This window comes from Stenella coeruleoalba (genome assembly GCF_951394435.1).
Source record: "Stenella coeruleoalba genome assembly, chromosome: 8".
Classification (NCBI taxonomy): Eukaryota; Metazoa; Chordata; class Mammalia; order Artiodactyla; family Delphinidae; genus Stenella; species Stenella coeruleoalba.
Window position 1 is genome coordinate 95,226,641 of NC_137154.1, and position 141,612 is coordinate 95,368,252.

A 141,612-nucleotide genomic window follows, 5' to 3' on the forward strand; every position below is an offset into this window, starting at 1 on the left:
GGTGTTGATGGTGGTGATGATGTTGGTGATGATGATGTTGATGGTGGTGATGATGTTGATAGTGGTGATGATGTTGGTGGTGATGATGTTGATGGTGGTGATGATGTTGGTGATGATGATGTTGATGGTGGTGATTATGTTGGTGGTGATGATGTTGGTGGTGATGATGTTGATGGTGGTGATGATGTTGTTGGTGATGATGTTGATGGTGGTGATGATGTTGGTGGTGATGGTGTTGATGGTGGTGATGATGTTGGTGATGATGATGTTGATGGTGGTGATGATGTTGATAGTGGTGATGATGTTGGTGGTGATGATGTTGATGGTGGTGATGATGTTGGTGATGATGATGTTGATGGTGGTGATGGTGTTGATGGTGGTGATGATGTTGGTGATGATGATGTTGATGGTGGTGATGATGTTGATAGTGGTGATGTTGTTGGTGGTGATGATGTTGATGGTGGTGATGATGTTCGTGGTGATGATGAGGTTGGTGGTGATGATGTTGCTGCTTCTCCCCTCCCTGGAGTCCTGGCTTCTTCCCTGAGCTAGCATGCTGGGCCAAATTGCACCTGTGGCCACCATAGCTTACTATCATATATGTGATACCATACCTGTATTCCATGTGCTTTTACTTGAATTACCTCATTTGATGCCCCCACCCCATTGCCTCTGTTGACAGATGGCTAACTGAAGGCTCAGAGAAATTTAATAAAATGCTCAAGGTCACACATCTCACTGATGATGGAAGTGAGGTAGGAACCCAGGTGTCCGAGTCCTCAGTGCAGAGCTCCGAGCGGCCTTGATGAGGATTTCTCCCTGTTCCTCTGCGGGGGAAGACAGGCCAGCTCCTTCCTTAGTGTGCCACTTACTTAGCTGTAGAATCTTGGGCAAGTCACTCAAATTCTCTGAGCCTCACCTGTAAAATGGCAATCACAACAGGGTTGTTGTCAGATGTAAATGAGCTAATGCATGTCGGAGCCCTCAGCACAGTGCCTGCGCCACTCAGTGCTTAATAAGCATTGGTTCAAGGAGGGCAGGGGACGTGTCTGCTCCTTGGGCAACTCCCAGGCAGCTCGGGCTGGGACCCCTCCTCTAATCTTGCCTGTGGCCTGCTCTCATCCCCACCCTCAGCTTTCCCTAGTCCCTTGCTGGTCACGATCTGCAAAGCCAACCTGTCTAGGCCTGTGCGAGCCTTAGGACATCCAAGTGTGTGTGAGTGTATGTGTGTGTGAGTCTATGTGTGTATGGGTGTCTGTATGTATATGTGTATGGGTGTATACGTGTGTATGTGGGTGTATGTGTATGTTTACATTTGCGTGTGTGTGACACAGAGAGAGAGACTGTGACACTCCTTGGGGAGGGCTGAGGGCGGTCACTTCCCACTCTGCACACAGAATTCCCGCCATCTGGAATGCTCTCCCCAGTGTCACCAGGGTCCCAGCCCCTCCCACCCAGCCCATCACACCTTGAGTTGTCATTAAGGGGAAAAAGGAACATGAGGGAGGCTAACTTTCCCAGAAGCCCGCTCCTCGCCACAGGGTTTGCTCCCAGAGCCCTCTGCAAAGTTGGGCCCAGCTGGAGAGGGTTACTGGGATTTCACGCACATTCCTGGGGGGATAGGGACTATCTCCCTGTTGGGGACCCTGCCAGGCAGGACCCTGAGCCCCAGCCCTCTCAGAGGGAGGAAGATGAACGAGGCTATTGCCCAGTGAGCTGGGGAGGGCCGGGGGGCACAGGGAAGCCATTTGTCTGTCATGCACCCTGTGGGCTGGGCTGGGCACTCCCTCCCGCCCCCCTGGGTGCCCTCTCCCCTTATCTGTCAGCTCCTAACTCCTTCCTCCCTCTCTCACAAAGGGCTGCTTTGAAGGGGAAAGAAGGACAAATCTGAGAAGGCACACAGAGCAGTGGGGAAAATAATGGCCTGGATGCTCCAGTATTTCTAGTGCTGTGACCTTAGCTGCTCTGAGCCTCAGTTTTCTCCTCTGTAAAGTGGAGAAATGGCAGAAATAAGTGAGATAACACACACGGAGCTCCTGGGGTAGAGCGGCCTCTATGACTTGTAGCAGCAGCAATAGTAGTGTTCTAAGATCAGTGGTGTTCTCGGCGATTCCGACATTGAAGCACAATGTTGGTTCCCTCCTTTGCCTGGATTGTGGGGGAGGGACTGACCACCTCTGGTGAGCTCCAGATTCTTCCAGCCCCAGCAGGTATTCCTTCATTACCCCTCACTGCTGCCCTCGGGAGCCACGGTCCAGCACCCAGCAGTAGGAAGCCTGGGCAGAGCAAGGGGCCCCGGGCTCTGTCCTCACAGAAACCAAATCTCACTGGGCTGGGGTCGGTGTCACCTGACGTCTCAGGCAGGCTCCCCAGCCCCCTTCCTACTCTCAGCTGCTGGGCACTGCACAGAGACTTCCTGCACTGTTGGAGCCTCCACTGTCCCTTGCGGAGCGGGAGAGACCAGGGGGTCAGGGTGGCCCTGCGGGAGCCTCCTCTCTCTTCTAGTCTGGCTGGAGCCATTACAGCCATGGCCTGTCTCCCTGGGGTTGGGATGAGACGTCATGAGTGACAGGGTCACGTCTGGCCCTGACCCACTGTGGCGTGATGGTATCAGCTCTGTGCGCGGAGCAGAAAGATGTGAGGTCCAGGGCAGCTGAGATGATTCCTAGGCATGGTCTGGGGGCTGGGCTGAAGGCTACGGTAGCCGGTGGATTCCAGAGCAGGCTCAGCCCCAGGGCATGGTCTGGAGCTGGTTCAGGGCGCCAGTGGTGGGTGGGAGGAGGGGACAGCAGACTGACGGCCCCTTCCCCGCCCCGACATGCACGCTGCCCGGGGTCTCGGAGACAGCCTATCGTCCAAGCCCCTGCTCCCTGTTTTGGGGACCCATCACTCGTCCCAGTCTTGGTGGGTGCCCAGGGGGACCGTCACCACCCACAAAGCCCAGGACTTCCCCTGCACGGTTTGAGGGATGGCCGGGGAAGGGGCTGCATCTCCAGGTCTTTCAGGCTCTTCCCCCGCTGCTCCCCCTCTGAACAGGCTCTGGTTTTTGGGGAGGGGTCCCATGGGTCTCATTGTGGACCCATAATGGTCCCCACACACCCCCCCACCTACTGCCTAAACTTCCTGCTGCAACAGTCACTGCCTATGAGGATAAACTTCTTCCATGTTATTTTATCTGGGGCAAGATGAGCCATTTCCAAAAGGAGTGTTACTAGGAAAATAAGAAGAATAGGAAATAAAAACATACAGGGGTGGCCAAGTTCATGGAGGACCTACTTCTTCTAAGGTAATTTACCATCTAGCCACAGACTCACTAGAAATCTCCGAAGGTCAGTGCTGCTGGCAGAAAGCTTGGGCAGAAAGCCCTGGGAGGAAGTGAGGTCTGTCACTGGAGGTATTCTAGCAGGGCCCTGATGCTTCCTTGGTGGGGAATGACCTTGACATCTCACTACATAATGATGGTCCTTCACTTCCGCATAGAACTTCACGGTTTACAAAAGGGCTTTCGCTGGCGTTCTGGAGTCTTTGGTGTAATCCTAGGAATTAGGCACGGCAAGGATTAACATCACTGTTTCGCAAACGAGAAAACTGAGGGACAAGAGAGAAGTGGCTTCTCCCAAGGTCACAGGGAGGTGGAGGCCACACTTGCTGGGACCCACATGTGGAGCCACCAGGGCAGAGCTGCTCCACCCTCAGGGCGCCCGTGCTTCTTTCCTGACTCAGTCTCTCATGGATGCCCATCCCCCCTACCTGCCCCTTCCTCCAGGGTTGGACCACATTTGCAGGGTACTGAGGAGGTGGCTGGAGGTGATTCTGGAGTTAATGGGGCCTCAGCAGGGAGAGTGGAAACACCTCTAGAGGGACACATTACCCAGATAAACTGGGGGCTCTTGAGGCTTCTGGGAGGGGCTGGGTGGGGAAGGAGACCTGAAAAGGCTAGAATTCTGGAAGCAAAGAGCCAGAAGCTGAGGGGCTGTGTCTGTCTCCCTGCGAGTCACGGGTGTTGATGTTTTAGCTGTCTGTCCATCCTGGGCAGGGGTCCTCTGCAGGACCCCTCTCCTTGTGGCAGATCTCTCAAATCAAGCATATACTGAGAGTAGTACTCAAAACGAGGGGATTTAGATATGGAAATTCTACGTTAAAATGCTGTGAAATTCAATGGTGCTTCTCTGAGCCTTGCCAAGGTGGGGAATGCACCGCACACAGGAGGAGCTCTGGTTCTTCGAGGGGGTGCGCTGGGCTTGGCGGGGGGGGATGAGCTCCAATGCCCTGGGGTCGCTGGGGGCCAGGGGTTCGGAAGACGCAGCAGATCTGGAGGCCTTCAGGATCTGGACCCTTCTGGGGAGGTGAGGAGGAGAGGAACAGCTAGTTCTGGCAAGTTCTCTGAGTGGCACCATGGCAAGCCCGAGAGATTTGAATACATTTGTTCACCCCTCTCCAGTTGAGGGGAAAACAATCTCAAGAAAAGAAACAGGGGACACCTGGACTCTGGGTCCTTCTTGGGAAGAACACTGGAAGAGGTCAGACTTGGATTGGGGGTGGGCGTCTGGGTGGGGGAGGTGTGGGATGGTATTGCCTGTGCGCAGGCCACGTGCCTCGTAACACCTGCCCCTCACTGCAGCCCGCGAAGTAGGCCTATTGTCTCTATTTACCCCACTTGCCCCAAATCACCAAGCTGATAAGAGACAGATTTGGTGACTGAACCGAGGTCTGTATGACTCCCAGACTGGGCCCGCCCACCCATGCTTGCGTGTGCCTAGGCCGTGCTTCGGGGTCCCGGAGTACCACCTCAAAGGGGCCTGTGTGTGTGCCACACATTTCGTAAGTTATAAGCGGGTGTAAAACTGTGACCATGGTGGCATTTTGTTTCTTTTCAATGGGAGGTTCAGTAGGGAGCGAAGAGCACCTGGCTTGGAGTCAGAAGGCCTGGGTCCAAGTTATGAGTCAACCACCCGCCACCTGTGTGACTTTGGGCCAAACATTTAACATCCCTGAGCCCCGGGTTAATCATCAGCTAAATGGGGTTCCTTGCTGACTTCCTCAGCTGGCTGTGAGGATCCTGGGGTGCCGAGTGCCCTCCGGCTACCCAAAGCGCCTGGTCTAGTCTAACTGATTCCCGATGCAAACATTTACCTGGAGGTCCTCCCCACACTGGGTATTCTACATCTTCTCCAGATCACTTTCGTTTTCCAAAGTCATCTCTGATACCATCTCTTCCAGGAAGCTTTTCCTGTGAGCCCCGCCTGCCCCTGATGACTCCATCTGATACCAAACGTGGTTCCCACAAGCTCAGTCAATCCCCGCCTGGGATACTTGCTTCTTTGTGTACTGAAACTTGTGTCAGGCCCAGGATCCCCCCAGGAGTTAGGCTGGTGTGGCCCCCTCTCCTGGCTCTTCTCCCACTCTGTTGTCAGGACACGACTCTGCCCTTTAGGAGGGCTGCAGGCCGTGGGAAGGGTGGTACAATGGTTAGAGCATGGCCTCTGAGGCCAGACCGCCTGGGTTCGAAGCCCAGCAAACTCTGTGACTTTGGACAACTCTCTTCATTTCTCTGGTAATGATGGTAATAGTAATTCTAAGTCTGAGGTAAGGATTTAATATCATAGAGTAATTTGAACAGTGCTTGACACTTGTGAGTGATATTATAAGTCTTAGCTACTAGTAAAAGCCCTTGACTCACTGTGTAATTTCCAAATGTTATATAAATGTAAGGAATTCTTACCGTTGTTAGCCTTCTGGGACTCGATTTCCCCAGTTGTGGGTTGGGGCAAATGATCTTTGAGGTTGCTCTGGCTCTAATGGTCTATAATTCTAAAATAGGTAGATAGATGTCTTGCTTGGGATCTGCACGTGTTGTGCTGTAGGGGCAAAAGGATAGGGCAAAGGGCAGGGCACCCCAGGACCCAGGCTCAGGAAGGGAGAGGATGATTGCTGGGAGGTGATGGCAGAAAACACCTAAAAGGAGGCAGCAGGTGTTGGAGGGTGAGTCTTCCCAATCAGGGGGTTCCTGTGTGCCGTTCTCACCCAGAGCCTGCGGGAAGGCCAGTACCAACCAGCGTTGGGCCCCAGTTCCCTTGTGAGCCTGTGATGTCTCCTGAAAGAGCTGCACGTAAGGGACCTACACTTTTCATTGAACGAAACTCCAAGTCTTTCTAGGGTGAACTCCGGAGGAAAACCCTGGAGACACATAGCAGCTGACACCCCCTAAGTACGCTGTCAGAGGAGACATGGGGAGCCCACTCCCACTGTGGCTTTCCCAGTGGGGACCGCTTCTCTGCTCAGCCCTTGTAAAGGCTTGGATCCCTGCTCTTCTAGCAGAGCAAATCCGTCCCTTCTCTGCAGAGGAGGGTGGCGTGGGGTGTTCTCACCAGTGAGGGGGCTGCTGCCCACCCTCCCCCATATTCCCCCTCCTGCAGCAAGCCAGACTCCTCTGGAAGCTACCCCTGCTCACTATCGCCCCAGACACCTGGCCTCAGGATCAATTACAGTAGATAGAGGCAATGGAATGGGGCGTGGTGATTCATCACTGTCAGGGCTGCAGGGGACCTCTCACCCCAGCCCCGCTTTGTCTCCAGGGGTAGCCCAGGAGAGGCCACTAAGCTCCCATCTCCCCGGTTCTTTGTTCCACACGTAGAAAGTCATGAAATCAGAGCGGCGAAGGGTTTTGCTCAGAGTTACTGGGTGAGACGTGGCAGAGAGGAAGCAGAGCTCAGCCTCCTGATTCCCAGTCCAGGCATCTTTCCAGCACATAACGTGCCTCCTGCCTTCGGTCCAGCCCTGACCACCTGCACTTCCCTGCCAACCCATTGTCATCATCAGCGAAAAGCCCATCTGGGTGTGGCTCACCGTCTCCTGCCCTTTTTTTGGTGAAACTTCAGGAAAACTGCATTGCTTAGGAATCGATCGTGGGGAGCAGATGAAGGTTTCCCAGCTAATTCCACCCAGTGTCATCATCGTGACACTTCGACAGCTCATTTCAGCCACAGGGCATTGCTTTGTGTCTTGTGTCAGAATTCCCGATTGCCAATGGCTGGCCCTTCCTTCCTGCTACTCTGGGACTCTTCCAGAGCACACACCATCCTCCCTCCTCCTCTGGCTCTACCTGTCCTGTCCCCGCCTCCCCAGGGCCTCCTAGGTACCTAGAACAGGGACCTGTCCCCAGATGACCACAGAGTGGCTGGATGGACACTAACCCATCCTCCAGGGAATGCATGACAATCGATTTTCCAAAAAAACTTTTTTTTTAAGTCTAGGACCCTTTCAGAACTCCAAATCTCTGATAGTCATATGAAAGTGTTGACATCCTTAGTCATCAGGGAAATGCAAATTAAATCACGAGGTACCTCTATGCCCTTGCCAGATGGCTAAACCTAGAAGGATAGATGATACCAAGTGTGGGCAAGGAAGTGGAGGCATCAGAACCCTCTTACACTGGGGCATAAACTGGAAAACCGTTTGGCTGTATCTATCAATCCTAATTCCGTTCTAAACAGAAATGAGTGTTAAGTGCTCCAAAGTTACATACAAGACTGTTTGCAACAACTTTATTCATAATTGTCCCAAACTGGAAACCACGCACGTATTCACTAATGACAGAATAGAGGACTACATTGTGGCAAATTCACACGATAGAACGTTACACAGCGAGGAGAGGCACACTGCACGGGTACATCTCATAGACATCGTACTGAGTGAAAGAAGCCAGGCACACAAGTAAGTGCGCGCTTTGCATGATTCCATTTATGTGAAGTTCCAGAATGGGGGTGTGTGCCTGAGAGGGAACTTGAGCGAGCCTCCGTGACTTGATCTGGGGCTGATGACGTGAGGGTATACATATAACATGGTTATAAAAATGTGGAGCTGTTCCCTTAAGGTTTGACACTTTACTGTTTGTATCCCTCAATACAATTTTTCCTTTAAGTTCAAAATAACAAAGGGTTAAAACCTGACACAGAATCCTGGAAAGTAAAACAGTGGAAAGTTGAGACCCATCCTCTTGCCTCCCACCTCAGGCGGCTCTGGGGCATTCCTGAAGACGAAACTCTGGAGGGCATGCTGGAAGCCTTTGCTCTGGAGTAACTGTGGCCTCCTGTTCCCACGGCTGGCCCCAGTCCCCCACCCACCGGCGGTGACCTAGCATCGGAATCCCCACGAAAGCCGTGCCCTTGAGGGGCACATCGCAGCCCCTTGATGCCTGTGTCCCTCCCACTAGCTGGTGGGTCTTTGCGTGGGATGATGCAAATCAGGGAGAAAGGAACTAAGGGGATGGTCACCCCGCAGCCAGGAAGGCGCAGAGCTGGGATTCTACTTGGCCTTGTCAAGAGTCCGAGTGCCTGATGTCGTCCCTATGACAGGTTCTGTCTCCATGCTGCAATTTGCTGCTGCTAAGGGCAGTTGCACAGTGGGGAAAATAATAGTAAGAGCTAATATTATCCTAGCTTAACCGAGCACTTACTCTGTTCCAGGCATTGTGTTAAGTGCTTTATAAAGGGATGATTCTCCTTTAATCCCCACAGCAGCCCTCTGTGGTAGGTACCGGTGTTATCTGCTTTACAACTAACTTTCTCTCTCTCTAACTATCTTTATTCATCCCAGCAGTCTGTTCACATGGATTGAGAAATAAAGCTGGGGGAAAGCAAGCAACTCGCCTAAGGTTCACACAGCGGACAAGTGGTAGGACTAGGGATTGAATGGAGATCAATGGACCCTAAGGCCCTGCCTCTTTCCTTTTACCAGGTTTTCAATAGATGTCGAGTGTGAACTCAACTGATGATAGAACCAGCATCTGAAAGGAGCCCAACAGGCTGAAATGCTGACTTTGCCATTAAGATAAAACAGAGCAGAGATACATGAAAAGCGCCACATTCGGGAGAAAAATAGGCAGCCCAAGTGCAGGTGAGAGAGGTCTGCTCAGAGGCAGCACACGTGAAAAAGACTCAAAGGTTTATTCATCCACCCATCCATCCACCCATGCATCCGGAAATTTAACCACCACAACGGAGCCCCTCTGTGTTCCATACCATCACCATGAGGTCAGCTGGGTTGGCCGTGTCACAGAGTAAGAGAGAGCACACCAGGTTCAGGGAGGACATGCAGAGAGTCTCCCACCCCTCCACCCCCATCGCCTGCTGGTCAGATCAGTTCCTGGAAACAGCATGTATTCCCTGGCCCTCAGAACGGGAGGGAGCTGGTAATGGGTTTTCTTCAGGAACAGCTGGAGTAATGGGGTTGTTTTTAAAGGCTCTTTTTTTTCTTAGAGCAGTTTTAGGTTCACAGCAAAATTGAAAGACACAGAGATTTCCCATATACCCCCCTGCCCCCAAATATTCACAGCCACCACTACCAAAATCGCTCACCAAAGTTGTACGTTTGTTACAATCAGTGAACCTCCAGAGATACATTATGAACACCCAAAGTCCAAAGATAACTGGGATTTTTGATGTGAGTCAACTCACAACAAGTCACTCCACCAAGGCTTGAACCCAGGTTTGCCTGACTCCTAAGTCCGGGTTCCTAACAGATGTGTTGCTAAGTGGCCTGATGACTAGAGCAGAGGGAGAATCATATGAAAAAGAGGTTGGGCCGGGAGTAATCATCTCCAAATACCTGAAGGACTGTCCTAGGAAGGCCAGATCATGTAGCTTCTCAGGGAAATACCTAGACCAATGGGTGAAACTTAGGGGAGGGAAATTTTGTCTGAATGGAGAAGTTACCCTTTGATGCTAGGGCTTAGCTCTAGAGGCAGTGCGGTGCCCCTCTCCAGAGGCACCTGGGATGCTTGGAGGACAGCCCTGCCTCGGGGAGGTTGGGCCATGCCACCTGCAAGATCTCTTGACTCTCACTTGGACGAGTTCGGTTTGGTTCAACCTTTACTGACCACCCACTCTGTCCACCCTGGGCTGGGTGCTGAGGACGAATAAGATGGGGTCCCAGCCCTCCAGGGGCTTACAGCCTGGCAGGAAGGCAGCTTGTGTGGTCCTATCACTTGCTGACTCTTTTCTCATCCATGGAGGCTCTCTCGAGGCTGAGGTCACTAACTGAGGGGACAGTGGGTGGGAGGAGTTCAGGCTGAGGGCACCCCAGCCTGCCGGTCTGTGAGTCAGTTATTCCCCCAAAGGTCTTTGCTCCCTGTGGAATGGAATACCTTCCTCAGAGAAGGCTCTGGAGGGGCCCTCGGCTAGACCTTGGGCAAGGAGGAAAGGGCATACGGGGCCCGGTGTGCCACCTTCCCTCTGTCTCTCTCCGAGGGTCCCCCCTCATCTGCCGAACTGGACTCTAAGGGTACTATCACTGTCCTTCATCAACCCCATTGGCTTCTTCTAAGGTGGGATCACTGAGGAGCGACATCCCCATTCGGGGCGGGCCTGCGAGACTGCCTGCCTGAGCTTTGAACTCAGGATCCCACTTTCCCTCTCACAGGTGCGCAGAGGCCAAGCGCTGGGGAATGTTCTAAACCCAGAAAACCTGCTTTGTTAGTGTTACAATCACGGGTCCACCCTGGCTCCCTACTTGCCTCCAGGGACTGGCCTCCACTGCAGTCACTGTCATCCGGGATCCCATCTCAGAGGGGATGAGGATGGCGATGATGAAGATGATTGATGATGGTGACAATATAGAGCATATCTGGTACCCAAACTCTTATGTGCATTAACTCACCGAATCACCTAACTACCACCCCTCAGTCCCAGTTTCCCACCTCATGACGTGCTTCTTCCTCATGATTGACACCTTGGACGGCCTCTGCCTCCACACCGGCGGCTCTGACTCTGGCTGTGCACTGGAACCTCCTGGGTAGCTTGTTGAAAATACAGCTGTCTGGGTCCCAACCCTAGAGCTCTGACCCTATTGGCCTGGGGGTGGGGCCTGGATATTTGATTTTGTAAATCCCCCGGTGATTTGGGTTGTGTGTCCAGGGTTTAGTTCCCTGGCTCAATGGAGCCTGCGGTGTGGGTTGATGATGCCCTGGGGCTGGTTCCTGAGCCAAGCAAGGCCATTCCTATACCTTTCCTAGCTTGGGATGAGTCCGGCCAGAAGGGCCAGCTTAGATGTGGCCCAAGGCAATGCAGCGAGGGTGCCCTCCAGCTAGGGAAGGCGTGGCTGGCAGAGAGGAGGGAGGGAAGGGGGCAGTGCTTGCAGCTTCTCATCTGGGAGTTGATGCTGGGGTTGGGGACTGGGATTTGGCCTGGCTCTGCCATCCGGCCTGTAAGCCGAGGCAGAAAATAGGGTTTGGGGGCCCTATACGCCAGTACCAAGCTGGAGCCCAAGCGTTGCTCCCCAGTAGCGTCTGGCTGTGGGGAGAGGACAGAGGGGGTCTAGGAGCAGGGCCTGGCTGTTCTCCAGCTTTCACAGAGCCCTTTCCTCTTCCATTTTCCCACCAACCTATGTGCCTCTCATTCCTCAAAACCATTGCAGATACCACCTGTGATATTCTGACTTCTAACAGGAAGTGTATATATGGCCTTCGTCTTGTTCCTGGCGCAAATCCTAAAGCCCTTGGAATTTCCTAAGGAATAAGAGTGAGAGAGGTGTCTTGTCATTCTTAGGACATCCCTTTCCACCACGCCTGAGTTTATGTTAATGAGCTGGCTTTTGGAAAGCACCTAAGGATGGGGGTTGGGTGCCAGGCAAACGAACCAAGTTTGGAGCTTCCGACCCCACCCCTGACCTCTGCGGAGGGGAGAGGGGCTGGAAATTGAGTTCAGTCACCAATGGCCAATAATTTAATGGGTCATGCCTATGTGAGGAAGCCTTCATAAAACCCCGGAAGGACAGGTTTGGAGAGCTTCCAGGTTGGTGCTGGGAGGGCATGGAAGCCCCACGCCCCTTCCCGTATACCTTGCCCCCTGCATCTCTTCCATTTAACTGTTCCTGAGTGGGATCCTTTTACTCTAAACCAGTAATCTAGCGAGTAAACCGGTTTCCTGAGTTCTGTGAGCTGCGCTAGTAAATTAATCGAACGCAGGGAGGGGGTCGCGGGGACCTCTGATTTATAGCCAGCCAGTCAGAAGCACAGGTAACACCCTGGACTCGTGATTAGCAGCTGAAGTGGGAGGAGTCTTGTGCGACTGAGCCCTGAACTGTGAGATCGGATGCTACCTCCAGGTAAATACTGTTAGAATTGAGCTGATTGCTCGGTGGTGTGGGAAAAAACTACATCAGCACCGGGACCCGAATCACACCGCCTTTTCCAGGAAGTCTTCCCCATGGGCCCTGTCTGACCGATGGTTCCACTCAACACCAAGTGTGGCTCCCAAAAGCCCAGTTTACACCCCATGGGCGTTTGTCCTATTCTGGGGCTGTGGGGGAGGGGTACTGAGCCTTGGGTCGCATCTAGTATACCCCCAAGGGAGTCAGGCTGGTGCCACCCCTTCCCCGGGATTCCTCCTCCTCCTGCTGCTCCCAGGACATGGCCTTGTCCTTGAGGGTATTCAGCACATGCGTTCTGATGGTCTGGTTACCAAACCTTAGTTTTCTTTCTAGGCTCCAGTTCTCCACATGCTGAACGAGTGTGTTGGACTAGAACGATCTCTTTTATTAGAAGAATTAATATAAGATGCTAAATTCCAAGTCGTCCTGGAATACTCTTAACACACCTTTGGTCTGGGGAACTTCTACACATCCTTCAAGGCCCAGGGGAAAATTCACCTCTTCTATCAAGCCTTTCAGACCTTCCCAAACAAAATTAGTCATTCCCGTTCTGTGCTACCACGGCACTTTACACACAGCTCTGCTTCAGTCCATGGCCAGCATGGCACTGTTTTGGGGTTTAGGATCCTGGAGGCTCTGAATTCTTTGAGACCAGGGACTCTGGGTGGGACTGTCACAGGGTCGCACAGTGCCTGGCCCAGGGTGGCCAAATGAAGGAATGCATGAGTGGATAAATGAATCCCTCAATTCATCAAGTTCATTCCCTTAACCATCTGCAGAGGGTAAGGTAAGGAGGATGGGAGAGAGGACTCCTTGGTATCCAGAGAGGAGCTTTGGCTGCCCAGCTATCTCAGTTCTGGGCCCACAGTCGAGGTAAGGCAATGGTGGGCACACCCCAGGGGGACCTTGGCCTCTCAGGTGGATCCTGTCTCCAAGCCATCCAGCGTTTTGTCCTCTGCTCTGCTGAGGGTGTGGGTGGAGCACAGGGGCAAGGGTTGAAGTTTGGGCAGAAGTAGCCTAACTAGCAGAAGGTCCTTCCAAAGCCTAGCTCAACTAGAAAGCTACGTGTGTCCTGGCCTCCTGGTATCTTGGGGGATGGGGCTGTGCCTGGGACTAATTGGCTTGCCCTCCTTCGGCTGCCGGAGAAAGTCTTGGCTAATTTGCCGGAACGTTCTAGTTAAATGCCAATTAGGACATTCTGTCCATTGCTCTCTTCCAATATATTAATAATGTAATTAAGCATTTATTGCCTGTGCAAATTAAAAATTAACTTAAATGGACAGCCTAGAGAACTGAGGAAGTGACCGCTTAAACAACCAATTTGCATCTCACTCGAGTGTCGACATCCAAACACAGTCTAAGGTGCTGGGTTTGACTTTCCAGTGAGGGACCCAGCCAGCTGCCAACAGCTGCTGGCTTCTCGTGCTCCCGCCAGTTCCGCCCGCCCCAGTCCTATGTATGGAGGGCGTGGTCTTGCCCCAGATGGGCGGGAGTGCTTGCTGCCGGCCAGCCACCTAGGCTTCCAGCGTCCCCACCCCCTTTTCTCAGGGGTGTATGGTGTGGATTTCAGTGAAAGGAGATGCTGCTGGGGGTGGCTGGGAGGGGGCAGTCACTGAAGCCCCTGCCACTGCCACCCCTGGATCGATTTGTCCTGCATTCCAGCCCAGAAGATGGGAAGCAGATGGTGCTGGAGCGGGGAGGGGCGAGGTAACCGAGGAACTAGGAGACCTTCCTTCCAATCAGCCCCCTGGGAGGTGGGGCGGGGTCTCTGAGAGCTTGTGGGGGATGCAGTCGGCAGTATCCTCCCAAAAGATGAGAGGATAAAGCTCCCGTCTCTGCCCTGTCCCCAGGGATCTAACACGACAGGTGTGACATTGCTGGTTTTCTTCTCCAAACCGCCACAGGAGGGGACTTGGCAGGAAGGAGCAGGACGGTGGGGGGGCGGGGGGGGGGTGAGGAGGGGAATTGGAGGGGCCTGAGTAGGAGCTCTGGGGCAAGAGGGCAGGGGACTCCCTCTGCACCATCGGTCCCCAGCCTCTCAGGCCGCATGTTGAAGGGCTCCCTGCTTGTGTCTGAGCGGCCAACCCCTCCCGATGCAGCTGTCCACGGTGGTGCCACTTGTGTGGAAGGCGGTTCAGTGGCAGCCCGGGAGCTGTGCTGAGGACTCAGGCAGGACCCTCACGTTTGCCCTTGGGGCTCCCGCGAGAGGGCGGGTTGGGGCTCCTTTGGCCTGGGCAGGGGGCTCCTCCGGGGTCCGAGTCAGTGTTCCAGAGCCATGGGAACGGGGCCCGGGGTGGAAGCTGCCTTCCTTGCGTTAGGGCGCCGGCTCATCCCCGCGTACCCTGTCCTGCCCCCAGGTCCGTGGGGAAGGGCCCAGCTCCCGAGGGACACGAAGCAACCGGGGTTGTTTTAAAGACTTTATTTATAAAAAAGTACATTTTTCAACCCATCATTTTTTTTTTTTATACAAGTAAAAGGGGGTGATGCAAACACCCCCTGGGTTAGAACCAGGAGAATCTGCTGGGCCGTCCCTGGGACCAAAGACGAAAACAGTGACTAAGAAATTGAAGCAAAGGTAGTGCATCACACTCCGGGGGGGAGGGGAGGGGGCAGCTTCTCCTGGATTTTGTTTCCATTTATACAAAAAAAGAAAACCATTTTTTTGTTTGTTTGTTTGTTTCCGGCCAAGAATCCCATTCCTCACAGCAGGAGTCAGAAAAGCAGCAGCACGGGTGGGGCAGAGGCTCCTCTGGCCGTACAATCGGGCTGCAGCAGCGAGGTCCCAGAAGCCCTCACCGCCTGGGCCACGGCACAGGGGCCTGGGCACGTCTCCCCGTGGGCCTGGGGCCTGGTGGGGCCCACCTGAGGGTTCCTGGTGGCAGTCAGGCCTAGAAGGTCTCCGTCTGGCCCCTGGGAGGCCTGGCAGCCCTCCCCTCCTCTCACGTGAGCTGCCCACACCACCTGACACAATCCCCAATTCCTCTGCTTGGAGGACGGCAGAAAAATTATTGCACCAGTGACTCGGGCACGCGGGAGGGGGTTGGCATGGGGGCACGTGCCTGGGAAACAGGGCCCCCGTGAGTCTCTCTTATGGCCCGAGCGCTGGGAAATCAGTTTTTCCTGAAGGGCTTTCAGCAGGACCAGCCCAGCCCCCTGGCAGGTCTGTGGGGCTGGGGCACCTGTGCTTGGGTCTGTCGGGGGGTGTGCGCCCTCGTGCACGCACGGGCCAGGCCTGACGCAGCTGCACGTGCGCGCCTGTGTTCCCTGATTCCACGCTGCTGCTCTTCAGATGCTTCTGATCAAAGGGGACTCAGAGGGTTGTTACACATTAGAACAATATCAAAATCTTAAGGAAAGAGGGGTATTGGGGAGTGGGGGGCGGGCAAGGACGGGGAGGGCAACAAGAGGCAGGATGACAAGTGGGGAGGCCTTGGCACGATGCAGACCAAGTTTATTTCATTTCCAGCAAAGGCAGAAGCTCAGCTCACGTTGGGGACACGGAGAAGCAAGACGTCCTCGTCTCTCTGCTGGGCCAGACCTTCCCTGTGCCAGCGGCTGTGGCTATGGGCCCAGCAGTAGTACCCACCGCCCCACAAACTTGGGGCACAGAAAACCCTGTCACCCCAGGCCCAAGTGCCGACCCCGGCCTCGTGCCGACTCTTGACCCCGGGTAGCAGCTGCCTTGCTGGGCGCGCTGCTGATGGGTCCCTGCCGAGGCAGGAGCCTTCTACGTGGCCCACACATCTGGTGTGGACCCCACAATTTGTGCTTTGCTGGAGGGGAGGGCTTGGAGGTGTCTTAAGGGGGACTCAGTGCTTTGGCTAGGCCCGGGGGCCTCCTAAGTCCATCATATAAGGAGGAAGAGGGGGTGGCAGTGCAGATAAAGGAGACACAGAGGAAGAGTCCTTTCAGTCTTGTGATTTCAAGGGGACAGAGAATGCCTCTATCAGGCAGGCCCCTGGGATTTCCTCCTGCCTGGGGGGCAAGGGGACCAAGCAGAGGGGCCAGGGTGGTGTGAGGTGGGATGGGGTAGTGATGTAACATGGAAAAGGTCCTCTGCCCTGGGGTGGGGGGGGGACACTACTACTGCTGGGAGATGCAGCCCAGCTCCTCCACCCCCTCTGCCCTGTGGCTAGAAAGACCCCAGAAGTTTCTCCCAACTCCACCCCATCCAGTACTCCCAATGCCAAGAGAGGGGAGTACCGCCCCAGGGCTGGCATGGCTTCAGACTTCTGCTACGTGGCTACTGGGTGGTCTGGGCTGGGGCGAGGGCAGTGGGGGCTGGGGGGAGGAGCGTGACCCAGCTGGCGGGTCCAGGGTTGCCAGGGCAGAGATGGAGCTGGCTGGGGGTCCCATAGCAGCACCAGGGAGGGGAGGAGTAGGGCGGGAGGCTGGCGCCTCCCTTGGGAAGCCTATGGCAGGGTGGGTTGGTGCCCGTGGGGCACAGAGTGGTCTGCCTAACTCCCCCCGACACTTGCCATCCCACAGAGCCCCTGCACCCTGGGCTGAGTTCACTGGAATCCTCATGGGCAGGCGTGAACCTGCCTCTCCCATCCCAGGGTCTTTCCCATCTAGAGTGCCGGGGGGATGGGGTAGGCAAATGGAGGAACTGAGGCACTTGGAGCTGGGGGAGCAAATGAGGGGCTGGGCGGGGCCTTCCTCCATGGTATCCTGGGGAAGACCATCAGTCTCCGGTGATTGACAGGGACCCAGAGCCCCATTCAGGAAGGGAATCTACAACTCAAAGGGAAAGCTTCTCCAGGGTTCCCCACCTCATCCAGATGGAGACCAGCGATGGCTGAAGCGGGACGGGGAGGGTGGCGAGCAGGAGCTTCAACTCAGGATCCCTGGCTCCCCACTCCGCTCGCACCTTCTGGCAGGCCCGGAGCAGCTGCATCGGCCTTTGTGGGCCAGGAGCTACCTGCGCTCCGCAGAGTCTTATCAGCCTGTGTTTGCAGAGCTCCTACTGTGCGGGCTTCCTTCTCCGGTGCCCTCTGCATTGATCCTCCTTCACCTGTAGCTCCTGGAGGTTATTCCCTTCTGGGATCCCAGCTCTGACTCCCCAAGAGAATCAAGAATTGCTAGCACTTGATTGATAGGGAGAAATTCAAGAAACTTCCACGCTATAAGGAGCAGTTCAGAGCCAGCCTGAGATGCTAGGGTGGAGGCACCGAAGGGCCTAGTGCCAGCTCTCACTGGAAGCTTCTGAAGGCTGCCCCCATCCTCAGCTGGAAGGAGGGGGGAGAGGTGGAGCAGAGAGGTGGGCCTTGGGCAGTGTCCAGCCTGGGTAAGGCATGTGACCCCACGGGGAGCACAGGGGTAGACATGAGCGGCGCGCGTGTGTGTGTGTGTGTGTGTGTGTGTGTGTGTGTGTGTGTAAGTGTGTGTACGTGTTGGTAGAAGTGTATGGGAAGTGTGGGCCAGAGTCTACCTGGAGTCCCACTATGTGGGCAGCAGACTGGGGTAAAGAGGAGGGACACACCAGAGCTGGGCCACCTTAACTCCCTGGAGGCCAATGAGGAAAACAAATGTAAAACTAACCTTGCCAAGTAAACACACTGCCCAAGGCCTCAGGTGGGGACCTCAGCTTGATTCCCTTAACAAACAAAGACAACCCTGGATGCTTCAGAAAAGCTACCCCCCTCCCCTCCCCCTTGGGCGCAACGGCTGCCTCGACCGGGGTCCGAACTCCAGCTCACGGTGGGATGGGGGAGGGGGTGCCGGGTTCCCTCTCCCAGGGAAAAAGGAGCAGCATCTGGGGTCGGCGGCAGGGGGCTTCTCCTCTTGGAGCCCCTTCAGCCCTCCACTCGCAGAGAGAGGACACAGACAAATTCCAGTGTTGGGGGCAGGGGAGGGCTGTCTCCCCAAACCCGGGAGGGGACATCTAGGTACACAAGACGGGACTAGGGCTCCCTGCGGAGGGAGGCAGGTGGGGTCAGGGGAGGAAAGGTACCAGCAACACCGAAGCCACAGTGAACACACACCAGGGGGGAGGGTGGGGGGGCAGGGAGGAAATCAAAACAAAGCCAGGTCGTGTGCCCTGGGCTCCCAGGTACCCCGAGCAGCTGGGTGAGTCTCTGCCGAGCTCCTGGGGCAGTGGACGGTGGGGGGCGGGCAGGGGGCGTGCGGGTGTGGGCTTGGGGCAGGGGCTCTGCAGACGGGGCTACACGTACCACTCCTTCTTGGAAATGAAAGACCCGTCGTTCTGAGAAACCATGTTTTCCGCCAAGTCCAGCTGCTCCGGGTCGTACTGGTAGCCCAGAGTCCGGTCCCCGTAGCAGCCGTCCTGACGGGCCTCCGCCTCGTCCACCGTGAAGTAGGGCCGCTTGGCGTCCTCGTCGTATTTGGGGTGAGGGCCGCCCGCCTTGCGCTCGCCCCCTCCGCCTTCCTCCTCCTCCTCTTCCTCCTCGTAGCTGCTGCCGCCCAGGGGCCCGGCTTTCTTCTCGTCATCCGAGTCCTCAGGGTACTGCAGGTTCTGGGCCATGGGCGGGTGGTGCTGGGGGATGCCGGCCTTGCTGTAGCCATTGCCGTACACGTGCTTCTTGGTGCTGTAGTCGCCCTTGAAGGTGTGGCGGCGCCGGCGCAGGGCCACCACGATCCCGCCGACCACAATCAGCACCAGCATGATGCTCCCCACCACGCCCCCAATGATGGCCGTGGGCACCGGCCCGGCGCGACGCCCGTGTTCGGGAGGAGACGGGGTGTAGGGGAACTCTGGGTGAGGAAGAGAGATGGAGGGGGACATTGTCAGTGTCTGCTCCTGGGGAGTCAGCAGGGGTGGCAGGGGAGGGAAAGCCAAGAAGTGGGCCCAAGGCCAGCTCCAGTTCCAAAGGCCCCCCCCAGCACCCCACCCATCCAGGAGCCCAACACGCTGCAGCGTGGGTAGCTGGGGCCAGGGAGAGGCAGAGACAGCCTCGTAGCCCCAGAGCCCCCATGCTGACTTTCTCCTTGGATGTGGAGCCAGCCCACCCACGACCCAGGGTCCAGTAGACGCCAGTCACCGCCATGACACCCCGTGAAGTAAGTGTGCTATTAATTTCCCTCCGGCACACGAAGAGGCGGGGCTTAGAGAAGTCAAATAACTTGTCCGAGGCCATCAGCCAATGACGCGTCGTTGATTCTCTTGCACCGAAAGCCTGTGCAAACGTCACTGCGCCCCAGCACCACACCTTGGCTTCTGAGACTCGGAGCCTGGAGCAGACCGGGTGCCCCACGCCTGATTTCATCTGCTCCGAGGTGCTGGCCCCGTAGATGCCCCGTGAGTGCCAGACGCCCGGGCCGTGGTTCTTGGCTGCAGTCTGGCCCTGCAGGGCAGGGTGGGGGCCAGGGTGTAGCCAAGCTGGGCTATGAGCACAAGACGCTCAGCACGGCTGTGCAGAAAGGGCGCATGAGAGTACGTCAGCAGCAAAGATGACAAGTACACACGAGCGAGCACGCGTGCCGGCATACACCCTTGTTGTCACGACCGGCCCACACACGTGCTGATGTGATGAACGTGTGTGTACAAATATGTACACACTGAGGACAGAGCAGAAACAAAAAGGCAGAAAAGGTGAAAAGAGAAAGGAAGTGGGTGGGCAGGGAGAGAAGGCTGGGCCGGTGTCTGTCTGCCAGTGGGGTCGGGCCAGAGGCCGAAGGGGTCCCCAGGTGAGGCTGAGGGAGGCGGTTCCCAGCACCACCACAGGGTGGCACCGGAGACCACGGCTGGCCTTGGACAGGAGGAGCCGGTGGGCAGGTCCAGGGCAGGCCTGGAGGGCTGACCTCGGCTGCTCTCAGCCCTCCTCTCTTCAGGCCAAGGGAGGCGGTCAATCTGGGCATATGTTCTGGCCTTTGGGAATCTGTTTCTGCCAGCTCACCCCCCGATTCAGCATCACTCACTCCGTGGGAATCCTGTTCCTCCTATGAGACCAGTCCCTCCTCCCAGAGGTGGAGCCGGTCTGGTGTGTGAGCCTGTGGGGTGCTGTCTGCAGCGGGAGCAGGGCAAGGATTCTAGAAGAGAAGAGGAAGGGCATTCCACGAGTTCGGGCTGGAAGGGCTAATTAAACACGGGGGCCGAAGAAGGGAGGCGACTTGCCTGCGTCACACGGCTGAGCTGGGACCACCCAGAGGCTCCTGCTCGGGCCTCTCCACGGGCGGGAGTTGGCAGAGAGAAGCACGACCACTGAGGACTCAGCTTCCCACTGTCACCACTGTGTCCTCAGTGCAGGTCACCGAGTGGCCGCCCAATAAATATTTAGTGAATATTTGTCCTCACCGCCCACTTCCAGAACAGTCTCCCTGAACCTCAAGCGTCTTCTCCTGGTTCACCAGGTCCCATCTGTTTACCGCCCTGAAAAGGGCTGCACACTTGCTTCCCGCGAGGTGGGAGACGTTGCCACAAGAAATGCCCAAGAGGCAGCTGGCGGGAACGTAGCCACCTCTGTACGTTCAACCTGCCGGCTCCCTCTTCAGTTCTTACCCCGTACCTGTGTGCTCTCTCCTCTCGCCACCTGCCTCATCATCGCTCCATCCACCCACCCACCCATCCACTCAGCAAACATGTACCGAGCATCTATTTCGCTAGTCACAGGATACAAGGAACTCACAGCCCAGCTGAGGAACCAGATGACACTCTTAGGCAAAGCAGCATGTGGACATCAAGGGCGCTGGCCGATAAGGGCTTCAGGAGTGCAGTGCAGGAAAGTCCTGCGGCCTGGAGTTTGAAAAGGCTTCTTGGAGGAGAGAAGACTTAGGCCAAGCCTTGAAGGATGACTAGGACTTGGAGAGGCCAGCGGAATAAGAAAGGCATCAGGTGGAGGAACCTGCCCTTCCTCTCTGACATGTTTCCTTTGCCTTCCAATACATACAAGGAGTCCTTGACCTTCAGCTTTCTTTTTGGAGCCTTCTGTCTACAGACTGCACTGCTGGGCCTTCTCTCTGCTCCAGCCGCCTGGCTGGGGGCTCCATCCTTGGACCTTACCCTCTGCTTTCTGTCCTAGGGACAGACCTGGCCTCAGTATCATGAGTTCCCTTGATCCTGCTGGCTCTCCAAACCATCTCGGGTAGCTAGCTCTCCCCCAACTCTGGGGCTTTATCTCCAAAGGCCTCTGGGACAGCAGTTCCCAAGCTGTGGCCATGGAACCTCAAGCCATTGGCTCAGAGGGCTGGCAAAAATACTGGGGTCAAACGCTTCGGGAAATGTCTGTGGAGACAGAGCATCGGAGCCCTTTCATCTTCTCATGCACACTGTGGACTGTAAGAGGAACACAAAGAGTTTCCCAGCCTACTGGAACACAAACCCCAGCCTCCTGACTCAAAGACCATTCACAGGAGGAGTATTTGGGGACACACTTTGAACACTCTTCTATCTAGCACAACCTCACTTGGAATTCTCTCCACCCACTCAAGGCCCATCCTTCCCAACATGGTTCACCGTCTTCCCTCCAAACCCACTCCATTCAGCACCACAGCTCCACCATCATTTGTCTGCTCTTCCAGTTTAGAATCTTATTGACCTTTGACTCTTCCTTCTCCATCTCCTGGGTCAAAATCTGCCCCCGAATCTTGTTGGCTCTTCCTGTTCAATAGCTTCTCACTTGACACCAGGTTTTACTTTTACAGCAGATCCGTGAATCTCCCACCTTCATTTGGTCTCTGCCCCGCCTTTAGTCACTCCATCCACAGTCACCAGGTTAATTTTCACTGTGTAGACACTACCATTCCCTTTCTCAAAAGACTAGCAATGACTTCCCCATTGCCTGTTGGACCACGTCAGTCTGGTCTTCAAAGCTTCCATCACGCAACTTGATCTTGGGTCTGGCCAACTCACCGTTCTTGCTGTCCAAGTAGATTCTTTTCCTTTAAATTTATTTATTTATTTTGGGCTGTGTTGGGTCTCCGTTTCTGTGCGAGGGCTTCCTCTAGTTGCGGCGAGCGGGGGCCACTCTTCATCGCGGTGCGCGGGCCTCTCACTATCGCGGCCTCTCTTGTTGCGGAGCACAGGCTCCAGATGCGCAGGCTCAGTAGTTGTGGCTCACGGGCCTAGTTGCTCCGCGGCATGTGGGATCTTCCCAGACCAGGGCTCGAACCCGTGTCCCCTGCATTGGCAGGCGGATTCTCAACCACTGCGCCACCAGGGAAGCCCCCAAGTAGATTCTTTACTGCAGACCTTTGCTCATGCTGTTTCCCCTGCCAGGAATGCCCTTCCTCATCTCCTTCTGCCTATTTCAGTGCTTCGGTTCCCTTCTCTGTGCAGCCTTCTCTTCTCCAGCTCACACTTCTCTTTCTCTTTAGAATGTTTACATACCAGTGGTCTGCAGCTTTCATTCTGGTATAAACAATAGCTTACTCCATTTCATTAATCATACACTGACATATTACAGTAAGGCCTGACAGAACAACCCACAGTAAATGCAAATTAGGATCTACCATGATTGGCTCTGGTCCTTCTGCCAGTTTTCAAGCGGCTAAAGTTCTTTTCTTCTGCAGGAACAGGGAGAGGGGTTGAGGAAGCGGCAGTGTCATGATAATTTGGGACCGACTCAATTCGGTGTGTTCCCATTGTGTACAATATTAGTTCAACTATATTTACTTTTATGCCTTCAGTAGCAACAGAGACCCAAGGAGAAGTAAATCCCTCCTACATTTCACTTGACTAGACTGAATTTTTTGGGCCCCACTAATCACAGTATGGTAGAGTTTACTGTATTGCCTGTTTCACGAGAGTGGCTGCTGTCCCAACTAGTCTGTAAATTCGAATTCAAAGTAAATCTCGAACCTGACCTCTTCTCACCATCTCCATCACTACTACTCTGATCCCAGCCACTATCATCTCTCACCTGGATGGTTGCAGTAGCTGCCTAACTGGCTTCCCCAATTCCACTCCTTCCCTGTACAGGCTCTTCTCAGCTCGGCAGCCACAAAGATCCTGTGAAACCTGAGCTGAAAATGCTCTGCATGATCTGTGCCTCTACCTTCATCTCGTGCTTTCGTCCCAGCTCGCTCCACTCCCAGCTTCCTCAGGGCCTTTGCACTGGCGGCTCTGCACCCTGGAAAGCTCCTCCCCCCGGTGTCCCATGCTCACTGCCTCAACGCCTTCGGGCCTTGGCTCCAACTTCTCACGGGGGTCACCTTCTCGCCAAGGCCTCCCCTGACTACCTTATCGAAAATCACAGCTCACCAACTCCCGCCCCCAGCACTGTGAACCCCTCACCCTGCTTTTCTTTTTTCCTGATCACCTTCAAAATGACCACATAACTTTTCAAACGTACTTTATCTGCTCTTTGTTGTCTGTCCTCCTGTGCTAAAGCGTAAGCTCCACGGGGACAGGGACTTTGGCTCATTGATGTAGCCCCCGCCCCCTGGACGGCCTGGCACGTGGCCGGAGTTCAAGAACATTTGGTGAATGAATTCTACAAAGGCAAGGCCATGGCTCAGAGGGGAGCCTCTGGGTCTCTTTCCTCTCTAGGGCCTTCTGTTTACCTTTTCCCCACCTGAGTCCTAAGTATGTTTACTCTTCCCTGGAGATTTTTGGGACCAAAGGGAACCCTGGTTATTTTGCCTACTTTAGGGCCAGCCTGCCTAGAGGCAGAAGACCGGTTAAGGTGACCTTCCAGCAACGCAGACTTGTGTGGAGATGCCAAGTGAGGGTGCAGAAGGAGTGCACGTGGGGACCTAACTCATTTGTAAGCAGAGGTGGCTGTCTGGTGTGGAACGGAGCGCCCTCCCCTTCCACCCCTCCAGCTGTCACATTCAGCCAGTAGCTCCCGTCTTTGTGCCAGTCGCAGAGCCTCAAAGCCGCAGCTGGTGGGAGAGAAGAGCTGGGCCGTGGGGTCATCTGCGCTTCCTGGTGGGGGACCAGCCGGCTCCCCTCACTTCCTCTTACGAAGGGGGCAGCCCAGCCCCATTGCTGAAGGCTTGCAGCCTCCCCTCAGGGATGGCAGGCTGGCTGGGACCCTGGGGCAGTGGAGGCTCCGCATTCCTTTGGGGCCGGGGGTCTCCTGACTGAGGTGGGTGGGCTAGTACAGGGGCTTTGGATGGATGGGAGGTGGAGCGAGGGTTAGGGTTTAGTCTGGTTCTAGGATCCAGAGGAGGTTTGAGGTCAAAGAGAATGTTCGGGCTTCTCAAACCAACGCCTGCTGCTTCCGCAGGCAGGCAGGCAGGCAGTGCTCTGGCACCAGAAGCCTAGGCCGGGAAGCTGTGAGAACTACACCTCCCAGTGTGCAGTGCTGCGGGCCCAGGGAGGGGGGAAGGCCTGAGGTCAAGCTCTGGGAAGCCCTTCTCCTGCTCCTGCAGCTGCAGCAGCCGTGCACTGCGCAGACCAGTGGGCAGGGCCTCATCGCGGTGGAGGGGAACTGAATCCTCCCAGGGGTGTGGACGCAGCTGCCTCCCCACAGGCTCCTCAGTGCTGCCACGGGCGGCCCGGAGGCGGCCACATTTGCTCACAGCACAGCTGCGGGCCCCTTCTGCACACTCAGCACGCAGACATCGCTCGCCTGCTCGCCTGTGCACGTTGACACGCTCAGAGGCACACGCCCACACGCACGCCCGGGCACGCACGCTCGCAGGCTCACACAGCCCTCCCTTCTAGATGGACCTCCAAGCCCCACCAGCCCTTGGTCTGAAGGACTCCCGGCCTAAAGCGCAGACCCTGTTGCCTTCACCCCCGGTGGCTGAGCCGGCTCAGCGCTGGAAATGGAAACTGGGGACACCCTGCATCCCGGTGGCCTTCCTGCCTGGCTCCTGGGAGTGCCCTGGACACTCTTCTCTGGACAAACCCAGTCCCAGGGGCAGATGCTGCCTTCTTTGGCCTCTTTCGTCTGGTCAAGGCCATACCCTCACAGCACTCCCCGTCCTCAGCGTTGCCCCCAGAGGGAGGACGGAGGGGAGCTCACAGGTTTGTTTTGTGACTAGGGGCCAACCCCATGAAACCGCCCCTGGGAAATGGGCTTCTCTGCGGGCCCGGGCCCCGTGAAGTGTATCCGCAAATTCCGGTGGGTTTGTCTCTTCTGCTGTCAGTTGCACGGCCACAGCCTGGACCTGTCGTTTCCCTCTAGAAGAACACTCCTTGTACATACAGCCCCTTACTGGTCCCCCAGGTGCTATCCACACAGCCTCCCAGGCGCTCAGTCTCGACCACCCTCCTTGCCACGCTGCTGCTTTCGGAGGGCGCCCGTGGCCAACAGAGAGGAAGCTCTGCTCCCTCTGTCCCCGCCCCCTCGGCCCCAGCCACTCTCCTCCCACACACTTCCTCCATCGCTGCGGCTCACCCACCACTCATCCTTCGAGGAACAACTCAAAGGCCACCTCCTCCGGGATCTGCGATCCCAAGAAGCCTGTGACAAAGTGTGTCTGTGCAGGTGTGCCCTGCACACACGTGTGTCTGGCACGCACCCTGCTGCACGCCTTCCTCTGCTCTGCTCTTCATTTCCCTCACCAGATGCGCCCAGGGCAAAGCTATTACCTGTACGACGCCCAGAATGAAAAATTAAATTTCCACTTATCCATCTCGTTCATGCATTCCCTCCAGACCAGCGGGGCTTGGAGCACAGGGCACGGCTGTGCCCCCCGGAGACCAGCCGATGTGGGAGGAAGGCTGGTGGGGTCGGCGGCTGCCCGTGAGTACGAGAGTGAACAGAGCGAACAGCTCTGAAAAGGTTCAGGCCGCCCGGCTGAGTCTTCCTGAGGGGGCTGAGAGACCTTCCCTCGGGACGGCCAGTGAAACAGCTCCTGGGCCCATCGATGATTCAGGGAGCATCACACTTCCCTGGCTCCTGCCTAACTGGGCTGTCAACGACAGAGTCCCCTTACGCAAGGCCCTTCTCACCACCCATGTGTGTGGCTTTGGTGACCACCCCCATCCCGCTCTGTATCTGGGGAGCACGCGAGGACACGCTGCATGCCTCTTCCAGCTGGAGCCCTGCACGGCCCCGGCCCACCTTCCCCGCAAGGCCACCTAGGCCTGACCACAGATCCCACTGAGGGCACCACTGGAGCAAACATGCCCAAGGAGATGGCTCACCTCCACGCTGGTTTCCCTACCTTCCTTTCGTCTCTTTTCCCAGCCTGGGCCTGGGAAGTTGCTCCCTTTCCTTCCTCCCTGCTCCTGGACCTGCTGTGGCTGCCTGCTGAGCAGTCCTGCGCTCACGGTGGTCCTGCGTTCTCCTGGGCTTTGGGAGAAGGGAGGCCCTGACTTTCCTGTCCCGGCCCTGCCTCTGGGGTAGGGCAGTACCACTTAGCCCCGTAAGCTTCGTGGGCCTCTGGCCGGTCCGCTTATGCTGGGCAGTGGGATCAATGGGAGGTCATTGCTCCAGGGTTTCTTGGCCTCCGCCCCTGATTTCCCAATCAGCAGTTTCCCCAGAGAGCCTGAGTGGTGGAGGGGGATGCGGTGGTGGCGTTGGTGCTCCACTGCTGGGTGAAGGTATTCCCATGCAGGAAGTCCATGCTGTGTGCTAGGCCGTGGTATACGGACTTGGTGTGATCAAAAGAAGCCTGAGATAAGTATGATGATCTCTGTATTACAGACTAGGAAGCTGAGGCTCAGAGGGGTGAAGGCCACACAGCCAGGAAGAGCCAGTGTGTGAACACATTCAGGCCAAGTCTGTGCTGTCCGTCACATGACCCCCATCCCCCCAGGTGGTCACGCTCCCTTATGACACTGTTCACCCTCATGTGCCACATGGCCAGAGCTCAGGCGCCTAGGAGGCTCTTACGGAGCTTTGCTCAGACTTTCTCCAGGGGGCGAGAAGTGTGTGACACTGGCCTTACCATCCTTGCCAACTTACGGGAACGCCCAGACCCTAGAGTGGGGGAGGGGCTGTCTCAGCTTTCCCCAGGCTCCACCTCTGACATTTCTTTTTTTTAGGGGGGGGGCGTTAAGTAGAAAAGAATAGCTCTATCGCTTTGCCAGGCAAAGGGGGACACAGCGGGCTCACGCCTTGAAAACTGTGTGTCCCCCTCTGACATTTCTACCACCTTAGCCAGTCCGAGAGCCCAGAGCAGGGAGTTGAAGAAAAGAGCAAGTGACAAGTGACTCCATCTCCTTCCAACCCTGGTGACAGAGGTGACAGAACAGCCCCGAAGACAGGTGGGTGCAGCCCTCGGACAGCTTCGGGCTGTTTTATCAGCAGCTGTGCCTTGAATGTACCCACAGGTGAGGGCTCCCACTTCTGAGAAACAGGCTCAGAGCTAGTGAATCCTCAGGACTTGCCCAAGCTCTGTGCCTGGAGCCAGGAACCGCCGCCCAACATCCAGTATCCCTGAACCTAGCTCACCATCTCTCTGAGGTCACTTCCTGTCCAGCTCAGTAGCAGCATGATGTCACTTCCTGTCCTAGGAGGGTCTTTCTGTCACTTTCTCACCCTGGAACTGGCTCAGATACAGGGTTAAAGACACCCTGGTTGCGAAGTCGTGATGGTACTTTACCCCTCTGTTGGCTTGTTTTGATCTTTCCATTAATAATGATAATGACAGAGACAAGATAATAACACGAGCCATTTATTGACACACTGGTCTGTGCTAGGTGCTTGGCCTACGTTATATAAATTCTGACGACAAGCCTTCAAGGCATGTCATACTGTGCCCGTTTTACAGATGACGGCTTGTCCAGCTGTCTGACACGGAAGCCCATGCTCCTTTCACGTTCCATGTGATGTCTCCCCCAGAACATCCCAGCCCCTGTGTTCCCTTTGCTCTAAGAGGTCAGGAGGCTGTCTCCCTCCCATCTGCCCTGAGAGAGAAAAATGCAGGGAAAATAGCAATTCAGTTGCAGGGCACACACACCACCATGGCTTTGGGCTCTAGCCTGGCTTTCCCTCTGTATCTTTGCTTGAGGTAAGCCTCGCCCTCCAGCCCACGCAGGTTTCCTGAACTGCAGGAGCAAAGCTCGGAGGAGATGAGCTCCTCCCACAAGCCCACCCCACCAAGGCAGCATCACAGGTGTGCAGACCCATGGGCAGGCTCTAACCACGCCCACCCCCAAAACAGCATTGCTGTAAACAGCACTTCCTTCCTCACTCCTGGAGCCTCCCTCCCGCCCCTCTCTGACTGGCGGGGGCGGGGGGGTCACCCTATCTCACACACAACCTTCAGAGAGGAAAGAGAAAAGCAAAGCAAGACCAGTGGCTAGAGCTCAAGGGAGAACCAGAGAAGCAGGGAGAGGAGACGCAAATTTCCTACAGTGACACAGCCCATAGGTGGTAGATGCTGGCAGTGGAGGAGGCGGCGGGCGCAGAGAGGCGGGGAGTGGCAGGGAAGGGGGCAGCTTCCTACCTGTGATATTGACCTCCACCTGGCCCGAGCGGGTGCCGATGGGGTTGGTGGCCTCACAGACGTAGGTTCCTGCCAGGCTGTAGTTGATAGGTCCCCTGAAGAAGAGAGTTCTGTTCTGGGCCTCCACACCCTTGGGGAGGGAGCCATTCAGCCTGCAGGGATTGGGAGACAAGGCAGAGGGTTATGACTCTCCAGCCCCGAGAAGCTGCCCCTGTGTCACCCACCTGACTTCAACACAATCAGCCCTTTGGCTGAGTTAATAGGCAGCATCTGTCTCGGAAGGGGTAAAAACAATCAAAAACAACAATCATTCAGTGTTTCACATTTGCTCATCGCAGCACTGACAGGCAGACAGGACAGGCAGATACTGGTTCCACTTAACAAAAGAGAAACAAGGTTCAAGGCCAAGGAAACATAGCTAGAAAGTGACAGTTGGAGCTCTAGCCAGAGCTCTGGACTCTTGGCACAGTGCTCTTTCCACCACACTGGTTCCTTGGTTTCCTGGGTAGCTGGTTAATAGTCTGGGGTCCTAACCCCAAATCTACTAAAGCTGCACCACTGGGGTCACGGCCTAGAATTTTAACAAGTTACTCAGGTAACGAGATGTGACCCACGTTTAGGAATTATGTTCCATCTCACCAGCTCATTTTCTTGCTGGGCATGTCACAGGTCTTTTTCACAGGGGGAGAGTCCTAGAAGGTTCCTGAACACAGGAGACCTTTTCCTTCCTCCCGATCCTTCATGCCACAAAACTATTATTCTGTTGGACCCGGAGCTGAACTTGGCAAGCAGGGCCCTGCCCACTCGCACCTCCGGAACTACTTCTGGTTCCAGGAAGTGGATGGTAGCAAACAGTTAAGGTATGTCAGTGCCTTCTACTCCCCAGAAAAAGAACGTAGACACGATCTGGGCAGCCGTATTCTGGCCACCCATGTCAACCTGCTTCCTAGCTTCCCCACGCCCCTGTCTTTCTGCTTTCTGTGTGTCCCATCCAGCTCTTCTCTGGGAGGAACCTTGGCTCAGGCCATCAGAGCTGGCTCTGGGGGGAGTGTGACTAGACCCTTTGAGGTCCAGGCCCAAAGACCACGAAGCCAAGAATGGGAGGATGGGCCTTGGGACGAGCACTCTATGAACACAGGCATTCTGGGCTGACTGCTGCCTCTTCCCTGAGAATCTGGGGGTGTTGGAGAGAAGGAAAAGGAACAAAGAAAGATCTGGGATCCTCCAGAAAGCCAGCTTCCCTGGGGACATCTCGATAAAAATAAATAGTGGGGGCTGGGGTGGGAGTGACTCAAACTGAATCACCACAGCATTCTTTATTAGGGAGCAGAAGGAAGGCAGATCACAAGGGAAGCCCCCCTGGCAGAATGGTTTGTCCCACGGACCCTGATGCTGTCCAACAAGGGGGTGTATGTGTGCGTGTGTGTGCGTGTCTCTCATGGCCCCTCTCCCCTTCTCACCGAGCACCTGAGCCTAGACCTTCATTTCCTCTCTGCCCAAGGTTTCTGGAGGTGGGGTGGGTGGGCCTCCCTGTGACCAGCAAGGTTCCTGGCAAAGCGACCAGCCAGCCCCGCAGCACTTACGTGGTCCAGTGGTACTCGGTGGCTGGGGGGTTGGCATCAGCTTTGCACTTGAGCTTCACATCCATCCGCTGCAGGTACCAGTTCCCATCAAACCCCTCGATGGTCACCTCGGGCTCGTCTGTGGGACAAGAGGTGATGTTTGAAAAGGGTGAGGTCAGGAGAGCAGAACTTGGGTGAGGGAGGCTCTGGTGGGGAGGGGATGGAAGGGGAAGTGACATGGAAACAGCAGGAGGAGGGGGTAGAATGACAGGGAGGGTGGAGGTCACGGACCCTCGGAGCAGAAACAGCAGGGGAATGAGGAAGGGGGAAAGAGAGGGTGGGCAAAGGGGAAGAGGAGGGGAGGACGAAGAACCCCCAGAAAGAGAGAGGGAGGAGGAAGGAAAAGAGGAAGGATAAGGGGGTGAGGGAAGGAGGGGTGGGGAGAGTGATGAGAGGTGAGAAGCGAAGGAGGGAGGGCTGGCGAGGGTGGGGGTGGTGGGAGGGGACCACGGTGCCTGCCCCACCCCGGGAGACCCAGCCCTCCGACACTCTGCCCCGCTCACACTGCACGCTGAGGGTGAGGCTTTCCCGGAAGCGGTCCATGTGGTAGTTGACGATGCAGGCCAGGGACTGCTGGTGGGCTTCCCGGCTGGGCACCAGGCGGTAGCGGCTGATGACGGTCACCGTGCCATTGGGGTTCCGGATCTCCTGGTACTCCGCCTCACCCTTCAGCCGCGTTTCCCAGGACACCACACTGGGAGGCTTCCCATTGGCCGAGGTGCAGGTGGCCACCAGGACCTTGTCATCCTGCCCCTTTCTGGCTCGAAGCACTGCCTGGGCGCCCTCTATCCAGTTGGTGGGTTTGGCTGCGGGGAACCAGAGACAGCCATGAGTCTGGCTCTGTTGCCTTATCAAGGACACACAGGCCAGGAGGGCAGGTACCTGCCAGGCCTTGCTTCAGGTCACCCTGGCCGTCCATGTCTCTCAGATACACTTCACCGAAGCCCCTCCCAGCACTTCTCACAGGGACCTCTTCGGGTCTAACCCGCAGCCTTCCTGCTCTAGTCTTTGTATCCCCTTTTGTCACGCGGAAGTCTTCTTGGAGTCCTGCTGTGCTCAGGAGGCACTCTCCCTTACCACGGCGTCTGCCTGCTTCCTGGCCACTGGAAAGTGCCCCACGGTGGGGCTCCAACCTGAATACTGATCCTCAGCTCTGTCCACAGCGAAGGCCCAGCCCCCATCCCCAGTGAACTGAGACAGCCTGGTTAGAAGAGGCCAGAAGTGCTAAGCCCAGAGCACATGCCGACCCAAGGAGCACATCTGGGGCCACTGAAGATGGCCAAGCCCCCAGGCCACAGGCCCCACCCAAGCAGGGAGGAGTGGTCCGGTCAGCTTACCCATCACAGTGAGGTTGAGCTGGCTCTCTCGATTGCCGGCAGGGAAGGTGGCAAACTCGCAGATGTAGACGCCCTCGTCCTCCAGCTCCAGGCGGGAAAGGCGAATGGTACCGTCTGTGAAGGAGGGCCGTAGGAACTCCACGCGCTCGCGGTAGGGGGCCAGCACCGAGACGCCCATGGCCGGGTTGTAGATGGCCACGTTCTGCTTGGAGCCATTGGTGGCCTTCTGCCACGTGACCTGGGTGATCTTCACGCCGGGCAGCGGGTTGGCGAAGCTGCAGTGCAGCACCACGTCCGTGCCGATGAAACCGTACATGGAGTCGTTCACCTGGACCACCTGGGTGTGGGCGCCTGGTCGAGGGAGATGGCAGAGGGGGGTCAGGGACAGCCACAGCCCCCGCCCCAACTCCCTGTGCGCTGGTCTTCTATTTTCCAGTAGTCATTATTTAAAAAATTCTGACTCTAAAATAATAATTGCTTGTTATAGAAACACTGTTGTGGGCAATACTAAAATATACTGAGAAGAAAATGGCAACAACCCGTGATCCCACCACTCAGACATATCACTGATCATCTGATAGGAAGTGTTCTCTTTTACATTCTTCTCTATATATCCAGGTAACCATCTGGTTTTTTTACACAAAATCAGAAGCGTACCGTAATCTGTTCCATAAACTGTCTTTTCACTTAGTGATATATCATCAGTGTCGCTCCATGGCAGTAAATACCGTCCACACCCTGATTTTTGAGGAGGGTTGAATGTGCTGTTTTTTGAGCAGAGGCTCAGCAGAGGAGCCACCAGCTGCTTCACCTTCCTGGGCCTCGGTTCCCTCGTCTGATAAATGGGGCGGGTAATGCAGTCCTCTCTAGCTCACAGGTTGCTAGGAGAACCAAATGGTACGACGGATGAGAAAGTGTCAGGAGGCAGGAAGCGCTGGGGGAGCACCGGGGCCCACAGTGGCCATCATTATGGCCACCTCCACTCAGGAAGGGCTGAGGGCCCGGGCCCTGGGGTGCACTGGCTTGGCCCCTCTTACCCAGCAAGGCGGCTGCACGAGGCTCAGCCTCTCTGCTCTAACTCGCCTTCACAATCAAGCCTGGATGTCTTAACTTGGCATCTGACGTCCTCATCACCTGGGTCCTGCCTTTCTGTCCACGTCTCTCCAAACATGAGGCCTTCCAACCAGGTCAGACTGGACCCCTGCTCAGAACGTGCCATATTTCTGTGTTTCCTTCTCCCTCTTCCCATTTAGGTATCAATTTCTGAGTCTATTATCAGCACTGGAGTTACGTCAATGAGCGATTCAGTCCCAGCCTCCAAGGAGCACAGAGCCCTAGATGCTACATGTCTAGGCCTGTTCCTCTCGTTCCCTGGAAGGCCCTGCCCCTTTCCCACCTATGGATATCCCACTCAGGCCGCCTCCTTTGGGAAGCTTCCCTGATCCTCCCAACCCTATTACAGCTCTTTTCTGCCTGGGAATGTGGTTGTTCACACCTCTGGCTTCTCCTCTGCCAGACGGTGAGCTCCTCCAGAGCAGCGTCTGTGTCTTTTCCATCCCTGGAGCCCCAGCGCCTAGCCCATTATCTAGCACACAGTAGGTGCTCAGTAAATATTTGTGGCCAGACAAATGGCACCGGAAGCCGTGAGAGGAGAGGTTTGCAAGAGGGAGGGAGTGATCAGTGACATCGAATGAATGAATAAATCCCCTCTAGTCTCCCTCCCTACCAAGTGGCTTCTGTTTGAGCTTTTCCTTAACTCTGAACTTGGCTCAGTCATTCACTCCAGTGGGCTCGCTCCTGAGCTCTGTCATCAGCCGTCCTTCCATTCTTATTTCACTCAGTTACTTTATTGAGTGCCATCAGTAACATCAGTGTCAGGCCCTGGACTGACCCAGAGCCCGAGGGATGGCCTAAACGCACAGCCCCCCTCCAAGGGAGTCTGCTGCTGCAGACTAGGAACTCGGGGCTTACGCCTGCCTCTGCGTGATGGAGGTGTGAGCAGGCCACACTCTTCTGAAGGGTCCCGAGACCATGGTCAGTGAAGTATGCTGGCCCCCACGCCTCCCCTCAAGAAGGTACAGGCCAGGTCTCTCCAGGCACTGCGGTATCCCCTGTGTTTGGCACACAGTAGGCACTCAAGACATGCCTGCTGAATAAGTATATCTTTGGCCCTCCAAGCTAGGCCCTCGCCACGCTCTGAAAGCTTTCCTGATGGTTCCCTCCTCTATGCCCGCTCACGTCCACACAGCCCTTCAAGGTCCACCTGGGGTACCACCACCCCACCCCTCCAGCCGTCCCCTTGGCCGGTCTGGGGGGTTCTGACATGTCCCCGGTGGAGAACACTGTGGGCTGGTGGGAGAACCATGCCGGAGACACCCAGCAGGGGGTCAGGAGGGCTGGCTTCTAGCCCGGCTCCGTCTTGAGCTCACCCTGGCACCTTGGCGGGTCACTTCCCCTTCCCGAGCCCTCTTTTCCTCCCCTGTAAGGGAGCAGGCTGGACTCCACGATGCCAATGGTCCCTTCTGGCCAGTCTGATTCCCTGAACTGCAGCCCAGCCCAGCTGTGGCCTCACCCCAGACACAGTCCCACAGTGAAGTCAGTGGGCCAGTAAGCCCAGTACTCCTGCTGACTGGCCAGTTGGCAAGCGGCTAAGCCCTAGGCCTTCCAGCAGGGTAAGTGGGTGCTCCCTCCAACACGCCCAGCCTCTACTCACCAAGCCTGCTGGAGGCTGCCCAGCAGCTGAGATAATGTGGGTATAATTGGGGAACTTTCACCACACAAAGGCGGGAACAGGAAAAGCCAGTTGGGAAGGCTCGGGCCATGGTGGGGGGGTGGGTAGGGGTGTGGGCACCAGGATCTACCTTGGGATTGGTACCAGGGCACAGTGGGGCCTACAGTGGGACACAGCCCACCAAGTCCGCTGCCACCCCATCTCCTTTCACCCCCTGGGGAGGTAGGGACAGGCAGCGTTCAGGGCCTGGAGCACAGGCTGACATTCGTTCACCACGTCCTCAGCAGTGACCTCACTCTGCAGAGCTGTGAGCCAGGAGGGGAGACGGCTGACTGCGGCCTGGGCATGGGGAGGAGAGGCTTCTGCAAGGGGCTCAGGTGCCCCAGAAGCCCCCTCTCATCAGCGCCTCACCAGGCTGAGGTGGCCCTCCCCATCCCACGTCTGTTTTGGGGTTGAGGCTGCTGTCTCCTCTCCTGTGTGACTCTCCCAGAAGCAACCCCATGGCAGGCGGGGCAGCGAGGAAGGTGCCTGGGTGCCCGCTCACTGCGCACTAAGTGGGTTCCCTGGGCTCCTGCCCCTCTGCCCCCGAGATGAGCGGGCAGGCAGGTGGGAGGACCTCTAAGGAGCCGGCAGGTGCATCCTGACATGGGCCTCTCTGCCTACAGCTTACTGTTAGCCTTGTCTGCTATTTCCACTGTAAGCATCTTTGCCACAGATGCCTTTGCCACATTTCTTGCCGCATAACTAATTGTCCATAAGTCAATTTTGCCGAAAAAGATAAAATAATAAAGTTTAAATGAGGGACATTAAAAAGGCCATAATGAAACAGGAGAAATGAGTAACAAAATTAAAAAGACCTTATTGCAAAATACAAAATATTTGAATTTAAAATGTGTGTAGGGACTTCCCTGGTGGTGCAGTGGTTAAGAATCTGCCCGCCGATGCTGGAGACACAGGCTCAATCCCTGGTCCAGGAAGATCCCACATGCCGAGGGGCAACTAAGCCCGTGTACCACAACTACTGAGCCCACGCACCACAACTACTAAAGCCCGTGTGCCCTAGGGCCCGCATGCCGCAACTACTGAGCCTGTGTGCTGCAACTACTGAAGCCCGTGCGCCTAGAGCTCGTGCTCTGCAACAAGAGAAGCCACCGCAGTGAGAAGCCCACACACTGCAACGAAGAGTAGCCCCCGCTCGCTGCAACCAGAGAAAGCCTGCGCACAGCAATGAAGATCCAATGCAGCCAAAAATTAAAAATAAATAAATAAAATGTGTGTAGATGCATGGCAATACCGTGCAAAGAACTGATTTTCTTTTGTGGGTTGTACTTGTCTAAGCAGTAAGCACTTGTCTTCCAAGTCTTTCGTTCATATTATTTTATACATTTGTTGATTCGTCTCCTCATTGGGTATCGAACTTTTTCTTTTCTGCTAAAATGTCTTCCTTCATTCAGAGAGGTATCAGTTTCCGAACACTAGGGTGCATGTTTGTAACTGAACTTTGTGTTGCGTTGGGAGAGCCTCTGCACTGCTGTGTGTTCTCAGCACATTGTCTTACGTCCATTGATAGACTTTCCAAAAAGTTCTATGGGAAATGTAGGCTCAACTCTGTGCCTTTGAGGCCCTTGGCCTCTTTCTCCTCCAACGTAGTGTGTTTCAAAATACAAAACCAACTCTTGGGGAAAACCATCATCTTCTGTCAGCTTGATAAAGCCATCAGTAACGTCACTAACTGGAAGAAACGCTAGCGCATCTCAACTAGTTGAAACCGAACTGTCAAACCAAACTGTCAACCAGTTATTTTCTCTTTCATGGCAAAATTGCCTCATGGCCAATTAGTTATGTGGCAAAATGTTTGCAGTAAAAATGTTTTTGGTGAAAGCACCTAGAACCGCTGCTGTTAGCAGGGCCGGTGAGGCGACCCTGGCGGGTGGGCATAAGGGAACGCTTGGAATATGGGGTTTGGGGTCACTGAGGGCGGGGATCCTAGAGTTGTGGAATTGGGAGGGGCTGAGAAGACTGGTAAGGGCTGAAGACCCTCCCTTACCTTTCCCCCCACTTTAGGCTTAGGGATCCGGAACCCAATCCACGTGTCTTGGTTGGGAGATGCGGGGGTGAGGGGAGTATGTCCCTCATTGTTTAGATTGGGCAGGTTGGGAGGCTTTCAGAGAGCGGGGCACACTCTACCGCAGTGGCTCTGACAGCCAGGGTCAGACTGCTGCAGGCGCCACTGGAAAGTGAGAAAGGGCTAGTTGAGGGCAGGGACCCAGGAGAAGGGCCCTCCTCTGTGCAGGACGAGGTGGATTGTAAGCCTTCTCTGGAAGGCCTGAGAGAAGGGGTGCACTGCAGGGGAGTCCCCTGGGAGACCACACAGCCCCCTTCCTCGGCTGGTCCGTGCCTCTCCACCAAGCACTCCAGCCCTGACAGCCCGAAAACTGATGCTTATGTCTCCCCTACCTTGCCCAAGCTCCTCCCACCCTCTGAAGAGAAGGTCCCCATCCCCATCAGGCAGTATGGTGGGTTGTGAAGAGCCAGACAGTGTGGGTTTGCATGCCCCCTCTGTCACCTACGAGCTGTGAAAATTTGGGCAAATGACTTAACCTCTCTGTGCCTCAGTTTGCACTGAGGATGCACATCTGTAAAATGGGGATTATAATAATACCTATTGTAAAAGTTGTTGTAATGATTAAACGAGTAAATGTGAAACTCGAGGACAGCACTTAGCACAAAATTAAATGCTCAGTAAATGTTAGCTGCTATCATCATCATCACCACCATCAACATCACCATCATCACCATCATCATCATCACAATCACCATCATCAGCATCATCATTTCTCATTTATGAAGCAGGAGGCCTCCCTTCCCGGCACTTCATTCAACAAATACTTATCGAGGGCTTCCCTGGCGGCACAGTGGTTGAGAGTCCGCCTGCCGATGCAGGGGACGCGGGTTCGTGCCCCGGTCCAGGAGGATCCCACGTGCTGCAGAGCGGCTGGGCCCATGAGCCATGGCCGCTGAGCCTGCGCGTCCGGAGCCTGTGCTCCGCAACGGGACAGGCTACAGCAGTGAGAAGCCCGCGTACCACAAAAAAGAAAAACAAACAAAAAAACCCACAAATATTTATCGAGCACCTACCCAGTACTAGGCACTGTATGTGTGCTTCTAGTCCCCCTCTTCCAGGAAGTCCTTCTGGACTCCTCCTACTTAGCTGACACGTCTATTCATTGCCCAACTGCATATAACATGAATCTGTACCCTTTTTTGTTTCCTGGCATGTGTGTTTGGCATGTTTTCTACTGTATCCTCCCGTCTCCAAATAGACTGCAAGTCTCTGTGGGAGAGGGAAGGAGCAGGTTTGACCTTGGGTTGAGCTGATCATGTCACGGCTGATGCTGGCAGGGTCCAGGGCTTGGAGAGTACTCTACAGACTCTCTCTCGTTCCCCAAGCAGCTAGGGCTGGTCCACAGAAGGTACCATCTCTTCTTCCCCACAGGCTCCCTCTTACATGAGAAGCAGAGGCTGTCCCAGATGTGGGAACCAGGACCACCAAAATGGTAGCACAGTGGAGCTCAATGGACCATGCAACCCATCATTTTACAAAGGAGGAGACAAGGGGCCAGAGCAGTTGGGTCACTTGCTCAGGAACACAGAACAGCAGGACCCAGCCCAGTGCTCTTCCTAACCTGCCATAAAAATAGACTCAGGGGGGCTTCCCTGGTGGTACAGTGGTTAAGAGTCCGCCTGCCAATGCAGGGGACACAGGTTCGAGCCCTGATCCGGGAAGATCCCACATGCCGTGGAGCACCTAAGCCCGTGCACCACAACTACTGAGCCTGAGCTCTAGAGCCCGAGAGCCACAACTACTGAGCCCACGTGCCACAACTACTGAAGCCTGTGTGCCTGGAGCCCGTGTTCCGCAACAAGAGAAGCCACGACAATGAGAAGCCTGCGCACCACAATGAAGAGTGGCCCCCACTCGCCGCAACTAGAGAAAGCCCGCACACAGCAAAAAAGACCCAACACAGCCAAAGATAAATAAATTAATTAATTTAAAAAAATAGACTCAGGTTCTCAATCTAACGCTCCAGGGCCTCATTCTGGGTGGTGTCCCTCCTGTGTAATCTCAGTGCCTCCATTGCTCCTGTGGAGAAATGGCACAAAAATACCAGTTACAATACTGCAGCCACAGTGCCTGCGGGCTACCTGTGCGGGGCTTGGCGGGCAGGTGGGTCAAGGGGCTGGGGGCCAGGGCTGGAGCCCACATTGGAGTCCAGTGACTACGTGTCAGGTGCAAGGTCAGAAACAGGGACTCTTGGGAGCCAAGGTTGGGGGCACCTGCAGGAGGCTGCTATGTACAGAGCAGGAAAAAGCCAGGGCGGTGGGGAGTGAGGGTGAAGAGATCCACTGGGACCTGTGTCCTTGGCAGAGGGGTTCTTTTTTCTCTCTCTCCAGTTTTCTTATTCTTTTTTTAAAAATGCTATTCTATTTAATTAATTAATTAATTAATTATTTTTCTCTGTGTCTGGTCTTAGCTGTGGCACGCGGGCTCTTCTCTTGGGCTCTTCATTGCGGCATGCAGGCTTCTCTCTAGTTGTGGCGTGTGGGCTCCAGAGTGTGTGGGCTCTGTAGTTTGCGGCACGTGGGCTCTCTAGTTGAGGCACGTGAGCTCAGTAGTTGTGGCATGGGGGCTTAGTTGTCCCATGGCATGTGGGATCTTAGCATCCCCTGCATTGGAAGGTAGATTCTTTACCACTGGACCACCAGGGAAGTCCCAGCAGAGGAGTTCTTGCATCCTAAGGATACCAAAGAATGAGTCTGTTTCTTTTCCTGACCTCATGCCCTGCCTATTTTCTCCCTGGCCACCCTATGAGCTCCAGGGTCTGGGACCCAGGTCCCGGGGACCTGTGCATACGTGCCTCAGTTTCCCCACTGGCGCTGGGGTCGGGCAGTTTGGGCTGCCTTCGTGGCTTCTCAGAAGTGCTGAGCCAACAAGGCAGGCATCAGGCCTGCCCCCGAGACGTCACGGACCTGCAAAAGCCCCAGCTCAGCAACAAAACACAAAGGCTCCTCAGCTGTGGCCGACAAACCTGCTCCCCAGGGCCCTGCCCGCCCGCTCTGCCTGCCATCGAGCTAATCCGAGGCTGGGGCCACGGGTTCCCACGCAGCGGGGTGTGGCCCAGAGCGGGGGCTGCTCTCCTCCCCGTACCCACCTCGACCAGTTTGTCCCCACCTTTGAAACCTCAGACCCCTCTCTCCCTAGCCGAGCAGGCTGGGACTCGGCCCATGTGGTGGGTGAAGGGGAGGGCCGGGGCCGGGGGATTCAGCACAGGCTACCTCTTCTTCGGTGCCCCATTCCTTTCCTGAGACTCTGCCCGGGTGGGCTGAAGTGGCAGGCCTGGCCTGGGTGGGAGGCACTGGGCCCTGCAGAAGGGGCCTCTCTGAAATCGGCATCCTTTGGGATCCATCTCTAGGGCTTTCCAGGGATGCTCCCCTGTTCCCTGCCCTGGAACTGGTAGAAAGGAACAGGAAATCCGGTGAGAAACCAGCTAAGTGGTAAGTGGGAATGACTCACCCATTGGAGGGGGGAGAGCCTCCAGACGAAACCCTGCTGAGTCAGCACAGTGACCTCAAGGTTATAGGTCCCCTCCTCCCAGTGCAGCGACTTCTCCAAATGTCAACTCCCAGGGCTGCCTAGCTCCTCACTTTCTGGTGTCACGGCCTAACCTCATGGGGGAGAGGCTAGTGAGGTAGAGGGTGAGATTTGGAAGGAATCCCCTTCCTACGGTCCCCTCCTCTGGGAAGATTTTCCCAATCAGTGTCGCCTGGACCCAATCGTTCTGCCAGCAAGAACCCACATGAGCAGGGCTCTCACTGAAGTCCTTTGAGCTTGTCCTGTCTTGTATCTATGCCCTGGGCATGTTTCCCTATTAGTTCTGGAGCTCCCCAAGTGCCCAGGCTGCATCTCCAACCTCCAGCCTCTCCTCTACATCCAGGATGGGGTCCGGGGCGAGCCAGGGCAGAGGGCTCAGTGAGGAAACAGAGAAGTGGCAGCTGGCCCAGCTCTCGTCCCTGCACCCCTAGCCCCCCCTCACTGGGCCTGGACATGGCAAGAAGGCGTGAGGGCCGAGTCCAGGCTGAGCAGCCCGGCCCGGTGCCACTGTTAGCTCAGCACTAATGCCCCCCCGGCCTCCTGCAGTGCAGGGGCTTTGCCTGGTGGGATTCTCTCTGGGAGCAGTGCCTATCGGGACGGCCCCAGGTGTCCTGGAGCCTTGCGTCCCCTCCACATCCACCTTACCAGCAGAGGTGCTAACATCCCATGATCCCACAGCCAGGGGCTAATTGCTACTGTCCGAACCCAGGCGTCTCCACCCCTCATCTGGGGTCACAGCAACTGCCAATGTTTTCCTCTTGGCTAATGCACACCCTCCTCAACTCCCCACATGGAGCTGGCTAATGATGGGCTGTGGGGCTGGCGCCCGGCGCCTGGGGCGGGTGAGCACAGTGCCTGGGAGAGGAGGGGGCGCGGCAGCCTGGGAAGAGCCCCAGAAAGAGCCAGAGTGGAAGCCCGGGATCTTCCAGACGGGCTGGGCGGGCCCTGCTCTCTGGCAGTGCGGAAGCCCCCGGGGAGCGGTGGCGGTGGGGCCTGCTCTGGTCCCATCTCTCCCTGAGCCCTAGGAGGATAGGTCGGGGGTTGGGGATGAATCAGGGAGCTGGGTGTTGCCTTCTCCCACTGAGGAGCAAGTGGCCAGGGACACCTGGACGGCTCTCCTCCAAGCCTGTTTTCACACTGGCTGCCCATCCCCAAAGCCCAGGGTAGGCTGGTCTTGAGCAGCTCCTGACTCCACTCCTGGCATCCCAGAAACAGGGAGCCTCTCTCGGCTCTGCCCCCTCCGTCTCTAGCCTTCAGGCTCCACCTCTCGGTCCTCTCTGTACTGCTCATCCCGTACCTGTCACCTTTCCTCTGGCCGGATGGTGGGAACGGAGGGTACTTACTGGAAATTGGGAGAGGTGGGCTCTGGCCCCCACTACTTGGTCATTTTTTTCTGTACGGCCTTAGGTAGGGCAGTTTGCTTCTCTGACCTTAGTTTCCTTTTCTGTAAAACGAGAGTGCTGGGCCCCATGTCCCTGGAGGACTCCACTTTGGACGTCACCTGTCCAGCTCTCTCTCTGCCCCTGCTCTGCACCTTCCCTGGATCAGCCTCTGGAACTTCTCTACCAAGTGGGTGCTCTACCTCTGTATACTGCCCATCTCCTCCAAGAAGACCTCCCAGATTAAGTGGAATGCCAGGAAAATTCAGGCTGCACGACGGCAGAGCCGGGGCACACGGGGCTCTTCCACGGCCACGTAATCACCAAGCGCAGCTGGTGCCAGCTCCTAAATGCTTCTGAATCCACCTTTGTTCTCCATCCCCACCGGCCCCAATCCAGGCTCCTCCTAAGTCCCCTCCCTCCGGCTCAGCCCCTTTCCTACCCACCCGCACCTCCAGCAGAGGCTCACTTCCTTATTTTCTCAACATTCCTGGGCCGGGAACCCCCAGTGAAGTAAATCCCAACCCCTTTCCTTTGAACCCAGCACTTACCATCTCATCCCTGCCGCCCTTCTTCTCCCCAGGCCTTGCCCCTGGTGCAGGCCACCATCATCTCTCGCCCAGTTTACTGTACTATAATGCCAAGGACACATACCTGCCTCCAGGCTTCCCCCTCTAATCCATTTTCTGCTCTCTAAAATACAAAGCATTCTCGATTTAAAACCCTTCCATGGCTTCCTACAGCCCTCAGGATCAAGTCCAAAGTCCTTTTGGGCTCTGGACCTCGTCTCGGGCATCTGAGACTCCAGTTGCCTCTCCCCTGCCTGCTCTCTCTCTCCTGCCATGTGGGACAAGACCACCAGGTCCCTGCCACATTCTTCCTTCCATTAAAAACACATACCCCGGGGCTTCCCTGGTGGCGCAGTGGCTGAGAGTCTGCCTGCCAATGTAGGGGACACGGGTTCGAGCCCTGTTCTGGGAATATCCCACATGCCGCGGAGCAACTAGGCCCGTGAGCCACAACTACTGAGCCTGCGCGTCTGGAGCCTGTGCTCCGCAACAAGAGAGGCCGCGACAGTGACAGGCCCACGCACCGCGATGAAGAGTGGCCCCCACTTGCCGCAACTAGAGAAAGCCCTCACACAGAAACGAAGACCCAACACAGCCAAAAAAAAAAAATAATAATAATTAAAAACAAAACAAACAAACAAACAAAAAACAATAAAACCCACATACCCTGCTACCTGCCCACACCTCTTTATCCTTCCTGAATGACCTTAGCCTTGACTTTTGGGGAGGTTTTCCCCCTTCCCCCATGAGTGACGTGTTCCTACATCCCGAGGGTCCCAGGACCTCAGCATACACCTGTCATAGCATTTCCCCTACTGAGCGGAAAGATCAGGACTTCAGCCCAGTGCCAGGCACCTAGTAAGCAGAAGGGTGCCTCAAGTGGTTGGAGAAGGCTGTGAGCCAGCTGGGGTCCCAGGCCAGGGTTAGCCGTTTCTCAGGTCCGACTGCACCTTCCTGGAAATTGCACATTAGCCAAGGAGGGGGGCCTGTACAGGAGGACACAGCATGGTGTGGCCAGGTAGGGCCGGAGGACAGAGACAGAAGGTGAGGCCTCACATCTGCACGGAAGGGAAGCAGGTCAGGGCCTGAGTCTCCTCCTTCCTGATGGAAACCAGGAAGCTACATCCCCAAAGGGTGACCGCTTGTCTGCCCCCCAACCCCATATCCTCCGCTTGCTTCCCACTTGCCACCTCCCGATTCTTTCCTCTGTCCTCTGCCGCAGTTCCTAGCACCCGGCCCCACCTCCTTCCTCACTCCAGACCGTAAGGTGAAAAATACTCTTCTCACCCAAGCAAGCTGCGGCCCTGAGGCCCTGAGGCCCTGCTCCTGAGGTCTCAGCCCTGCAAAGCCTGCACGCTCTCCAGCTCCACGCCCCTCACTACATAGCCTGGATTTCTCCCGGCCTGGTCAGGCTTTTGAGGCTTCAAAGACCTGGAACCACCTGGCTCTCAGGCCAGGATTCAGACAGGTCCCCTCTCTGTGGCCAACGCCGGCCGTCTCCACCCCGGCTGCAGCAGACGACATATCTCGCAGCAGACACACGGCAGCCCGGATTCCCCTCAGCAAATGTGTGTTTTTAATGACACATTTTGGGGAGTGTAGGCTGCAGCCTCCTCGGAAGGCTAGTGTGGGGTGGGAGAGGCTGGGGGCTGCCGAGAACACAGGGAGAATTCCCCAAGCCTCCCAAGGCTCCAGGGTGACAGATGCATTGTCCCAGCCCTGTGGGTTCCATGCCAGTGGCCACCACCTGTTTAGAAGTGGAGGTCTCTTGATCTACCTCTTACCAGGAGGGGCCTGTCGGATACCCCAGTGCCCAGCTCCAGACGCCCAGGCAGCTGCCTTCCCCAGTGGCAGGGGGCTGGGCCTGTACGGGGAAGGGAAGGCAGTCAGGTGGGTATATGGTACCAGTTTCAGGGAAGGCTCAATCTAAAAGGGCAGGGTTGGGGTGGGAGACTGATGGGGAAGCGGTTCAGAGGAATATGGCGGCGGGCGGGGGGACGTAAGTAATTCATTCATCCATGAGCACTGACTTTGGATGCAGAGAGATCCAGGCTTATATCAGCTCCTTATTCGCTGGGTGACTGGGCAAGTTGCATCAACCTCTCTGTGCTTCAGTTTTCTCATGGATAAAAGGGGAACACTTACAGGACTGTCTCCTGGGGTGGATGTGAAAATTAAATAATTCACATCAGTTCTTAGCACAGTGCTTGGCACAGTTATGCTACACAAGTGGTTGTATTCTTGTCACTATTATAGTCTTGGGGAAAGGAGCTACCTAGGAGTCAGGTAAGCTGGTTTCCATCCCAGCTCTACCAACCCACCATGTGATCTCGGGCAAGTCCCTGTTGTGATTAGGCCACTCCCCCGGAGCAGGGGCCCTCAGCCTCAGCACTGCTGACACGTGGGGCCTGATAACCCCTCGCTGTGGGGACCGTTCTGTGCACCGTGGGGCATTTAGCAGCGTCGCTGGCCTCTACCCGCTCCACGCAGTAGCAGCCTCCCTCAGGTGTGACAGCCAGAAACATCTCTAGACATTGCCGAGTGTTCCCCGGGAGGCAAAACTGCCTCCAGTTAAGACCACTGGCCTAGAGGAAAGGGCAGGGAGCTCAGGCAGGGGTGTTGGGGTGTGGGATGCATGCGCAGGGCAGACCTTAGCCCGCTGGGTGAGGAGGGGAGTGGGGAAGAGGGTTGGGGGCACTCCGGAGGGGAAGTGTCCTGATCTCTCTCGGGGCAGAGGAGCTGCCGGCTCCTGTCTGGAGAGCCTGCTCCCGACCCGGTGGAGGAGGTGCGTGTTTGGGGGGAACAGGTGGAGAGAACAGGAGGCCTAGGGAGTTTGCACCTGACTGCTGCTTGCTGTCAGAACATGGGTGACAGGGTGGTGTGCAGTCCTCAGAGGACAGAAGAGCATGGGGAAGGGGGAGTCGGGGACAGGCGCAGACAGGGAGACACTCAGTGCCAAGAGGCCGCAAAGACAAAAGGGCTGTGTTTCTAAGAGCAGAAATGAGGTCGGCAGCATCTTCCTTCGGCTGGTAAACTGCTATCATCTCGGAAGGATTGTCACCTCATTTGGTTCCTGCTTAAGTGAAATCCACAACATGTGTTCTCTGCGTTAGTGGAGTGCTTGTGCTTAATTAGTGGCAAATTCTTTCATATTAAAGTCATTAAGTTTTGCCGTTTGCTCCTCTCACCCCCGGCCTGGCTCGCCTCTGTCTTTCCTTTTAAGGCAGGTGGCCTGATTGCTTCTGTGCAGGTTGTTCAGCCTCGAGGCCTCAGGAGATGAGTGGGCATGCGCGCGTGCACACACACACACACACACACACACACACACACACACCACCCCTCCCTGTGGCATCTACAGCACCAGCCCTTGTGCCCATCGCACCCTGGACTGGCATTTTCGGCTCCCAGCACCTCCGTCCACACCCCAGCCTCCTCCACGTGGGCTGGCAGCTCTGCGTCCTGTCGCCCCCGCCCACCCCGCCTCTGGGGGCTCCTCCTGGGCAAGGCTTTAGGGTAAGAATTCTTCCTGCCGGGAGGGACTCTAGGGCTGCAGTGGGAGGGATCGTCCAGGCTGCAGGGTGGGTGGGGCCGCTGCTGCTCAGAGGACAATGACAGGGTGGCAGGACTACACGGGACTTGCCCTGCTGGTGCAGCACTGAGGGTCTCAGGAGGGATGCTGGGGTTCGGGGGGGAGACACAGGAAGGCCTCGGTCTCACTGGTCCCTAGTGCTGAAACGCAGCCGCCTCTGCGACGACGCTTTGTAGCCACAGCACAGTGGCAACCCTGGACTCCTGGCAGGGCGTGGGGTCAGTGATTAGGGCCCAGGACAACCTCTTCCCCTCTACCTGCTTCTGAAGAGGCTTAAGAAGGAGAAGGAGCCTGGGAGGGAGAAGGTGGCTGCTGCAGGCGCCAGACTTGCTATTTCATCCCTGGGCAGGACACATGGGTCCGTCTGGACCAAATGAGCAATACTGTAGCCACACTGCAGCCCAAGGCTTAGCTCAGACGTAATACTGCCAGGCAGGGCAGGAGGGGCCGGGTCTCTGCTGGGCCCCCTCCCTGTACAGATGGTACAAGGACAGAGCCAGGCCTTGGGCGTTGGCTCCTGGGACGCTTTCTGTTGACTGTGGGGATGGGGGATGGGAAGAGGGTGCTCCCGGGCCTGCAGACGGGGCCTCCTCTGCATCTGGACTCGGGTGCAGGGGAAGTGTCTCGGGTGCAGCAGAAGGGCCCTTCCCTGCACAGCCCCTCCTTGGTGAAGCCCCTCCTGAATGTCTGGGTTGCCACAACCTGGCCCCAGACGTCAGCAGGTCAGCCTCCCTCTCCACACCTCCCAGTTCAGGACTGTCTCCATCCCCCGAAAGCCTTCCGTGCCACCCTATGAGCTCCGCTCCTGGGCTTCAGGCGGGCGGGGAGCAGTCTTGACCTCACGCACACCGGGCAGCATTAAACCACCGTACTGGGCAGGGTCTAGGGTGCAGACAAGAGGCGAGGGCAGGAAGCAGGGAACCGGCAAATGCTCGGGTCACAGTTTCTCTCTGATTGACCTTCTTCAGCTAGTGTTGCCCCAGGGGCCTCCCCTAAAGGGTCTCCAGTGGGGGGCTGGAGCTGGGCCAGGAAGGCAGGCCGCTAGGGTCCCTCAGGTCAGGGCCGAGGGCCTGCTGGGGTAGAGAAGAGGAGGTAAACCTCAGTCCTTATGCTCCCTTGGCCGATGGGAGAACCCAAACCCCACAGAGGAGACACTTCCCGATGCCTCAGAAATTCGGACTTCGTTCTGAGTAGCATTTGAATGAGGCCTGGGGTGGCCTGGGTCACGGGATGCAACAGGTGAGCAGAACTTTGGGAAAAGGGAAGAGAGAGTCTTTCAATGGTCCTTCCGTCACATCCAGAACACCCTCCTCTTGCACACCCCCACGCTCAACCCACTCTGGCTCAGCTGCAACCCCCAGCCCCGCTTCTCTCCCCAGCGCACGGCTTAAGTGAAAATGACCATTTCTCCTCCAAACATAAGCAGGAGGTGCTGGATCCCCAACCTCTCTAACACCCCTTAGCTGTGACACCCCCAACTCACTGTTACCCCAACGGTAACCCAGAATAGCATTCTCCTCAAGCCGCAGTATGAACCCCCAAACCAGCCCCAGCGAAGTCGCCGTGTCAGTGCCAACCTAGACCGCAGACCTGGGTCACGACCCTAACACTTGTGCTAACCTCTTCCTGCTTTTAACCACAGAGTGAAGCACAATCCTACATGTGGTTCTAACCTCAACTCACTCCAGATCTGAACTCAGCCTCAGCTCTGTGGTACCCCGGAAGGAAGGCAGTCACAGCTCATGGTTTTTGTCCTACCCAGTAATCCCCGACTGGGGTGGCCAGAGAAAGCAGGGTCTTCAAAGGGTCCTGACATCAAGTTGCAGGGATAGGCTGGCTGAGCTAGAAGGCCTCCCTCTGTGGGTGGATCTGCCTGACGGGGGGCTCATCCTGCTCTCTCCCCACGCCACCCCATGGCCCAGGACCTTGTAGACATGTCTAGTTCCTGGGCTGTCCCTTCCCCGGCGCCCAGGAGGCTGAAAGGGGTGGTGATGGGGTACATGCTACCCAGTTTGTCCTGCTGTGATTTCAGCAGCAGCCGTCACTAGCAGTGGGACCCACGATCATGTCCCACACGTTCCCCGAAGCCCAGCCTGTTTCACCTGTAAAACGGGCCTGAGCACATCCACCTCTTTGGCCGGGGAAAGGATGGAGTGAGGGCATCTGTGCCAAATGACCCCTCCTGCCTGGCCCCATGGGGCTGCCATCTTCCCTCCCCCTCGTTTCTCCACCACTTCCTTTGTCAGCGGCGCTGAAATCATCACCCTTTTCTTGGCAAAATGCTGAGAGGAGAAGGTCCCTGCCGTTGTCACAGCCTGTCCTCTTCCCACCCTGTCGGGCCAGGGCAGGTGGGGTGAGAGGGAACCCAAGAGGCAGGAGGCGAAAACCCCAAGCCCTGGTCACTTCCCCCCAGCCCTGCCCACTCTCCCCCGACACGGGCAGTGCCGTCGTTTCGACTGGGGGGGTGGTCTTTCCCATTCTCCCCACCCTCTCGCCCCCGCCATCCCTCTGCCCAACATGAATCTATCAGGAACCTCGCCCAGTCCCACTTCCAGCTCAGACTTGTTAGGGTTCCAGGAGTCACTGGGTAGGGGCCCGGCATGCCAGGACCTGCTTCTCGTCCTGCCTTGCAGAGAGCTAGCACGTAGTCAGCAGGGCACAATACCCAGCGGCGGGGATGCAGCCCAGCCTCTGCGGCCACCTGCTTCCCTTCCCTTCTCCGCCCTCCCTCTCCTTCCCATTCCCATGCCCTCCTCGCCCTGCCCACCGCATTGCCGAGAGCGGCCCCCAAAAGCCAGGAGTGGCCCCTGGCGGGATGCGTATACGTGTGGTGGGGAGCAGACCCCCACGTTCTACTAAGTCTGGGAAGGGTGTTGCCTGCTACCCACAACTGCCCCAAGGCTGAGCCCAGCCCCTTAGCAGCAGAAGCCAGGGGTCTCACATGCTCCCCTCCCTCCCTAGCACAGAAAGTACCAAAGGATGACGTTCCCTGCCGGGCCCCTGCCAGCCCCCTGCCAGTGGACGGTAAGAACAGTTAACACATGTATATTACCTGTCTGTGCCAGGCCGAGGTCTGAATGTCTACAGATATTAACTCACTTAATCCTCACAACAACTCCGGGAGCTACGTACCATTTGTTGTCTCTATCTTACAGATGAGGAAACAGAGAGGTCAAGTAACCTGCCCAAAGTCACATAGTCGGTGAAGCCTATTTGACACGGCAGGCTGGCTCCAGAGGCTATGCTCCTCAAAACAACACCGGCTGCCCGCGGCCTCCCCCCTCCCCCCTCCATGAGGAGACGAGTGGCCAGCACACACCTACCGAGCCCCAGAATCGTGGGTGAGGGTGCACGTGACACCTGGGACCCTTGTCTGTTGGCAGCCATGCTGATGGGGCTGGGAAGGGCTCTTCGTTGGGAAGGCAGACACCATCCCCCCTCTCATCCAGGCTCTGGGTGAGGCTGAGCCCCCCAATACCACTCCTAGCGGGACTACTGGGCCCAGGGCAGCCCTGGCCAAAGGGATAATTCTGGGCACTCCCAAATCATTCTTCCTCTGCTCTCTTTTCCTCCCAGTCCAGGAGCTAAGAAACTCGACTTCCAGTCTGATCTCTGGCTCTGGGTCTTCCTCTTTCTGTCCCTGGGATTCCGCACCTGTGAAGCCTGGTGTTCACATCTTCCCCCAGGGCCTCCGGGGATGTGGAGCTAGGAGGACCAGGCGTGCAAAGGGCTAACGCTGGCCACCATCAGTTAAGCACCTATGATGTGTCAGGCATTGACATATATAACCTCACTTACTCTTCATCGCCATCCCCGGGTGTGCGGGGGGAGTCCCCTCAGCCTCGGGCCCAGACAGGAGAGTGACTGCAACCCCTGCCTTTCCCAAGGCCCTAGAAATGTCGGGTTTTTCTTTTCCTTCTCATTTCTCATCCCTGCTCCTCCCAGCTGGCCTGTACCACACTTCCACCACCACGTCGTCCCCTCCACAAGCCCCGCCCCATCCACTCTGGGTTATTAGCTACCTGAAGCCCCCGGAAGTGGGCAGCGGGTGCCAATGAAAAATGGGCAGACTCTTCATGTCCCTCCCTGAGCAGGGGGCTGGAGGGGGTACTTGGGGGCCCAGCTTAGCCCACAAGGTGAGCAGGAAGCTTGGACACATCTCCCAGCCAGCTCTACCAGCGGGCTTCCCATCAGAGGCTGCTGGGTGGGATGGCACGTCAAATTAGCTTAACGAGTGAGGCCCCAGCTTTAATTGGGGCCCTCTGCTTTGCAGTGCTGTCTCGGGCTTTCATTTTTAATGCTGGGAAAGGGTGGGTTTTCTTTCTCTCTCATTCCCATGCATTTTCACCCCGGCTAATGGCTCCTCACTCAGAAAGGCCCCTACAACTGCTAATTGGGTTTAATTACTGGGGTAATTAATGATGCTATTGGAAAACGGAAATGTTGTGGGTGAATTCTGTGTATAAATAGATAGGAAAGTCAAAGGGACAGAGAACTCACACAGACCCAGGGAGGAAGGACCAGGCTGAGAATCCTTCAGCTGTGGTGCATCCCCTTAGATGGGGACCATCTGGCCTAAGCTCCCACTTATAGGGGAGGAAACAGAGGTGCGGAGAAGAGCAACTCATTCAAAGTCGCCAGGAAGTTGGTGGGAACGGGGAAAGGGGGAGCTGGCAGGGCTGGGCCCTGGAAGAAGAGAAGTGGGAAGGTGTGACTGTAGCCACCTGGACTCAATACTGTGATAGCGGGTGTGAGAGTACCTGGGGACAGTTATCAGCCAGACACCGGCCCATAGCAATATACTGTGGTTGTTTCTCTTGTGGTTACAAAGGCCCTGCCTCTGGGTCATTAGATAAGCGAATAGCTCATCAAGCCGGGAGACAAGTCAGGTGTAGAAAGAAAGAGCGGTGGGCCGGTCGCGGAAGGCTACGGACCTCTACACCTCCTCTAGCTGCGATTCTCTCTCCTGTCTGGTCTGTATGGAAAGGGCTAGATGGGCGTCTCTTTTTTTGTGTTTTGTTTTTGCGGTACGCGGGCCTCTCACTGTTGTGGCCTCTCCCGTTGCGGAGCACAGGCTCCTGACGCGCAGGCTCAGAGGCCGTGGCTCACGGACCCAGCCGCTCCGCGTCATGTGGGATCTTCCCGGACCGGGGCACGAACCCGTGGCCCTTGCGTCGGCAGGCGGACTCCCAACCACTGCGCCACCAGGGAAGCCCCTAGATGGGCGTCTCTTAAGGCATCTCCTGTATCTTTCTTGCTTGGCTCACACTAACCAGCCTCATCCTGAAGTGATGAAGACATTCACCCCTGGAACCTCACGGTGACCTAGAGATTTTGTACTATTCTGGGGAGGGAGGAGACTGGAGGAAGGAGCATGAGATGAAGGAGGGGAGAGGACCGGCTGCCTGGCTGTGGACGTTTGGTCAGCTCTAGGTGGGTCCACGTGCCCCTAAGGCCCTGATGACGCCTCCGTGCTGAGGGCCCCCCGCGTGCACCTGTCAACTGGGCAGCTCCGCACTGAACTCTTCTCTCCAGCTGCTCCCTCACTACCCCCGTCCCTCCCAGGGCCCCATCGCATCAGTCACCTCATTATATCCATTTGACTCTCCTTCCTCTGGATTTCTAGAATACAGCCCTTGACACTGCAGTTCAACTGGGAATTGAGGCCTCCACCATTTCTAATCTGGAGTCCTGGCACAGATTACACTAAAAACAGCGGACCTTTAGTAAGTGCTCACTATCTAAGAGGTATTGTGAGGCGCGGAATCTCATTTCCCCCTCACAAAATTCCTCCCAGTGAAGCCTTCCTGTTCATGTTGGGAAGCTGAGGCTCAGGCTGGTGAAGTGGCCTGTCTAAGCCACAAGTGGATTTGAACACAAAGCAGACCTTGTCACACCAGTGCCCTCCCCACCCCCACTTTCCACTGCCTCGGGCGAACTCTAAGGCAAATCTGAGCAGCTTAGCAGCCTTCACAATCTGTCCCCCTGCCTGTATTCCCAGCTCCTCCTCTGGGCCCTCCGAGGTCCCCACCCGCCACACCAGCTCCCACCCAACTCAACACTCAGGTCCCCTGGCCACTAGCTCTGTGCTCAAGCGCCCACAGCACGAGCCTTCCCCGGGTGCCCAGCGTGGGCTGTCTCTTACTCTGAAGCTGCAGTGCCCACACAAGGCAGGACCCCGATCTGTGTTTGCTCAGTGAACTGCGAGCCCAGCTACAGTCACATCTCAGAGGACAGACTCGGACGGGGTGCTCTGTTGACTGCTCCAGTCATTAAGATCTTTTAATCAAGACTTCTTAGAAAGCTCACGATCAAAGACTCCCTGGAGAATGCCATGATTATGTATAAAAAGGAAGGATTCTCTATAAGAGAAAGACTGAGAGGCCCCATATGTGAGAGATGCATCCAATTCCAGGCCCCAACGGGAGGTGGGAAGACCCCCCCCACCCCAACCCTTCCTTTGCAGTCCAGTCCAGGGTGCCAGGGCTAATCCCATCAGTCTTCTCTTCCAGCCCCATTTACCCTGATGATCCTGGATCCTGGAACAAGCCAGAGGAAGGTGCCGCCCATGTGGTAGATGTTGAAATTGAGACCCAGAAGGGTGAGGTGATTACTAGAGGCTCTATAATAAATTAACTGAGATCAGAGAGTGAATCCAAGTCTCCTGATGCTTCTTTTACTCTTCTGGTCCCAAAGGGATGAAGAAGAGGAATGGTGTAGACACGGCGCCTGGCTGAGTGAAGGCCTCTGGGTAGGAGTCATTGGTGGGCAGGCTGGCGTCCCACGTCCTGTTTTCAGAGACCCAAGCTGGCCCAGATCAAGGCGAAGATGGCCAGCGCCCCTCTTCCCTACTCCCCTCAGTGGCCCCAGGCTGGGGCCCTTAAGGGTGAATCAGGAGGCGCTCTGGAGCTCACCACCAGCCTGCCCCCTCGGGGTTCGGGGTGGAGGAGGGAGGAAGCCTGAAGAAGCAGGTCAAAGCAGATCCTCCCCACGTGCCCCACCCCCACTGAGAGTGGGCAGAGCCAGAGCCTGGAGGACCAGAACCCGGGCGCCCTGTCCCGACACGTCCCAGAGAACAGCTTGAGTGGGAAGTGAGGGAGTGAGTCAGGGCTCGGGGGCCAGGGGTGGGCGGGGAGAATGAAGGGGAGAACAGAGAGCGACAGGCAGGTGGCTGGGAGGTCTGTCCCACCTCAGAGGACGTGGGGACCAGGGCTGGCAGGAACCACGGAAAGGGTGGGTTCCCAGGGTGGGAAGGAAGCAGAGTTGGCTCAGCGGGCTTTGGCCCAAGGCCTCGGCTTCCCAGGTTACAGGCTCAGACACGCCCTGGGAGCAGGACTGCTGGCTGTAGATAGGGCAAGGCAGGAAGCAGCACCTAGCCTCCACCGTCTGGGGAAAAGTCCTGCGAGGCCTAACAACAGGGACCTAGCTGTGCCATTTCACCCTGACAACAAGCTACAATCAACAGGAGGCCGGCAGGCAGAGGTTGGGGGAGCTGCCTTTAACTCCTATCTCCCACACCACCCCCATCTCCCCATCTCCCAGCAGGCCTGACAACTCTAGGTGCTGCCCACCACAGCGGGCAGGGGCTGGCCCGGGGAGGGGCAGTGCCCCCATTGCTCAGGGGAAGGCCCCTCTCACCCGCAGTGGATGCAGGGGGTGGGCAGGTTGGCGTGAGGACTAGGGCAGGGAGACGCTTTGAACCCAAGACAGGCCGGCGGGCACTGGTTCTTGGCTCATGGCAGAGAAAGTGGGGGGGGGATGGCTAAGGCTTGTGCTATAGTTTCTTTCCTTTTATGAGATGTGAACTCAAGCAATTAAAAATATGCACTTTATTTTATACAATCTGCCCTGTTGTGTCTCTTCATCTTTGCTCCAGCCCTGTTCCCATCAGACAGGTTGGCATTTCCCAGCAACTTTTCATTTTCAAAGTGATTAGACAGATTGTGTGTGTCCCTGTTTTATATGAGGCTCAGTCCTCCCTCCTTTGTGGGCTCCCTCACCCCTAAAAGTAAGTACTAGTATTTGTGCTTCCTGCCTCCCAGAATTCTAACAGCAAGCTGTTTTAGTTCCTCCAACACTGATTGAACCACTCCTACGTTCCAGGCACTGGGAAGTGCTTCCCGTTTAGGATCTCACATCATTCTTACTTCCATCTTTTGGAGCAAGTACTGACGTTCCCATTTTACAGAGGAGGAAACCGAGGCCCACTGGTTGAGAAATTTGCCAACTTGCAATGCTAAAAAGTGGCTTCTGTGCACTTTCAGAATGAGACTGCCCTCTGTTTTTCTGTCTCTTCAGTTAGAACCTCTCCTAAGACCAGATTTCAGCTATTTAGGCAGGCAGTGCCCAACTCATTGGCTGACATTCGTAGGTTCTCTGCGGATTTGCTGAAGTGAATAAGATGGACTTCCCCGAAGGACAGGGGGGGCATCAGAGGCTGAAGTCCTCGGTGACCTGCCCAGTCTGGGTCTCCTCCCAGCCCAGTTCTGGGAGCAAGGGAGGGAAAAGGAGCAGAGTCTGGGGCTTTGGAGTGGCTGAGCTCTCCCCATAGAGCCAACTGGTGCCCGGACAGGTAGCCGGGCACCACACCTACCCAGGCCCTGCCTTGCCCCACATGCCGCCCCAGGCATCAGTTGGCAAGGGCTCCAAGTGGACCTGGGCAAGAAAGCAGGTCCTTAGAAAGGCGACATCCATACCTGACCCTCTGGGCCATGCGGTAGCAACAGAGGGCAGTCACGCCCAGGCAGAGGTTGAGCCTCTGAACTGCCCAACCAGAGGTTAGAGAGAGGGGCTGTCATATACTACCCTCTGCCTCTGACAAGGCTTTACCCCCCAAAACTCTACCTAGGTGACTAAATAAATCTCTTCCCCTTCTTTCAAGGTCTTCATAGTAGGAGATCCTGTCATTTTCCCTGGGAAACTGCTAAAATGTTCTAGACACTTCATTGACGGAGAAGTCCTTCCTAAAGTCTGTCCTCAATTCCTCTTACTGCGGTGGAAGCACACTCTATCCTGTGGTGTGCTGGGGCCTGTTGGATCAGGTGCCAGAGCTGGAGATCAGGCAGGTCCTCCTCTTAAGGAGAAAACGGGAGAGGTAGGGAGGGGACGCGGGTGGTAGCAGACAGACCTGGGCTGAGCTCTTCCACTCACTGGCAGTGAGCGCTCATGAGATAAGTTTCCTTATCTGTAACATGGACTTAATGTTTGATCACTATATGGCTATAAGGATTCAATAAAATAATGTATGTTCATGGATAGTGTGACATAGAGTAATTGCTCAGGACGTGGCAGCTGGTATGTAGGTACTTAGGGGTCATGGACAGAGCCAGGAAGCTGAGACCATCCCTCAGGGCTGGAGTAGGCCCTCTCTAGCATCCCAAAGTAGGCTCCAGACCCTCCCCAAACACTAAGGCTACCCCCATTTGTTTGGTTTCTAGAAGCTGCCCTGTGCCCTCCTGCAGAAGAATGGACAGCCTCAAAGCTCCCTGATAGATCTCAGCTCAATTGTTTTTCTTCCAAATCAGCATCCTTAATCTGGTGCGTGGCCTGGTCCTGGAGTCCTACGGCAAGTGGTTGGGGACCCAGGAGAGCTCGGAGTGTGCTCCCCGCAGAGGGTAAGGGGCCTCCGGGGTGGGTGCCAGCACAGACGTGTATTCATACTGTGGGCCCTGAAGATGCAGGAGAAAGAAGGACCAGAGGGGCCGGAGGTGTGACGAGGGCTGAGGGGCTTCTCCCGACCTCCTTTCCCAGTACCTCTAACAAAGTTCTGAGTGTACTCGCAGGAACTCTGGGACTCTGTCCCACATCTAGCCAGCCAACGCCAAGTCTGCCAGCTCCACTCTCTCCCTGGGTCCTTCTCCCACCACCCCAGCTGGCCACATCCAGCGCTGTCAGGGCCTGGCCCCGAGTCCTGGAGGGCAGAGGCCCCCATCCCAGCTGCCTGCCACACCCCCGCGCTCTGGCACCTCGGGCTTCTGGGCCTGGCTGGAGTCACGGAACGGCTGGGAGGGCTCCTTTCTGACATCTCTCCCAGCTCCCTCATCGCTCACAGACGTGTGAGGGACGGCGGCAGGAGCCTGGGGTGTGGCCTTTTGAAAGACACTGGTGGATTCACTGGGCATGGGCACTGCCTCCCAGAGCAGGCGTTAGGAGACAGCTGAGGAAACCGAGGCTCAGAGGTGCTTGGACCACCACAGTCCGTGAGCAGAGGAGCATGGACGAAAACCCCCTGCTCTCTAAGGCCTCCAGAGCAAGGACGCTGCTTTTCAGGCCCACGAAGACGGGGAAACTCAGAGCCTCTGGGTCTCCGTTCCCCATCGGTACAATGGGAATTCTAACTCCCACCCCGCCGGCACTAGTGGGTCTGCTGAGGGCATTTGCAAAATAAGACAAGCTCTGAAGAGAACGGTGCTGCTGCCCATGAGGTGCCTGGCTACTACCGGTCCATGATTTGAGGGCATGGAGCAGGGCCGTGTGCCCTGTAGGGGTGAGGCCCCTCCTGAGAGCTCTGCCAGGAGGCCCAGAGGGCACGGGGGTAGTGATCTTGCCTCTGGACCTGGGCCTTGTGGTCTGGCCCCGCTAGGCAGATGTCCCACCTCCCCTCCCCCAGCAGGGATGCTGCCCTGTCCGGCTGCCACCAGCCCTCAGCCTGTTCTTGGCTCTGAGGGTCCCTGATGTAACACGTTCCTCTTGTTGTGATGCCATTCACCAAGCGCTAACACCTAGTTCATGAAGGGGCCGGGGCTGGGGGTCAGGAGACCCAGGTGCTGGCCCTGGTGGCACCATGAGCCAAACATGGGACTTTCTCCTTTGAGGCCTCAGTTTCCTCATTTCACATACAGGAGCCGGACAGTCCACGCTTCCTCCGGTTCCCCCCAGCCTGACCAGTCCAGGAGCCTCTGCTCTCTAGGCAGCCCCCAACCGGCTCCACACACAGAAGGCAATGAGCTCTCGGGCTGATGCTACCGGCTGGGCAGTGTTCACCTCCACGTGTTCCCAGGGCCCCCCGGGAGCAGCCGGTTGGCAGGAATGGAACCTCTAGGATGCTACCACAGCACGGCAGGCAAGAGAACAGACTGGATTTTGCAACCAAGGCGTGGCTGGTTCTCGAGGGCTTCTCCTCTGCCTGGCGTGGAGAGCTTTTCTCAGAGCTGGTTATTCTCCAAAGTGGCGGGGCTGGGCCCGGTTCTGGGATGGGGGCGGGTGGTGAGGGAAGGCACCCACTCTGCAAGACGAACCCCCACTCTCGCCCACGTCAAGGGCCAGCCTGAAGGAGTGCCCGGTAGCGAGGGCAGGCTTCTGGGCTGGAGACCTTGAGCTCAAACCCAGGAAGTGAGGCATCTGTTAGTAAGTGAGACTCTGGCTATGAGTCAGGTCTCTGCAGAGCCCAGGGGTGGGGGTGGGATGGGCCGTGCCGGGGAGCAGAGCACTTGCCCAGCTGAGTTCTGGTCTTGCCTCTACAGCGATGTGCTGTGTGTTTTCCATAAGGTCCTTAACCACTCTGTGCTCCCTTTGGGTCATCTGTGAAATGGGAACACCAATGACTGTTTCTTAATACCTCCTGAGGTTACTGTTAGGGTCAAACCAAAACGACCTTGTGAATACGAAGAAACTGTGAGATCTTTCCAGTGCTTTACTTATGTTCCATCACCCATAGTAACATCGAGAGCTGAGTTTGCACCCAGAAGGTATCAATAGTTGCTGCTTCCCGTTCTCCCAACGCCCCTGGTGGAGAGGCAGGCCCTGCCTCGGTTTCTGGTAGAAGCTCAGAGAGGTGAAGTCGCTGAGACCTGGTGCTGGGGTTTTCTGGGGCTTTACCCCGAGCTGTGCCGCCCACAACGGGACTCAGCACCCCAGGTAAGTGGACAAGAGAACTTGGTGGGGTCCCTCTCAGCCTGCAGTCCCTAGAACGGGACCCCGAAGCCCAGATCCGGCCTCTTCCAGACTCCTCCCTTCCTTCTGCTCAGGGGGGCAGCTGGAGAGGAGATGAATTTGGTAGAGATGTTAATTAGTTCTGACAAATTAATAAAGAAAGCCTCATTTATTCTCCAGATCTAATTTCCTTCCCCGTGTTTATTTTCCTGCCCAACAAGCTGCTGATAAGGAAATGGACGGAAAGGTGTTGGATGGACGCAGCCCCCATCACCCTGCCTCCTCCGTCCACCCTGCCCCACCCCTCCACTGCTCTGGGAAGCCAACCCCAGACATTAAGCTGTCAAACCACTCCCAATTATCTCCCTCCATGCCCGCCGGCTCCAGGGGCGACAGTTGTAGCAAGCTGGCGTTGACTCATTCTGTCACTGGCCTGCCCTGCTCTGGGAAAATGCAATTTAATGAAGTCCGATGGCAGGGCTGGGGCAGACAGGGTCCCAGGAAAAGGGTGGCACCAGCTTGGGGACAGCGGATGTCTCTTTCTGTGGGACGGTGCCCTGCGATCTGTCTGACTGTATCTCACCTTCGGAGCTGAGCCGAGGGGTCATCCCATACCTCCCCAGCCTCCACTCCCCTCTTCTGCAGCTCTGCACAACCAAGACATTGACCTTCTCCGTGAGGGGCCTCCACCCCCCTCGGCTGCCTGTTTTAATAGCGTATGGTCATGACAGCTGGGAAATTCTTCCTGCTGTTTTATCTTGATCCCTTTCACTGAAAAGCAAGTGCATTTCCCCATGCCTTTTGATTCAGAGCCCGGGAGAGGGTCAGCCACCACCAGATGCCATCCAGGCCAGTCCCAGACTGGGGGAAGAGGCTGTTTGTATACTGCCGAGCCTGCTCTGTGCTGCAAGAAAGCGTGTCTTCCCTTTTGAGTTTGGCTGGGCCAGGCCTGGCCCTGCCACTTGCTCCTGTCCTGGTCCTACCTCATCAGGGGCATCTGCTGGAGATCCCAGTTCTCTCGAGTTGTACAGCAGAGAGGCTGTGGCATCAGGCTCCTGGGTTCAAATCCCAGCTCTGCCACTGGCTAGCTGTGTGACTATACGCTTTCTGTATTGTACTTGTTTCCTCATCTATAAAGATGGAGAAAATGCCAGTAAACTCCGTACAGGTTGTTGGGAAGATTAAGTGAATTTCTACAAGCGAAGCACTGAGAGCGGAGCCTGGCGCGGGAAACGTTATCTCAAGGTGCTGCTGCCCGTCACGCCTACCAGCACCCAGGAGTACCATGCCTTCTGCAGATGCAGGGCCCCCACGTGTGCTCTTCCCTTTTCCTTCTCCTCTTTCTCCAGTGTCCCTTCATCCTGTAGGTCCCTCCAGACTGGGTTAAGCCTCCTTGCTGTGTGCTCTCACCAGGCCATCTCTTTGGCTACTGCCACACCTGTAGTAACCTGTTCACTGTTCCCTGCTAGACCACAAGCTCCATGAGGACACAGACGGCGCCCACCTGCTCAAGGCTGGATCCCAGCACCCTGCCAGCGCCTGCACGCAGGCCTTAGTGATCAGTCACTGAGAACGGATTGATGCTGGTACAACTGGAGGGGCCAAGGTGCTGAGCTTCCCCCACCCCGGTGGAAAGCGTCCGGGACGCTGGTGGGTTTGAGAATCGCTCCTGGCAGAGACAGAGGGGGCCAGGTCCTGCCTGGCTCTGCTCTGAGGCCCAAAGGTAGTCAGGAAGGGCCTTCACGCTGGCTGCCAAAGGGACAGAGAGATGTCTGACAGCAAAGGCATTCGGACATCCCCAGGGCTCAGGGACCAGCTGGCCCCTGGGAAGTCCCAGCACCACATTCTCCTGTGCCCTTCTTGGTCTCTGAGTGCCTTGGACTTTCCCGAGTGGTGAAGTCTAGTCACTGGTCCCACGCACATCACTGTACACCGAGGATGGGTCAGCAGGGACTGCACAGGGACAGCTAGTCTAATACTTTTTTTTTTTTGCGGTACGCGGGCCTCTCACTGTTGTGGCGTCTCCCGTTGCGGAGCACAGGCTCCGGACGCGCAGGCTCAGCGGCCATGGCTCACGGGCCCAGCTGCTCCGCGGCATGTGGGATCCTCCCAGACCGGGGCACGAACCCGCGCCCCCTGCATCGGCAGGCGGACTCTCAACCACTGCGCCACCAGGGAAGCCCTAGTCTAACACTCTTGCTGTACAGATGGGAAAGCTGGGGCCAGAGAGTGCCCAGGGTGACTCAGCGACAAGTGGCTGAGCAGGACTCCTAACCCCGAGGCTGACGCTCTTTCCCCGAAAGCACACTTGGCCCATGTCAGCAATCCCGCTTCCTGTGTGACTTCCACATTTGATTCCTGTCACCCTGCATTACTGCTAAGGTAACTCCCCCCAACTGCAACGCTCCAAGTGAGATCCCCAAAGGGTCAATCGCATACGACGCAAGGTAGCTCACTGCCAGGTTAATTTAACGCGCGCTCGGCCCTTCCAGATCATCTACTCCACCGCATCACGCCTCTTCTCCAGGACCAGTCACCGCTCTTCCCAACCCACTGGGCTCAGCTCCTTCAGAAACCTGCTCCCGTGAGCCCCTCCAGCTCCAGGCTTGGGGACCCCACCTGAGCACCAGGGACGTGGACCTGGGGTGGAAGGAGTGCCTCACCCAAGGCCGCATAGCTGGTGTCCCTGGTTGCCATTGTGTTCCTGCTGGTACACCGAGGGCAGGGCTGTCTTCCTTCTCCCTCTGGATCTTTCCAGGGCTACCCCAGAGTTTCTTGAGATGGAGAAAGCCCAGAGCTGCGAGAGAGGGGCTTCCAGAGGCAGAGAGCCGACCCAAGCATCGGAGGGGTCCTCCCGGGCCCTCTCAGTGTCCACCTCTCCATCTATAACTTGGAGTACTAAGCGTTGCGAGGGCTCAGAGGGGGTCTGACTCTCCTCGCTGGGGTAAAGACAGGACACCCTGCCCCCTCCCAGGAGGGTCTCTCCAGCCAGGTGGACAGATGCAGAAAAAGGGCTGAAAGATCAGCTGGGCCTGTGTGCACGCCAGGGAGTGAGGGGAGGAGGTGGGAGGGGACCTAGATGAGCTGGGACACGGGGCAGCAGGCGGTGAGCCGCTCCCACGACAGGACAGCCTGCATCCCAGGCCACGGTGACAGACCCAAGGCTGGCGGAGGGCTCGGACATTCTTCCACTCAGCCCGGCAGAAGCTTCTAGAAAAAATGTGCACGGCTCCAGCTAAGAGCCTGCCGCTCACATGTGGAAATCTCCAGCAAGTCCTGGACCTCTCAGAAGCTTCCTCAAGTGTAAATCAGGGATGCCCACCCTGACCTGCAGAGGATGCTAGGAGGATGAGGCGAGAGCACCCTGTAGATGCTATAAAACCCTGCAGGAAGTGGGGCACCGTCGGAGGGATTGGGATGCACAGGTCAGGGACAGCTCCTGGAGCAGGGTGTGGCAAGCAGGACTTTCAGGGGGGCTGTGTGGGTGTGTCTGTGTGGGTATGTGCGAGGGCTGCTTAACTTCAGACCAAGGGTCACCAGAGAAGGCCTCACTGAGAGAAGGACATTTGAGGGAAGGACCGAGGAGGCGAGCCTGCCGACCGTGTGGCCGCCTGGGACAAGGGCATGGCAGGCAGAAGGAGTAGAGGTGCAAAGGCACTGAGGCGGGCGTGTGCCTGGTAAGTTTGGTGGGTGTGGCTGGAGGGGAGAGGTGCAGGGGCCAGATGATGGAGGGCCCAGGCTTCTTCTCTGAGCGAGACGGGAGCCGTTGGGGAGTGGGAGCAAGCGGAGAACTAGGTTAGGTTTGGACAAGACTACAGACACAGTAGGGAGGGGAGGCAGAGGCACTGGTCAGGAGGCCCTTGTAATCACCTGGGACATCTCAGCAGCCTCTGCAAAGATGGGGAGGGAGACCCAAGGCCAGAGGCAGGGCAGGGCGGGGGAGGGTGCACTCAGGTCTTGGGAGCCCACCTCTCCCACCTCTCCAGGTAAGACAGCTGGCAGCCCACTCTCTCCCTGCAGACAATCTGTCTTCCCCATCCTGGGCCTGAAAGGGAGGTTGGGAGGGGCAGGGGTGAGGAGGAAGCCTGCACCTAACAATGGCCTTGAGCCAAGACAAGCACGATGCTTGTTCCCCTTTATTTATGATTGTTATGGGGAGAAATGGAGCCTCAGCTCAGCCAGGAGCCAGGCCCTCGCTCCTCTCCTTCCACCTTTCCTTCCGTCCCACCTCTTCCCTGGGCACAGGTCTTCCTCTGACACACAGAGATCAAATAGCGTTTCACTCAAAGGGAAAGATGTTATCTCCCCTTACAATTCAGCACCAACACCATCGGACTGACATCCCCAGATTAAAGGCAATTAGGCAGCTTTGTTTCTGCAGGGGCAGAAGGTCTGCCAGGCACCCTCCTTGGGAACCGGATCGCACCGTGGGGAGGGCCAGTGGCTCCGGTGACTCCCCGTGGAGAAGGCTGCCGGCCTCACTTGGTCCTGCCCCACCCTGGCCACCAGCCCCTCACTGCTCCGCCGGCAGCAGGAACGACCCGATTCCCTCTGCTCCAGAACTGCTGGTATCTGTGAAGAGGGAGGGACCTCCCGACGCCCCCAACCCAGCACCACTCTCTTTTTTCCACATCCCCAGCGCTCAGAGTAGGCGCGGAGGCTCAATTTGTCCCCCCCATCACCGTCCTCCCAAGAAAATACAATTCTGTCTGCTTTCCAGCCTGTTTCAAATAAACAGTATGGGATTGCCCCATCAGGGTTTCTAATGTCTTGGAAATGACATAAAAGACAAGAAAAGAGAAGGGGTGATTCCTTCAAGCCAGAGACCCCGGGCCTCCGCTCCCTTCCCTCAGTTAATCTGTGTTGATAGCACACGTGAGAATAGGTGTCCTCCCGGCCCTTTCAGAGCATTTGCGGGCCCCCTCTCATTTACTCCTCCTTTCAGAGCATTTGTACGCCCCCTCTCATTTACTCCTCAAGGAAATCCTCAAAGTACGTGGTATTATCATCCCGCTTTTATGCTCAGTTGGCCAATGTCTATAGGAGGAGAGACGGTCCCAGAGGACCCTCAATTCTTCCCCATGGGGCTGGGTGAAGAGGGAGAGGGTTTTAGAATCCATCGTTTGCCTTCTAGCAGTTTCCATCTGGCAAGGACACTTAGGACCACTGATATCCCTGCAGGCTGGGGTGGTCAGGGAGAGTCCATTCATCCTGAAGGGACCCTTGAAGGATGGGGAGGTTTTCATCAGACACAGGTGTAAAGGCCACCACCCTTACCTTGTCACAAAGCTCCCTGGGCACCTGGCCTCCCGCTCACCCCACCGGCCTAAGCCTCACGCTGCCCTCGCCGTCCCCTGCACTGGGCTCTCTCCTCCAGGATACTTTGGACACGGGCTCTTTCGAGTCTGTGAAGCATTACTGAACACATACTGTGTGCCAAGCACAGCGCTAGTTCATCTGGGTAGAGGCGATGGTGGAAGCGGCAAGAGGTAGGAAGGCAGAGGAACAAGAGAGAATAAGACATTTTCTTTCTCTGTGCAAGCTCAGGCTAGCAGAGGACCAGACATGAAAACAAATAATTACTGAGTGATAAGTGCTGTGTTTTGTTTGTTTGTTTTTTAAAGTATGAACCAAAATCCATGGGAGTTCAGATGAGGAGTGATTCTGAGGGTGATGGAGGAGCACAGAAGAGGTGAGATTTTTAGCTGGGTCTTGCAGGATAAGCAGGAGTCCCTCAGAGGCAGAAGAGGGAACAGGAAGAGGGAAGACGGTCTTTAAAAGCCTGGCTGTGGCTAATGTGCTGGCTGTGTGGTGCGGAGGTGACACCCAAGGGAACTGGCCGCCAGTTTAAAGAGGGCTCTGTACCAGACAAGGGTCTGCACTTCACCCCCTTCACCCTGCTGGCATCTGGGAGCCACTGGTGCTCTTGAATCAGGGTGGTGACATGGAAAGAGGCACATGGGCTGCTCAGTGAAAGACACCAGCCACAAAAGGCCACTCCGGGTATGATTCCACTCACATGAACTGTGCAGAACCGGCAAATCCAGAGACACAGAAGTAGATAGCGATTGCCAGGAGCTGGAGGGGGTGGGATAACGGCGAATGATGGCAAATGGGTACAGGGTTTCTTTTCGGGGTGACGAAAATGTTCTATATGAGGGAGTGGTGATGGCTCACAACTCTGTGAATATACTAAACCCCGCTGCATTGTACAATTTAAGAGGATGAATTTTATGGTAGGTGAATTATGTCTCAATAATAAAAGAAGAGGCACATGAAGAAGGATGGTGGCAGGGAGCTAGATCCCACCCCGACACAGGCAGGCTGGCCACTAGGAGACCTCTGCAAGGTTGCGGAGCCCCCACATTTGGGTGTCCCCTGCTCAGCACAGCTGCTCTGAGCATCGACGTTCTGAGGTCTTCCCTCCTCTGCCCCGGACTGATTCTGCTGGGGTGGTGGGCACTGGGGAGATCCTGGGACCCCCACCTCTGGGCAGCCTCCCTGCCCCACATCCAGGAGGTGGGGCGGCACCTTATGCCTGGGACCAGAGCGACAGACGGGTCACCTGACAAGCCACACCACTTATTTTTGAAGACTGGCGGGTCCCCTGGTAATAGAGCAGGCACGGAAGAGGCTTTGCCATAGATGGGGAAATTAGGGCAGAAAATAACACTATGAAAACAGAACTGTCTGTCCAGAAATAGGAGAGAAAAAGCCTCACCCTCATCCCAGTGTGTCCGAGTCTGTCTGAGCCCCTGGGAATCCAGGGACCATCCAGCTTCAGAGCTGCCCACCCCCCCCAGGCTCAGAGTTCTTCTATCTGCCACGCACTTGCCGGGGCCACCCTGCTCACTAGGGCCAGGGGGTGGGGTGGGTGGGAGAGCCCTGGGTACAGGGGGCCCTGAGTGTCTCTAAGGCGGCAGAGGGAGCACTCACTCCCTTGGGAGGGAAGCAAGGGACCCCACTCTCAAAGTCCTGTCATGTGGAAGGTCCGTGGGGACCGAGGTTCCCTGGACACTGGCTGGCGGGGGGGGGGGGAGTGCATCAACCATCAAAGTGGGTTGAAAGTTCTGATGCTTGTAAAGTGAGGGGTGTGCATGTGTGTCCTCCCTGGCTGAAGGAGATCTAAGATGCCCGGATGGGGCGAGGAAGTGGTTTGGAGGCAGGGGTGGCTGAGGCTCAAAAGTGCAGGCAGAAACTGCAGGGCTTTGCGCCCCCAGATTTCCCTTCTAATCCCAGGTGTGGGTAGAAGGACAGGGCTAGCTCCCCAGTCTGCTGGTGGCAAGAGCTTATGAATGGAAGCCGGAGGGAGCCGTGTATACGAAACCCAAAGGAGCCTGGGAGAGAGCAGGGCTGGGCTGAGCTGGGAGAGGGGATGCTGGGGGACTTCACGCCCTGGCAGGCAATAGCTTTATTTTTGCTCTGGGCTTGGGGGTGAGGGCAGGGCAGAAAGGAAAGGGCGAGGCAGAGCCGGTCTGAGGGGGAGGACATCACTGATTTTTCCCAGCATCCCCCAGGCCACTTCTCTCACCACAAACCTCAGTCTCAAGCCACTTGGTTGTCATGGAAACAGGACGGAATGGAACAGATGGTCTCCACTAGACAAATTCCAATTAAACAGGGCAGAGATGGATCGGGAAGGGGGTATGATGTGACTAGGCCACAGAAGGCTCTGCCCTCCAACCTAACCTGCCTACCCTAGGCTGCCCCAGGATGGACAGGAAGCCCTGGGTCACTTCCAACAGACCATGGGCTGGGGTCAGAAGGAAGTTCTGGGAGGAAGATCTCAGGTGGCTGGAGAAAGCTGCCTGGGGGGAGTCACCACCCAGTCCCCCTCACCCTCACTCCTTCAATTCTCAAAGGTGAGGGGCTTGGAGAGGGGCTGCACTGGTGGGGAGCCACATTTAAATCTACAGAAACACTGAAACAGAGACCCACGCACGCATGCATGTCCAACCAAGCACACGTGTGCAGTTATAGACGTGTAGGTATGTGCACGGTTGCAGGCACAGAAACACATGGGGGCACGTGCAGAATGATTAAGCAAAGTCATTAATCAGAGACATTCTTAGAACAGTACAAAGAAAATGCTTTAGGAAAATAAGCAATTTACTTCAACTTACTTAATAAACATGTATTAAGAATCTATCAAGTGCCTGAAAATAGGGATTATAAACACACACACACACACACACACACACTCACTCACACACACACACACACACACACACACACACACACACACGAATGATACCGTCCCGGGCTTAAGGACACGGAATCCATGAACTAATACCGTGATCACGTGCTATGGTAGGAATGTTCACAAGTGCCACGATGGTACCAGGGAGAAAATGATGAACTTGGGGAGAGGAGTTAGAGAAGAAAGGGCCTTGCAGGATGACTGGGACTTTACCAGGCAGTGAAATCAGGCTCACCAAACAGAGGGGACAGCGTGAGCAAAGGAATGAAAAGTGAGGGAGGGCGTGTAGAGGGGACAAGCGCAGGGTGCCTGGCCAGTGGAGTAGCTAGTGGAGGAGCAGACCCCCAACAAACCCTGGCGTGGAGGGCACAACTTCTAAGTCAGACACAAACACCTGCACCTAGCAATGCACCAACACACACCCTGGGAAACCACACATCCACACACACCTTCACACATGCGCGACTACAGAGCCCCCTGCTCCCTAGGGGTCAAGGCGTGGGAGGTAAATACTTAGTAAATGCTGACGAAATGGCAAAAAGATGCTTCTGTTTGCCACAAACAACACGACGTGAGTATGGGAGGTGCCAGGAGAGAGGGAAGCAGAGCAGTTTTCGCATCTTGGCTATGGGGTTAAACAAAGTGCCAGGAAAATGGGGAGGTGCGCGGGGGAAGGAAACCGCAGAGCTTACTGGGCTTGAGAAGGAGGGCAAGCCAGCAGCTCCCATCGGTGTACTGTACATTGACGGGGCACCTACTGTGTACAGGGCACTGAGCTAGAGCCTGCAGAGACTGTAAGGCTGAGACCTCTCCTGCAAAGACCTCGGCGTCTAGGGTGAGGGGAGGAAAGCGAGACAGCGCCAGACAACATAGTACCAGGAGACTGGGGAAGGGGCCATTTGGGAACCAGGTATTTCACAGGTATTTTCACATGTTGGGGCTTTGGGCTCAGCCAGCAGCTGGAGCCAAGGCCCAGGGGCAGGAGTGGAGGAGCCAGGAGCAGTTAACTCTGGCTGCAAACTTGAATGTGCCCAAGTCAGGCAGGGGGAGATATCTTTGGAAAAGTAGGTTCTGGCTACAGCAAGAGCCTAGACCAGTGGTTCCCACCTGGGGGTAACTTTGCCCCCAGGGGATGATCAGCAATGTGTAAAGACGTTTTTTCTTGTCACATGGTGGGGGGTGGTGGGAGGAGGCTACTGGCATCCACCTGGTAGAGGCCAGGGATGGTGCTAAACACCCTACAACGCACAGAATTGCTTGGCCCAGGACGTCAGCGGTGCTAGCTGGGGCGGCTAGAGCCCTGGCCTCTTCACGGAGTCTGTGTTTAAGACAGCAGCGCCGGGGAGCCCAGGAGGGCTCCAGGCAGAGCAGGGGCATGACATGCCCCAGCTTCTCCTTGCTCTCAGTGCGTGCAGGCCACCCAGGAATGGGGAGAGGCCCTCGGACGTCTCAGAGGGTGATGGTGTCGGGACTGGCAAGGGGTGGGGGTCTGACAGAAATGGGACCAATAAGAACTGGCGACAAATCAGATGCAGAGGATGGAGAAGAATTGGTCAGAGCTCCACTGAATGCAAAATTGCGGTTCCAAGTACAGAAACGGGCAGAGTCCAGCGAGGGCTGTGTCCCAGGAAGAGGAGGATTGTACGTGGGGCCTGAAGCGGGACTGTCCAGCTGGCGGTAAGACCAGCTGGTCTGGGGAGCAGGTCAGGCTGAAACTGGACAGAGCAGATAGAGGGGATTGTTCTCTGAAGGCTAAAATTCCCCACACGGCCTTCCCAGCCCCCTCCATGGCTACAAGCTCCCGGCTCCCCCATCCTGAAGACATTCCAGAAGACTCTAGTCTTCTTTCATGTGTGTCTGCATCTGGTCTCCCTCAGAATGCCCTGGTCATTCTCCTCTGCCGCTTCCCCCAGCCACTCCTACTCAGACTCCAGGTCTCAGCATCAAGGTCACTTCCCCGCAGGAAGCCTCCCCCAGGTTAGGGCCCAGGTGTCTCCTTCGCAGCCCAGTGCAGCCCTGTGCAGACTTTAATCACTTGAGTAATTCCCTAGACCCGCTCTGTGTGCCATCCCAGAGCCCAGAGCAGGAGGACACCTGTTTTCAGACGGTACATCACAACTGGGCTCAGCCCCAGCTCTTGCCAAGGACTGAAACAGGCAGGAGAGGCTCCCGGTGCCCTCGCTTCAGCCCTTGTCTCCTTTCCCTTTTCTGCCCTTCCTTTGCCACCTCCCCGTCCCCTGACCACACGGCTTACAAAAACAGTTCTAGAAAGAACTGTTCTGATAGCCACCAGGACGGGATTGCACCCAGGAGTCAGGAAAAGGTGTGGAAACCAGGACAACTCCCAATGGGAAGTGTTCCAGTAGTTACAGATGAAAATGCCACCCAAAGGCCAAACCTCAAGGACATGTGCCCCCCCCCCCACGCCATAAGCCTTTGAATAAAGGCTTTAATGTCAATTTGAATGGCTTAAAGTACTTTTTCTTGACATACCTGGCACTTAATAGATGCTCAACGAACATCTGTAGACTAACTGACCTCACCTAAAGGATTAGGGAAGAGTTACCCACAGGATCACCCCAGGACCCCATCTGGTCAGCAGAAAGGGCCCAACCAAATCAGTCAATGGGAGCCAAGGAGAGTGAGTACTGAGACGCTCTCTGGGCTGGTCAAAGGGTCTGCCCTCCCAGCAGGCAATATCTAGGTGCTCCAAAGAGCCTGTGGGAGCAGGCCTGCAGGTCACTAATTACTCTTGGAGATTAAACACCATGCTGGCTCTAGAGACCAGAAAGCAGCTGGGAGAGGGGGAGGGCAGAGCCTAGAAGGATCTCCAGGGCTGGAGGTGGGGGAGCTGAAATTGGGGAGAAAACACGAATGATTTACTAACCAGAGTTACTAATTATTAACCAGCTAGACTCCTGGACTTGAGGGCCCACTTTGCGCCTTCACCCCTACACCAGTGTTGAATCCCGAGCACCTCTGGAACTCCCCCGCCCCGCTCCGGAGGCTGCCCCACCTCCGCCCCACCCACCACAGACTGCCCCCAGCCCCGCCTCGCTCTTTATCTTACCCCACCCTTCCCAGTGGCTGCTACCATTGAATATCGACTCCTTCTCCCCACACGGGTGGGGTGTCAGGAGACAGAGGGATGGCAGCGATAGAAAATATTATATGGGGGCGTGTCTGGGTGACCCAGAGGCGGCCAAGGGAGGAGCCATCCCCTCTTCACTGCTCCCCTCCCCGCCCCCTCCCTCCAAGCGTAGCTCAGCTCCTTATCTCTCCCTGCTCAGCCTCAGGGTTTGGCAGGTTTGGCAAGGGGACCACCGTCTGAGGCTGGGTGGGGAGGGGAGTTGGCAAGGAGCAGCGAGCCTGCGGGACAGGGCAGAAGGGGCTCCAAACCACGCCTCCTGGGTTTGGGGGGGCAGGGTGCTGGGGCTCAGGCGTGTGGAGACGCATTGGGGGGCGGAGCCTGACTAACCTCCTCTGGGGTTCAGGAAGGAGGCTTCTGGTTTACCCTCAGGATAAAGAGAAGGCCAGACTCTCCAGGGGCCAAAGACTCATTTCACCAATGGCCACGGGAATCCACGGCTAAGAAGCCCGCAAGGGTCTTCTGGGGTGGGGAGGGGACGCGCTTTTAGTGCCTGGACGGTACTGATGAACTGCCTGCGGCGGTGGTGGTGGGGGGACAGACTTGCGGCTGCAGAATCTGTATCACAGTCTGTGTATCACAAGGTCAGATGGTGAGGTGCCTCACCCCGCCACATGCCGTGGCTCGCGCTCCCAGCGCCGTGACATGCCACAGAGCCACTGCACAATGGCACGAGACACCAAGGGGCGACAGGAGAGGCTGCCAGGAGACCCCCCCCACCCCCGAGGCATCCCTGTGGGCACCGCCTCCCACCGGTGACCACACCCATTCCAACCGGTCCCCACCTGTGCCAGTTAGGGCACAGGCTGCTGGGAGAATTAGGGGGCTGCCCCCACCCCGTCACAGTGAGGTGACTGCAGGCAGAGGGTCCCCCGCCCTCCCCACTGTCCTCTATGCCCTGATTCTCTGCAATATGCTCCCTCTCTCAGGCCCCTCACCAGCTTAATTCCTTAATTCCCACTGGAGATAAACGGATCTTTCACTGCAATTTATTGTTAATCCAAAGGAAAACAGGGGCTGGGAAGAGGTGAGGTGGAGGTGGGGACGGGTGAAGGCAGCTAACCCACTCCCTCCTCCTGGCCCCTGGGACAGCGATTGCAGCTGGGGGCGCCTAGGCTGAAATCCCGGGGCCAGTCCGCCGGCGTTTGGAGCACCACACCTGTTACCGGGGATCTAGACAACTTGGTTCCCAGGAAAGCATCTGAGAAGGAGAGGGTATCAGACTTGGCTGGCTGAGTTCATGGGAGAGAAGACTCCGGGTGCCAGAGGCCATCTTTAAATGCCTGGAGGACCCCCATGTGCAGAATCAGATGTGTTCTACAGGATTCCAAGGGGGTAGAAACAGGACTAAGAGGTGGGAGCTTCAGGGATACAGGCTTCAGCTCAGTACCAGGAAGAATTGGGGGCAGTTAGAGCTGTATGGGCTTCCATGTAGGGTGGTGAGTTCCCCATCACTGCAGGTATTCATGCTGAAGCTGGATGATCAACCAACAGGTAGGGATGTGGTTGGGGGGTTTTAAGAAGCGAATGGGTGTTACATTATTTGACTCCCCTTCCAACCCTGAGACTCTAAGGTTCTGTGACTTACTCTTCTGGTCCTCCCCACCTTCACCTACAAGGCAGGAGGTATCCTCAGCTGAGGGCCCGGCTGGGAGGCTCTTCCCAGACCTGGGGCTGGGAGGGGACAGGTGGGCTCAGATGTATAACCCGCCTTTAATAGTCACCCCCGCCTCTTCATGTCCCAGCAGGGAGAGTTTAGGGAGAGTGATGGGCTTAGGCAATTACCTCATGAGGCCCCAGCTCCTCCTCTCCATCTCCCAGCCAGGCCACTGTCTTACGGGCATGCAGAGGTGGCACTCTGAGGTGCCAGTCAGAGGGCTGGCGCTGTCCCATGCTGTACTGGAGGCATCAGTGCACACGGGGTTGAGTGGGTGCAGGAATGGGCCTACCACCCCTCTCCCACCACACACCCAGGGCAGTGGGAGTTCCATAAGGGCTGGCATCGGGCCCTGGGGGCAGCCGGACTCCTGCACCCGGGGTACTTTGGTCGAGGGCGTGTAACTCTTGCTTCTAACTACCCTTTAAGAAGGGGGCACAGGATGGCTCCAAGGGTCACCAGGCACCTTTCCAGGTGACCATCTGGGCAGGGGGGTGGTTTTCCAGGAGACCAGGGGCCTGAGCGCCTGACTCTTCCTGAGTTCATCACCATGGAGAGGTCACAGGAGCCCTGCTGAGGGATACCCCACCCAGCGGGTCATGAACTGCTGGGAGGGCTCCTGGGCCTGGCTTCCCAGCCCCTGGGAAGTGACCTTCCTCTAGACCCGGGGTCCCCAGGCGGGCAGTAGCTCATAACAGCCAAGTGGTGTGAAGACTCGCTCTGTACCAGGCACCGTGCTAATCACACCACGTGGCCACATGCATTCTTTACCCCTTCTAAACCTCCCAGTATCACATCCCCATTTTCCAGTGACGGGAACTCAAGTCTGGAGAAGACAAGACATAGGTATATACACGGCCACATGTAAGTAATAAAAGGCAGAGACCGCTTGGCTCCAAAACAAACAGTGGGTTCAGTCAATTTGCTGGGAAAAATATAGTCAAACCAGTTGTTTGTGATCCTATAGACAAAACAGTTATCTAAGATTGACCTTCTGCATTCTCTGACTGGTGGCTGGGGGACAGTGCAGACCCTGCCTCGACAGCCATCATCTTTGATTGCCTACCTCTCCCTACTCTTCCCCTCACCCCCCAGGATCCAGACTCTGCCCTCCCCGCAGGGAGCTGGGTGAGAGCCCCCCACCTCCGCGGGGGGAGAAGATGGCAATCAGAGTGTGATCAGGAGCAGAGACACACACACGCACAGAGCACGTGACCTCATGCATGGGCACACACATACACACACAAACCATAAACCTCTCTCATACACACACAGAGGACATAAAAACACTTGTAAAGAAACACATAAACCAGCACAAATTATCATTACAGTGCAAACTGTGTACACAAGTGCCAAGGGGGTAGGAGTAATGGAGTGATGGGAGATGGGAGAGGATAATGGAGCTGTTTTCTGGGAAGGGTGCTTCTGAGCAGAGCTGGGCTGTGTGTGTGTGCGTGGGGGGGGGCTGACTTGCAGAGAAGCTAGCTGGTGGCACTGTCTGCCCGCTGTCCCAGGCTCCCTGGAGGGAAGGGGGAGCCACAGAGACCCTTTCCAGTTACCCCACAGCAGTGCTGAGAGGTGGGGGGCCAAAGACTGTCACCTCTCCTCCTCCACGACTACCCGCTCCTTCGGTTCCAGCCCAGAGGCCTGTTATCTGACTCCTGGGAGGCGTCGAAGGTTGGGAAGGGTGCTGAGGCCCAGGCAGGGGAGGGCACAGGGGAGCAGGGGCAGGGGGTTGTCATCTAAGTTCCCCAAAGCCTCATCCATCAACCGAGCAGAGATAATCAGGGTGCGCAGCCGGCCCAGGACACTGATTACTCTCCGGGCACCGTAAACACAGGGAATAAATCTGGGAAGGGGCTGGGGAGGAGGTGTCTCGGTAGCAGGGCCGGCCACCCTGCCTGGGAAGGGAGAGGCAGCCCATCCATCATTCTGAGATATGCAGCAATCTAGGCCAATGAGATCAGGATGGTTTGGGGATGGGGGAGGTGGGCAATCATAATAAAATAATCCAGTGCAGTGTGGCTGTTCCACTCCGATCTTATTCACACTCAGGGAGAAGCCCGTCCCTGCCTCTGCTCCAAGTTTTACCCAGAAGCCGCTGTAGAAGCTTCTGCCATTGACTTAAAACCCTCAAAGGAGGCCTGGCCTAGAAGGCACCAAAGTGGCTTGACTCAAAAGCGCCCGTGGGCATCGCAGGCTCCGGGGCAGGCAGGCTCTGGGCAGAGCTGGCTCCTTTGTGCTGACAAGGCAATCCTTAGGTTTGCATGGAGGGCAGATGGGTCTTAAGCCCTCCTTCCTCCTATGCTTCCAAGTACTTCCCGGGTGCCGGGAGGATTCCAGCTCCAGGAACCGATCGCATAGCTCTGGCCTGTGTCTGGGCCACAGAAGTTGCACCGTAATTCAAACTAACGGAGCATGGATAATCTAGAACAGCAGAGGGTCTAAGAGGAATTTCTCTTTGGCGTCGAAACATATCAGATGACTGTTTTGCAGCTGAGTTACCTTCCTAATTAAGCAAGGGAGTTTGTGAGGCCTGAGCACCCGTGGTAATCTGCAGGGTCAGGGAGTGCTGGAGGAGCACTGGCCCCAGGTGACCCTCGAGGGGACGATCACACGTGAGCCATCTGGAGTCCACTCTTGGTCCGCGACCACAACACTGGGAAAGGGTTTTGATTTTTCCGCTCCCACGATCCTCCTTCTTGGGACAGTTCGATACCTCAGCTGCAAGGCGGCCAATGCCTCTGTCCCCCGCTCCCTGTCTTGAACCTGCCCGTGGTACAGGAAGAACCAGGCCCTTTCATCCCAGGAGATCAAAGCAGCTGGCACATGTGAACACCCTAAGTCCTCTCCCTGCCCCTCTCCCCAGGTAGGGGCCACCTCCCTTGCCATCCTTTGGGATCTCTGGGTGAGGGCAAGAGGGACGGGAACCTTCCGGAAGCTTAGGACAGGCCCTGGCATAGGATCAGTTTGCTGAGCTGTGGACCCACCCAGGATCTGGGGCCAGCCTGGGAACACCTGCTGGTGGCAGTTCCAGGCAGATTCTCTGGGACGAGCTATTACACCTGCCTCTAGTCTCACAGTGAAACATGGTGGGAGGCCCCCAAACGGCATCAGTGATGCTCAAAGGCTCAGGGGATGAAAGAGCAATAATGTCAAGACATTTCCCTCTAGCACAGGCACATTAATACTCCCAAGACACAACGGTGACGGTGGCGGGATATACCAGGAATGTAACAACTGTACTTTTAGTACTTGTAAGGTATCCGAAGGATAAGTAGTAACCACAGCCGAAACTCCCTGATGATAAGCACTAATGACTCCCCAATGCTCCAGGGAGGCCCCAGGTCATTCCTGCACCATCAAAGGGAGCAGGAGCATAGGCTATAAGATGCTACGCAGTGGGGATGGGCATTCTTTTTTTTTTTTTTTTTTTTTTTTCGGTACGTGGGCCTCTCACTGTTGTGGCCTCTCCCGTTGCAGAGCACAGGCTCTGGACGCGCAGGCTCAGCGGCCATGGCTCACGGGCCCAGCCGCTCTGTGGCATGCGGGATCCTCCCAGACCGGGGCACGAACCCGTGTCCCCTGCATCGGCAGGCAGACTCTCAACCACTGCGCCACCAGGGAAGCCCGGGGGATGGGCATTCTTGAGGCAAGGTCCTGTGTTACTCCAGGCTTAGTAAGCTGTCTTCTTCCATCACCCAGAAGAGAGGCAGCTTAGCCAAGTGGTAGGATCATGGACACTGGACCTGAATCCTGCCTTTGCCACTTACTAGCTATGTGACCAGAGGTGAGTTACCTAACCTCTGCTCAGGTCTCCTTTGTTCATATGTTAAAGACACCGAATAAGTTATTACACGTAAGATGTTTACAACAGTGTCTGAGTGTCTAAAAACTCTTGATAACAGTTTGCTGTTATTGTTATCATCATCACTGTCCAAACAAGCAACGACATATCCACTTAGCATGTACTATGCAATGATGTATCCACCTACTACAGTGCTATCAGATAGCCCATGGTGTGGCCAACCCTGTGCAAGGCCCTAGGGATTCCAAGCTCTATCAACAATGGGCCCTGTCCTTTTGGAGCTCTCAGTCTTATGAAGATAAATCCCAGGCCCAAATAACTATAGCAAGATGCAGAGTGGTTATTGCCTTGGGTGGCATGGATGAGGTGCTGGGGACGGGAGGTGGGGGCTTTGAGTGAGAGAGGTTATCTCCAGCTGGGGGCTTCATGATAAGAGTAGCTCTCGACCTCAGTTTTTGGATATGGGAAATAAGGGCGCTTTGGGGGGAACAGCACGTGTAAAGGCACTGAGGTGGGAAAGCATGAGGTGTGTGGCTGGCTGGGCCTGCCATGCCCGGAGAGGTGGTGGGAGCTGAGCCAGAGAGGGGGCAGCCGTCAAATGCTTCTGGGCGTGTGAGTATCCTTCTCAGGCACGTTTTAGGTATATTCATCCAAGAAGCAGTGTAGGCAGTTTGGAGCCAGAGAGCCAGGAGTTGGGGATGGAGGTGAGCCAGGGGCTGCTGCAGGAGTCCCCGAATGAGGACACTGCCACCAGCCCCTCCTGCAGTGGGATCCACGTCAAGTGGGTCAAGTGGCGGCAAGGCTGGCTCGGCTCTGAGGCACCTCGTCTACTTCCTTTGTCCCAGCAGCTGACAGCATTTGCCCAGGAGAGACCAGGAGTGACGGAGGGGATACCTGGGGCGCTGCTCAGGGGTCAGGGAATGGAGCCCATGGAGTCAGCCCACCAATCCCACTTGGGGCTCGAATTCCAGACAAGCTACAGGGCCTTACAGGGGAGCATCAGGGGCTGGCATAGATCTCCAGCCCCCGTTTCTCCAGAGCAGGGCTGACTTGCCGATGTCTTCCCAAACAGCTTGGCGCTCCCACCTCCGCTGACTGATTTGGCGGGCGCTCACGTGCTGAAGTGTGGGCTGGCCTGTGTGACCCCCGCGTGGAGAACACCAAGTGAGCCCGTGTGCGCTAAGAACCAATTACTCCGGCCTGGCACTCTCTTTCCTCTACAAGACCGAGGCTCCAAGAAGGGGCATGGTTTTCTTTGCCCTCGTCTTGTTTTTCATGGCTACGTTCACTGAGCCCTGGTGGTATGGTGGTGACTGGCTGGTCTGCGGGGGAAGAAAGATAAAGCAGAGGGGGAGGGCACAGGCAGAGGGGCTGGCTGGCAACAGACACCAGAATCTGCTAAGAAAGAAAGAATCCCGTCTTTGGTGGGAAGAACCCCAAGATGGAACCAGGGCTCCATCACAGCGACTGTGGGCAAGTCACTCCACCTTGGGGAGAGGAGAGGGGCCAGGAAGCCCCTGTGGAGGCTGTCAGCTGGTGAAACTGCATCTATAGGGAATGAAAAATGCTTCTCACATGGGGTCTCCAGGTCTCTACCCCCACCTTTTGGACAGAAAGATGGGCTAAGATTCAGGCCAAGGCCGTGTGGAAGGCTCCAGACGCCACCTCTGCTGCTAGGACGTGTCTCTCAGATCTGTGTGTGGAGGTGGGCGTGCTGTCCCCGTGCCCTCTTCTATGGAATGACAGTGATCTGCTGAGCTTCTCAGAGAAGGCGGACTCCTATGCGTAGCCCTGGAGGGAGCTGTGTCCTTGCCTCCTTAAGGTGGGGAGCAGAACTGAGGGTCCAAGTGGGCAGGAGGGACTCCATGTTCCCAGCTTTGGGGAACGTGCATTCCAGGAATGTGCGGGTGCGGGTGGGGAAGGAGGACCCTGCTTAGGCCCACAGATCAAACTCGAACTCCCAATGGGACATGCTTGTGCCCATGGCCATTGGCCTGTTTTGCTGCCTGGGCCACGCCTGCAGCTGTGTCCCAACGGAGCCACCAAGCCAGCGGAACTAATGTCCTCTAATGAGATCCGGGCCAGAGTGGCCAGGCGGGTTTTATTGTCTGTGGCTTGGTAATGAGACTTCTCATAAACTGGGAATGAAATTGGGGTCTGCGTGGACCAGAGAGGGGTGGGGGATAGCCTAGGAGAGGGAATCGACTCTGCCTACCAAATCCCCGCCCCACCCCCTCCACTGTTCCAGTCAAGTCCACAATGCTGTCTGAGCACCGCTCTGCCCCGGGCCAGGCCCACACGCTGGCTGTGTGCCTGCCTGTGCCCGGAGGCTCTGTGCTTACACCTCAGGGGTCGTGCCCACGTCTCAGGTCGGATCCCTGGGAGTGGTGCTCTAGCATCTGAAAGGACATGCTCCCCTTGACATGCCCCCTCCCCCAAGCTGTTCTGTTGTTGGGCATCTTGTGCTCTGTGCCAACCTGGGCTCTGTGGTCAGCTCCAGCTGCCACCCTCCAACCTAGATCCTTAACTTATCCCTCATTTCTCCAGGGAGCCGCCATGCTCTGCTTGTTGTCGGGGAGAGTGTAAGCTGGTGGTTGCTGGCAAAGTGAATGACCACCTCACCGGACACATTCTCTCGTGGCCTGCTTCAGCCTCTTCCGCATCTGTCCAGCCCAGCCCATCTCATCTTCCTCATCTACTGAATTTGTAGTCAGAAGACTTGAAATCTAATTTGGCTACACTGGCATGAAATGGTCAGCAAGGTACTAAACCTACACCTCACCTTTCTCATCTGTAAAATGGGAGAGCTACTGATACCCTTCACATGGGGTCACTGAGAGGATCAGCTGAAACTATGAACTGAAAAGACTGTCACAACCATCTTTATTATTATTGGTGAAAGGACTGAGCCTTCAGCTGGAGAAACCAAAAGGACTTTCTGCCAGCGAGAAGGGCATGACCCCAGGACAGATTCTCTACCTCTCGGACTGTACCATCTTGCCTGAAGAGCCGGTACCGTGGACTGCTGGGAAAGGGTCCTGTGGCCCACTCTTCTCCCAAGTGTGGAAGTTTGCAGGGGCTGAGTCCCAGGCCCTCCATGCCAGCCTCAGGCTGCTGCCCCAGCCAGCACTCCAGATGGGCCATGGTGCCCAGCTGGGCCCCAGCCAGGGAGTGAGGCAGGTGCAGGGGAGAGCGCTCGGTGACAGGCTGCAGAACAAAGGTGCACAGCACCTGCTGCTCGTGCCATACATGACCACCAGGGCTGGGCTCAGGTAGGTGCCTGCAGCCAACCAGGCCACCTGAGTCCCCCAGGGCTGCTGCAGCCTTTGCCATCATTTCCAGGTGGGGAAGAGAGGTCAGCAGTGGGCAGGCAGCTGAGTGGTTCTTTCTCAAGGGACTGTGAAGTCGGCACTGCCCAGCTGGCAGACACAGTGGGGGCCAGGACCACTCAGAGGAAAGGTGTAGGGAACAAGAGCAGCTACCACTACTGAACATTTATCACATGCCTGGCAATGCACTAAGCACTTTTCATACATTACTGTCGATCTAATCTTCACAAACCTCCTTTGAAAGCTGTATCAGCAGAAACCCATTTTACGGATGGGAAAACTGAGGCCTACAAAGCAACTTAACCAAGTCTACTCAACTGGCAATTGGTGGAGATGGGATTCAAATCCAGTCCAGCTGGCCTTGCTTTGCTCTCTCACTCTGCTGGGTGGCCAAGATGGGGTGATCTCCAGGTTGTGGGAAGAGGAACTGAGCTATGTGCTGCTCCCTCTTGACTGGGGCCTGGGACCACTGCTACTCTACCCCAGAAGACTGTGAAAGGCACAGATCCCATGAGTCCCTGAGAATACATAAGCATTGCCCCTCTGCTACCCCAGAATAAACCTTGGGATTATCCATTGCCCTGAAGAGCCTACAGTCTGCTGTCAGGAAGACCTTCTTTGTGTCCTTCTTGAATCTCTCCTGTTGCACTGAGTTCATCTCTCCTTGTCAGTGTTCAGATATTAGGTTTGATGTGTTTTCTCCTATCTTTTCCCTCTCCCCATTTCCCAGCTCCAAACAGCACAAGAGAATCCAGAGCTTAAAGGGTTAACCGGACTAAGGGGTGTTATCTCCAGCTCAGGGCTTTCCCTGTGCAAGGTGATCCCTGCTCAGATCTTAAGTTACCTCCTGCCCCAGCCAGCACATCTGCTGCTGGCTCTGCAGACCTGGTCTCTATGGAGAGGGGCGGGCATCATGGGGCAGAAACATTTACCAGCTGGACTCGGGCACAGGGTCCTGGGATCCCAGGACTGGCCTCTTCCCCACTCCTTGCCCCTCATCCCCGCTTGCCTTTTCAACAAGGGGGCTCCTGCTTTCTGCTGAATGAACTGGGATGCTTCCAGGTACATGTATGTTGCCAACCTGGGCACACATATGGTTCAGCAGGGCTTTTCACAGCCCACGACTCAAGAGCTCCTTTTTAAATGCCCAGAGTACATCCCCTTTCTCCAGCTGATCCTTTTCCCCAAATATTCATGCAGGAAGCAAAGATGCCAAAATAGTAGCTGAAACTCTATTTCTTGTGGCCCCTCCCAGCCGTTCAGGAATCCTGAGAAGCAGCGGAAAGTCTCTCCAGGTGAGCATCCCCCGTGAGGATGCAGTGGCCCAGTCTAAGGCCAAGGGCAGAGCAGAAAAATAAGGCAGTGTCCAGGCTTCCCAACCCCAAAGGATATGACAGCTCATCTTGGAAGGAGCTGGCTAAGGGCAAATCTTAGGTCTCCTCCAAAGTCACCCTCACTGACACTCTGACATAAACACAGGTGTTACCAAGGCTCACGGCCACTCACAAAATCCTAGTTGGAAAGCCATAAGAAATCAATTGCATGTGAATATATATTTGATGTGTATTTATGGCCCCTGCACCATGGTGACCCATAGATCCCAGTGCACACACCTCCTCGTCCTAGTCCCCATGGGTCTGCACGTGCACAGTAAATTGTAGATGACCAACACATGCACACACAGTCTTGCACATGTGTGTGTGCACCCACTCTATACTGAAGGTGAGGCCACAGGCAGATTGTCAAAAATGTTACAGCCTAAGCCCCACAGCTGGCTGATGGCCATTCTAGCCTGGCTCACTGGCTAACCTTCAAAGTTAAAAAAAAACAAATCAGCGTAACAGGTGAGTATACAGACACCCTCACTGACTCCCCCAGCAGGTAGGAGCCATTCAGTTTACCAGGTTAACCAGGAAAGATACAATCAGGAAAATTGAAGGTATATTCACACCTCCCTTGGGTATTTTCTGTTTGTGCTGAACAATGAACATTAGTCAGCTGCTAAACAATGGCAGTATCATGGGCACAGCAACTGGGGCTGCCCCCCTGCCCCCCACCCTCCCCAGCCTGGCCCACTTGCTCAGCCGTCAGCACTAGGGTTCTGGCCGGAGACCATCCTGGCAGTGCACAACTGGGTCCCGGGTCAGGCCAACGAGGTGGATTCATTGTGCAAAGCTGAGCAGCCGAGAAGGGAATGGATATCAGAGTCTAGGCCAGTATCAGGCGACAAGGGGCGGCCTGTCCCGTAAACACAGAGAGTCAGGCTCAGAGACACTTTCTAGACCACTCAGCCCAGGGTGCTGGGCCCAGGCTCTGCCGTATCTCCTCCTCCCTTCCAGCCTTGACGATTTGGCCTTGAATCAGAGTCTGAGACATTCCACAGCGCTGCCTCCGAAATGGGCACTGGGATTCCTGCTTACCGGCACTGCAAACCCCAGGCCAGCAGGATTGGTTTTGCCATAACGTCCTGCCCAGCAAGCCAGAGCACACCACTGTCTGTGAGCGATGGGGAGAGAGGAGAATAACCCAACAGTCCTGACACCCCAGGTTTCCCACCATGACAGCGAGCTCTGCATAGGCTGCAGAGAAGGGGGTGCTGCGGCCCCGACAGGTCTTCCGAGGGTGTGCGTGACACCTGGGGCGTGTGTTCTCTTTCCAGACAAAAGGTTTGGGGAAGCCAATTAGGGAGGGTGTGGTGTAGGTGGGACACCAGCTCAGCGCACCTGCTTCTAAGACAGGTTCTCTGCTTCCTCTCCCGGGCTCCTCCTGTCCCTCTGGGATGCAGCCCCCGTGCCCCACTGGCCCTGTCCTCTGAGTGAACAGATTCATCTCAGAGGCTTGTGGGGCTTCACCACCCTGCCCGGTAAAGTCTGTGTTGTTGAAAATATACTTCTGTGCTTACACATCAAGAGCCGGATTTGGAGTGTTTTGAAGTCCGTGGGCCACCACACACAGCCCGGGGGGGCTCCCCCCCCACCAGGCTCCTCTCCTCCACCCTCCACGCCCCCTGCCATAGCCTAGGAGAACCCAGAAAGGAGCATCAGGCTGCCAAGTCCCCAGAGAGAAGCAGCAGCGGGCAATCAGGAGGGTGCCTGAGGGTGATGGTAAACGGGGTGTGGGAGGGCAACTTCTGGGCCCACCAGCCTCTGTCCAAGTGTCGTGTGGGCACTACCACATCCACCTTCCTCCCCTCACAGAGGCACCAGGGCCACAGGCACCGGGTAGAGGAGGCTCTCGGGTCAGGGAACTCTGGCTGCCCCGCTGACTGACGCTACCCAGTCATGACAATTACGATCAATCAAGGAGGCGTATTAGCTGCCTGTCTGAGCTGTGTGGTTCCTTCTCTGCGTCCCACCCCCTCAATCTGGATTTTTGGTGGGAGGAGTGTCTACACTTGAGCCAGGTGACAGTGTCACCTCCCTGCCCCCACTTCCTGAGTGGGAGGAAGCAGGGCAGGCCTCCAGCCCCCCAAAGAAGGAATGAACTACCAAGCACAGCACCACAAAGCTGGGGAAGAGAGTAACAAAAGGAGGGGAGAGTGGGGGGGGGCAGTGAACATCCCCTCCCCAAGCCTTCCCGCTCTTTGTCTGACCCAGGATTAGGTTAACCCCTAGTTTGCTGGTCCACACAGGCCTCAGGAAAGCTGTCCTTTTGCTGGGTACTGGGTGTGGGTAATATGGGATTGAAGGGTTCCCGGAAGCCCAAACCCCGGTGTCGGACAAGTGCTAGAGCCTGAGCTTCTAGCATCTCCTGCTGGCTTCCCAGGAGGTCCAGGGAAAGATAAAGACCTCTTATTCTCACCGCCACCTTGCTGCGTGGAGGGACTCAACCATGCCTCTTTGAAATGGGCAGTGACACCTGTGTGCCCAGGAACTTACCCTTACCCCGCACACCTAGCAGGGCAGCGCCCCCCGGGCTGCAGGGCCGGGGGCACCGTGGTGCGGACTTTCACAAACCATTTTCTCCGCCATCGGCCACTCCGAGGCATTTTCGGAGCCCTGGCAGTGAGCTGGTGGCGGACGGGGTACAAAAGTGAATGCGGCCAGGTTCCTCCCTCCCAGAAGTGCAGGCCAGCCCCGCAAAACACACAACGTGGCTGGCCCTCAGATAACAGACAGCCCTCCGAGTCTGCAACACCGCACGTACCTCCTCCGCGGAGCTGCAGACACAGCCGAGACCCAACATTCTCGCCCCACGCGGAGCCGGTTTCTCTGTACTTCGACCCCTTATTTTGCCACCTAAGGCCGGGGCCACGTGCTCCAGCCAAGCCCCCACTCTGCCCAGCCTCCTTCCCAAGCCCCCCATCTAGCTAGCGCGGGAGGTAGTCTCAGGTTTCCTTCACGAAGCCTGGAGGAACTCCCCCAAACCCCTCCCCCACTCCACCCGCCAGCCCCGACTGGCGCGCGGTGTCCCCAGCCACCGTGGGAGCCAGGCAGCTTCCTCAGGGACACAAAGGGTTAAATCCAGGCGAGGGGACTCGGTCGGATTTGCCTCCTAAACGCATTTTCCAGTTCATTCCCCAGCACAAAACGCCCGGGCCAGTCCCAGCCTCCGCCCCCACCCCATCCGTCAGATGGGCCACCGCGGGCCACCCCCGGGGTCGGGCGTCGCGTTAACCCCTCGGCCGCCAGCATCTCAAGGAAGGACACGCGGGGCACCCTCGGGAAAGTGGGTCACGCAGCTACCTGGCTGGCACGAAGCCCGCGGTGCCTCCTGCGGGGAGAGCCCCCGCAAACTGCGATTGCAGTTCCGAGGCGAAGCCCAGCCCTGCGCAAGGTGGGGAGGTTGCGATCTCGCGCCGCCGGGGCCTCAGCCTCCGGGTAAAGGAGCCGCAGGTGAGCCCTGCCGCAGGAGCGGGCTCTCCGCGTCGGTGGTGGGGCGACGCGGTGCGGCAGCGCCCGAAACCATCTGGCAAAGGGGCTGGTAGAAGAAACGAAGCCCCCCTGCTATCCGCCAAGCCCTGCAGCCCACCAGATCCGAGACTGACGCCCTCCGCCTGGGGCTGTTGTCTCGTACCCCGAGACGGTGATTATTTTGCATTTATGTAACATGAAGTGTTTGCAAACTGCTTCCGGAGCTGAGAGCTGGTTATTGAATAAATAGAACGCTATTACATATTATTATTTTTGTGTGAAAAACTGCGCGGAGAAAGTGCTTTCTTGCTACACAGAGATGTGCATCCTACTGCTTCCCTGCAGGGCAGGCTGTTCGGCTGCTCAACCTCTCTTTCTCCGCCGTGCCACCCGTTACCCCCTTACCTAAGCCGTGACCCAACTTTTCTGGCTCCTTTCACTCCCTACAACCCAGACGTGCCTGAGATCCAGCTCCCAGCCCCGGGGGAGGCACTGGATTGGGGGGGGTGGTGTGGAAGGGAAAGGCAGAGGCGGAACGTGCTTACCTGGGAGGAAGAAGGCGGTCAAGCCGAGAGCGAGTCCCCACCAGAGTCCAGCGGCGCCCGCAAGCCCCATCCGAGCCATCGGGGGCCGGGGGTCCGGCGAGAGGGACCGCGAGGAGAGCGCTCCTCGCGCTCCAGAAAGCAGCCCGGAAGACGAAGGCGATCCCTGCAGGCCGGCGGGCGCTCTGAAGATCCAGGTCAACCTCAGCCGTCGGCCGGGGCGGGGTGGGCTGGGTGGGATCGGCGCGGACGCAATCCGGGGCCCGGGCGGCCGCCGGCTCAGAGGCTCGGCAGATGCCCGCCGCAAGTTGCACGAGTCATGCCCCCTTCTCCTCCTCCGCTCTCCTCCCCGCGCCGGTCCCCGCCCTCTTCTTCCACGCAGAGCCGGGCTGGGGAGAGGGACCCACCCCCGGCGCGCCCGGCTGCCCGGCGCGGGCTCCCGGCCCCCGGCGCGCTCACACCCTCCCGCTCGGCTCCAACTTGAAGGCGTCCATGGGCGGCCGTCCTCCGAGGGCGGCGGGACGAGCGAGGGCGGCGGGCGGGCGGCGCGGTGGGCTCGGGGCCCAGGCGGAGGGCGCGCGGCTTGGCGGCCCAGCCGATCGGGCGGTGCGGCTCCAGGCGAGGAGAGCGATCCGGGGCGCCGCGTCCCCGCAGCGCCGCAGCTGCTCGCTCTGCCGGGTCCCGGCGATCCGCAACAATGTGGAGCTGCCCGGGCACCGAGTCGAGCCGCGCTCGCTCCTCTCCCTCTCTTTCTCTCACTCGCCGAGCTCCAGCCTCTCAGCCGCTCTCCCCGTGATGTCAGCCCGAAGGGGAGGGGTTAGCGTTAACCCCCTCCTGGCTCCCACGCGCGGCCCGCGCTCGGCCCCGGCCTCCGCCCCGCCGCGCACACCTTCCGGCCCCTGGCAGAGGCGGATCCCTAGCAAGGGCCGTGGGGTCGCGCTCAGGCCCACTGCTCGGGAGATGCCCCTTCGGTCGCCTTTCCGCCGGGGAGGGGGCCGAAGGGCTAGCCGCCCTCCTCCGTCGCTGACAAAGGGAGGCAGTGACCCCTAGCGGCCGGCGTCAGGGGAGAAGCCGCTCGGTGGGGGTGGAGTTAGGACTGGGTGGAGGCGGGGCTGTGGAGGAGCGGGCGTGCAGTACGGAGAAACCAGGATCCAGCAGTGTCCGAGGCGAAAGGTCTTCTCCAGGCCCTCTCCTCCAACCCTGGCCCCACTTTACAGATGAGGAAACAAAGGCCCAAAGAAGGGCAAGGCGGCTCGCCCAGGGGCATGAGCAGAAAGTGGCAGGGTTCGGATTAGAGCCCAGAAGATCCTGCTTCTCCGCATCACCTGAACGCTAAATGGAGAGGCAGCTATGCGGGGGGATCCTCCGGAAGCTGCCAGGGAAGTCGGTGGTGGGCATTCGTGGGTGACATGGGGCCGCTGAGGTTTCTGGTCTTTTCTAATACACGCTCCCTTCAGGAGTTCCTTTTCCAAAAACTGAAGCCCCCTCCCCTCCCTAAATAGAGCAAGAAATCTTGCTCTGCCCCCTTTGTGGAACCTCTGTTTTGAGCGATTTGCAGGATACCCGCGAAAGGGACCCATCCAGTGTCCGCGGCAAGGCAGGGACTCTCCGCCCCATCCCATTCACCACCCACCACATCCGGGTGTGGTTGGCTTCCTGCCAAGGCTGCTGGGCCCTCTGGGCCCTTGGCAGCCCGGCGCCTGCTCTCTGTTCCTTCCCTCCGGACCCCATCCTCTCCCTCAAGAGGAGACAGACAGAAAGAGTTTCCCGCTAGGGAGAAGCAAGTTCTTCCCGGACGCCTGACCAGACAATGCTCCCTTTGCCCATTGCTGCCCTTTGCCCAGCAGGCAGGAGCAGAGGGGGAGTGGCCCATTCCTGATAAAATGTAACTTCTAGTTCCTGGGAGTAGGCAGAGCAGAAAGAGGATGGGCAAGGAGGACACCGCTTTCCCATTATTTGGGATCTGGTCCTGGAGTGTCTGTTGGTTTCCTGCTGAAGCCTGTAGACTAAAGTGCTCATGTGAATATTCACACTCATACATCCATCTTTTACATTTAACAAATGTAATTGGGCTTTCTTTGTACCAAACACCATACCGGGCTTGGGGATACAGAGACATCGTCATTGCCCTAAGCGCACTCGGTCTAGTTAGGGGGCAGAGGGGGAAGACAAACAGAAGCAGATGTTATAAACAAGCATTTCATGTGTGTGGTGTGTCCCAGAGATGTGCACACATGATTTGACGGGTCTCAGAGAAAGTGCCCAGTTCAGTCTGGGGTGGGGTGGGGATCAGGGAAGGCTTCTGTGGGGAAGGCACACAGGGGCTGAGTGAGTTATCTATCAGACAGAGGCAAGTGCTGGAGGAGAGAGGCATTAAGCTGTACCTGAACCTAAGACTCGGGGAAAGGAGAGACCGGCAGTGAATACCAGGTAGCCACCACGAGGGTTTTACCTGGAGAATGCCTTATCAATTTGGTGTGTGGTCGTCTAGTCTGGCCCTATAAGGACCAGTGCTGGATTGAGTTCACTGCAGTGGTCTCAGACTCTGCTTCTGAATACTTGATGTATTCACCATTGGGCTGTCACCTCCTCCAGGATAGGACCACTTGTAGGAGATGGACTGGATAGGTTGAAGGGGCAGTTCCAGATGCACCAATGCCTGCTAGTTCCCCGCTTACGTTCTCCCATCTCTCCATCGTTGGGTAAGGCTTCTTTGATCTTCTGCCATTAAATGGGCTTCCAGAGAGACTGTGCCTGGGGGTTGGCATGGCTGCCTGGGGATGGGTTGGGTGGAGAAGATGGAGGCGGATTAAACCAGTCCCTGAAACACGCAAAGTACCAACATGGGTGCCAGCTTGTATGTGTTGTGTGTGTGTGTGCGCGCGCGTGGGTGTGCGGGTGCGGTGGGTTGCAGTAGACAGAAAAGGGAGCCAAGAAGGGACAAAGAGAAATAAGATAGAGCTTGTTTACTCAGATAGATGATTCACTGAACAAATATCTTTTTGAGCATCTACTATGCTATGTACTGAGGTCACCAAAGACAGCAAGAGCCACGACCCCACTCAAATAACTGTATTATAGGATGGAAGTTGTTCGCTGCCAAAGAGAGCCAAAAAGATGCTGGCGTCCAGAGGAGACACCGAGTGCTCCTCATTGTGGAGAGCAGGGAAGGCTTCTGGAAGAGGTGGCCTTGAAGGGTTGATCAGATTTGGACCAAGGGAGATGGAGGGGACACTTTCCGTGGAGGGAACAACTTGTACAAGGACATGAAAGTTGGAGAGGTTGGGGCCTGTTTGGGAGCAGCAGGTGGTCCAGCTTGTTTTGCATTTTGAAGATCATAAGAGAAAGGGACAAGAAAGTGAAAGTAGACTGTGAAAGGTCTGGAATGTTTCCCTCAGTGATGGGAAGAAACATAGGACCAAGCATCAGGAGACTAAGTTCTGGTCCCTACTCTTAAGCCGGAAGGAAGCCTAGGAGTCATTCTTGCTTCTTCCCTCTTCTTTGACCATCATATTCCAATTCAAAAGCAAATGTTGAGTATGCCTCCAATAGATGTCTTAAGTCTAGTGACATGGCTCCACTTCTACTGTTATCACCCTAGTCCGTGCACTCATGATTTCTGCCTGATCCTTGCAATATCCTTGCAGTAGAGCCAGTGCACACTGAGGGGAGGGGGTACAATGTAATGCTCAAGCACACAGGACTCTGGAGCTAGACTGCCTAGATTTGAATCCTTAAACTCCAGTTCTGTCACTCAGTAGCTGTGTGTCCTTGGGCCACTGACTTAACCTCTCTGTCCTCAGCTTCCTCATGTGTAAAATGAGGGGGAATAAAATACTCAGTCATGGACTTGCAAGGATTAAATGAGTTAAACACATTAAGTATTTGAAACAATGCCTGGTGTACAGGAAGAACGGTTTAAGTGTTAGTCATCGTTATTACTGTAATCTCTCTCCCTGCATCCAGTTTCGCTCCTCTCTGCCACAGTGCCAGAGGGATACATGTATTTTTAAAACTTCTTATTTTGAAATAGTTTTGGGCTTACGGAAGAGATGTAAAAATGGTACAGAGTTTTCAAGTGTCTTTCATCCAGCTTCCCCTAATATTAATGTTTTACATAACCGTGGTACCTTCGTTAAACCTAAGAAATAAGTATTGGTATAATACTATTAACTCAACTACAGAATTTATTCCAATGTCTTTTTCTTCTGCTAATGTCTACTTTATGTTCCAGGATCCAGTACACAATACCCCACTGATTTAGCAGTGGATTGTCTTCCAATGCAAATGATTAGGTCCCAATGCCTGAGAAGCCTTCCTTGGCCAGCCAGCCTCTGAGGCCAGTGTCAAGTTCTCAGTAAGGCCATCGAGGCTGCCTGCTTCTGCAGCCCTTTCTCAGCCTGCTCCAGGGCTTTGAGTAGGAGCCGCTGGGCTTTCCTGAGGTTCCAGCCACCAAACTTGCTTCCTTGGGCTTCACCGAAGCTGGAGCTGCCTCAATGTTCTTCTACTTCTTTTGACCAGCTACGTATCTATCCTTCAGGGCTCAGTTTACATGTGTCACTTCCCCAGGGTGGCCCACTCTGCCCTTCAGACCAGGCGAGTCCCTTCCTATATGTTCCCACAGTTTCCTTGGCATACTTGTGACCACTTTCAGTAGTTGTTTATAATACTTGGTTCACTCCCTGCTGGGCTGTCAGCCCCTCCAGGGCAGGACCACTTCTGTCTTGTCCTCTGCCTTATTGCTGGTACCTAGGATGTGTCTGGCATTCAGTAGGCACATTTAATGAAAATGTGTTGATTGACTAACACATCTTGTGCAACTTTCTACCAGTCACTTCTCCTCTCTGGGCCTGTTTTCTCACCCGCAGACTGATGAATTTAATTTTTTCAGTGGTTTTCTAACTGTGGTTTGAAAGCCCTAGAATTTCCTGGGATCCCTATTCCCTGCTTCAATAAGAAGCATGTTTAAAGAGCATACTGTTTTCATGCTCTTCAAACATTGGGCTTCTGAGAAAGAGTCTTCAGAATGGACTCTGCTGCTTAAAAAGTTTGAACCCCCTGACATATTATCACATTGTATATTATGCATTGCATATAGTTGCATCATTTTGTAACTCCATGTTTTTTTTTTTTTAGGGAGGTGAGTCATGGTTATTTAGCCTTGACCATTTCTTGGAAGAAATTGCGATGTTTCTCTTTTTTTTTTTTATAAATTTATTGTTTTTACTTATTTATTTTTGGCTGTGTTGGGTCTTCGTTGCTGCGCATGGGCTTTCTCTAGTTGCGGCGAGCAGGGGCTACTCTTCTTTGCAGTGCACGGGCTTCACATTGCAGTGGCTTCTCTCGTTGTGGAGCACGGGCTCTAGGAACATGGGCTTCAGTAGTTGCAGCACGTGGGCTCAGTAGTTGTGGCTCACGGGCTCTAGAGCACAGGCTCAGTAGTTGTGACGCACGGGCTTAGTTGCTCCGTGGCATGTGGGATCTTCCCGGACCAGGGATCGATCCCTTCTCTGCTGCATTGGCAGGCAGATTCTCAACCACTGCGCCACCAGGGAAGCCCAACTCCATGATTTTTGTTTTATTTCCCGCAGGCAATGGTGAACCATTGAAGGTTTCTGAACAGAGAAGTGCTCGTTGGGAGCTGTCGGAGCTGGGCTCCCAGGAGATGAATCTGGCAATGACGTGGGTAGGACAGACAGATGATGACTGGTCAGTGAGGGAGGAGGGGGGTGAGGAGAGAGGGTTGTCATGGAAGCCAAGTGAGGAGAGACTTTAACGGGGGAGGAAGTTTCCAATAGTGTCTGATGCTTCAGAGAGCAGGTGGGAATCAGAGGAGGCCTTTGGATACAGTGGCAAAAACGCCAGTGACCTTTGAAAGGGTGGTGTTGGGGGCAGAACCCAGATCAAAGTGGGAGCAGAAGAATGTGGAAGGTGAAAAAGCAGAGGCAGCTGGTGTCCACCCTGCTCTTGAGGAATTTGGTGGTGAACAGAATGAGTAAAATGGACCAGAATCTTGAAGAGGATTCGCACAACAGAGACCAAGGGGCTTATTCGCCCCTTTGTGATGGGAACTCAAAAGCCCCTGAGCATCCTGGGGCAGAAGGAAGAGAGCTAGTGGACGGCTAGGATTGGCAAAACAAGTGTAAGAAGGGAAAGAGGGTGTACTTCACGGGGCAGGCCCTGGAGGAAGCGTGGCTGGTGGGACTAGGGTGGAGGAGGGGTTAGCCTTGGAAAAGAGAGGACTCATTTTTCTCTGAGCCTGGAGGGAAGGTGAAGAGAGCAGTGAAGATGGAAGTTTTGGGGGTGGAAAGCAGGGAAGTTAATAATAAGGTCATTGCAGTCAAGTAGGAGTTGAAGTTAACTGCAGAGAGAGGCTGGAAGGTGGCCTCAGACCTCATAAAGGAGAAGGCCAAAGGAGGTGGAAGTGAGGTGTGATTAACAAGCTCCCAAAACCCTGACTGGAAAAGGAACAGGCCTAGCCTGTGTGCTTTCACAGAGAAGAATCAAGACCAATTGATTCAATCAGGACCATTGTCGGTTCAGGGAACCGACAATGGAATGAACTCCCTGTCCCTTTTCAGACTGAGGCCCCAGGTCCACTTATCAGGGATGCCCTGGATGGGATTCTTGCTCTGACGCGGAGAGTATACCAGATGAATTCCACGTTCCCTCCTGGCTCTGAGACTCAATGACTACAGGAATAACAGTCTGCTCAAAGGACAGGCCCTTGGGCTCACCTTTCTTACCTTCTCCACAGCTGAGGGCAGTGACTAGACAGAGACCAGCCCTGAGGAAGGTGTCCTACCCAGGAGACTGTCCCCACCGTCCCCCCTCGGCTTCCACAGGCTCTTCCAGAGAGGCAGCTGTTGGGCTTGGGGAAGGCCCAAAGTCAATACAATAAAGACTTCCCCTCCTGGCCATCTCCCAGGCCCCTCTGTGTCATTCACTAATTGACTAATAAAGCCCACTTTGATGTGAGGGGAGTCCTGTTAAGAAGTCCCCAAGATTCCCCAATCCCCTGAAATCTGTTGATAGGACGGGATGAACTTGAACCTACATTAGAGTGATATGCTGAATGGGAGTCACCCTCTCCTGTGTCCCCAGTCCCCAACCTGGGGTCAGTGGAGGCTGAGGGCAAGGCGAGAGAAGAGGAGGAATCTCATGGAGGAAGTGTGGCCAAAGCCCTAGCCAGCTCCAGAGAGGACTGGCTGGCATTGGTGCCCCCTTCATTAACCTGACAGGCCAGCCTCACCCCAGGCAGTGCTCCCGGGGGGTAGTTGGGAAACCACAGCATCTAATTACTGTTATCATCACCCTGGTAGCTGTGGTGATTATGATGATGCCTCCGTATCCCGTATCCCACAGTGCTTAGAAACGTTTAATTATTGTTATTCTTACAGAGATCCCTGCAGAGCCTCCCTATTGCCATGCTGCCATTGCTCTTGAAGATGACAGATCAGTGGAATGCAGCTGCCCCCCAGGTCCGATGATCTACTGGGTCAAAGTGGTACCTCAGTGGCTAATAGGCAGCTAGCGTCTCCCTTGTGGGCCATGGTTTCCTAGGCATCTCTGTGGCTCTGAGGGCTGGAGCTCTGAGCGATGATTGAAAGGCCACAGTTCCCTCTCGAACCACCCAATTCTCCAGAAAGAAGGGATTCCAGAAGGTAAATCAGTCTACACTCTGCCTCTGGTTGGAATTCCCTCAACACGTTCCTGTGAATCACCACATCCAAAACCCTAGGGAATTCTGGATGTGATGGGGGGATCATTCCTCATTTGTGGTGGGAATACTTAAAATTCAACAGTGGTGCTAAGAAGAGGGTTTCAGTGAGGATACCCATGGACCAGGGAGCTTAGACCAAGAGATGGGAAGAGGATGGGTCAAATTCCAGCCTGGAGCATACCCAGTGCAGAAAGAGGTGAAAGGGAAAAAGACTTAGAGAAAGAAAGAAGACACTCAACCTCCCACCCACACTCTCTCCCCTTCCATGTTGCCTTTAGATTCAGGATGGAGGGCGGCGTTGTGGTCAGGATAATTATCAGGATCGTGGAGAGGAAACAGATTTTTTTTGAGAGCCATATGGAAGCTGAGAAATGGAATTTATTGTAAGGGAGGAACAGAGTTCCTGGGTCAGCCCAGCCCTGCAGAGAAAGTGCATGGTGGACGCTCGCCCTGGGAGTGGACGTGAAGCTGCGTGTCCTTCTCTAGGGCGCTGATCTTTTCAGGATCTGATGAAAGCTGTGTCCTTCTGCCCTGCAAACAGCACACATGCCCGAGGACGGTGTTTACATGGCAACCCGCAGGAGCCCAGCTGGGGCCCTGAGTTAGCAATCCCTGCTGAGAAACGGGTCTTTCAGGAAGGAGGCAGCCCTGAGCCCAAACTCCCTGTGATCTAAGCTAATGGGTGTTAGTGACATGGAGGATCCACAATGAGGCAAACCTAAGCGAGAGTTCTGTAATGTGGAGTGAAAATGAGAACAAGCATGATACTTACACTTCATTGCGGTTCTGTAACAACCCCGCGCTTAGAAAGAGAAAAATGCAAAGGCAACATGGAGAAAGGAAAATGCTTCGTGAGTGAAGTTGTTTTTTATTTTAAAAATTTGCTTTAATATCATTATGAAGTTATTTTAATAGTAGACTTAGTTTTCTTCTATATTATGTAAAGTGCTTTCCCTCCAGAAATGAGCGTCTCTCTGAATTCTATTTGATTGAGGTTAGTATTAATGACCTGTACTCCTGGACACATGCTTCTGGAGAGACTTGCTCCAGGGCAGTGCCAAGTGGTCTGGAGAGGCCATCCAAAGGGTGGGTCACTGAATTTTGAGGACTCTCAGGAGGCAGTTGGGCAGGGAGCGGATACGAGATTTGGAGTCAGGAGTCCTAGGTTTGCATCCCGGACAAGAAGGGTGGTCAACTGTCCCATTTTGCCTGGGGCTGAGGGGGTTCCCGGGACATGGAACTTTCAGTGCTAAAACTAGGAAAGCTCTGGGCGAACCAGTGAGCTGGCCCCTATGAACGAGACACTTTAACCTCTCTGTGCCTCAGTTTCCTCAGTTGTAAAGGGATGCTGATGATTTCCAAGACCTTTGTAAAAGTGGCTTGTAAACTCTACCATCTTCAGCCCTGTTGGGATGATGATGGTGATTGGTGGGGTAGGATGGGGGGACGGAGTGGGGAAAGGAGTGGTTCTCCCCAGCCTTGAGATCTGAGAACCCAAGAGCCTGTTCAAATGCACACTGTGATGTAGATATATGGAGAGCTTGAGACAGCCGCTCTCTCTCAACAGGCTTTTAAAAACAATTCATTCAACAAATATTTATGCACCGCCTATGACCTGGTACCATGCTAGGCATTGGAATAAAGCCATGTACTACTGAGACATGCTCCCTTTGTGGCTGGGGCCAAAGTCTAATGAGGAAGAAAGGTTCTATTAGAAAGTGGGATGATAAGGAGATCTAGGGGCCTATGGGCGTGTCAGGTGAGTGGGGACCCCTCCCTAATCTAGGGTCAGGAAGCTTTCCTGCAGAGGTGAGCTGATCCCTGAGGGGTGAGAACTGGCTAGCCAGGGGTGTCACATGGAGAAATCAGGCAGAAGGAAAGGCAGTGAGAAGGCCCAGGGGGCTGGGTGCATCAAAGGACTGAGAGTTCAGTCTGGCGGGTGTGGTGCAAGAGGAGTGGGAAGCGGGGGGCCTGGGAGGTGCACGCCCAGGTTGTGCGGGCCTTGTACACTGGAGTTTGGACTTAATCCTGAGGGCAGTGAGGAGCCGTGGTGGTGTGGCAGAGAGAGCAAGGACGTTTCACACCTGGCCACTGGGCAGCCCCAGCCCCTGTTTGGCTAAGATGGTGTTCCTGGGCCAGGCACTGGGTTTGGCCTGTTACAGCCACGTCCTCTGGACCTGAAGGTGCCAGCTGTCTTTTCTGCTCCCAAGACCCTCGAGCCTGGCCCATCTGCTGAGCACTCCTGCGGCTTCAAGTGTGGCGTAGTCAATCCCCTGGCAGGGGCCCTGCTGCCTGGCACAGACTGGGGCTCCAGAGAGTAGAGTGGCACCTGCCCGCTCAGGCAGGCTGCTGTCACCACAATGGGTGTGTGGGCCTGATGGCTGCTTGGCAATGAGCTCAGGGCATGCCAGGGGCTCCCACAGCCAGGCAGCTGATAAACAATGAACAATTACACCATCAACCCAGGTACAGGGAGGTGGGTGTGTGCCCACATGCATGTACGTGCATACACATGCTTGCATGCACACACTCAGATTCACTGCAACTCAGGTGAGCACATGGAGAGAGTCCCTGCTATGTGCATGACATGAGTAGGCACACATCACGTTACACTCGCCCAACACTGACACACAGATGGTACAAATGCTCCACAACTGGCCTCCCATAGATGCCTGCATACATACACTGGCCCAACCTCCATATCAAATGTTTAGCAAAATGCCTGGCATATAGGATTATTATATTGCTATATTTTAGTATGATATTATACTAAGACACTTGAATGTGTGCCCATGAACCGATATACTCATAGCCACATACATTGCCTGTATGCGCCTTTAAAGGCAGGTGACGATGCAAGAACTCCGTCCTTCCACAAATCTGGTGCATATACCCCCGTGCCCACAAACAAGCTCACTCTCAGAGACACACAGATTGCCATAATCGGCTTTCCCAGTGGCACCTACACACAATCACAACAGCAATAATAATAATAGCAAAACCAGGCTGGGTGATTGCTTTATATTTTTCAAAGGCTTTTGAGGCCCGTAATCTCATTTGATCCCCACAGCAGCCCGGTGAGGTAGGTGGGTGGAGCAGGCATTATCACCCCAGGTTTACGGTTGAAGAAGCAAAAGCCAGAGAGGTTAAATACACCATCTGGGAGGCAGCCTGGAACCCAGATCTGACTTCTCCGTCGTGAGCTTCTCCTGGCCTCCGATGCCTGTTTGACAACTGCTAGCTGTCGCCATGGAAAGCGGCAACCAGGGTGGGGGCCTGGTGCTAGATTCTGGATTCCTGGTCAAAACATTTCCTGGAGTCAACTGGGCTGAGAAGTGGGAATTGGAGGCTGATAAAGGGAAACCGCCATCATTAGAAATCCCATAAAGTCTCATTTACAGCTCCTGTCAGATGAAAGGAGCAACTGACTGCGTTGGAGGGAAAAGCAAATACGGATTTCCTTTAGGATGGCCCAGCCTCAGAGAGCTGATCCCAGAGGGTCCAGAGGTCCTGAGCTGGGGGGCGGTCCTGTCCCATCAGGGCTCTCCCCATCTCTGTGCCCTTCTTCTCCCCTCTGTCTGGGCTGGCCTCTGGGTCCTTCAGCTCTGGTAGTAGAAGAAGGGGAGAGAAAAGGACAAAGAAGGCGCCTGCCCCTTCCCCAGACCCTTCTCTCCTCTCGCACGGCATCTGAAGCCTCCCTATTTTGCTCGGTCCTGAGCTTTCTGTCCCCGGCCTGGTTGGGGCAGAAATGGAGAACAGGCTGCCAGCCCGACTTGACTTGGCCTGTCAAGTCCGTAGAAGCCAGGCCCTGAGGCCTCAGATCCAACAACTTTAAAAGTGATGAGACAGGGCTTCCCTGGTGGCGCAGTGGTTGAGAGTCCACCTGCCGATGCAGGGGACACGGGTTCGTGCCCCGGTCCGGGAAGATCCCACATGCCACGGAGCGGCTGGGCCCGTGAGCCATGGCCGCTGAGCCTGCGCGTCCGGAGCCTGTGCTCCGCAACAGGAGAGGTCACAGCAGTGAGAGGCCCACGTACCGCAAAAAAAAAAAAAAAAAAAAAAAAAAAAAGTGATGAGACAGCTTTCTTCAAAGGCCTGTGCTCCACAGGGGAGGTGGCCTCCTAGTGAAGGAGCAGGCAGAGTGATCATCCCTTCTTTTGCTTCTGATGGTGCTGTTGCCTCACTTTGGTTTCATCATCACTGTGTGCCTTAGTTCCTGCATCTGCAAAATGGGCATCCTGAGAATAGCCTTACAGTGCTGTCATGAGCATGAGGCGAGATGTGTGAGGCCCCAGCACTGTGACCCTCACACTGTTGGGCTACTGAGGAAGGAGGGCCTCCCCTGCTGGGGCTGGAAGCGTGGAGTGGCAAGAGGTGCTCCCCAGCCTCCTGGGTGTGCCGGCTCTGGCTGGGAGGGAGGGAGGGACAGGAGGGGACATCTGTTTGACACTCTTGTCAGCATCTGTTACCTAGTGTGTATTTTCCCAGGAGCTGATTACATTACAGCATGTGTTGATAAACATTTGGAGTCGGAAGGAGTGAAAACTGAGCGGAATGTTAAGTGAGTGGTGGTTTGGTCAGGATGCTGAGAAAGGGCTGGCTATGCCAACAGGACGTGGTGACAAGGGCCCTGACCTGGTGGCTTCCTAGCCTGCCAGGCTCCTTTTGCTCTCTCTCTCTCCCCTCCCCTACGCTCCCTGTGTTGGGTCCCAGCAGTGTATCCAGAGATGGTCCCAGAGGCAGCGTGTTACAGCAGAAGAGGGGTGGGATTAGGACTCAGGCAGTTATGGGTTCCAGTCTAGGGCCAGTTCCTCAACCTCCCTGAGCGTCAGTCTCCTCTTCTGTAAGGTGGGCTTAACAGCCACTCCACAGAGTGAAGTGAGGGTTAAATGAGAAGACATCAACCATGCTGGTACGTGGAGCTAAGCACTCAGTAAACATGGGTTCTTTTCCCAGTTTACCCAGAGGAAAAATGTCGCCCTAGTCTTGATTATGCTTTGGATGTTAGGTAACCGTTTCTTATGTCTACTAAGAGGAAGTGGGCTCATGTTCTGTATAATGCAAACTTCCTCACTTCCAACCCTGGTTGGGCCTGCAGCAGGCAACCCAGGGTGGGTGTGAGATCTTCCTCCCGAAGTCTTTATATTAACCTGTTCACACATGACAGTAGCAGTCAGTTAATTATTCGTGTAGTTATCTGCCTGGTGTCTTTCTCCCTCACTCATCCACACACTTTCTGAGGACAGGGACTGTATTATCTGGTCATAATCAAATACTCAGGGCCTAGTCCAGTGCCTGGCACCGGAAGGGAAGGATGACTCTCACCCATTCTGCTCTGATTGGTCCGGAGCAGATTGGTCAAGATAACCCCTATCCGAGCTCTGTGGTGTCTTATCCCATGGCTGTTTCTGAACTCAGAGCACTGGCTGTACTTCCTACTTGGCCTTTGGCGTAGATTACCTCGGATTAACTTTTCCTGGATCTCTTGTCTCTCAGAGGTTGTGGGCTTCTGGAGGACTGGGGTATTTAGACCTTCAAGAGAAGGACATGCAATGTCGACAGATGAATGGATAAAGAAGATGTGGGAGATATCTATCTATCTATCTATCTATCTATCTATCTCTCACACACACAATGGAGTATTACTCAGTCATAAAAAATAATGAAATGATGCTATTTGCAGCAACATGGATGGACCTAGAGATGATCATACTAAGTGACATAAGTCAGACAGAGAAAGACAAATATCACATGATATCACTTATATGTGGAATCTGAAAACATGATACAAAGGAACTTATTTACAAAACAGAAACAGACTCACAGACATAGATACAAACTATGGTTACCAAAAGGGAAAGGGGGGGGAGGGATAAATTAGGAGCTTGGGGTTAACAGATACACACTGCTGTGTATAAAATAGATAAACAACAAGGGCCTACTGTATAGCACAGGGAACTATATTCAATACCTTGTAACAACCTATAAAGGAAAAGAATCTGAAAAAGAATATATATATGTATAACTGAATCACTTGGTTGTACACCTGAAGCTAACACTTCTAACAGCATTGTAAATCAACTATATACTTCAATAAAAAGAGAGAGAATGGCGCCATAGATGCAAGGACAAACGTAAAACGGGGGCTTCCCTGGTGGCGCAGTGGTTGAGAGTCTGCCTGCCGATGCAGGGGACACGGGTTCGTGCCCCGGTCCGGGAGGATCCCACCTGCCGCGGAGCGGCTGGGCCCGTGAGCCATGGCCTCTGAGCCTGCGCGTCCGGAGCCTATGCTCCGCAGCGGGAGAGGCCACAACAGTGAGAGGCCCGCGTACCGCAAAAAAAAAAAAAAAAAAAAAAAAAAATGTAGAACGAATTCTCCAGCTTCCCTGGTCCTTGGCCACTTTTAATGCAACTGAAGGCTGAGGCCTTAGAAATTCCATGGACATGAATAAATGAAGGAGGGAATACTGCTCCTATCTCCCTCCCCCACCTCGGTGCACCTGCCACCCCCCGCCCACCTCCAAGCGGGCGTCCAGGGGCCTCTCAGGCTGCTGGGATGCCGGGGTGGGAGGAGCATGACTGCCGAGCGCCACCTAGCGGGCATGGGACGGGGGAGAGAGCTTCTTCCCGGGACTGGGGGACGGGCGACCGCCGCACGGAGTCGGAGAGGCTCCAGCCACTGCCCCTGGCAGCCTCGTGCTACCAGAGGTGTGGAGACCTTTTTCGGGAGCCCTGGCTCCGACGGCAATAAGTTGGGATCGTGCGCGCCCGGGAGCTTACGAGGTGGCCTCCCCCCAACCCCCAGTTCTTGTAGTGGTTCCCGTACCTTCTCAGCCACAAAGAGGTCATTGATTGGGAAGAGGAACCGGGCCGTGGCAGGGAAGCTGGAGGGGGCCCTGCCTCCTGCAGAGTGGGGCTGGGTGTACTGGTCCTCGGGAAAGCTCTGCCTCCTGGGCGGGCTCCTTGTCCCCCTCCTGTTCCGTCTGCCTCCTCCTCCTCCCCTTCCCCCACCTAATTTTTGCATCCACATTTGGACTAATCCGCAGCAAAATGTTCATCCCAGGGTGGTCCACCTCCCCATTCTCCCCAGTGTGTGGTCTCCTCTCCTAGCAAAGGTGTTCGTGGCACTTAGGGGCCCTTTTTAATACCAGGCGAGGCCGATATTGTTAGGAAGGAAGAGCCGCTGTCGCAGCTGCTGCAGACAAATAATATGCAGTAATGCATCCCGGGCTGATAGGAAGGTTCGAATGTGCTGCTGCGCCGGTTTTGCAGCACTTTGCGCTCTCCAAAGAATGGCTCATGGATGGCGCACGGCACCCAGGACAAGTGTTGGGGGACTGCGTGAGGTGGGGTGTCAGTCAGGACAAGGCAGGGGTAGGAATAGGTTTGGCTGGAGGGGGGCTGCTTCTGACCCTCCTACGAATTCTTGCTTCATTCCTTTTGCAATGGGGAAGTCCTTACCTCTCACAGCATCCGAATTCTGGGCACTGCGGCCCTTTAGAGGCCAGACCTGCCAGGACTACCCCAGGTGCACTATCAGTCCACCTCCATCAGAGACAGAACCAACACCCAATTACCTTGTCCCATTCCTGGTCACCTGCCCCACGCTGTCTTGGAGCTGGCCTGCAATGGGGGCGTGGAGGCTGGCAGCTGGTGCCTGTAAAAAGACAACCGGGAGTGGTAGGAAACAGGCTCCTTGAAATCCCATTCGGTGCCTCCCTGAAAACTCCTGCTTGCCACCTGCTCGCCTGTGTGTACACAGGAATAGGCTGGGTGCTAGGGGAGGGGGCTGGCTGGGGATGTTGGCTTGCCTGGCCTAAAATACTTCTCCCTGGTCCCCAAAGCCAGTGTGGAGACCGCACCCTTGTATGTGTGTCCCCGTTTGTGGGCAAGGTTATGCCCATGTGGGTGCCAGGAGATGTGTGTTTATTCACATATTCGTAGTGTATTGGGCTCGCAAGGGACTTTGGAAGAGATCCCCCACCCCCACCCTGCTTCTGCCACATCCATGCCAAGTGCTCATCTGGATTCCACTTGATTGCTCCTGGTGACAGGAAGCTCACTACTTCTTAAGGCAGTCCCTCTCTGCTCCAACAATTGGAATACTGAGGTGGAAATTGTTCCAGGCAGCCTGGACAATTCCCCCAACACCATAGGAAAATAGGGCCAGGACAAGGTGTCAAGAAACAGCACCCCAATATAGTTACAGACAAGGTTTACTGCCTACCTGCTATCAGCCAAGCACTGCATTAAGTGTTGCCCATATATTCACTCTCATAATCTTCAGAAACTTCTATGAGGTCATGTTTGTTGTTATCCCATTTTATTGAAGAGGAAACTGAGGCACAGAGAAGCCAAGGCCCTTGCCTGAAATTTCACAGCCAAGTAGTGGCAAAGCCAGGATTCCAAACCAGGAGGTCTGGCTCTGCCTGAGCTTAATCACCACATTATATTGCAGGCACCACCGAGAGAGTGAGAGACAGAGAGAGAGATACACGTGTGTGTATCTTCACCACCATTTCCGTGAAGCACAGCTCAGTGATGTTATAGGCAACTAGGATCCCAGGATAAGAAATTAATATAATACATTAGGAATTGCCCTTCTTGTTCTTTCTCTTTCTCTCCTTCTCGCAACCCCCTTCCTCCCCACTTCTCTTCCTTCTTCATCACCATTGCCCTCACCTTCATCTACATTAAAAGTCATCTTCTGAGCACTTGTATGTGTTCTCCGGAAGCAAGAAATTCATCTGGGAGTTTCCAGGCCAAGACAGATGTACTGGCCTAGACAGACATTGGGGACATCCTCACAGTGAAGTAGCCTAGGATAGATGAGGTTGTAGATGGGGAATAACTGGGGAAGAGCTATATTCACGTCCCACATCCGCCAAGGGTTAAGTGGTACATGGTTCAGAGAGCTTTACGTTCAGTTTTATGTGTAGTTTGGGATGAGGTTATCACTTCTTCTCTAATTAGTGCAAGAAGGCTTCCCCAGGCGCTGCTTTTGGGAGCTCTCCTGCTGTCTCGGCTTTGCCATCTGTCCCCAAGAGTGAGAACTGGATAGAGCAGCGGGACGGAAAAGTGCTAGATTGGGAGTCGGGGCGCCTGGATCTTCGGCCTTGGGTCTGCCTCCAGCTTGGTGTGTGACCTTCAGTAAATTACATTTCCTTCCTGGATCTCCACTTCCTCACGTGTAAAATGAGAGGTTAAGACTCATTGGTCTACTAGGCTCCTCCAGTGGGTGTACTCCCTGAAGTCTAACAGCTGTGTGCAGGTGGGCAGGTTGTGCACTGTGCAAGGATACTCAGGCAAGGGGTGGACAGGGGCTGAAATCCAGCCTATGCCCTTCTCACCAGCCCATGCACCATGATGGGGCCTGCATGCATCTGGAGAAAAAGGCATCTTTTTCTAATTTGCACAGAGGAATCACATGGATCAGCAGTGACCCTGCCAGCTCCCCACGCAGATCGGCTCCCTGTGGCGCGAGTCGGAGTTGGGGTGTTGGTAAGGGGAGTTCTTTTAATCAGAAAGTGACATTGTCGATTGGGGGATAGAGGAAGGAACAAGGAGAGATTCCATGGTCTGTGAACGTCCAGGGAGTGCTGGGTGAGCAGGGAGCAGTGGGGAAACGCCAGCTCAGAGCTAAACTTTGGATAGAAAGGGAAGTGACGGTGGGTGACCCACATGGGATGGGCCCTTGGGCTGAGGTCAGGGTATCCCTGGGAGCAGTGGTTCTCTCTGTCCCCCGCCCCCCCCCAGCCTAGCTCTCTCCTGTCTCCTGTCACCCCAAAGCAGCCAGTCCCTTTGGGGTGGCTCTTTTGGCCAAGCTCTCCTTTAGAGGGAGATGGGAAGGGGTTGGGTTTTGTCCAGGGCCCTCTGAGAGGGCTGTCGACTTTTAGAGGGTGTTCCTTACCCAACAAATGGCTTTGGAGGTCCTCTCTGGGCAAGGCCCTGTGGTGAATGGACAGGCAGGGACCCTGCCCTCAGGGAACCTACAGTCTAACAGTGCTTTTGTCCACGGGTCTAAAAGGAAATGACCCCTGTCCCCTGAGATGGCGAGGTCCGTGGACATTGTCGGACGCCAGTCTGGTCCCTACCCTGGGCTCAGTTCAGTCTGAGGCAAAGGGTCTTACCCTGCATCTGGGGACTCTGAGAGGCTACTCCCTTGGGCCTTAGTGGCCCTTGGGAAGTAGGAGATCAAGTGGGGACAGGTTTCTGAGGCCCCCAGCACCCAGGGGGAATGTAGGGGTCACTTTGGAGGTGGGGATGGGGATGAAGGGCTTCCAGAAGGGAGGAGGGGAGGTGTGCAGGCTGGGGGACTCTGCTGGGGGAGCAAAGCCTCACTTTCACTTGGCGGGGGCTGACTGAGAAGGCGGGGACGTGGGAGTGGGCCCTGAGGGGAGCTTGTTCTGTGAGGTGACCCGTGGCTGACCACAGCCTGGCTTCTGGAGACCACTTCCTGTCCCTCCCCCTTCCTGAGTCAATCTGAAATACCGCATCACGTGCTATTCGATGCTCCTTCACCAGAGAAAGTACCCCCTTCTGTGTAATTCGAAGTTGTTCGCGCTGCAGGTCCTGTTCGTACTCACACAGCCCAGCAGTTACAAGTTTGGGGTGCCAAGGCTGTCTCCTCAGCAGTCCCAGGTGGGTGGGTGTGGAATGGGGTGCATTTAGGTCCCGGAGCTGTCGTCTCTGCAGTGGCGACTCCAGGCAGGCCTTATGCCCGGACCAGGCAGGCCCACGCCACTCTCCCGGGTGCCCCTACTCCTGTTCTCCACAAGAACGGGGCCGCAGGGAGGCTGGTCATGTGTCTCTCACTCACACGGTGGCTGTACCAAGTGCCATTTTGTTTTCAGGATATCTTCTGCCCCCTGGCTGACTTGCACGCAGTCTGTGATCCCCAGTGAAGTGGGACATGGGCTCGGAGCAGCTCATGCTGGAGAGGCGGCTGCCCTGGGATGGGAGCAACAGTGGGTCCTCTACCCTGTATTATAACCACAGCAACAGTGACGATGACGATGGTGATAACGATGAAGATAATCGAGAGCTGACATTTATTGAGCTCTTACTATGTGCCAGACCCCATTCTAAGCGCTTACACACTAATATGTAAGCAACACAAAATTATCTTACAGTTCTGCAGGTTAGAAGTCTGACACAGGTCTCACTGGGCTAAAAATCAAGGTGTAGGAAGGGCTGCATTCCTTCCTGCTGATTCTAGAGGTGATTCCATTTCCTTTCTTTTTACAGCTTCCAGAGCCTGCAGCCCTTGGCTTGTGGCCCCCTCCTCTGTCTCCAAAGCCAGCAATGTTGCATCTCTCTGATGCTTCTTCTGTCATCACATCTCTCTCCCCAAAAAGCTTCTCTCCTTTTAAGTTCTCATGTGATTAGGTTGGGCCCACCTAGATAATCCAGACCAATCTATCTCCAGAGCCATACTTTAAACACATCTGCAAAGTTCCTTTACCATGTAAGGAAACATCTTCACGGGTCCCAGGGATTAGCCATGGACATCTTTGGGGTCCACTATTCTGCTCCCACAATATAATTGAACTTTTTCATATGATGGACCAATGAGGTAGGTAGTGTTACTACGCCCATTTCAAAGGTAAGGAAACTGAGACACAGAGAAGCTAGGTAACTTGCCGGAGGTTTCCTTGCGAGTGGTAATATATTAGGGATTCAAATGAAGGCAGCCTGACTCCAGAGTTGTACCTTATAGTCACTGTGACAAAAGCCGAACCAGAGAGTGGGAGGCAGAAGACGTCCACGTTTCACGTGGTGAAAGGCAAGGTCCCCCTAGATCAGCCGAGCAGCGGTTCAATAAGTTTATTGAGTACCGACTACATGCCAGGTCCCGGGAGGGGTTTCGGGAAGGTTTGACGGAGCTCCAGTGCAAGCTCCAGTACGAAGCTCATTCTCTTTCCACATCCTGTTGCTGTATGAAGGGATGGGGCCCTCTAGCTGGGAGGTTAGCTGGGAGAGAGGATTGTGCTCTAGTGGGCATAGTGCCTGGGGCTCAGGTGGAGAACTGGGTTGCCCTGCAACCCACAGGACCCTGCTGGACCGGCCCAGAGCCCTTGGGGGCCGGCTCACCGGACTATTCCTGCCCATCCATCATGATGGGGAATGGGCCCTCAGTGAGACTGGGACCTGCAAATCATGGAAATTAAGACCAGTTAGAGGGGGAACTGGCAGCCCCTTGGTAGAACTTCTGGCCACAGAGCCGGCTCTGGCACTTTATGAATGTTTCCTCCCATTTTGTGGTCCAGCTGGAAGGTAGAAGCAAGCCAGCTCAGCACAAGGCCTCATCTAGATGCTTCTGGGCCACTTAGAGGGAGAGCCCCACCTCAACAGGATCCACAGCTCCCGCTGCAACCCGCACAGGCCCTGCTTTCCCGTCCACGGGGACCGCTGAAGTCAGCACTTAGTCCGTGGAGCCCTCTCAGCCCCACACAGCGGTTCCTTTCTCTTCACCTCTGCTCCGTCCTCCACACAAGACCTCTGGAGGCTCGAGCCGGGAGCCGCAGGAGGGAGAAAGGACGGCAAGTCACCTTGCCGGGCTGCGGGCGCCTCGCCGCCCTGCCCCTGCTCCCCTCCCTCGGCGCTCCCACATCACCCGCCCCACCTGCTGGAAGGGCTCCCCCTTTCCTGCAGGGGTGACTCCTGATCAAACCCTTCCGCCTTCAGGAGGCTAAGCTCTTGGAAGGTGTGCAGGCTGGAGTAGGAGGGCCCCACGGCCCTGGTGGTGCCCGCAGGACAGTGCCATTGATGCAAGGACAAAAGAAAACGCATTCTCCAGCTTCTCAGGTCCTTGGCCACCTTTAGTCCTTGCCCCCTGCTCGCCCTTGTCCATCACCCCATGCTCCTCCTGTGATGAGGACAGAGATGCGCCTGTGCCCTATGGGAGGGCTGGAGCCGAAGGGGCCTGTGCCCTATGGGGAGGGCTGGAGCCGAAGGGGCCTGAGAAGGGCAGAGGCTTAGCTGGAATGGGGGGAGGGGTATCTGGGAAGAGGAAAGCTGGTTGTCTGAACCCTCCTCTGGGTGGAGCCTGTGACACTGCAGGGGGAACCCCTTGCCCCCACTCTGCCCTGGGGTCTGATTTTATTTTTTTACATCTTTATTGGAGTATAATTGCTTTACAATGGTGTGTTAGTTTCTGCTTTATAACAAAGTGAATCAGTTATACATATACACATGTTCCCACATCCCCTCCCTCTTGCATCTCCCTCCCTCCCACCCTCCCTATCCCACCCCTCTAGGTGGTCACAAAGCACCGAGCTGATCTCCCTGTGCTGTGCGGCTGCTTCCCACTAGCGATCTATTTTACGTTTGGTAGTGTATATGTCTATGCCGCTCTCTGGGGTCTGATTTTTTAGGTCAGGCCCACTGGGCTGGGTTGAGTTCACCTTCTGGAGAAAGAGACCCAAGTTGGGTGGAGGGGCCACCCTGCCCTAGGCCTCTGAGCCGGCCATCAGCTGACCTTTGCTTCTTCCGTCACAGCGGCCCTGGACTCCCAGCCTCACCTGACTCAGCTGCAGTTGGAGCCCCGTGATGGAGACACCAGGGCCAGGTGGTGTGTCTAGCACAGAAAGGAGACAGAGCTGGACGGGATGGTGCCCACGCCCTGGCTCACACAGGTGAACCTGGGGGAGGCGAGGAGATAGCCAGGTCATAGGGAAGCCTGGACCTGGATACTTGGAGACAGGTGGGTGAGAGAGGCCGCGTGGGGGAGAGGCACAGCCTCTGCCCAGGTACCGGCAGCTCCACCGCAGCCATGAGCCCATCTCTTCCTCTCTCAGCCTCCAGCTGAGGCTGCTAAGGTCGTTAAACTCCACCATTCTGTGACAAAGCATGGTCAACTCGACCTCCTGACTCATCTCACTGGCCCTGGGCACATGGCTTAACCTCTCTGTGCCTCGATTTCCTCGCCTGTAAAATGGGGATAACAATAGTATCTTCCTCATAGGATTATGATAGGGATTAAGTGATGGAATTACTTAAAATGTATAAGATGGTAACTGCCACATAGAAAGTGTTATACAAGTATTAGCTATTATATTATTACTCATGTTATTAAAAAGACCATACTATGCTTTTTAAGACTTTAGGGTCTGGAGTCAAGCAGACTTAGGTTGGGGTCCTAGCTGTTCCACAAATAAGCTGTGTGACCTTGGGAAAGTTGTATAACCTTTCAGAGCCTCAGTTTCTTTTTCTGTAAAATAGGTCTAATAATAATAATAATAATAATATCGACTTCACAAAGCTGTTGTGATGATTAAATGAGACAACTGAATAAATTTGCTAAGTGAATTGTAACGTACCTCGCACAATACCCTGCTTCATCTTCCTGGCTGGATATTAGATTTAGGACAGTCTCTAAGGAGCAGGTAGGACTCCTGACAAATAGTCATGACCTTCCAAGTGGCTGCTCTCGATTGGACACTGTGAGCACCCAGAGCAGGACTATGGTTCTGTTCAGAACCAGGTCCAGAAATGGTGTGGTGGTGGCGGCAGGTGAGGTGGTGGGGACTTGGCGCTGCCTGGGCTTCTCACACCGAGAGTGCACGGATGCACGGCCGTGGCCAGATCCACGAAGGGCACAGATGGGCTTTGTCCTCAGTGGGCGTCTGCGGACAGCGATGGCGCACCCAGGGTGCTCAGACTCAGTGGGGAGGAGTGAGAGAAGCATCACACCCCAGACAGCATTCCCTGCACTGCAATTCTGTTAGCTATACGCGCTCACAGCTCTCTAGTTTTTAATTCTTTAATTTGTTTATGGCAGCGTTGGGTCTTTGCTGCTGCGCACGGGCTTTCTCTAGTTGCGGCCAGTGGGGACTACCGTTTGTTGTGGCGTGCGGGCTTCTCATCGCGGTGGCTTCTCTTGTTGCGGAGCACGGGTTCTAGGCACGCTGGCTTCAGTAGTTGTGGCACACGGGCTCAGTAGTTATGGCTCGCGGGCTCTAGAGCGCAGGCTCAGTAGTTGTGGCACACGGGCTTAGTTGCTCCGTGCCATGTGGGATCTTCCCAGACCAGAGCTCAACCCCGTGTCCCCTGCATTGGCAGGCGGATTCTTAACCACTGTGCCACCAGGGAAGTCCCCCAGCTCTCTATTTTTGTCTTTAACTGCTCTTATCACAGTCTGTAAATACGTAAATTTTTTAGTGATTATTGGATGTTTGTCTCCCCCACTGAAATGTAAGCTCCTGAGAGTAGAGACCACGTCTGGATGGCTCATCGTGGGATCCTAAGGTTTAGACCAGCATCTAGCACGCAGTCAGTGCTCAATAACTTTTTGATGATTGAATAAATAATAACAACAGTTAGCACTTATTTAGCTTTTATTATGTGTCAGCCATTGTCCTAGGCACTTGACATATATTGACCCATTTAAACTTCACAGTGCTCCTATGAGGTAGTTATTAATATTATCGCTATTTCAGAGATGAGGAAACTAAGGTACAGAGGGGTTGAGTTACTTGCCCAAGATTACACAGCCATCGACTGGTGAAGCTGGGATTCAAGCCAAGCAGTTTGGCTCAAGAGTCCATGCTTTCAGCAGCAGTGTTATGCTGCTTCTCTGAAGCAATGAATGAATGGAGCACATTAGATATTTATAACATTTACTGCATTTGGATAAATGAATTTTGGTGGAGGGGGTGAATGGTGTGACTCCTGAAGATTAGACTGCGTGGTCCTGATGAGTAGAACACAAATGGCCTTTAAGGACCCTTTGGAGGAAGTCTGCTTCCCATTGCCCAGCCTCTCCCCAGTCAGCTGCTGAAGGGTAGGGGTGACTGTGCACTCAGGGGTCTCTAACTCGCCCTGGTTTCTGGCTCCTTCTCTCTAGGATTAAGGAAGTGCAAGAACGGGCATGAGCTCAGGAACCTGAATTTCCTGTCCTGGTCTCTGCCTCCTCCCAGGCCTCCTGTGTCCCTAGAAGTACCTGCTGATGGGGTGGGGGTGGGGGACTGCTTTGTCAATGCAGGAGGGGGTGGGGAAGGTGAGTGATGCTCCTATTTTTTGGTTCCTGGTTCCTGCCACACCGGTCCGCCAGCTGTGCCCCCTTCCTGACTGATATCCCTGCACCCACTTCAGCATTTCTCTCCTCCCCACCCCCTCCCCTGCTTGGTTCCTGGCATGACGGCTCTTTCTTCTGGCCAGACTTCCCCCTGCTGCACTCACCTCTTGCCCATGCACTGGTCTCTCCCAGGAACATCCCCATCCTGTGTGATGAGCAAACACAAGGAGCATGACCTCTGCTGTTCTCTCAGCAACCAGCCTCAGCTCCTCCCCTGGGACTCCCATCCTTCAGGGAGGGGGCATGTTTCAGCACAGTCCTGTAGTCCTCAGCACTGTTGGTCTTTATCACAACTGAGGTGTGATAAGAGCCCAGATAAAGAGCCAGATGTGGGGCCTGGTGAGACAGGAAGCTGCCTGGCACCTGTCTGTGCTACAGAACTATTAAGAGGTGGAGAAGCTTGCAATGACTTGAGATTCTCCTTTCAGGGAGGTATGGGTAGAAGAAATCCTTTGATCACTTACAATGGATGGGGGGTTAACTCCCAAAAGGACCACCTGAGATGGACCATGAAACTGCCTTCTAAGTGGCAGTGGGATGGGGGTGTTAGGGAGAGAGAATCCAGTTCTCCTGAGAGCTTTGGCTTTGCTACTTGGGAATGCAAGTTTAGGGCCAGAGCTGAATTGCTCAGGACTTGAGGGGGACGTGGCTCTGTCCTTCAGAGTCCTCCTTCTCTGCCTCTGCTCCAGCCTACACCTCAGAGCTCAGGCTCCACTCCAAACCAATGGAGAATAAACCTCCATTGTGGTCTCGGCTCCATTATTAATACAAGTTACGTCTCTTCAAGCCTCGTGTCTTTACTTACAATGTGGGGTGAGGCACTTAGACCACATGACTTCTAAGGTTACTTCCAGCTTTAGGGTTTCAGGGAGTTGGTGCTGCTTGGGAAGTCCCTGTGACTTTGAATAAGAAGCTACCCCCTGGGAGCATGAATTAAGAGGCTAGAAAGGGAAGGACCTACTTGGTGGTGGGCACAATGCCAGGGACTGCACATACATTACCTCATTTAATCCTCACAAGGGCGCTATTCTTTTTTTTTTTTTTTCCCTAAACAGAAGAAACTACAACTTAGAAAGGCCCAAGTATTGCTCAAGGTCACCCAGTATGAGAGGCAGAGATACGATCTGAAGTTGAGGTTGTGTGACTCAAGGTCTGTACTTGGTGCCCTGCTCGGAGACAGAAGTGGGTGTGGGGTGTGGGCTGGGTGCGGGTACGGATTTTGTGGTTGATGTACCGAGAGCAGAGACTTGTCCCAGGCTGGAGACGATCGTATTCCTGGGATATCAGGCCCTGAGGAGGAAGGTGGGGTAGGGTGACAAGCATGGCAGGTGAAGGCAGGGGAGGACCTTCGCAGCAGCTGAGGGGGTCTGTCAGCAGGGTCCCAGGGAACGGGACACTGGGGGCTGCCTGGCCCCCAGAAGTGTGAGAGCACATCTGTGAAGGGCGTCAGTTGCTGTGCGCTGCCTGCCCTCCCCACTCCCTTTCTGGGTCCCTGGGGCAGGCCCCACGCCGCACACATGCACAGACGTGCTCTGACATCTTGTGTCACACCCCCCATTGCAGACACAAACAGCCTGCATGCTGGCTCGCTCTGACAGCACTTTACCTCCTGGCCTCACCTTGTTCCCACTTTACCTCCTGGCCTCACCCTGTTCCCAGCCGCACCCACATCCAGTCTGCAGGTGCATGTGTGTGTGTGTGTGTGTGTGTGTGTGTGTGTGTGTGTTCCTTCTTCCTCAGCCTGCAGAATGCTATGCTATCTGTTGGTTTCTCTTGGGTTTGCACAAACACATGCATAGTCTGATAATCTCTCTGTTGTGGGTTTCCTTTACACACACACACACACACACACACACACACACACACACACATACCCCTCTCCTTCTAAACTGCTGCTTCTCAGCTGCTTCTCTGCTGGTCTTCCCTTCTCTCCAATCCACGCACAACTCTGGGTCCCAGAGAGCCCCAGGAATGTTGAAAGGGCCCAGGCGGTTTCTTCTCTTGTTTTCCTCCTCACTGCTCTCTCGCAGGCTCACCCAGCCCGCCTGCAGGGCTGGGCAGGTCCCCTGCTGGAAGTGGCATCTCTGGGATCCGGGGAATGGCTATGTGGGTGGGGGCAGGCAGGGCTGGGAAGGGATTTGTTTGCCTTGGATTCTTTTCTGTGAACATTTTTGTCCATTTGCCACGATGCTTCATTGGTTTCAGCTGATGTCATTCTGGTGCCTGGGAGAGGCTTGACATCCAAGCAGAGCGTGAAAGTGGGGGTGGGGAGGGGTGCAGAGCACCGACCCTGGAGTCAGGAAACCCTGCTTCTAGCTCTAGAACCTCGGTTTCCTCATCAGATACATAAGGGGTTCAGAACTGATGATCTCCAGTGTAGCTCTGAACGGTTGAGATGCTAGGAGACCTCTGCTTTATTTAAAATCTGTCTTCACCCTGATCATTCCCAATCTCTCTCTGTAGCTCATTTGTATGCACAGGCGTCATCCATGCAAACACGCAGTTACACGCATGCACCACACTTACCCCATCCGAATGCAGCTACGCTCTTTTCCAGGAACTTCCTCAACTCAGCTGGGCCCCAGGCCCCTTTTCAGGATGGGGGTTGCAAGTAGAGGGATATGTGTGTGTGTGCACATGTGTGTGTGTGTTCACATGCATATAAATGCGTACACACACTCACACCACTTTGAGGTGTATCTCTGGGTTGAAATGTACCCCCATGACAATGACCTGGGAAGTCACTAGCTTCTCCACCCATTCCCATACCCCCTCCCCTAAGAGTAAAGAACCGAATCCACAGTCTTGTTCTTGCTGGGCTCGCTCCCCACCCTTGACTGTAAAGAAGAAAAAGGAGGTGGGAGAAGCCCAGGAGGGGTGTGGAGTGAGCACGGGGGCCTAGAACATCAGAGCTGGAAGGGGCCGCCTTGACCATTAGTCTAGTCGGCAGGTTCCAGACATTTTGCTTAAAGTGCGGAACCTTGGTTCTGACCAACTCTCACCTGGACGTGCAAACAAACAAAACTGGTTAAAGTCGAAAAAAACAAAACTGGAGGTAAGGTGGATGGGGGCTAGGGGCCAGCCGACTCAGCATCCCCCTGCCCCTGATCACCTCTCCTACTGCCTCGTGAGCGAGCGAGCTCCCTGTGACCCCTTGGAGCTTTGACAAATACAGCTTAAAATCCACCCATGTAGCCCATTGGTTCTCCAGTGTGGGCCTTGGACCAGAGGCAGCAGCCATTACCTGAAGACCTATTAGCAACGCAGGTTCTCAGGAGGCCCCACCCCGGTTCTGCTGAATCAGAAATCTGGGGCGGGCCCAGTGATCTACACTTAAGCCCTCCTGGTGGCTCTGTGGCAGCTGCAGTTTCAGAAGCACTGGGCTAGCACAACCGTCTGTTTGTAGATGAGGAGTGCAGCCCCAGAGAGGGGTCTGTCTTACCCAAGGTCTCAGGAAGAGCCATGTGGTCAGGCTATGACTCTAGGCCAGATGGCCTCTCTGTAGATGGCTGTGTGGTGACGCCCTGGAACGTTCTTGCCTTATTGCCTCTCCTTCCCCCGGGCTGGATTGGAGCCCTTTCCTTCAGGGGGGCTGCACTGAGGGGTGGGCCGTGAGGGCAGCCCCCGGGCCCGTGCACATGAAGAGGGGTGTGTATGAGGCCCCACTGTGGGCGAAGACTCAGGGCGTGGCTGTCATCACACGTGCGGTACGTCTATGGAGTCTTCTCAGAAGAGGCAGAAGACAAGACTCCAGGAAACAGAGACTCTGCTTGACACAGGCCAGGGTGAGGGAGGGAGTGAGGAGGGCAAACCTGGCCACGGAGGAGGAGACCCAGGAGGGCGCAGGCTGGCAGGGGAGGGGGTGGCCCCGGGTAGGAGGAGTGGAAGTACTCAGCTCGCCAGCCCTGCTACCAGTTCCCCAGAAGCCTGGGGATTTCTCCAATGAATTAAGGAGTGTTTAACATCTCCGGCTAATCAGCCGCTGCCTGCTACCAAGGAAGGAGGAGAGGGGAGTTTGGAGCCAGGCAGCTTTGAAAGGCAATGCTGCTCCTTGACAAAGCCAGCCTGGGGAGGTTTCAAAGGCAACTTCTGAGCGGCCCGCACGTTTCATGTTCATTAGATCCTCGCTTCCCAGGCTCCAAAGACAAACAGTGGGATTTAAGGGTTTTCTTTTCCTTTTGGTGACGTTTCATTCTGAGCTGGGAGTTTTCAGCTGGGGAGGAGGCAGAGCCAGCTGAGACGCTTGTGCCTCCAGTCCATAGCCTCAGCAGAGCCTGGCTCCATCCTCTCTGCACACCGGAAGCTCCCAGGGGTCCCGAAACTCTGCACCAACCCCCATCCTGAAGGCTAGTTGAGCAGGTACCCATGGCTGTCTGGGCATGGGCTATAAGGGACGCAGTCCAGCTGCTGCAGGATGCAGAGTTCTTGTTTGTCATTTTCTCCCCGGCACCTACGTGCTCAATAAATGTTTACTGAATGTGTGAGTGAGTGAAGGAATGAATGAGTGTGCTGGTCATTTCCCTGTTGCTCCAAGATCCATTTCCGGTCTTTCTCTGCCCTGTTTGGAGGCACAGGGAACTACATTTCCCAGGATCCCTTACCTACTGGCTTTGGGATGGGTTCAGCCAATTGGAGGCACTAGAAGAGGCAGAGTGTAGGAAGAGGGGAAAAGCCAGGATACTTCTTCCCTTGCTCTGTTTCCAGCCAGGTCTCTGTAGCATCCATGTCTCCTCTTTGGCTCCTCCAGAAGAGCCCCTTCCTGCACGGCCCGTCTCCCTCTGGCAGGCTCACAGCCAGTCCAGCTTCTGTCTGGGGACCTCAGCTCCTGGGCTTCTGGAACACTGCCTGCTCTGTCCAGCCCCAAGAATGTGGTGGCTTCTTGCTGTTGCTGATCTCTGGGTTGTCCTACATCTTCTACCACTTTACAACCAAATCCCTGATTTAAATCCCTCTGCTTGAAAGGCCTGGGGTGGCTTCTATTTCCTCGGTGAGCTCAGCAGGTTGCACGAGGGACTGTGCTGAGTTTTCCCTGCAGAGAGAAGCCTATGTACCAGCAGCAGGTCTGAGCAGGTTTGATTGGCCTGGGACCTGGAGTCCTACAGACACGGCAGCCTTATTCTGGGCAAGACACCCCATCCCTCTGCTGAGGCACGTGCCCCTGTGGGGTCCTCCCTCCTATTCCAGTATTGTGCATTCCCTCTGACTCTGCTGCAAAAGCATAAGACGTGGCAAAAAGGAACAGAGAGGTGCAAAAAGTAGAAAGCTGTCTACCACCCGCCAGACCCCGTGAGGGCCTTTAGTCTTTGCTCCGAGAAGGCTCACAATGGCCCTGTTGGGTAGATCATCTTATCCTCATTTTATGGAGGAGGAGACTGAGACTCTAAGAGCGTAAGTGACCTGTTTCCTCAAATGGTCACTCAGTCTGTCCTTTCAGTCTCACTTGTATGCCTTTTCGCCTCCCCACCCACCCTCACTGTTTCTGTCACTTTAAACACTCACAGTCTTTCGCCAGTCTCCTAACTGGGCTGCCTCCCCCAAAGCTCACCTTCCAGCACATCCTCCACACCCTGCCAGGGCCATTTTCTAAAACAGAAGTTGAACCACATATTCCACGGCTTAAACCCTGCCAGAATCCTTACTGCTTAAGGAATAAGGTCCGATCTCCTTGGCCCAGCAGCAAGGCCCTCTGAGATCTGGTCCCAGCCCCCTCCCCAGCTGTGTCTCTTGTCTCCCTCCCCACTCACACCCCACCCATAATTCAGTCTCATGGAGCCTCTGTTAGAGTTTCTCTAACAGAGCTGGTGGGTCATACCTCCGTGCCTTTTCCAGGCTGTGCTCTCAGCCACGAGGACCTCCCCACCTTTCTTCCCTCTCTCCCATCTCCCTGGGAAGCTCCGGCTCCTTCTTCAAGACCGACCTTTGGCATCTCCCTCTGTGGAACACCTTGCTGGCTCCCCTGCTCCAGGTGGGTCCCTTCTCCCTGCTCCCATGCGCCTTTGTCTTCTTCTTGTTCCTGCCTTGCATCCCTCACACTGCACTGCAACCATTGGTTCACGTCTCCACTTCCCCTGCTAGACTGCAAGTTCCTTGAGGGCAGGAACTGTGTTTCATTCATTCATTCATTTATTTAAAAATGCTTATTGAGTACTAACTTTATGCTAGGCACTGTGCCTGATGCTGGGATACTTGGCTTGTGTCACAGAGTACATGGTCTAGTGTGGAATAATTCATCACGCCAGTAACAGTAATAATAAACGATCACACCAATACATATATAATTATAGCTTATAAAGGAAAAGTAAAGGTGTGATATCCTTGGAATAATCCCTGATTCCAGGGAGTATTCAGTATATGCTACTTTTCTACCCCAGCCCTAGCCCCGTACACCAGGATGTGTATTTATTGCTCTATGTGCAGCACTGCTCCCAGAGTGGGGACATTTTTGCATGCAGGTCTGTGAACTTTCTGTAGGAGGTTCTCTTTTTCTTCAGCTCCTGTCTCCAGGGGCTGGCACACAGTAGGTATATGATAAATGTGGGTTGAGTTTAAAATGGAATTATAAGGACTTCCCTGGTGGCACAGTGGTTAAGAATCTGCCTGCCAATGCAGGAGACACGGGTTTGAGCCCTGGTCCGGGAAGATCCCACATGCCACGGAGCAACTAAGCCCATGCGCCACAGTTACTGAGCCAGCGCTCTAGAGCCCGTGGGCCACAACTACTGAGCCTGTGTGCCTAGAGCCCGTGCTCCGCCACAAGAAAAGCCACTGCAGTGAGAGAGGCCTGTGCACCGCAACGAAGTGTAGGCCCTGCTCGCCGCAACTAGAGAAAGCCCATGCGCTAGCAACGAAGACCCAACGCAGTCAAAAATAAATAAATAAAATAAATAAATTTATTAAAAAAAATAAAATTATATCCCTGTGTGTGAGTCAGGGTGGCCTTACTATCCGGAGGAGCCCAGGCCACTGGGCAGCGGGGTCAGGGCTCTGGACATGGCTGCCCTTCCTCTCCCTGAACACTCTCTCCCCCATGGCCACGGAGATCAGGAAAAGGGGAGTCCTTTCAGCTCTGTTACTTACTAGTTGTATGACTTTGGGCAAGTCATGGAGCCTCAATCTCCTCACCTGTAAAATGGACATGATAACAGTACTGATGTCATAAGTTTGCTATGAGGAGGCTTAAGTTAACACGCAGAAGGTATTAGAGCCGTGCCTGGTATAGAGCAGACAGCCCGTAGAGCTGCACTATCATTATTATCATTACCATTTCTACTGCAGCATCCCAGCGAATGTCTGACCATCACCCGCATGTGTCTCCCCACCAGATCCCACACACAGCCCAGCCCCCTCTGGCCTGGCACGCGACTGGAGTCCCAACCTTTCCTCTTGCTAGGAAGCTGTGGTAACTGGGTCTTAATTAAGCATGCCTGACTGGGGTGTGATTAGCCGCTGCTGTGAGTCAGCAGCAGGCCAGGGTGGGGAGAAGACTGGGGGGTGGCGGGGAGGAAAGCAGAGAGAGTGGAACAGAAGGCTGCTGGTGCCTGGGGCTGGATTTCCAGGCTCAATCAACCCGCTTTCCTTAACAACTAAGGGGGACAGGGTGAACAGTCCTCGGTCTCAGCAGCCACCCCATCCTAGCACCAGAGCTGTAGCTCTGCAGTAGCTCGACTCATTCATTCATTCAGCAAATATTGCACGCTTACTACTTCCAGGCACTGTCCTAGGTGCTGGGCCGGAGGAGTGGACAACATGGACACAGGTCGTTGCCCCCATGTAACATACAGACTGGGGGGAGGGGCACAGAGAGGTACGTAGAGCTTACAGTGCCCTGTGCTGACTGCCACCATGGGGGGTGGCACCCAGGAGACCCCGGGAAGAGCTGGCTGGCCTTTCCCTGCTCTGAGTATCTCGTCCTGCATAGCCTCCCATCATATCTTGAGGTGACCTTATTTCCGTACCTGTCTACCTCCCCACCAACTGTAAGTAACCTGAGGGCACAGACCGTGTGACATCGTTCTCTGTACCTCCGGCTCTTGGCATAGCTCTTGGAATATAGCAGGTGCTCAAAAAATTGTTTGTTTGGTTGAATGAACCCCAGCTCAGGAAGCTCAGGCTGTAAGACCCCCTAGAACAGGGCTTGGCAAACCATAGCCTGCGGGCCCAATCCTGCCTCCAGCCAGGCTATTTTGTAGAGCTCTCAAGCTAAGACTGGTTTCTACATTTTTTAAGGGGTGAATTGTTTAAAAAAAAAAATCCAAGAATAATGTGCTGCAGAGGCATCTGTGGCTGTAGAGCCTAAAATATTTACTCTCTGGTGTTTTACAGAAAATGTTTGCTGCCCCTTGGTCTAGAAGCTTTTGTCTGCATCTCCCTTATTTACGAAATGAGGAGCTTGGTTTAGGTACCACAGAGGTTCCTGATGTGGCGTCATGGGACCCTGAATTCCATAGCTCTTGTCTCTGTCCTTGAAGGTCCCCCGTTACACTCCTGTCACCAGTCGCCCTGCACACAGCAGGCGCTCAGGTGACGTCGGCTGGCTGGTGGTGTGGTGGCGGGAGAGGGAATTAGCTCAGAGCCTGGCTCCGTTGCCACACAGTTGTGTGAGTTTAGGCAAGTTACTTAAGTCCCAGAGCCTCAGTTTCCTCACCTGAAAAAATGAGGGTAGTAGCTTAGCACCTGTTTCCTAGGGTGGCAGTGAGGTTTGTTTGTTTTCTGGCCACACCACATGGCAGGTGGAACTTCCCTGACCAGGTGTTGAACCCCTGCCCGCTGCGGTGAAAGTGTGGAGTCTTAACCACTGCACCACCGGGGAAGTCGGGCAGTGAGGCTTAAAGGAGATAAGTAAAGGCGGAGGTGCTCTGTAAGTTCTACGCTGCTTTTCAATTGCTAGAAGCTACTGCTACTGTTGCTGTTGGACATATACTGTTAGTTAGTCCTGCTTGATACAATTTAACTCATGGGTGGTTTCTGGGAGAAGGATGGTCTGGTTCTTGAAGGTCAAGGTGGATTCTAAGGCTGCCCATCAGAAAGGCCCCGGGTGAGTGAGCTTGGTGATGGGGTTATCTATGGTCTTGAGGGACCCCCTGCCTACTCCTTTCAGACTGTGGGAAGGGACAGTTGATTAAGACTTGGGGAGGGTGAACCCCCAGAGCCTTGATCCCTGAGGATTCCCTGGGGCAATGGATGGAGCCAGACCCGCACAGCAGTCTCACCTCTGGCCCTACAGTCGCCTCTGTTCCCTGGGAGCGAGAATTTGGCTTTCCTGCCTAGCCTGGCTCCCCCGACTCACTGCCATTGGATCTATCTTCGTCTCTCCATAACCTTGACTCATCTTTGTTTAGCATTTTCCTTTTGACGAGCTCTCCCATATATATCCACTTTGTTTTCTGCAGGAGCCCTATGTGGTAGGGATATTACTCCCCGCTTTTATAGATGAAGATACCGAGGTTCAGGGAGGTTCAGCAACTTGCCCGGAGTGTCCCAGCTGGGATGAAGTCTATGCTTCTTACTGCCAGGGCTCTTTCTGTCACACCACACTGCCTTTCTTCACCTGCCTCAGCTGTACTGACGCATCTCTCTTCTCCCGGTCCCGCTCCCACTGCTGTGCTGCCCTTCGCTTCATCCCAGCTGACTCACAGGCCAGACAGGCCAGGGAGAATCCCCTTCTACCCACTCCCCCACCCTCCGCCTCCGTGCCCCGTCCTGGTGTAGGAGCAGGCCTGTCCTTGCAGTGGAAACCTGTTGTAATGACAGTGGCGCTTGGGGCCCTCCCTCGACTGGCCCTGTCCCCTGGAGGGTCTGGGGTAGAGCTGGCTGGGGAAGGCGCACACCAGGAGTGCCAGGGAGGAGATGTCAGCTTCGCTTACCATGACATGGCGTGTTTATGCTGCCACAGGGTCCTGGGTGTCACACTGCATTAGGCGGGCGCTCAGGGCCTACTCCCGCCAGCCAAGAGATCAGCTGCTCCCTTCCTCCTCTGCCGTACTCGGTGACATTCCTGACCCTGGAGATACATTTAGGGTCTCCTGGGTGCCCGGCCTTTGGAAGATGCCACTTTCTAGGGACTGAGTGTTCGACTGGGGCCAGGAAGCCTTGGTCCCTCAACAGTTTCACCTGACCTCCTCTGGGGGCAGGCTCCTAGCTCCTGGTTTGATGGGGAGCATCCAGGCTTTGAGGACCCAGGAATCCCTCTCTGTGGGCTCAGCCCAGAGGTGATGCCCTGCAGAGTCCTGGATGCAGGGGTACCTGCAATGGGGGAGATCTCAGACCTTAACTTCCCCCAGACAGGACCCTGATGGGTTTATGGGGAGACCTAGAGCCCTCCACCCCCGGTGTGGCTTCCTCTTCGGCCTTGCCCGTCTTCAGCTTTGTGTCTGCCACTCTCCCCCATTTCCTCTGTACTCGGCAGTAGGTTGAGGACTACTGAGGACTACTGGGAGATCAGAGAGGGCCCAGGTCCACTTCCTGAGGAAGAAAGTGTTTGGGGGGCACATGACTCTGTGGGTACCCAGCCTGAGGAGTGACGGGTGCGGGGGTAGAAAGCGTGAGCTGGGTACAAGCTCAGCCCCAGAGCACAGGGGCTGCTGCATCATCCCCTCCTCTCCAGGCCTTCCTAACTGTCCCCTCAGGGTCTGGCCCGAGCCTCCCTTTCCAGCTCCATCACCCCCAGACTTGTGTCTTCCCTATGCTCTGCCTATAGCCTTACCACCCTCCCGCCTCCATTGTATCCACTAGGTCGCTGACACCCTAAAGGCTGGCCCCCTTCACCACCTGGAAAGATTCTACTAACCCTGTGCATCTCCTCTCAAGACCCACCTCCACTGTGAGGCCTCCCCTGACCTCCGCTCCCACCGGAATGCCACCCAGAGGGCACACCTCCATTGTAGCCACATCTGCCTATATGTGGCTTGGTTGATGTTTCTCTCTGACTCTAGACAGTCAGGGACAATGTCTTCATCGCCTTGGGACCCTCAGCAGTAGCTCTGTGCTTGGCCTACATTGTTGACATTTAATAAATGTTTAGAACATGCTTGAATTAGTAAGCTAATCAATGACTAGGGCCATGGGAGAGTTGCTCAAGGGGTCCTCGCCACCCCCTGTCCCTTCCCAGTGTCCCCCACTCTTCCCCATGGGACAGGGAGAGACAGGTCTCAGAGCCCACAGTCCAGATCCCCATAAAGGGGCTTGGAAATCTGAGACTGGGATCCCAGGAGAACAGTAGCATCTCCAAAGAGCCTCCCCCAGACGTGTCCCCCACATCATTCTTGGATAGCCCCTTGGACAGTGCTCTTTCCAAATTTCTGGCATTCAAAGCGGAACCCAGCCTCCGAGCTCAGCACGCTAAGCCCTGAGGAGCTGCATTGCTCTGGCTCTGTCACCTCGACCGGCTCCAAACTAGGTCAGGTCCTGCTGCCGGCCAGCAGGAGTTGGCCAGCACTGACTGCCCAGTGGCCTGGCCACGTGCTTGCAGCTCCTGGGGAGCGAGAGCCTGGAAACTGCTGGAGTAGGGGGATAGGAGCTGGGGTGAGTGGGGCAGGGGGTGGAGGAGAAGGTCTGACACCAAGGTCAGTGCAGGTTGCAGTGCTTCCCTTGCTCCACTCTCAGGAGTGAATTTGCTGATTAGACCTCCATTCTTTTCCTTATTCAGTCCACAAAGGTTTACTGTGTGTTTGCCTCGTGCCAGGTACTGTACTAGGTACTGGGGTTGGAAGAAGAGCTCGTGGGCCAGACACAAACCAACCATAGTAAGATGCACCAGAGTGATGCCAAGGTTTGTACCAGATGCCCTGGGCTGCCCAGGAGAGAGGACAATGGGGAGGGTCAGTGGAGGTCAGAGACCATGTCCTAAAGGCTAGCTGCTCACACTATTGCAGGAGCTGCTGACTCCCCTTTATCTCCACCCACACCCTGCCCCCAGGATGTGCTCTAGATATAGCTCCAGATTAGATCTCAAAGGCATCCTCCCTGCATGACCATCACCCCGGTCCAAGCCTCCTCTCACCTGGCAGCTGCAGCTGCCCCCTTTTTTTTTTTAAAAGAAACTGCTTTTTATTTACTTATTTATTTTTGGCTGTATTGGGTCTTCGTTTCTGTGAGAGGGCTTTTTCTCTAGTTGCAACAAGCGGGGGCCACTCTTCATCGCGGTGCGCGGGCCTTTCACTGTCGCGGCCTCTCTCGTTGCGGGGCACAGGTTCCAGACGCGCAGGCTCAGTAGTTGTGGCTCACGGGCCTAGTTGCTCCACGGCATGTGGGATCTTCCCAGACCAGGGCTCGAACCCGTGTCCCCTGCATTGGCAGGCAGACTCTCAACCACTGCGCCACCAGGGAAGCCCGCAGCTGCCCTTTAACGGGGCTCCCTTTCACAATCTAGTTTCCATGTAACAGTGAAAATGATTTTGTTCTAAATATATATTTTACTTATATTAGGTAATACATGCCCTTGGTACAAAATAGAATGATTTTAAAAACAGGAGTCATGTCACTGCTTTGCTTAGGATCTGACTTCTCATCTACTTAGAACAAACCCCCAATTCCCTGCCTGGCCTACAGAGACCTCCCTAACTTGGGGTCTGCTTGCCCCTCTGATTCCACTTTGCATCACTTCCCCCCTCCCCAACAGTGAGCCAGTCTGCTCCTCAAACAGGCCAGTCTCCCTGCCTCCCAAGGCCTTTGCACGTGCTGTTCCCTCTGCCTGCAATGCTCTTCCCCAGACTTCTGCTTGGGTGCTGCCTCTCATCGCTCTATCTCAGCTTAATGTCACCTCCTCAGAGAGGCCTTCCCTGCTTGCTAATCTAAAGTAGCCATGAGACATTCTATCCTATCACTATATTAAAAAAAAAAAACAGCTTTATTGAGATATAATTGACATAAAACAAGTTGCACATATTTAAAATGTTCGTGGATAAATTTTGACATATGTGTACACCTGTGAAACCATCACCACTGTCAAGATAGTCGGTGTATCCATCACCCCCAAAGTTTCTTCATGTACATTTGTAATCCCTCCCTCCTGCCTCTCCCAGCATTCTCTCCCCCATCCCCTGACACCACTGATCTGCCTTCTGTCACTATTGGTTAGTTTGCATTTCCAAGAATTTCACATAAATGGAATCATACAGGATGTGCTCTTTTGGGGAGGAAAGTCTAGCTTTTTTCACAAAGCATAATTATTTAGAGAATTATCCATGCTGCATGAATCTATAGTTTATTCCTTTGTATTGCTGAGGGGTGCTTGGATAAGGGAGATGGGGCCTGTGCTCCACCCTCATCCCCTGGGCCTTGGTATAGCACATTCCAAAGCCTCAGCTGGGTTCCCTGTCCCCCTGCCCTCTGGTGTCACATTGGATGAGGCTTCTGCTGTAGTAAGGCAGAAGTGGCAGGCAGAGGTAGTGAGGGCTGGTGCCCCATGGGGCAGGCAGAGAGGGAGCAGGAGGGAGCACACAGAAGGAGGAAGGGCAGAGGGCCCGGTGTCAGCTCTAGGTGCCAAGGTGCTGTGTTATGGGATGTGGGAGTGGGCACCCTCCTGGTGGAACTTTACATAATGCATGGCTTGGCTGTCAATTGCCCTGGGAGCTAATAGGGCCATTTGCATGCTATCACCAGATTGGCTGGGAGAAATAGGAGGGCATTTGTCCCGTGGAGCGGTCTCTGCCATCTTGTGTTGGCACTGGGCTGGACAGGTGTCATTGCCTTCATATGGGAGAAGGCAGCACCTCTCTGGGTAGAGTTGCCATCTTTGTGACCTAGTCTCAGTGACTGGGGTCAGAGGGAGAGGTCTTTACTCAATTCCCAAAGAGCAGAGAAGGCAGGCCACTTGTGCTTGGCATTAGAGGGGGATACAGGTAAAATCCTTTTAGTTGGGACTAGAGTGTGGTGTCTTATTTATTAGACATTTGTATTCCTTTTCTATTGCTGGATAACAAATGATCCCAAAACTACCAGCTTAAAACAACATGCATTTTATCATCTCACAGTTTCTGTGGGTCAGGAGTCCAGGCCCAGCCTAACGGGCTCCTTGCTCAGTGTCTCACAAAGCTGAAATCTCGGTGTTGGCTGGTCTGGATTTCTTTCTGGAGTGGGATCTTCTTCCAAGCTCTGTGGTTGTTGGCAGAATACGGTGCCTGGCGGTTGTAGGACTGGAGTCCCACTCTCTTGCTGGCTGTCATCCGGGAACCTCTCTTGGCTCTTAGAAGCGCTCAGTTTGTTGCCCTGTAGTGCTCTTATAGGCTCGCTTACCACATGGGAGCTAACTTCTTTAAGGTCTCCCCAGGAGACTCTCTCCCCCCTCAGGAAGGGTCAGTCCCTCTTTTAAGAGCTTTCACTGGTTAAGTCAGGCCCACTCAGGATAAACTTCCATTTAATTAACTCAAAATGAACTGATTTGAGACCTTAATTACCTCACTCCATCATCTTCGTGAATCCCACCCACACTGCAGGGAAGAGCATTATATAGGGCACGTGCACAGGGAGGCAGGACTCATGGGGTGACCTTAGTTAGCATCCTGCCTATCACAATATTTTAGTGAGAGAGAGGTGACGGAGATAGATAGATAAATAGACAGAGAGAGAGAGAGAGAGAGAGAGAGAAATTGGATATTTAAAGATAGAAAGGAGTGGTGGGTGTAGAACAACAGAGTTGCAGAGCCCACCTGCAATTCTGTTCTGCTCTGCTCTTCCCGTTTTTGCTTATAATCAAGACAGTTGATAATTCAGAATTTTAATTATAAATAGTGACTATCACATGGATAGGAACCAAAAAGAGCATTTGCTGTATGTGCTCATTTCTCACAGGGAATTGGTGAGAACCAGCTCAACCAATGACTATTGCCCTTGGCCATCTGCTGGGACGCGCAAAGAGCTTATAGAATCAGAGGATTACAGACTGCTGGAGCCAGCGGGGACTTTGGGGATCTTGTAATCCAACCCGAACATTGCACAGATGATGGAACCAAGGCCCAGAGAGGAGACGTGAGTCGTGCGAGGTCACACAGCTAGTTGGTAGCAACGTTTACCGCGAACAAACCAATGTCTGCTCATTCAGCCAGCAGGTTCTGTGTGAGGGTTGGGAGGAGACAGATGTATCCTAGGCCATCTCATGTACTTTCCACTATAGCAGTTTGCCTCATTACACAGTCCCTGCCCTTCTAATGGGACTGGCTTCATAGGATTCTTAATGTGTAAAATATTAAATAGCAGTTGTGTCGGCCTAGTCCTGCTTGGCCATGGGGACTAGACAGAGGGGTTGCAGCCGAGCACAGATGGGGTGGCAGCAGGAGGAGGGGGCTCTGCAGCCTGCAGAATGGCAATGTTTGTGTGCACGTGTGCACGCGTGCGTGCGTGTGTGTATCCAACTGAGATTAAACCCTGAAAGCGGCACTCACCCCTACCTCCTCCTCCCCCAGGCAATCACATCCCGCCTGTGACTACGTCACCTCCTTCCCTCCAGAAGCCTTTATCAGTATCACAGATGCTGATTCACAAGATGCAGGTTGCCAAGGAAGGTGATTAATGATGGCAGCTGTGGTCCCCCTCACTCTCCCATCCTCCCTGACCTTTTTCTTCCCCCTCCTCTTTCCAGTTTGCCCCTGTCGCCACCATCCTCTAAGAAAATAGATAAGCATCCCAGGCATGAGAGGGGAAGGAAGGGAAATTGGGCCCTTCTGGGGTAACTGCTAAGGTTCAGGCACCGTGCCAGGCTCTTTCATTCGTTCTCATTTAACAATGTGCATAAAGAGATGCTGCGGGGTGTCCTCAGATGCAGGGGAGGGCTGTGCTCATTCCATGTCCCCATAGAGGGCAGTGCCAGGCTGATTTCCCGCAGACACAATTGCCATCCTTTGGCACATATGTTGTTCACGTTGGCTCTGATGTGCATGCTGTCGGCGTGCCAGACTCCAGAGGACAAACCCATGTAACCCCGGAGCCTTCAATGTCGACGCTGTCAGGGACCTTAGCAATCATTCACTTTCCTAGAAAGGGTGAGACGGAAGCCCAGAGGAAAAACAACTTGTTCAAGGTCATGCAAAGCTCGCCTCTCCTGACTCCTGTTCTAGAGTTTGTTTTCCTATCCAGCTTCTATTTCTCCTGCTGTACTTTAATTCTCTGGAAACTGGGACACGGTCACTGAGAGCTTCAGAGGTGCAGAGTAAAGGGTAAATGGGGGTAAAGGTCTTTCTTTTTTTTTTAATTTTTGAATTTAATTTATTTTTTTTATACAGCAGGTTCTTATTAGTTATCTATCTTATACATATTAGTGTGTATATGTCAATCCTAATCTCCCAATTCATTCCACCCCCACCCCCCACCACCACTTTCCCCCCTTGGTGTCCATACGTTTGTTCTCTACATCTGTGCCTCTATTTCTTTCTTTTTTTTTTTTTTAATATTTATTTATTTATTTTTGCTGTGTTGCGTCTTCCTTTCTGTGCGAGAGCTTTCTCTAGTTGTGGCAAGCGGGGGCCACTCTTCATTGCAGTGCTTAGGTCTCTCACTATCGCGGCCTCTCTTGTTGCGGAGCACAAGCTCCAGACGCGCAGGCTCAGTAGTTGTGGCTCATGGGCCTAGTTGCTCCGCAGCATGTGGGATCTTCCCAGACCAGGGCTCGAACCCGTGTCCCCTGCATTGGCAGGCAGATTCTCAACCACTGCACCACGAGGGAAGCCCTGTGTCTCTATTTCTTCCCTGCAAACTGGTTCATCTGTACCGTTTTCTAGGTTCCACATATATGTGTTAATATATAATATTTGTTTTTCTCTTTCTGACTTACTTCACTCTGCATGACAGCCTCTAGATTCATCCATGTCTCTACAAATGACCCAATTTCATTTCTTTTTATGCCTGAGTAATATTCCATTGTATATATGTACCACATCTTCTTTATCCATTCGTCTGTCGATGGACATTTAGGTTGCTTCTATGACCTGGCTATTGTAAATAGTGCTGCAATGAACATTGGGGTGCATGTGTCTTTTTGAATTATGATTTTCTTAGGGTATATGCCCAGGAGTGGGATTGCTGGGTCATATGGTAGCTCTATTTTTAGTTTTTCAGGGAACCTCCATACAGTTCTCCATAGTGGCTGTATCAATTGACATTCCCATCAGCAGTGCAAGAGGGTTCCCTTTTCTCCACACAGTCTCCAGCATTTGTTGTTTGTAGCTTTTCTGATGATGCCCATTCTAACTGGTGTGAGGTGATACCTCATTGTAGTTTTGATTTGCATTTCTCTAATAATTAGTGATGTTGAGCAGCTTTTCATGTGCTTCGTGGCCATGTGTATGTCTTCTTTGGAGAAATGTTTATTAAGGTCTTCTGCCCATTTTTGGATTGGGTTGTTTGTTTTTTTAATATTGAGCTGCATGAGTTGTTTATATATTTTGGAGATTAATCCTTTGTCCATTGATTTGTTTGCAAATATTTTCTCCCATTCTGAGGGGTGTATTTTCCGTTTGTTTATGGTTTCCCTTGCTGTGCAAAAGCTTTTAAGTTTCATTAGGTCCCATTTGTTTATTTTCGTTTTTATTTCCATTACTCTAGGAGGTGGATCAAAAAAGATCTCTCTGTGATTTATGTCATAGAGTGTTCTTCCTATGTTTTCATCTAAGAGTTTTATAGTGTCTGGTCTTACATTTAGGTCTCTAATCCATTTTGAATTTATTTTTATGTATGGTGTTAGGGAATGTTCTAATTTCATTCTTTTACATGTAGCTGTCCAGTTTTCCCAGCACCACTTATTGAAGAGACTGTCCTTTCTCCATTGTATATCCTTGCCCCCTTTGTCATAGATTAGTTGACCATAGGTGCGTGGGTTTATCTCTGGGCTTTCTATCCTGTTCCATTGATCTATATTTCTGTTTTTGTGCCAGTACTATATTGTCTTGATTATTGTAGCTTTGTTGTATAGTCTGAAGTCAAGGAGTCTGATTCCTCCAGTTTTTTTCCCTCAAGACTGCTTTGGCTATTCGGGGTCTTTTGTGTCTCCATACAGATTTTAAGATTTTTTGTTCTAGTTTTGTAAAAAAATGCCATTGGTAATTTGATAGGGATTGCATTGAATCTGTAGATTGCTTTGGGTAGTAGAGTCATTTTCACAATATTGATTCTTCCAATCCAAGAACATGGTATATCTCTCCATCTGCTTGTATCATCTTTAATTTCTTTCATCATTGTCTTATAGTTTTCTGCATACAGGTCTTTTGTTTCCCTAGGTAGGTTTATTCCTAGGTGTTTTATTCTTTTTGTTGCAATGGTAAATGGGAGTGTTTCCTTAATTTCTCTTTCAGATTTTTCACCATTAGTGTATAGGAATACAAGAGATTTCTGTACATTAATTTTGTATCCCGGAACTTTACCAAATTCATTGATTAGCTCTAGTAGTTTTCTGGTGGCATCTTTAGGAGTCTCTATGTATAGTATTATGTCATCTGCAAACAGTGACAGTTTTACTTCTTCTTTTCCAATTTGTATTCCTTTTATTTCTTTTTCTTCTCTGATTGCCGTGGCTAGGACTTCCAAAACTATGTTGAATAATAATGATGAGAGTGGACATCCTTGTCTTGTTCCTGATCTTAGAGGAAATGCTTTCAGTTTTTCACCATTGAGAACGATGTTTGCTGTGGGTTTGTCATATATGGCCTTTATTATATTGAGGTAGGTTCCCTCTGTGTCCACTTTCTGGAGAGTTTTTATCATAAATTGGTGTTGAATTTTGTCAAAAGCTTTTTCTGCATCTATTGAGATGATCATATGCTTTTTCTTTTTCCATTTGTTAATATGGTGTATCACATTGATTGATTTCCGTATATTGAAGAATGCTTGCATCCCTGGGATAAATCTCACTTTATCACAGTGTATGATCCTTTTAATGTGTTGTTGGATTCTGTTTGCTAGTATTTTGTTGAGGATTTTTGCATCTATGTTCTTCAGTGATATTGGTCGGTAATTTTCTTGTTTTGTAGTACCTTTGTCCGGTTTTGGTATTAGGGTGATAGTGGCCTCATAGAATGAGCTTGGGAGTGTTCATTCCTCTGCAATTTTTTGGGAAGAGTTTGAGAAGGATGGGTGTTAGGTCTTCTCTAAATGTTTGATAGAATTCACCTGTGAAGCCATCTGGTCCTGGTCTTTTGTTTGTTGGGAGATTTTTAATCAGAGTTTCAATTTCATTACTTGTGATTGGTCTGTTCATATTTTCTCTTTCTTCCTGGTTCAGTCTTGGAAGGTTATACCTTTCTAAGAATTTGTCCATTTCTTCCAGGTTGTCTATTTTATTGGCATAGAGTTGCTTGTAGTAGTCTCTTAGGATGTTTTGTATTTCTGGGGTGTCTGTTGTAACTTTTCCTTTTTCATTTCTAATTTTATTGATTTGAGTCCTCTCCCTCTTTTTCTTGATGACTCTGGCTAATGGTTTATCAATTTTGTTTATCTTCTCAAAGAACCAGCTTTTAGTTTTATTGATCTTTGCTATTGTTTTCTTTGTTTCTATTCCATTTATTTCTGCTTTGATCTTTACAATTTCTTTCCTTCTGCTAACTTTGGGTTTTGTTTATTCTTCTTTCTCTAGTTCCTTTAGGTGTAAAGTTAGATTGTTTATTTGAGATTTTTCTTGTTTCTTGAGGTAGGCTTGTATTGCTATAAACTTCTCTCTTAGAACTGCTTTTGCTGCATCCCATAGGTTTTGGATCGTCGTGTTTTCATTGTCATATGTCTCTAGGTATTTTTTGATTTCCTCTTTGGTTTCTTCAGTGATCTCTTGCTTATTTAGTAGCGTATTGTTTAGCTTCCATGTGTTTGTGTTTTTTATGGTTTTTTCCCCTGTAATTGATTTCTAATCTCATAGCGTTGTGGTCAGATAATATGCTTGATAGGATTTCAATTTTCTTAAGTTTACTGAGGCATGATTTGTGACCCAAGATATGATCTATCCTGGAGAATGTTCTGTGCACACTTGAGAAGAATGTGTATTCTGTTGTTTTTGGATGGAGTGTCCTATAAATATCAATTAACTCTATCTGGTCTATTGTGCCATTTAAAGCTTGTGTTTCCTTATTAATTTTCTGCTTGGATGATCTGTCCATTGGTGTAAGTGAGGTGTTGAAGCCCCCCACTATTATTATGTTACTGTCAATTTCCTCTTTTATAGCTGTTAGCAGTTGCCTTATATATTGAAGTGCTCCTACCTTGGGTGCATATATATTTATAATTGTTGTATCTTCTTCTTGGATTGATCCCTTGATCATCATGTAGTGCCCTTCCTTTGTCTTGTAACATTCTTTATTTTATTTTATTTTTAATTATTTTTTAATGTATTTATTTATTTATTTTTATTTGGTTGTGCTGGGTCTTAGTTGCGGCTTGTGGGGTCCTTAATTGTGGCATGCAAACTTTTAGTTGCGGCATGCATGTGGGATCTAGTTCCCTGACCAGGGATCGAACCCAGGTCCCCTGCATTGGGAGCACGGAGTCTTAACCACTGCACCACCAGGGAAGTCCCTATTCTTTTTTTTTTTTTTTTTTTTGAGGTATGTGGGCCTCTCACTGTTGTGGCCTCTCTGTTGCAGAGCACAGGCTCTTGACGCGCAGGCTCAGCGGCCGTGGCTCATGGGCCCAGCCGCTCCGCGGCATGTGGGATCTTCCCAGACTGGGGCATGAACCCGTGTCCCCTGCATCGGCAAGTGGACTCTCAATCACTGCGTCACCAGGGAAGCCTGGGAAGTCCCCATTCTTTATTTTAAAGTCTATTTTATCTGATATGAGTATTGCTACTCCCACTTTCTTTTGATTTCCATTTGCATGGAATATCTTTTTCCATCCCCTCCGTTTCAGTCTGTTTGTGTCCCTAGGTCTGAAGTGGGTCTCTTGTAGGCAGCATATATATGGGTCTTGTTTTTGTATACATTCAGCGAGTCTGTGTCTTTTGGTTGGAGCATTTAATCAATTCACGTTTAAGGTAATTATTGATATGTATGTTCCTATTACCATTTTCTTACTTGTTTTGGGTTTGTTTTTGTAGGTCCTTTTTTTCTCTTGTGTTTCCCACTTAGAGAAGTTCCTTTAGCATTTGTTGTAGAGCTGGTTTGGTGGTGCTGAATTCTCTTAGCTTTTGCTTGTCTGTAAAGTTTTTGATTTCTCCATCGAATCTGAATTAGATCCTTGCCGGGTAGAGTAATCTTTGTTGTAAGCTCTTCCCTTTCATCACTTTAAATATGTCATGCCACTCCCTTCTGGCTTATAGAGTTTCTGCTGAGAAATCAGCTGTTAACCTTATGGGAGTTCCCTTGTATGTTATTTGTTGTTTTTCCCTTGCTGCTTTCAATAATTTTTCTTTGTCTTTAATTTTTGCCAATTTGATTACTATGTGTCTTGGTGTGTTTCTCCTTGGGTTTATCCTGTATGGGACTCTCTGTGCTTCCTGGATTGGGCGGCTATTTTCTTTCCCATGTTAGGGAAGTTTTCGACTATAATCTCTTCAAACATTTTCTCTGGTCCTTTCTCTCTCCTCCTTCTGGGACCCCTATAATGTGGATGTTGTTGTGTTTAATGTTGTCCCAGAGGTCTCTTAGGCTGTCTTCATTTCTTTTCATTCTTTTTTCTTTATTCTGTTCCACAGCAGTGAATTCCACCATTGTGTCTTCTAGGTCACTTATCTGTTCTGCCTCAGTTATTCTGCTATTGATTCCTTCTAGTGTAGTTTTCATTTCAGTTATTGTACTGTTCATCTCTGTTTGTTTTTTAATTCTTCTAGGTCTTTGTTAAACATTTCTTGCATCTTCTCGATCTTTGCCTCCATTCTTTTTCCGAGGTCCTGGATCATCTTCACTATCAGTATTCTGCATTCTTTTTCTGGAAGGTTGCCTATCTCCACTTCATTTAGTTGTTTTTCTGGGGTTTTATCTTGTTCCTTCATCTGGTACATAGCCCTCTGCCTTTTCATCTTGTCTATCTATCTGTGAATGTGTTTTTTGTTCCACAGGCTGCAGTGCTAAAGGTCTTTAATGAGGGAGATTTATAACATGAGGACTAACTCTTCCAATATCCACCTCTGAGCAGCTTCACCTAGCTCCCTCCTTGAATGATGGGCCTTGTCACAATGACTAGAATGGGTTGCCAGCTTACTGATGGGGCCTGGGATGTGACAGAGCCTCTTACACTGAGGCAGCCTCCATAGAGTGGACTGTTTCCTTAGTTCTTTTCATTGTGTCCAAGTGTGTATGTGTGGGCAGGGTGGGGGTGTAGTCCGGAAGTTCTGTGGAATGTGCACTAATGGTATACATATTGGACTAATACGCATGCAGAACTCCAAGCCCAATTTCTGATTTGTGAGATATGACAGTGGGATACTCACTTTCCCTTGTTTTGGGGACATCCAACGAGTCATGTAAATTGGTGACAGAATCCAACTTAGGAAATCCAAGGAATGCTTTATTCCTGCCTCTGTTGGCTTCCTCCGGGTCAAGCTGGGAGGTTTGGAGAGAGGGCTGGGCCCAGCCCCCATCATCCTGCCCTCTGCAACTTTGTCCTTTCGTGAATTTGGACGAGGGATGGAGAGACAGGACTGAGAATTCAGGTTTGGCAGATCTGAGAACATGAGCTAAAGTCCATGGCCCCATTTTCTTGAGGAGTGTTTGGTTGGATAGTAGAGTCAGTGTTTTCCCCTTTTGTACCAAAGAAGCTCAGTATTTCAGCACCTTGGACAGGGTTCATGACAGGGCTCTGAAGGCAGGAACGCCCTTCCTGCCCTTTGGTGCCCCCACCAGGCCTGTGGGTCTAGTGCTCATGGGTGCCAATGCTGAGTTCCCAGTAGATCCAGTAGCCCCGAGGATACTTGGTGGACTGGACTTTCATGACTGGACTCTTGGAAGGCTTGACTGCCTAGGACTGGTCAGCAAATGCGAGGGAGTCCTGGGTTGGGCTGTTCCTTCGGTGGGCGGGCGGGGAGGGGAGGGACTCATGGACATGTTGCCAGGACTGTGGGTCCTGGAGCTGGGTTTGGGAGGTCATATTCTGCCTGTTTGATGTCCCGACTGTAAACTCCTTGAGGACAGGAACGGAGACGATCTTATTCACTGCTGCGTCCCTAACACCTAACAGAGTGCCTGGAGGTGGTTAGGTACTCTTCAGTGATTAATTATGGACTGCATTTTGAGAAAAGAGACCACAGAGAATGAAGTCTGGGTTGGGAACTTGACAGGAATAAAGACAGGACCTTGGATGGACTTCTGTTGGGAGCTATCTTCCCTGCCCTAATTAATTTTCTCCTGCCCTCACCAGGAACCTCTCTCCCCAACCATGCCGATCTCCCAGTGCACCCCACTTCCCCACTCCTTGTGTCTCTTCTTCTTGACATCTGTCCACCTCTGATCTATCCTTTAAGGCTTCACCCAAGGCTACGACCTCAACCCTCCCTGACCCTTTCCTCACACTGCAGTGAGTTTTCTCTTTCCTAAACTCCTGGGTCACTGATTCTCTGGACCCCTTAACACTTAACACCATATGACAAGGAGTTCATATTTTATGTATGTGTGTCTTAGTTCCATTTTGGCATGCCACAGCTTAAGCAGTCCTTTTTTTAATTTAATAATATATTTTAAGTAACCCAATAGTATCATTTCAATGTGTCCAATATTAAAAAATTATTAATGAGATATTTTACATGCTTCTCAAAATCTATGGTGGATTTTTTTTTCTTTTTTTTTTTCTTTCGGTATGAGGGCCCCTCACTGTTGTGGCCTCTCCCATTGCGGAGCGCAGGCTCCGGACGCGCAGGCTCAGCGGCCATGGCTCACGGGCCCAGCCACTCGGCGGCATGTGGGATCTTCCCGGACCGGGGCACGAACCCGTGTCCCCTGCATCGGCAGGCGGACTCTCAACCACTGCGCCACCAGGGAAGCCCTGTGTGGTGGATTTTATACCTTGAGCACATCTCATTTCACACTGTTTGCATTTCCAGTGCTCAGTAGCCCCAGGTAGGGTGGATAGCATGTTTGAACAGCTTTTGGTGCTGAGAACAGGCCATCTGAGTGCATGTGGCCTAAGTGCCACCCCAGGCCTCTTTGCTGGGTGTCAAAGGGCTAGAACGTCCATGGGAGCCCGAACCTTGGGTTCATGCTCCATCTCTCCTGTTCTTCACTCTGTAACTAGCTGGAACTGGTCCTCTGTTCTTCTGTCACTTACCCCTGTAAAAGTGGGGGGGATCATTTCCGCTTCCTCTCTATAGCACCAGAAGGCTCTAACCTGCTTTCTCAGGTTTCCCACAAACAGAAGGTGCTATATTTCCTTTTGCATAAAAGATTTCAGCCTATATGACCCTACATTCTATTTTGCATCACCTTTCCCTCCTCTCACACCCCACCCTCAAGCTGTCCTAGAATATTGAGAAGTTCTCATTCTAATGGAATTGCCCATCCACTGCTGGAATAGGTGCCTTGAGTGGTACTGAGCTCTCCATTACTGGAGGTGGCCAAGGCTAACGTACTCTTGCAGCTGGGCTGATGCAAAGGGGAATCTGCATGGCCGAGAAATCAAGCAGGAGATCTTCAGGGAGTAACTTCCCACTTTGAGATGCCATGATTCCATCAAGTACTTTGAGTGGAAGTAGATAGCGGGGTGTCTGAAGAGACGTAAAATACAGTCTCTAGCCTCAAAGACTATATGCAGTTCAGTTGGGGAGTCAAAACAGATACACAGGAAATCTCTAGAAAAATTAGGAGCTGGTATAAGTGCCCTAGAGGACTTGGACAGTTGGGAGAGCATGGGAGCCCTAGAAACAGCACAGAGTGGAGGCGAGTGAGGAGGACCCATCCTTCCTCCTGCAGAGCTGTATTCTGTCCCTGTAACATTTCCTGATGCCCCAGGCTGCTGTCTTGGGTCACCCAGCGCTAATCCTGCCACTGTCCGCAGGACAGGCTGCCCCCTGCCTGCTGCTCCTGGGCTTCCTCTGAGGGCTAAAGACTCCCCATCCCTTCACAGCTCTGTGTGTGAGGGAGGCAGCGGAGTGTAGGCAGCGGAGTGAATCTGCAGCTGGATCTCCAGGGTTTGAGTCGTGCCTGCACGGCTTACTTGGGGGATGACCCTGAGTAAGTTAACCAAGCTCTCTGAGCTGCAGTTTTGTTATCTGTGCAAGTGGGCCGATGACACTGCCTGTCTCACACCGTCATCATGAAGATATAAAGAGTTAATAGTTGTGCTGGGGACTTGAAAGAGTGCTGGGGATACAGTGTTATATAAGCATTTGTAAAATTAGATACACGACGTTGCTCCCTCCCCCGCCCTCCCTCCTGTGCCCCTGCTCTAACTGTACCCCTTTGGAGGTGCCTTGGTTGACGGTGTCCCTTCCTGATGGGAGACACAGGACTGAGCACAGAACTTCAGGAGCAGTAGATCTTTTTTTTTTTTTAATGCGGTACATGGGCCTCTCACTGTCGTGGCCTCTCCCGTTGCGGAGCACAGGCTCCGGGCGCGCAGGCTCAGTGGCCATGGATCACGGGCCCAGCTGCTCTGCGGCATGTGGGATCTTCCCGGACCGGGTCACAAACCCGTGTCCCCTGCATCGGCAGGCGGACTCTCAACCACTGCGCCACCAGGGAAGCCCCAGGAGCAGTAGATCTTGACCATCCCTTCTTCTGGTCACTGTTCTATCAGTGCAGCCTGGCCCAAGATACTTATGTTTAGACATATCGGTGGCCTCATCATGTTCTTTTCTCGGGTCAACTGGTTTTCAGCTAAGCCTTGAGTCTGTTTTCCACATGCTTCTGAGAAATGGGTTCTACCCCATCCTGTACTTGTGCAGCCAGACTTTGACTCTAGGAACAGAATCGTCCCTGTCCCCTTTATCTGCTTCTGTAGGAGATGCTACCTGCTGCCTCAGCCTCATATTGGCCACGTGGATGGTGTCGCTTAGGAGCATCTGATCCCACTGTGCTTGCCACAGTCTCTGGTGTGATGCTGAGAAAGCAGACCTGGCTCTCACATCTTCCCTTCAGCCTTGGTGGTCTGAATCTTTCCTTTGCCTTTGTCAGAAGGCTTTGCTGGAAGGCTATACATTCCTCATGGTATTGTCCCAGGGATGCCTGGCCCTTGTTCTTATGAGTTTGCCTGGTCCCCTCCAGGTCTTGATGACCCCATCTGCTTGTCTGCCCTCTATCTCCCAGCTCCTGGGCCTGCCTCAAGGCTTGACACAACTCTGAACTTCCTCTTTGCTTTCTGGACGGCTCTTGTCTCTGCCATTAAAAAGGGAGCTCCCTGAGGACAGCAGGCAAGTCCTCTTCTCACTTCTCTCCACCAGAGTTTCTGCATAGCACTGGTGACCAGCTTTATCCTCTCTACTGGCTGATTCTTAGTTATAAGCCTGTGTTTCAGAACTGTGAGTGCTGCCTTCTTCAAGTCCACGAAGGGTGTCCCTGCACAGGACCCTCAGTTGGGGTGATGCCACCAGAGAAGAGCAGATACAAGCAGGGAGACACAGGGGAAGACGGAGAAATATACAGAGAGGCACGCAGGGTCTCCCAAGCAGACACTGAGAGCCACTCAAAGGTTGGAGCAAGAGACGGAGAGGGATGGAGGGAGCGTTTGGGGATGGAGTCACTGACCAGTGTCTTTTCCTTTCTAGAATCATAGAGTCAGAGCTGGGAGAGACCTCCGGGGTCTCCTCGTTCGGCCTCCTCATCGTGTAGGAGGTGAGCACTGAGGCATTCCCACCCCCATCTCCCACTCTCTCCTTCTCATTCCTTTCTGTTACTCTGCCCCTCCTTGGGCCGCCTCTCTTTCAGCTCTCACTGCTCCTTGGCTTGGAGGGTGAATGCTCCTCCTGCCTCTTGGGACAAGTTGCTGTTCCCTCGGCTGTTTTTGCGGCGATCCCAATCTTCTTCTTCTTCTTCTTCATGCAGTTGCTTTCTTTTCACCCTCTGCTGAGTCCCAGCCAGCCCCTCTCTTGGTCCCCCACAGTCAGCAGCTTTGGGGGACTTTGAGCCCTTCACAGAGAGCCTCCCCAGACTCAGAGAGGGCAGTGGCCAAGCCTACTGCTGCCCAGCAGGCCAGCCCCAGCACGGGGGTGGGGGCTCGGGGGCTTGGCTCTTCTCTTGCCGCCGGGGGAGGCGGGCATCACCATCTCCCAGGCTGAGCAGCAGCAGCAGCAGCGAGAGAGCCAGCCGCCCCTCCCCCGACTTAGCCCAGCCATCTGCGGCGCTAGGTGTGTGCCGGAGCCTCCAGCAGGCTGTGGGTCCTGACGCTGTCAGACAGCAGATTCTCATCCTGCTTTCTGAGGTGTTGAGGAAAACACGAGATGCGCCACCAACCCACAGCACGGTGACGTACGTGGCTCTGCCATGTGCCAGCCTTAGGGTGCTGGAGTCTGCACACCCTGGCTGCGGGTACCCCCCTTCCAGGTGGGAGGGCGTGATGCCTGCAGGGCAGCCAGGGACAGGCGGAGAGCACTGGGGTGTTTCCTCCTGCCACTGGCTCTGGGAGCAAGGGTTCAGCGTGGTCCTGGCAGGGGAGGCAGCAGGGTGCTTCCCGTGCCTGGAGGAGGGCTCGCCCGGCTGCTGCAGGGCCCACCAGCTCTGGAGCACATCTGTCCAGAGCATGCCGTTAAGAAGACGCTGGCCTGGCATGGCTGCCACCAGGGGAGTGAGGCAGGGGGATGGAAGGAATGACCTGTCAAGGTGCCTCTTCACGCGAGGCGCCCGGCCAGTCAGGCCTGACTGTGTCCCGCAGTGGGTAAAGGGTTCCAGGACAGGCAGTGAAGCATCTTCCTAAGCCAGCGCACCTGCCGCTGAGCACTGTGCTGAGGCAGGTCGACGCAGGTTTACGCTCCTCCACGGATTGGATAAACACCAGAGCCCCGCCCTCCCGCCTGCAGACAGATGCCTGCAGAGCCCCACAGCCTGTCTGTGAGGGGGAGGGCTCAGCTGGGGCAAATCGGGGTGCTGAATCCCTTGATGGAAGGGACACTTGAAGGACCCAGGGTCCAGGGGAAGGATGAAGAAAACTGACCGGCCTCCATGCAGGCACACGTCTGCCTGGGTCACTGGTGCCCTTTACCTTTCCGCTCACTTCAGCTCCAAGGTTTGTAAAATGAGGGTATGGGACTGCATGCCTTTGGAGTCCCTTCTTCTCTGATAACTCTGGTTTCCTGGGACCCTGACTCATTTCCTGTTCTCTCCGCACCCCGACAGAGCCCTCTCAGCTCCTGGTGAGGCAGGATCATGATGCGAAAACTATCTCAGTTCAGCCGGTCCTCTGGGCTCCTGGTCTGGAAGGGGCACCAAGAGTACCCCCTCTTGTGGGACCCAGCTCTGCCCTTGCCACGAGTCCTCTGCTCTGGGATGGGGGGAGGGGGTGTGACCAGGGCCCCTGAGGCATCCATCGCTCTGTACCCAGCCTGCTGGCAGCTCAGAGAATCTGGGATGTCACTGCTCTGCTCCTGCCTTGTCATGTTATAGATAAAGCCATGGAGGCCAGAGAGGGGAGGCCCTCACCCAAGGCTCCATAGGTATCACAGATGGGTAGAAATGGCTCCAAACCCAGGCCTCCTGGGTCTCAGTGTGGTAAACAAGCACTGTCCCAGGCTGCTTACTGCAACGCCCCACCCTAGAAGCGACACTGTCCTGGCGGGGCTCCCTGTGCAGCTCCCCCTCCTATCAGAACAGGGAAGCGAGGGGCAGCAGAGGCAGCAGCAAATGGTCCCCCCATGTCAGCGGGCACGATAGGCTCTCTGTGTCCTGTCTGTCCAGCTTCCTCGGTGCTCCCCGTAGAGCAGCGTTGGCCCATGCCCCTCCCCCTTTCACAAGTCTCCCCAGCTCCAGCAGTTGACCGTGACAGAGAAGCCTGCAGGGCAAGGGCAGGGTGCAGATGCTCATCGTGGCGTTCCTGGCACAGTAAAGAGCAGGGGTGGAGGCAGTGCTTTGGGGCAGGGGCCTGACTGCTGGACGCTTCAAGGGCATCATGGGTGGGTGTGGGACGACCTCAGAGCCCCAGTATGATCTGGGAGGCTGCTTCCCCCATTCGCCTGCCAGCTCGAGGACCGATAGCTTCAGATGCCACAGCTGCTGCCCGCCGGGTGCCCCTTGCCCGCCACATCTGATTGCAGTGTGCACCATTCCATTTTTAACAGCCCTGCTCAGCCCGGGCTGGCTGAGCCCATCCAAAGGCGGGCCCTGCTGTTGATTGCGGCGCTAAAAATACCGGCATGGCTTCTGATGCGAGCAGGGGCTGGGCTCCCCCTTCGCCCGGCACCTTGGCACTCTGCTGCCTTCCTGCAGAGTGCTTTGGGGGGACTGTAGGGGCTAAAGCCAGAGAAACCTAATTACTCCCATGCCCTTTGCAAGCATTTAGACGAAAAGCAGAATGGCTTTCCAGGTATTTGGAGACCTGATGGCATCTGGGGGCTTTATGAACGCTTCGAGCTGTCAGTATTTTGTGCTATGTAGACGGTCTTACGGTGTTCTGTAATTTGAGGTGTGTGATTTGCTGGATCTGTACTGGGAGGAAAGCTGGAACTTTCCCAGGCTACCTCCTCTTTCCTCCCTCTCCTTGGCTTTCCACTTGCAGACAGTGGCTAACTCCTGTGGGTTCCCCTCCTGCATAATCTCTTCCATCTGCCCCCTCCCGCTCTTTTCAATCCCCACTCCCTCTGTCTGGGTCAGGCCCTCTCCCAGCTGCTGGGGCCCCCTCTGGCCCTCTGACACTGGTCTGTGTCACTCACCGCTGTCAGCATATTCTCCTAAGCTCATCTCCCATCAGCCACTCCTGCACTCTGAAACCTAACTCCTCAGCCCAGCATGTAAGATCTTCCATGATCTGACCTCGATGAATCGCTCTGGTCTTATTTCCCTCCAAGGCACCCACAGTACAGTCACGCTGGGCTCTTCCGTGTTCCTGGTACAAGTCCCAGGGTCATCTTGCCTGTGTTCCCCTATGGTGGTCAGTCTGTGGGAGGCTGAAGTCAAACCATTTCAGGGAAATTGCAGATTAACATAATCACAAAGTGTATTGGCCCCTTTGGTGAGAAGTGGGCTTTGGGACAGAACGGTGAGGGCTGTCCTGGGATCCTGGTCACCACTGGTGTCTTTTTGCTTTCAAACCACTTGAATGACCTCACTGAGAAGGGTGGAAACAAGGATGTCCTCCCCGAGGGCAGCCTGGACCTTGCCAAGATGTCAAAGGTTCTCTGTCATACAGCAGGCCGCAACTTCACTCCTGGACCCCTGTCGGAGGGGCTGGCACCCAGGATCTACCCCTTGTTGATTTAATAATGAAAGAAGGATGAAGTGGGGTCTTACCAGATGGGGCTCCCCCGGCCTCGTCTAGGGGCATTGCCCATCTGGCCCAGGGAAGCTGCCTAGGAAACCACTGAATGAAATCAAACTGTAGAAACTCTACTCCCCAACTTGCCCGTCCCCCCAGCATATGCCACCATAGACTCTCCAATGCCAGCGCTGCGAAGTCAAGCTCCCTCGTCGACAGATGCAAAACTAAGGCCCAGAGAGGGGAAGGGGATCTTCTGAGTTAAGGACAGAACTAGAACTACGTACGACCCAGGCCTCCTGCCTCCTTGTCACGTGTTTCTTCCCACCGCAGCCTGCTCCCCGCTCCAGTGCCTCATCCAGAACGTCCTTCTCTCCCATGAGAGATCCTGCCCGTTCTTCAAGGCCTGACCCATTGTCTTTCCCACGAGCTCCTAAGGGCCCTGTCTTGAGTGTCACTTAATGAGTGCTCTCCACGTCTCATCACTCCGTGAGGTCAAGGATTGGCTTGGTTTCAAGTTTGTACCTAGTTCAGGGCCTGGCATATAAAAAGGGCTCAGTGAGTGTTTGTTGAATGAAGTGATAATTCAAAAGTCCATTCTAAGGAACTTGCATTTGAAGATGGGTGTGGTTATTGTTGCAGGAGTTCCCATTGCCTTAAAGCTGAATGACGCAATCTCAGGGCAAGAGGAGCCATGAACGATGAAGGAAGTAGCTCTCCGTCCAGCCCCTCTGCTTCCCCTCGCCTTCCCACAAGCTCTTAGCATCACTGCCCAGGACAACACCAACACCAGCTACTTAGGACCGCCTGTCTGTAACACATTGTCTTTCCTGCTCACCTCTGCCTGGAAGGGATCGGGAGGGAAATCATCTGCCTTAGTGTCAGATTTTATTTCTTGTTGCTGCTGGGAACCAGCCTTGGGGATAGTAAGGAGGAACGGAGGGAGATGGTGGTGTCGGAAGAAAACATCGTCATGAGAGTTGAGTAGCTGCCATGTTTTGTTTCTCTGGATTCCCTGGGCTTCAAGTTTGTGCCTGTGACACTCTTACCCAAAGGTCCTTTCTGGTGGTGTTGCAACAATGCTATGGTCTTTCTATCTTTTCTACCTCTTTCAGGTCTTAGGCAGGATTGTCTGACTGTCTAGACAGAAACCACTCAAGCTTGCTTCAGGAGCAGGGGATTTAACACAGGATGCAAGAGTGCCTCGTGGAACCCACAGCCAGAAGAGCATCCAGGCCCCAGGAGAGCTGAGAGGTGCCCTTTCCGCCTGTTCCCCCGCTTTGATGCCACACTGTGAATCGGCCCTGATGCTCTTCAGGCTCCATTTTCTTGCCTTACTCTGCAGATCAGCTTTCTTGGCTTGCTCATCAACACATGTTCCTGAAATAGCTGCTCCAGCCTCCCCCAGCTTGCCCTGACTGCCTGACCTCCAGCTCCAGGCCCTGCCCCAGACTGACTCCCAGGCTCTGGCCCGTCAATGCCAAAATCTTAAGAGAAAGTATCTGATTGGCTGTTGGTTAGCCAATGACTCATCTCCTGCTGGGTCAAGTGTCCACTTCTCATTCAGTTGTATGAGGCCAGCAGGCAGGTGGTATAAGATGCTGCCTTCTCAGGATTGGAAATGGGCAGGTTTGCTAGAAGGGGAAGCTGGGGAATCTTGAGTTTCCCCCTAAGCCAGCCAGGATCCAGTGGAAGGGTTTCCTTTCCAGACCCATGAGCATTGTCAAGGGTGTCCCCAGAAATGTTCCCGTTACCCAGGCAGGGTACAGATGGGGCCCTCAACCCCCTCAGTTGCAGGCAGAGTAGCCTGGGGTCAGTACCATGAAGTACCCCAATCTCTCCTTCCCCCATGTGCTCAGGCTTGAGTGAAGGCAGTCTCCACCACATCCTGGCAGCTCTCTCCTCCTCCATCTCAGCTATTGCCTTGGGGCTCCTGGTCCCCTTGATCCAGGGTAGCCCAAGTTGTTGTGGCAATGAGGGCAGGAGTCGGGGGCTCTGGCTGGGGTGAGGGGCCTCTTGCTGCTGCTTGGAGGGCCTCCAGCCTGTTGGTCCTGACCTGGATGTTGTCTCCTGCACCTGTTCCGAGCATATTCTGCTTATCTGAGGGTGTTTCATCCCTTGTGATGGTTTAAAATATGTCCACAAATTTTTTGATGCTCCTTTAAAGGGTGGAGCCCAATCCCCTTCCCTTGAGTGTAGGCTGGACTTAGAGATTTGCTTCTAACAAATAGAATATGGCAGAAGTGACAGTGTGTGACACCTGAGACTAGGTCATAAAAAGTACTGTGGCTTTCTCCTGGCTCTGGGGAAGCAGCTATCATGTCATGACACTCAAGCAGCCACATAGGAAACTGATGTGGGGAGGAGCTGAGGCCACCTGCCCACAGCCATGTGACTGAGTCACCTTGGAAGTGGATCTTCCAGCCCCAGTCAAGCTTTCAGATGCCTACTCCCCACCCAGCATCTTGACTGTAAACACATGAGAGAACTTGGGCCAGAACCACCCCACCAAGCTTCTTTCAAAGTTCTGACCCACACAAACTATGAGATAATAGTATTTTTTTTTTGTTTAGATAACTTTTTTGTTTAGATAATTTTTTTGTTTGTTTAAGCCACTAAGTTTTGGGGGTATTTGTTACACAGCAATAGATAATGAATGCACTCCTGCATCTGTCATCTTCCTCAAGTATTTGACTTTTTGTAGGAAAGGATTTTAATTCACTTTCTAATTTCTGCTAGGGACTTGCATGGCAGAGTGGAAGTCCAGTGGGGGAAAAATCCAGGCTAGAAGTCAGGAGGTTTTAATTCTGGTTTTGCATACTCACAGGGTCCTGTGGAATTTGCCCATTTTCTTTACCCTTTTGAGTCGCTGTTATCTCATCTGTAAAATGGGGCTAATAGTGTTTGTCCTGTGTGCTTACAAGATTGTTATAAGGATCAAACAAGATCATAAATGTGAAAGTCTTTCATAGATAATAAAATACTTTATACATATGAGGATTAAAATGTCAAGATTAAACATGGACTGTGATCGAATTTAAGGTTCATTCGTCATATGAGCTATCATTTTTTGTAATATTTACTTTATTTAATCCTGACAAGTATTAGTTAGGTTGGTGTTACTGTCCCCATTTTAGGATTAGGGAACCAAGGCTCCCCCAAAGTCCATGCTCTCACATCCATGCTGCCTCCATTTACACCCTGAGGAATCCAGAGAATTGCTGATCTCCATGAATAACCCCAGGCTCTGGTCTCTGAGTTCCTCTGCTGCCTTATCCACCTGCCAGCAGCCCCTCAAAGTCTCTGGCAGCTCAAAAGGTCAAGATACTGACGGTTTTTTTTTGAGCATGAGCCAGCCTAACGCACTTTATCTTGGTTGTGTCCTAGGGGGATGGGAGCAAGGGGTCTGGGTTGGGGGAACTGATTCTGACCCTCTCAGGAACAAACCAAACCCCACCTGAATGAAGAAAGGTTGTAGAACTACAGGGGGAGATCTTGTCAGTGAGAAGTTAAAAGCCAGATTCGCTTCAGTGAAGCTCTGGGTGATGATCCTGCAGGGAGGGCCTCATCCAGTAGCACTTGTGGCCCTGCCACGCCTTCAGACCATTTCCCCAGTGGGCTGAGGCTCTGCCCCCTGCCCCTCCTATCCAGATTTCTTGTTTAGGGACAGGAGTTTGCTTTAGTGAGTCAGGCCACACCGTCTGGAGCCAAGAAGCCAGCTGCCTTACAGACCAGAGCCGTCCCTACAAGGCCCCACCCACTGCAATCTGTTCCTGGTCCACCCTATCGCCCCTTTTATTTATTTATTTATTTATTAATTATTATTTTTAAAATTTTTGTCTGCTTTGTTGCTGCGCGTGGGCTTTCTCTAGTTGCGGCGAGTGGGGGCTACTCTTCGTTGCGGTGTGCGGGCTTCTCACTGCGGTGGCTTCTCTTGTTGCAGAGCACAGGCTCTAGGCACACGGTCTTCAGTAGTTGTGGCACATGGGCTCAGTAGTTGCGGCCCACGGGCTTAGTTGCTCTGCGGCACGTGGGATCTTCCCGAACCAGGGCTCGAACCGGTGTCCCCTGCACTGGCAGGCGGATTCTTAACCACTGTGCCACCAGGGAAGCCCCACCCTCTCTCCCCTTTGTGGGCTGGACTTCTACATGTACAAAAGAGGATTTCTGAGAATTTCCCCCAGACATGCCTTACTCACGTCCAAGGTGCTCCTGCCTCTGGCCTCATCCTGGTGCTTTGGGCCGGGGTCAGCCCGTTCATATCCCTTTTGTCTTTTGGAAAAAAAGGTTCCTTTGCTTTTGTGTGGTCCTGGGAGGAAACCACTCTCTCCTCCAGTCTCAGTGCCACACACAGCCTCTGGGGTGAGGTGGGGACAGCCACCTTTGAGGAGCCTGGGGACAAGGATGCAGTGGCAGAGCCTGAGGATGGGGGGAGGTGGGCAACCTGATTTCTCTCTGAGTCTGAGAAATTTTTCTTGTTACGGCTCGTGGGACAAGGCAAATGTTCTCCTGGCGCTGGGAGTTCCTGATGGCCGCCCCTTGCTCACTGGGGCTGGAGCATTTGTCCCTCACAAAGGGAAGATCAAGAAGCTGCTGAATTGCATTTTCCACTCCCCTTTGCCATGTGTCTCTGAAGATGAGTCATTCTCTTCCCCTCCTGCCTTCCCCTGCTCCCTCCCTCCCTTCCCCACCCAGTCATTGGATCTGGGGTGGAATGGCTGCCTAGGCCTCTCTACAAGGGGTGCTCCCAGGTTCCTCAGCAGGGCAGGCAAGCCCCATCCTTGGCCTGTGGGCTTTCGGGCCCTGGCTTCTTAATTTAATCCCCTGAAATATCTGTGGAGTAGCGCCTATGTGTTAGGTACTATGCTAGACACTCAGGAGATATGCATGATTC

General features: G+C 54.3%; 1 protein-coding gene across 1 annotated transcript; it reads right to left on the reverse strand.

Moving 5' to 3' along the window:
- Positions 1–17,613: 17,613 nt before the first annotated feature.
- On the reverse strand, positions 17,614–83,691 carry NECTIN1 (nectin cell adhesion molecule 1). The gene is made up of 6 exons (XM_079930495.1): positions 82,687–83,691; positions 31,355–31,705; positions 30,521–30,823; positions 29,979–30,096; positions 28,396–28,547; positions 17,614–18,861 (listed from the first exon to the last, which is right to left on the reverse strand). The coding sequence occupies exons 1-6, from the start codon at positions 82,763–82,765 to the stop codon at positions 18,311–18,313; spliced, it is 1,554 nt and encodes a 517-aa protein (XP_079786621.1). The 5' UTR covers positions 82,766–83,691; the 3' UTR covers positions 17,614–18,310.
- Positions 83,692–141,612: the final 57,921 nt, after the last annotated feature.

Coding starts and splice junctions, on each gene's coding strand:
- NECTIN1 (XM_079930495.1), bottom strand. CDS start 82,765: ATGGCTCGGATGGGGCTTGCGGGCGCCGCTGGACTCTGGTGGGGACTC. Junction 30,824..31,354: donor GCTCAACCTCACTGTGATGG/GTAAGCTGACCG, acceptor GGTTCCCCGCAG/CCAAACCCACCAACTGGATA. Junction 18,862..28,395: donor GGTGGAGGTCAATATCACAG/GTAGGAAGCTGC, acceptor TTCCTCACCCAG/AGTTCCCCTACACCCCGTCT.